Source organism: Brassica napus, chromosome C1 (genome assembly GCF_020379485.1).
Source record: "Brassica napus cultivar Da-Ae chromosome C1, Da-Ae, whole genome shotgun sequence".
Classification (NCBI taxonomy): domain Eukaryota; kingdom Viridiplantae; phylum Streptophyta; class Magnoliopsida; order Brassicales; family Brassicaceae; genus Brassica; species Brassica napus.
The window spans coordinates 19723094-19867272 of NC_063444.1; the positions used below are offsets into that span (position 1 = coordinate 19723094).

A 144179-nucleotide genomic window follows, 5' to 3' on the forward strand; every position below is an offset into this window, starting at 1 on the left:
ATATTATGATCTTTTTACCTATTAAATAAAATATTTTGGTCATTTTCTTTCTTGTGGTCTATTTTTGTGATCAAAACTTGAAAATAGTTATTTTAGGAGAATTTCCCCGGTGCAAATCATCTCACAACAACTGCTTTATCAAGAAAATTCAAGATCTCAAAAACCTCTTTCATTGAGCATATGGCACTTACCGTTTTGATTAATCGTTGACCATGTGAGATCTTATACTCTTCTGGGACTTATGTTACAACTATGTTGAGTAAAATGGCGATGAATCTAATATGTATCCCTCTCTATAAAAATTTGGACCTATTTTACAATTTTATGTTATACTTAAATTTCGTATGTTATTGTGTCATAAAATATGGAGCCAGCCACAATATTTACCGGGGGCAATACAATAATTAAATCTCAATATAAATTTCTATAATTATTAAACATATTAAAATAATTAAGCATATATATCCAGATATTACAAATTTATTGAAAACTATATAACATTTTTAAACGTAAGCTTATGTAAAGACAAAAAATCATATCTGAAGTATTAATTAAAATAAAAGTGTTTGATTACTTAAAAGAAATTAATAACTAAATGATTTTGAAAATTTAGACAATGGAATATGAAAAAAATGATCATTAGTTTGAAAAATCTTAGGTTCAAACTGTTTTCGAGCAAATATTAGAAGGGTCAATAGGGGTCAGTTGAACCCCTTCTCTTCAATGTACCTCCTCTACTGCTCTAAATTACTTGCGGTTGCTATCATCTGCGTCGGAAAATAGATCCAGATCGACCTATAAACCTTATAGTGTGTGAACCAACATTGTAATTTTGACTTTTGCAGTGAAAGACAAAAGCACTGTAGATGTCAAGTTCCTAAATCATACAAAAAAAAACATGAAGTAAAACTTGTTTGTTTTATTCAACTAATGTAAATAGAAAATTATTTCTTAAATCCATTACTAACTAGTCAAGCACTGACATTGACTAAACATGCCTAATTCTTAAGATGTGGTTGTTTATAAAATGCCATAATTTACAATGTAAAAAATGGTAAACTCTCTTCAGATAGTGCCATATTAGTTGTGGAGAGAAAGACGTGTAGCATTTATTTGTTTTAAAATGCTTAACAGAAAACATAAAATCTAATAGTATAGTAAGGCCAAAACCAAAATGAAACTCTAATTTTTTTTACATGTATTAGTTATTGCTTCAAGTTGCCAATAAATTGGTTCATGTGAGAAAGCTTACCATTCGTTACAATTTCAAAGTTCAACCGTCCATGAAGATCACTTCTCTCATCGACCGGCAAAGATCCCTTGCAACTTTTGACTTGTTCCGGAGATCAATTCATTTTCAAGCAACCCAACCTCTAAAATGCAATTAAAACTTACTTTTGCCAGTGTCGCATTTCAGCATTTGAGATCATCAAAGACAGGAAAGTAAAAAGAGTAAGTGACACGGCATTATCTCTGATCCACTACGGCTCTACAAAATTGAAAAAAGAAGCAATATGTATAAATATTGGTTCTAACGAATTGGTGATACCAAACATGAAGATGGAATGCAAAATCATCGATATCGACGAAGTTAGTTTCAGAAAAGTCGAAAACCACTCGAAGAATTCTTTTCTATTTTTCTAATTTTTTTACTTGTGACTTGTGAGCATGAGAACTTTTTATAAGAAAAAAATGAACAAGGCTCGCCAGGTTGATCGCACCAGAGACATAAGGTAGGGATTTACAACCCATTTTATACCCTCTATTATAGTATTTAGCAAAAAAAATTAGTCTAACTCACTAATTATATATAGTTCTAAACATAAAAATAACATCTTAAAAGCATATCTTGAAATAATTTTTTATTTGACTTAAACCAAAGAAATGTTAAAGTGGAAAACTTGCAAGATAAAGAAAGGAATATGCTAGAAAGATAGTTTAATTTTTAAGAGATCTAAAACATATAAATGCTAGAAAAAGTTACCATTAATCTTTTCTTTCATATAGTAGATTTTATATCACATCAAACAAGTATTTATCCAATAACAGTATCAAATACATAAATTATGTAACATAATGTTTGGAAAATTATAGATTTTCTCATAAAGTTAAATATATTTAATACAAGTTAACTAATTAAAATACAATGATCAATGAGAACGCATAATTTGCCTTATAGAAAAAGGCTGTATCGTTTACGGTAACGGCTTTCCTAGTGTCAATAAAAACACCAATGGATGAAAAATACAGACAATTCACAACAGAACAACAACATGGCTTGTCTGAATGCAAAACTACTCTTCTCTTTCCTCCTCGTCTTCTTCCCCACCTTCACGGTTTCCACCTTGTTGTTTCAGGCGAGCATATACATCACATCGTAAACATACACACTCTGTTATACACATCTCTAATTGCGATTTCGAGTTTGGTGTTTTTGAACAGGGTTTCAAGTGGGAATCATGGATGAAAGAAGGAGGATTCTACAACTCTCTTCACAACTCCATCGACGACCTTAGCAACTCTGGAATCACTCATATTTGGCTTCCTCCTCCTTCTCAATCCGTTTCTCCTGAAGGTCAGTCTATCCCGTTTCTTGACTTTCACCATCACCAAATCTTTCTTTCTGACAAACCTTAAATCATTTTGTCAGGGTATTTACCTGGAAAGCTATACGATTTAAACAGCTCCAAGTACGGTTCAGAGGCGGAACTGAAGTCTTTGATCGCAGCACTGAAACAGAAAGGGATCAAAGCTGTGGCTGATATTGTGATCAACCACAGAACGGCTGCGAGGAAAGACGATCACTGTGGGTACTGTTATTTCGAAGGCGGGACTTCCGATGATCGTTTAGATTGGGATCCTTCCTTCATCTGTCGCGGCGATACTAACTACGCGGGTACTGGAAACCCTGACACCGGGGAAGATTATAAGCCGGCCCCGGACATCGACCACCTTAACCCCAGGGTTCAGAAAGAGCTGTCGGAATGGATGAACTGGCTCAAGTCCGAGATCGGATTCAGTGGTTGGAGATTCGATTTTGTTAGAGGCTATGCAGCTTCCGTCACCAAATCATACGTTCAGGTCAGCCTTTACATTTCTCTGTCTCTTCTTCTAAATAGAGATGGTTTAGAGATTTCGATAGAAAACTATGGTTAAGAGTGTCGGTTAATTATTTTACTTAATTAGTTTTGGTAGGCTTGGCACCAAAAGAACTAAACCGAACCGAATTATGTAGGAGATATCAAACCGAATCAATAATCGTAACCATCCTAATTATTAATCCTTCTGTTTCAATGTTTCATGAAGAATGTCATTTAGCTTTTTTTTTCTTTCAGAAAAATATCATTTTTACATTTCCAATGTAATTATTCACATTAAATCATGTTTTTACCTTTTTTAAATGATCAATGGTAGATCAATATATTTTGTTAGTTTCTTAATGTGCATGGAATATATTTAAATGACACTTATTATAAAACAGAATAAATATTATTTTATATTTGTATATACTAAATATCTGAGGCGAGATTGAAGTCACTGAACCCATAACTAAAAAGATAACTTAATACGATTTTAAATCTAAATATATCAATTACGTTTAAATTTAAAATAATTAAATTTCTAACATTGCCATTTATAAAATATGTATATCTGAAAATATCTATAACATAGGAAACACTGAATTATTAAAATTATTCATATTACTATTCTTATATATTTTATTTAAAATATCTAAAATAACTCGAATTACTTAACATTTTTATACGAAGAATCCGAACTACATGATATATTACATAAATGATCTAAATTATCCGAAAAAGCAAGCTAAACTGAATCTGTATTTTTTTGGATATCAGCATGTTTTTAATCTATATTATTAAAAGAGAAGTACCTATTTGAAAATGTTCTTACTTCATTAATTAAATTCTTTTTTTTTGTTTGTTTTTTTCAGTTGCATTTATGAAATATACTAAAACGAATAAAACTATCTAATTTATTATTTGTCTTTTCAGTTACATTAAAGGAATATGATTAAATAAATTTAAACTTCTTATTTTATTGTTTGTCTTTTTCAGTTACCTTAATGAAATATCCTTAAATAAATTTGGACATAATGTCATTTAATCATCCAAAAAAACTCATGAGTTATCCTTACGTGCATAATTTTAATAATGGAGATTTTTAAAAACGTGCATCATTAAAATGTTACTTAAAACATACATCACTAATATATAACATGCATCAATAAAACTAGAATTTGACTCACACAATTGTACGGATATTATTTTCAGTTGATTAAATTTAAAAATAATTATTTATTGAAAAAATATTTAAGAATGACTATGTTTTTTAAAATTATATGGTATTATTTGCTGATAACTCATTTGTCATTTGATAAATTGTTAGAAAGAAAATTTTAGCATAATATAACTCAGTTGTCATTTGCTAAATTTATGGTTTTTATTTATATTTTTTATTATTTAATTATAATATTTTCATTTTATATTTGAAAGATAAATGAATTTTCTTTCAAACAATATTTTTGTAAATGTATTTTTAAAAAAATAATCAATTAAAATTGTTATTATCATTGAATATCATTATTTTTGACATAATTTGAGTTTTTGTTTACATCAAAACTTATCATATTTTAGAATAATTTTAATTTAAAATGTAATTTTTATATTTTTCAAACAAATTCTAAAAATATTTTTTAAATATTTTGTTATAATTGTTAAAAAAATATTGAGTTGCATTTAAAATAAAAAGGTAAAATATTAAAAATATTCTAATTAAAATATGTGAAATTTAATATAGTTTTAAGGAAACTGTCAAAATAAAAACAAATTACACATAAAATAATCATGATTTTTGTAAACTGAGCGGATCATTATTTATATAATATCGTACACGAAAGAAATTTTTTTGTTTTTAAAATTATCTAATTAACTCTATACTCATTTTTTTATATAATATCACACATTCGTAAAAAAATAGATAGTTTAAGATGCAAAAAAAGTATTTACTTAATGAATATAATATGAACGAATATTACAAATACATCATTTAATAAAATAAATAATTAAAAACTGAAAATTCATACCCGCGGAATCTAGTTTTATTATTAAAAGACAAACCAAATTGAGAACTATTCAAACCGAAATTTCCTTGGTCCTTTAGCGGATAATAAACACCCTGGTAGCCAAAATAGGCGATCTAAATCGAACCGAATAGCCAAAGCCAAACATAAGTTTTGGTGGTAACATTTGTTCAAAAAGAAAATCGAAGATTTAGACTAAGTTTCTCTTAGCCTAGTATTTTTAAAAGATTTAAGATTAAATTTTGAAGTTTGTTTTCTATTAATAAATAAAGATTACTTTAACGTCAAAAAGAGTATACAAATTTCATTAAAAACAAAAGACCTAACCAAATTACACCACCTTAACCATTGTCTGATCAAGTGATCAGATTTAAGCTGCATAAGTTTTGTTGGTAGATAGTTTTGAAAAATCGTATTGTGGTAGTACGTACTATCGGTGTTTCCACTGCATTATCACAAAATCTTGTTAATTGCAGAATACTTCACCCGATTTTGCGGTTGGTGAGAAATGGGACGATATGAAGTACGGAGGAGATGGTAAACTGGAGTATGATCAGGAGGAGCATCGCTCGGGTCTTAAACACTGGATCGAGGAAGGTGGTGGTGGTGTACTGACAGCTTTTGATTTCACGACGAAAGGGATCTTACAGTCTGCAGTAGGAGGTGAGCTTTGGAGACTAAAAGACTCTCAGGGAAAGCCACCCGGTCTTATCGGAATCATGCCCGGAAACGCAGTGACGTTCGTAGATAACCACGACACTATCAGACCAAACTCGTGGGCTTTTCCTCCGGATAAAGTCTTGCTTGGATACGTTTATATTCTTACTCACCCTGGCACCCCTTGCATCGTAAGTAGATTTCATTAAAACTCCTTAATTCTTGTCTACTTTTGTATGAAAGTCTTCTTGCTTGGTTTGTTAGTTTCTGGTTTGGTCATCGGTTTAGCTTTCGGTTTACTAGTTTTATAGAAAATTACATTACTTCGCTTTCAGTTTGATACTTTTGTTTGGTTTTGTCTGTTACGGGTTTAGTATTGGTTCGGTTTTAGATAAAGGAACAACTTGTTTTTGGTTTTGTTTGGTTACACAAAATCAAGTTTTGCAGGCTTGGTTTTGGTAAGATAATAAACACATTTGTTTAGTTTCTGCAAGCCATTTCATTTCAGATTCCAAAACGGTTTGGGTATATATTGCAGTTTTTAATGTAGTTATCCAGTATGCATGACGTGATGTTTATTGTCGCAGTTTTATAGTCATTACATCGAATGGGGTCTAAAAGATAGTATCTCGAAGTTGGTGGCGATCAGGAATAGAAATGGTATTGGTAGTACAAGCTCTGTTATGATCAAAGCGGCCGAGGCGGAGCTCTACTTGGCTATGATTGATGAAAAGGTTATCATGAAGATTGGGCCAAAACTGGATATAGGAACTCTCGTTCCTCCAAATTTTGTTTTAGCCTATTCAGGTCTTGATTTTGCTGTATGGGAGAAGAAGTGACACAATTGCTCGATTTCTCCATAAGTAAAAAAGAGAGTAATCACTGTATGTTTTTCCTTGAAAGAAAAAAGGATGGTGGTACTAAGATATATAGTTTAATGAAATAAATGACGAATAATAACTCCGTAATTAAAATAACCAGAGTTTCTAATCTAATGATCGGCAGTTTTGCAATATACTAATGTCATACCGCTCAAACCAAATTGAATTTTGCGTATCGCGACAAATCGATATATTCCCTAAAGCTGCTTCAATATCTACAAACTAGTGTGGTAATCCGCAAAGTGTGGTGATCTGCTGCGTCCTGTGTGGAGTGAAAAGATTAAAAGAGATTATAACTTTTAATCAACATATATTAAAAGCTCTTAACAAAACATTGATTCACCTTAGGCCCCAATATTTTTGAAAAAAATTATATATAAATAGGCTCCAAAATTTTTAAAAAATATTTTTAAATCTCCCAAATTATTGAAATATTTACTAAATCTTCTAAGACCTCCAAAATCTTAGAGCTGGTCCTGATTAAAAGGTAAAATCCATAATCACATATAATACATGTTATATAATAGAAGATCTAAAGTTTGATAAGAAGTAATGAAAAAACTACAATTTAGGTATGTTTAGTAGAATATCGGGTACCAACAATTTAATTACGAACAACAAACAGTAATAGTCTTATTAATGCATTTGATTTGTTATAGTTTTATTAAATTTTAACTGTTTCGTGAGTACATAAAAATTGTGAAAGAATAAATGTAATTTCAAGTAAATAATATAAATTTCCAAATTAAGTGGGTCGATTATTACAGCGGATCAAAATATGGGCCATTATTGCATACACAAATCTGCTAACAAACATCCTCGAAGTTGTGATACCGTAGATAATTAGTTCACGTCATGTATATATAGTGATAACTAATAAGGTTAATTCCATCTCGATTTGAAAGAAAACGAATATTATATCGCCAAAATTTTAGTCCTAATAATCTCTAACTTTTAGTTTAGAATTTAAAATTTTTGGAAAGTATATAATTAAGGAATCAACAAATAGGAAACAATATTAAGGAATCCAATAACTTTTATGGTCAAAATTATTTATCTGTCACCATTTATATTGATTGCCTAGTTAAGAAGTCTTAGTACTTAAGATAAGGGATTGCAAAAACTAAATTTAATATCGTACAATCAGTCAAGAGAACGTACCAATTATATAGGGCTTTGATGGTCCTTTTCACAAAATTCAAAGTCAAACCTAAAGCTAACTCATGCTTTTCTTGGATTTTTCTTTTGTCTTATTCACCCCACAAGTTCATGATATTCACGAAAATACCATCAATTTTTTTTTTATTTATTTTTTCCGAAAATGACATTTTTACTCTTTCACCCTCATTATCTTCAAGTAATTACAAGATTGTCATTGTCATCAATACCCCAACCACCATGAACAACCAATTTGAACCTCTTAATGCACCTAAAATCGATTTACACACTCTCTTTCTCACTTGTTATGAACTAAAAACAACATCTCTTTCACTTTGCCTCCATATTCATCCAAAAAACTCAAGCTTTTGATTCAAAAATTTTTATGGTTTATAGAGCCATTCAAGCATACTATTCTTGGTGGGTTACTTTCGTTTGAGATTCTGGGTGGTTGGAGAAGACTCTGTGTGCTAAGGAAGTCATCTCACTAGTTTAAGGTATGAAATTGAAAATTTTTCCAGATCTGTTTGTGTAGAAGACTTACCCGTAAGTAGTCTGGCTGTAGAAGACTTACGGGTAAATCTTCTGGTCAAAACGGATGACTTACATTTAAGTCATCATCCTTGTTTGTTAAAAAAAGATCTAGAGAATACCCTAGACGACTTACTGATAAGTCGTCTAGGATAAATGAGTTAGTTTTGCATCTGACTGAATTGTGTCAGATATTTGACTTTTCCTGGACGACTTACGAGTAAGTCGTCTCCGGGAAAACAAAAATTTTAATATTTTATTAAATCTAGACGACTTATCTGTAAGTCGTCTCAGGTTACTTTTGCAATTGGAAAATAAAACTTAAATATTTAACTTTTCCCAGACGACTTACGCGGAAGTCGTCAAGTAAGACGACTAACTTGAAAGTCGTCCAGGATAAGCAAAATCGTCCAGATTTATTTCCTAGATTATGGTCAAACCTTGCTTATCTGGGACGACTTTCTTGTACGTCGTCTGCCTGGACGACTTTCAAGTAAGTCGTCTGGGTAAAGTTAAATATATAAGTTTCTTTTTCGAATTGCAAACTAACCTGAGAAGACTTACAAATAAGTCGTCTAGCTTTAATAAAATATTGAAATTTTTGTCGTCCAGGAAAAGTCAAATATCTGATACAATTCGGTCAAACGCAAAACTAACCCATTTATCCTAGACGACTTACTGGTAAGTCGTCTAGGTTTTTTTTTTAACAAACAAAGCTGGACGACTTACTTGTAAGTCGTCCTATTTAAAATTCAATTGCAAAAATGACCTGTTTGGACGACTTACTGGTAAGTCTTCCAGACGACTTACTGGTATGTCGTCTGCGTCAATGTTTAGTAAACTTTCATTTTCTCTATGTTTACTAATGTGTTTTATTTTGAATTTTTGTAGATGAAGCGTCAGTTACATGCAGTGTATGGAGAATAGTTGTTGAATTATTGCCGTTGGGATTTTGTGGTTGATAATGTCAAAAGAGCGAGAATCATATTTTTGGGGGAAGGTTCGACACATGCTGAACTTCTTGCAATGGCTCAAGAAGATTATAACCTGGACATGAGCACAGAATCTGTGGAGATAACCTACTCATTACCAGCAGAAATGATGCAGGCTCCAGACACCCCTCCTATTCATGTTACAAGTGATAGACAAGTTCGAAACTTGCTCGAGATAACCAAAACGCATGGAGTACGGCTTTGTGTATGAAGCCGTAGCAAGGTGGAAACGGTTTCAGAGTTCAGGGAAGATGATGAAGCTGATGAATGTTTTGAAGATGATGATGATGATTTGGTTGAAGATGAAAATCATGATGGGGAGGAGGACGATGGGGAGGAGGATGCTGGTATCTCTATTGTTGCTGAAGCGGACGAGAATGGTGAGGATTACAGTGTTTATGGAAAGGTTGAAGATGAGGATGAGGAAGATGATGATATGTGTTTTGAAGATATCGAAAAGATTGAAGGAGGAAGATCGAATGGTAACAGTATCTATGTCAACCAGAGTTTTGTTAGCAAGGATGCACTGCTTTCAGAGCTGCGGTTGACAGCAGTGAGGTTTAAGTTCTCCTTCAGAATATACAAGTCAACGAAAACTCTCCTTGTGACAACATGTCCGGTTAGTGGTTGTCAATGGAAGGTCAGAGCGAGTGTGAAACATGGGACAAACACGTTTTGGGTAACAAAGTATGTGGAAAAACATACATGCTCAGCGGGAGACCGACTCGCTCAGCGGAGACACTGTACTCCGAAGTATGTTGGTAGGCTTTTCATTGATCGTGTTGGAATCATTGATGGGTTGAATCCGCAGCATATCACTGATGCAATGAAGAACATGTTTGGCATGACGCTTGATTACACCACTTCATACAGAGCACTTTTATATGCACAAACATTGGTGAGAGGATCAGCAGAAGATGGGTATTCGCGTCTGCCATCATATCTCGAGCAAATCTCCTTAGCAAATCCCGATTCTATCACGGCTATAGAACTTGATTCTATCAATAGATTTAAGTATCTATTTCTCTCTTTTGGAGCTTCTATCAAAGGTTTTAAGTATCAGAGAAGGGTCATTGTGGTGGATGGGACTCACCTAAGTGGGAAATATGGAGGTGTTATGTTAGTTGCAGCCGCACAAGATGGGAATTTTCAGATATTTCCATTGGCTTTTGGGATCGTAGATGCTGAAGATGAACCTTCTTGGGAATGGTTTTTCACAAAATTGGCTAGTTGTGTATCTGATGAGCAGCCTCTGGTGATAGTCTCTGACCGGCACGCGGCCATTAAAAGTGCATGTGATAAGGTGTTTCCTTGGGCAACCCGAGGAATATGTTATTATCACCTTCAAGATAACATTGTCAAAAAGTTTTAAGGGAAACATCTCTTGTACTTGGTGAAAGGTGCTGCTTATGCTCATACGGTTTCAGATTTTGACCGGTACATGGCTGAGATACGGAGTGCAAACCCGGACCTTGCAACGTATTTGGAGAATGCCGACGTCAGCCTATGGTCAAGGGTTTATTGTCAGGGGGACAGGTACAACATAAAGACAAGCAACATCGCTGAATCTATTAATTCCGCTCTGAAGCGAGCTAGAGGATTTCCGGTTCAGTTCCTGTTGGAGTTCATAAGGGAGAAGCTAGGAAAGTGGTTTTGGAAAAGGAGAGAAGATGCTTTGAGTCTCCCAACTCAACATAGTCGAGGTGTTGAATACTTGCTTGCTGTTCGATCGGAGATAGCGGATACGATGACGGTACAACCAATTGATGGATGGCGATTCTTTGTGAAAGGTGGGAAAATGGACTGTGTGGTTGATTTGGAACATGGAAAGTGTGATTGTGGTGTCTATGCAGTGGAGAAAATACCTTTCTCTCATGCTATAGCTGCTGGAACATCTGTTGGTTTGCATATCTCCACACTTGTATGTCCAGTGTACTCAAAGGATTTTCTGTTTGCAGGATACTCAGAGAATATATATCCTTGTGTTGGACAACAACTTGAGGAACGCACATGCTTTCCTCCGGAAGTAAAACGTGGTCCGGGAAGACAGAAGAAATCAAGATGGCAATCTTGGTTGGAGCTATCCAGGATGAGAGGACGCAAACCCCGGAAGCAACACAGGGTTTATAGATGCTCAAAATGCAAGGAAACTGGCCATACGAAACCACAATGTAAGTCGTCCAGTGATTAGTCTTCCAGAAGACTTTCCATTAAGTCGTCCGTAAGGTCGTCCAGTTAGTCGTCCAGGGTTTTTTCTTCAAGAAGATATTCAAGTTAGTCGTCCAGTGATTAGTCTTCCAGAAGACCTTCAATTAAGTCGTCCAGAAGGTCGTCCAGTTAGTCGTCCATGGTTTTTTCTTCCAGAAGACCTTCAAGTTAGTCGTCCAGTGTTCAGTCTATGTACTAAAAATTTGTGTTATGAACTTATCTGTGTCAACTTCTTTGTCAAATTGCACTACCAAACAAATTTGAGATGGTCTTGTCCTTTATATTATCCGAAATATAGTTACAAAAGGTCACTGCTCAGAAGACTTTCCAGACTACTTATAGTTAAGTCGTCCAACATTCCAGATGACTTAACTGTAAGTATTCTGCGCAAAATATAGTTACAAAATAGGGATCAAGTTCAAATACAAAATAGGGATCAAGTTCAAATACACACATCAGCCTAATCTATCATACAAAATAATCTAAAGTGGCATGTTTATCACCCGTCATACGTACCCAGGATGTCATTCATGTCCTTGTTTTCGAACTCATGCACGTCAGGAAGCTCTTGAAATATATCCACCGCCATCTTATCCCTCATACTCTTCCCGTTGGGCTTAGCAAAGTCTTTTTTACTAAACTCTATCCCAAGAGCATGACATTCAATGTACTTTAGAGTGTACACGCCACAATCACCAGCTCGGGCCGGAGGTATATTGGTCGGTCTATCATATGTGAATGGCTCCAGGCTGTATTGGGCACGTACTTCGTCTGAGGAAGCACACTCAACAAGCAGATAAGGGACCATGTAGAGAAAAGGCTCCATTACCACATCGAGTTCTTCTGGGGAGATACTGGAACAAATGCTGTCAAAGACGACTATGTGCCTCTTAGGGATCGATATCCACATAGCAATCCAATGACTGTCGGCGAAGTTTACTGGCGCATAGATATCATCAATATCCGTCCCCCAAACCTTGTTCGATTGGCAAAATGATGGAATAGTGCCTGCATAATAATTCCACGCCCCACCAGGGAGTCTTCTTCCTAAACCGTTGAGATCGGGCTTCGAGTCCTTAAAATCCTTGAAGTTGAATATCCATTGCTGAGCAAAGAGATGATCAAGGAAGCACATTCTCTCGCTCCTGAAATGTTGTGGGTTAGCGTCGTACCTCTTCCTCAGCACATTAATCCAAGCATCAATATGCTGCATATAAAATAGAGTACAAGTCAGAAGATATCAGATGACTTAAGTCGTAGACGAATTAAGTCGTCTGATAAGTCGTCTATGTAGAAGACTTACCAGACGACTTACAAGTAAGTCGTCTACGTCATAGCAGAAGACTTACACAGTCCTCCAGCCACTCTAGGGAGGTTCGGAGGATTTGATACCACCAAGTACTACTTTTACGTGCTTTTTTATCGAGAGCTGTTCTATAATGACTGCAAACACAAAATGTTGAAAAGAAATCAGGTTTTATAGGAAAAGCAAGATATTATGTGAAAAGCAAGCTATTATGGGAAAAGCAAACACTTACAGACAAGATTTCAACCAATCAGCGAGCTCCTTCAACTTCGTCTTGTCAATTGGTGCAAAAGGATTATAGCCTGGATAAAGCTTTTTGTTTGAAATGATCACTCTGGCCGTGCTGTTTGCCGTATAAGGAGATTTCTGTGAGGCAGCAAGTTTCCTTGTTCGATCACTCTTTGCACGGCAAAGTGCCAAAGCAGCATCCCTCTTTTCTAGATATCTAGCATCCTCCTTCTGCAAATCTGAAACAGTGGATTGATTTTTGTCCAATAGAACAAGGCTCGGTTCTGGAGCTTTATCTTCCGAGGAACTAGCATCTGCGGGCACAGCTACGGGCACATCTGCGGGCACATCTGGACCTTTATCCTCCGCCAAGCTCTTCCTTCCCGCGTTCGTCCCATTGACACTTTCACTCTGCAATATACAAGATGGGTTTATACAATAAGAACCAAAGATCCATTTCAAACAATAATAACCAATGAGTGTCTTCAAACATGAAACAAAATACATATATAAAATCCATACATTATAAACAAAGCACACATGTTCTGACATACAAGAAACAAAGCAAATGCAACTTTTCAATTCTTATTCTTAAGACTTTGTCTAGTCAATCTCTTGTTGTGAGAGGATTCGTTACTAACCCCGGGTTCGAGCGTCGGTTTAGGTGGAGAGGTAGTGTTTTGAGATGATGTCCCTTTCCGTTTTGTGGTGATACCAACCTTCTTCTCCACAGCTTCCACCCTTTCCGACAGATACTTGATCTCCTTAAGGCACGTCCCAAACCCTTCCCTCATGGCATCAGCTATGTCCTTGAACATGGGTTTAATATCCTTTTTGGTCAACCCACCAACAGTCGTAGTCATCTCTTCACTAGCCTCTGCAGCTGCCTCTTCACTAGTTTCAGCAGGTGCCTCTTTACGAGCTTTCTTCCGAGGTCTTGGACTGTCTTCCTTCACTACCTTTTTCTTCGCTGGACTCACAACCGCCGGCTTTGTATTGACCCAAGTACCGGTGACTTCCCAGCAATCCATGGTCCACTTCCATGGTTTCTTCACAAACATGAGTTTAATTATGTTCTCCGCGAGCGTGTCCTCAACATCAAACTCCCATTTTGGAAACATTTCAGCAGTGTCCTTTTCAACAAAGTTGACCACCCTAGTCTGCAGTAAATAAAAGATATGAACTTAGATATTTGACGGATTAAGAAAGATGGAAAGAAAAGACTTCACAGACGACTTATAATTAAGTCGTCTGGAAAGTCTTCCAGCTGGACGACTTAGTAGACGACTTATAATTAAGTCGTCTGGAAAGTCTTCCAGCTGGATGAGTTAGTAGAAGACTTATAATTAAGTAGTCTGGATAGTCATCCCAGACGACTTAATTATAAGGCTTCTACTAAGTCATCCAACTGGAAGACTTTCCAGACGACTTAATTATAAGTCTTCTATTAAGTCGTCTAATTGGAAGACTTATCAGACGACTTAATTATAAGTTTTCTGCGAAGTCGTCCAGATTGAAATAAATACCTGACTGAGGATAGCCTCTTTAACCTGTATGCGTCCTTTGCGACCCTTGTAAGCCAGTATCGGTGGAGATGGATTGTTTGGGAGAGGATTACCAAAAGTAGCACCCAATTCCGGAAGAGCTGTGTACACCCAGACCTGGAGAGCTTGCGCAAACCCATTAATAGTGTAACAACCCGAAATATCTCTGCCCTTCACAGAGTCCATCAGCACCTTAAACGCGACTCTCTCCCATGGATAATTCTCAAACCGTTCTAGCTCCATCACTAGCCTTGCCAGACTAACCCGTGTAGGGGTTGAATACTTTCTCCCTTCAATGTATCCAGTGAAGATGGCAAGGTACGCGAGCCACTTGAGATCATCCCGAGACCACCCTTCGCATCTCTCAAGTGCTGCTATTATCTCCTGAGTAGATGGCCTAGCTTCGACATGAACTCCCAGCATCTCCCAAAAAGAAGTCAACTCCTTTGTAACAACAGAGTGAGGTCTCTCAAGGTCCTCGATGTACTCGCAGTTTAGACCAGTGAGGTTTTCAAACTCTAACAGTGAAAACCTCACAGGCTCTGGACCACGAGACTCCACAGCTCATACTTCTTCTTTATGTCCAGCTGGAAACCGAGCATGTAGTGAACCAGCCTTGAAGCCCAATCAAATCCCAGCTCTTGGAACTTGATGAAAACTCCCAACTTCGACTCCTTCAGCTCTTCATATTCGTCATCATGAAGAGCTTTCTTTAAAGCAGCATGCAACGTCCAACAAGTATGATACGAAATGCTATGCACTGCGGGGGGCTCTTCCCCTAATGTATATATCCTACGGGGGAGTTCTGGCATCTCCATTTTTTTTTTCCTGCAAAACAATCAAAGACAACCATCTCAAACAATCAAAGACTTATAATTAAGTCGTCTGGCAAGTTTTCCAGCTGAAAGACTTATAATTAAGTCGTCTAGAAAGTCTTCCAGTGGAAGACTTTCTAGACGACTTAATTATAAGTCTTCCAAGACTTCCAGTTTTATGTTCACCTTTTCCTCAATCAATCACTCGACAGTAAGAGATATAACTTACCGGTGGCGGAGTTCAACGAGACGCCTATGAGAAAATGCACGCTAGGGTTTTCTCTCGGATCTTAAATAGAGGAAGCGGCTGTGAGAACGGTGGTGAGAACGACAGTGATAACGGTGGTGAGAACGACAGTGATAACAGCGGAGAGATAACCGGAGGTGAGAACGATGAGAACGATGGATTAGAGAGAATCGACGGAAATCTCCTTCGAAATCGCCTTTGAGAGAAACGGCTTTAGGGTTTTCTGATTTTCGATAAACAGTGAAAAAAATACCTTATATATGACCGATAAATAATCCGGTTAGGTTTAAAAGTACATTGTAAAATTAAAGGTTTGGTCCGGTTTGGAAGACTTACTAGTAAGTCGTCTGTTGAATACTGTACATCAGACGACTTACTAGTAAGTCGTCCCAGACCCTAAATTTAACCCCTAAACTAAATTGACTAAATTAACTAACTAACCACGTTATAAACCCGTAGTTATACTTAAATAGTGTTTACTATACACAGAAATAAAAACACTTAGGTAAATTTTAAAGTTTTCAAAAAAACATTTATGCATTCCAAAATCTAACCCTAAGAACACATAGAATACTACAACATATGTTGGCAAAACCTAAACTAAAGAATATCATGACTCACTACTTTCACTTATCTATGTTGAAAACATTTAACTTTTGTTATATCTTAATTTATATCTCTTAAAACATTTGTTAATTACATGATTTCAATTTTTCACTTATCAAAGTATTTTTTACAAAAATTTTAAATTATTTCTAAGTAAAACTAGTCCAGACGACTTATGGGGGCTAGAAACGTAAAAAAATTCGGTTTTTTTGTTTGTTCACACGGGATTGGTTGTAATTTCAATAGTCTTTTAGATTACTTTTGCATTTGATTCAAGTTTGGGTTAACGTTTGTGTTTGAAATCAAGTTGTGAGTCATATTTAGCAATTTTCCCAATTATATATGCTTATTCAAGTTCTAAATATATTTGCAAATCGTTGTCGGCTAAATGGTTAATGTATAGACCATAACTTGGAATATTGTTTTACCTTATAGCTAATTAGATTTAACTTTGAACAGTAAGAAACCTAAACTCATGTTTAACAATTCACATATGCAGAAGTTGACCACTTATTAAAAAAAACTTCTGATTTGATTTACTATATAATAAAACCATTGAAAAAATATTTTTTGATCATTAAAAAATAATAAGGCTAAAGCAGATTAATTTGTTTCAATAGTGATCCAAATAGAAAGGTTATAATACGAAGGAGATATATTTGTTTCAATAGTAATTCATCAAAACCATTGAAAATATATTTGAAACAAATCGAATTAATTTACATTAAACAGTCTGGTTCCCCTTAATCGAGTATCAATTATATTAACCAGACCGGTTTTACTGGTCAAATTAATAAGTCATATATTTAGACTTGGTATTATCTACATGTGAACCTGTAAATGACATAATCAGACTTCACTTTCATATATAATACATTTTTTATATTTTATGGTTAATTTAGATATATAGATATGGATATATATATATATATATAACACATATATTATGTCGATACTTAAGCCATATATATTAGAAATTATGAATCAGATAAAAGTCATATATAACTTAATGATACTTGTAATCATATTTATAGAGTATTTAAGCGATATATGACAGCCAAATAAATAACGTAACAGTCTGGTTTATATTTAAATTTCGTTTGTTCTGTGAAAATTAACAGATTTATATTTCTTTGTTTACATGTAACAATCCATGACGTAACAAATATGTAAAGTGTCATTTAATTGTAAATACTTTAGTAAGTTATATCTATTTTAATAAGTGTACTGAGAAGAGTTATGAAGCTGCCACATCATCAATAATATTTCTGTTAATCACACATAAATGTAAGATTACTTATTAAAAAAGTGCTTCTCAAATAATAAAAAAGAGATTGTTTGAAATCAGAATGCAATATTTATGTTGTGTCAGTTATATAATTTTGAAGAAAAACCAAGTTTAATTGTTAATTAGATTTTGACCCCCCCAAAACTGTGCGGGTGATTATTTTCATTTTCACACATAAATATTTGTTTTACATGATTAATTGTATATAGCTTTAATATATATCATATTACTAATTGTTTAATATAACATTTTAAAAGACAACAATTTTATAGTTCACATGCAATAATTTAATTTATTTGTTTTGAATTGTCAGTGGTAGCATATTTTCAATTATGTGATACAAAATTCTAAATTAAATGTCTTATTAGTTCAAGATAAAAAATTTAATTGAAAAGGAGTACTAATTAATATCGCAATATTAATACAAAACTGTATAGATATGTTTTTAAATCCTACATTTGATTATCAATTTGTATAGCTTAATTTTTTCATGGGCCATGTGTTTTGTATTACAACAAGACGGTTATAATTTCAATTTTTTTAAGAATGAAAAAATCAATAAAATTCTGGCTAAAAATAAGTAATTACATGTTAGAACATTTCTATTGAAATTATTTTCTAAATATTATTTGCGAAGTGATTGAATAAATTTCATCTCTACTATCATTTTCACAAAAAATGTAATACTAATTACAGAATACATATCTTTAATAAAATGACATGACATATCATTTTTAATAATTTTATATTTTAAAAATATCTGATAAAACCCTAAACCATATATAATTTTTTAGTTAACTGAAAATTATCAGTAAAAATCAATAAAATATATATACTCCTAAAATATTTTTCTACATTTACTTATCAACTGAAACATATATATATACACATATATTTATAATAACTAAAAAAGGAATTGCATTCTATAAAGAAGATTACATTTTGTATACAGCTAAAACTAATTAATAATTACTAAATAATTTACAATCAATATTTATTCAAATAAATAAAAACTAACTAAAAAGGAAACTAATATTGATTTAGAAAACTTAAATTTGAAAGTGGTTTCCAATTTGTCGTAAAATTAGAATTACACTTAAATATATATTATATCTAATCACACTAATATAAAATCACCTAAATTTTCATTACGCTAGTAAAGATGGTGAATGAAAAAATATAATAATGTTTTATATAAAATTGTTTAATTAATTATGTATGTATACATATATACCTACTAGGTGTTTTCCTGCACCATATGCAGTAAGAAATTTTTTTAATCTAACTTATATTTAAAAATAAAGTTTATATAATATTATAGATTTCACTATTTTTTCACTAATATTTAATATAGATTTGATATATATTAAATAAATTTGTATAAAACTAATAAAAATATTATAAAATTGTATAATTATCAAAAAATTAGCCTAAACAATATGTATAAAATTTGTAGATATATAAGAAACTAATGATATTACGATTAGATATTTAAAATTTTAAGAAATCGTAGAAATTTTTGAAAGCTTTAGTAATACAAATTGTATAATTATACAAAAATAATAATATTTCAAAATTTGAAATGTTATATATGAATATATTTATTTATAGATGATGTATGAGCTATTACCATATTTTAAAAAATTACCAAAAAAGAAATATCAATATTAAATGTAATATATGAATTATACCATATTCTAATAAGTTTGCCAAAAATATAAATCAATATTAAATGAAATTATTCATGTCATATTTTTCCGGAAACCATGTCATCAATTTTAGTAGTTATGTCATATTTTTTTTGTGAAATTGATTGTAGAAAGGACATGTGGCAAAATCACTTCGCAAATATAGTCTTGGGGATGATAAAAGAAATTCCCTAGGATAGTCCTTTTTAGTTTATTTTCATAAAAATAGCTATCAATGAAGAATGGTCAAAAAAATTTTATTAAAGGATAAAAATATTTATACCCTAGGGTTAACTAATTAAGGTTTAGGGTTTAGAGTTAAGGGGTGGGGTTTTTAGGATATGATTTCAAATTTTCTTAAAAATAAATTAATATTTAAAATTTCAAAATAAAAAGAGCTATTCTGGTCATTTTATTCCTTGAAACCTATTTTTGTGACAAAATCTTAAAAATTGCTATTTAAGAGAACTGCCCATAAAAACTTAGATTTGTATTGTATAATGAAAAAAAATTATTTTATAAAAATATAACACTAACTCATCTATGTATGGCGTTTGAATTTAATTTCAGGTCCGGTTAGGATTGGTTAATTCGGTTCTAAAAAAAATTCAAATAAAGCTAACCGAAATATTAGTTTGTTTGATTCGTATTCATTTTGGTTTTGAATTTGGTTTGATTTGTCTTCAATGCAGTTTTATAGTGTTGGTGGTATTTAATTTAGTTCTAGTGCAATTAAGAGGAATGGTTTTTTTTTGTAAACTATCATTTGATCACTAAAAGCCATTAACTTCTTCAAATATGACAATAAAATATGTAAAGACGTAAATCCTATAATTCTAAATCATTATCTTTAAAACAAAAATAACAAATTATATGCAGCTTTTTTGGTTTTGATGATGAGGTAAAGAATTATGTTTTTTGTGTGTTAGCATTTGTACTTTATTTTCATAAAAATAGCTTTCCAAGAAAAAAAGACCAATTTGTTTTTATTACAGAGTAAATATACATTTATACTCTATGGTTAACTAATTTAAATTTATGGTTTAGAGTTAAGGTGGGGTTTTAAGGGTGGGGTTTCAAATTAAAAAAAAAAACTAAAATTAAAATTTTCAAAATAAAAAAAAGTTATTTTGGTCATTTTTTAGAACTATTTTGGTAACAGAAACTTAAAATAACTTTTTTAGAATTGCCCTTCGTCTATTCATATTGAAAAAAATCTATTTTTAAGTTTTTGTCACAAAAATAGCCCTCAATGAGAAAAATGACCAAAAGAAGTTTTATTAAAGAGTAAAAATGCATTTATACCTTAGAGTTAACTAATATAGAGTTAGGGTTTAGAGTTAAGAGCTGGGATTTTGAGGATAGACTTTCAAATTTTAAAAAAATTAAAAATTAAAAATTTCAAAATAAAAATGACTATTTTGGTCATTTTCTTTATTGAAAACTATTTTTGTGACAAAAACTTAAAAATAACTATCTGAGAGAATTGCTATATATTTAATCCGTAAGTTGGATGATTGACCTATTATTATATATATATTTAGTGTTATTATATATTTAGATAATATAATTAAGTAAACACATTGATTTTTGGTTCGGTTTAGTTTACAATCAAACCGAACAAAACCGCTTGGTTTGATTAAAAATTTAACAGAATAGTTGGATCATGTGTTTGGTTAGAGTCGCTTTGCGTTCTTCACTTGGTGAACTTTTTGTAGTAGTAGATGAGAATGAGATGAAATAATGATATGCTTTCGCCGAAAAACATTGATGATAATGATAAGAGACATGATTATTTACAAAATGAAATTGAGGTTTTAAGTTTTAGTTTTGTCTTTTTGTTTTTCACTGTAGATTTTAGTCTTTTGGAACATGTAGAGTCGTAGATTATAATATGTTTTCATTTTATTTGTAATATTACAGATTACATTTCAAAATCTTTTGTGCTTTTCAAAATTTAGTTATTGTTTTGTGTGCTTAAAATTTCCAAAAAAAATTAATTTTATAATTTTATTTATAGAAAATAATCATTCAAAGATTCATAATTAATAAAATAAGTTATATATAAAAGTAATAAAATGTTCTATAGGAATGAAATACAACTGAAATATTTCAAGTTATGGTAGAAATGATATTTTCTATGTGAAATTTTTTTTGACAGTTTTTATACAGCTGAAATACTTCAAGAGGCTCAAATAAACTCAAAAAAAAATTCAGAGGACCCAATCTCTTATTAAAGACATGAATAAGGCATCTATACTTTCGAGAATCTGAAATTCGTATAAATCTGAGCCTAACCTAAATGCCCCTGCTTAAGTGACTAATAAAGTGTTTTTTTTTTCAAAATCTAAAACTAGAAAAAAAAATTTTTAATATGAATCATAATGGAAAATTACTTTTTTGTAGTTTTAGTTTCCTTTATTAATATTTGCAAAAATGATAACGAAAAAATAATTTTTTTATTAATTTTTCAGGTATTTGAAATTTTCATATTTAATATTCAAGTATTATGTGCAAATATTTAGTTTTGAACTAGCGTTAATTGAAAAAATTATAATTGCAATAGTCAGCCGTTATAGAAATTGTTAGTTCTTTTTTTTTTTTTTTTTTTTTTGAATGAATGTTAAATTTTATTCACCAAAAACCTTTTTACATCAAGTGGATCTTTGATAGGTAAAGCCTTCGAAATTTTTACAGCTACAACCCCTCTAGCATTCTACCTCCTAGCTACCAAAACTTATTTACAGTCTTGTGCCAAACCAATATTGCAGACTATCCCTCATACCTTTCATATCCTTCATTTGCACTAGGCTCAGCTTGTTCTTGATTGACTTATCTATGAATTTAGCCAAAACTTGCATCGGCCTTGGAGGGTCACCATGTCGTCGCTTGTTACGCTCCCACTACAGTGTATACACAGTGACCTGCAATGCATATCTGAAACAGAATCTTTTCCTTTTCTCCATTGTCGAAACAGATATTAGCTCCACCATTATATTCCACTTATTCGAGTAGGCTCTTCCCAACAGCCCTTTGACAAGATGTTCCCAAATCCAGGATGAGAAGGAGCACTCAAAAAAGAGGTGATTTCTTGTCTCAGGTGACCTGCAATGCATATAGAAATTGTTAGTTCATTCGTTCATTAACGGTTAATTATTTATTCCTAATTTTGTTCAGTTAGATATTAGTTAGAGAATAGATGTATGTATGTAAATAATACTTTGTTATTAAAAATGCCAGTTAAAAATACTTCAAAATTAAAAAGTCATTTTCCTAACAATCAACTCTAGATTATAACATTTAAGTCACTGATGATAGGAGTTTCAAGGCTCATAATCAAATGTTGTAAAATAAAGGATGTCAAACCAGTTCTAAATAATTCTAAAGTAAAAGGAATGCAAGACCATGCTTAATCTAAGTGATATCAATTGGTGAGATGATTTTTATTCTAGAATGCTACTAAATTGCAATAAAGGACAAAGTTTTCTTTCTTATGAGATAAGAGAACTCATGGTCTAAAGGAATTGACCTTGGGTGATCAAGTTTCAATCTAAAGGTGTTAACTTTCAACCAATCTATCTACCTTAAACCTAGACACCATCCTAAACAAACTATATCTCTAGATGAATGTTCATTTACTAAGATAACTCAAGCATCAAATCTCTTTTGTTGAATGTTATCTAAGTAATCATTAATCTCAAGTCTACTAGTCATCTTAATACCTTTAACAACAAATCTCTTTGGTAAATAATGTTAAAAGCTTAGAAGAGTTGGTTCAGGCATTTCATCAAACACCTTTCAGACATGAAATGCCTAGAGCTCAACTTTAGAGAGGCCAACTCTAGAGTTGCATTAAAAGCACTCTACTAGCAAGGAACAAGATGGATCTATACTAAAACACCTTAGATCTAGCTTAATCACCCTTAATCTTCCTAACCCATGAATTCAAAGATGACTACTCACTACTCTTCATGATGAGTCTAAGAATCAATGATGATTTGGTGCTAATCATGATTAGTGATCCCAATAATCAAGCAATTACAAGAGAAAATGATCAAGATGAGATCTTTCACCTAAAAATTCTTTGTGATTAGATAGAAAACAAGATGCGCCTAACTTTAGGATTACAAGAGTATTTATATGTCTTTGGAAAACCTAATGGTTTTCATTAAAAAGTCTTAAAAGTCCTTAAAAACATTAACATTTCGACTAAGATAACGCGTCGACGCGGATAGAAATGGACGGGCACATCCCGCGTCAGCCAACCCGCGTCGGATCGTCGTCGAGGCTACTCCGTCATGCGCGCGGGTAGGCGATCCCGCGTGGCTCCGTCCCGCGTGACTCTATCGATTCCTTCTCTTCGTGACGCGGGTTGAGACGATCGACACCAACCCGCGTCATCCTCCCCGCGTTGGACCTTCGACGTGCTCTTTCTTCGTGCGAGCGGGTGAGTGATCCCGCGCTGCTTCACCCGCGTGACTCCTCGACAAACACTTCGGCAACGCGGGTAGGGGAAGATGGGGATCACCCGCGTCGCCTTCCCCACGTCGGACCTCGATGATTCTTCTAGCCCGTGCGAGCGGGTACTCGACCCCGCGTGATCCTTCCCGCGTGGCTTCTCGAGTTGGTCTTTCGGTGACGCGGGTCAGTGGACTCAGGGTGCTGATACCCGCGTCGATCGCCTTATGATTGATCAATCTCCATTCTTCATCTCTTTTTGGATCACAATGCTTCTAAACACCTCTGATTGCTCCATAGGATACTCCATCACCTGATTAAGACATATGAATGCAAAATGGATCCTAAAGATGCTAAACTCCTAATCTATATGATCATTATGTACAAAATGGAAGCTTAAAACAATGCAAATATGCAAGATATCAGTCACATATGTTACTTGGTATATTTTTCTTAACCAAATCCCTTAATCTAGTCTAGACTATTATTTCGGAAACGATTTTTGACATTTGAGTTCTCACTTAAAAATAAGACTAGTTAAGATCGTTGTTATCCTTAACGAATAAATTAACTATATAATTATTAACAAAATTATATTAATTTATTTATTTATTAATTTGATCAATTGATTAAAACATAATCTAAAATAGCTAAAAATAAAAAAAAAAATTAAATAAATAATATAATTACTATATCTATATTGTTATCCAAAAATTCTATTTTTCAATCATAAAAAGCTAAAAATTAAGAAATAGAACAAAGTATTAATAAATATTAATCAAGTCGTTGATACCCTTAATCAAATTATTGATACTTTTAATGAACATAATTTTGTTATATGATTAACAAATTTGTATTATCAATTTATACTTATTTATTATATTAGCTAATTTTGCTATAAATTAATGTAACAAAAGATTAGATAAAAATAAAAAAAGATAATTCCTATATAATTTGTTGTTATCTGAAAGTCATATTTTAATCTTAAAAGTTACAAATTAAGAAAAAGAACAATGGATAATTAAATACTAATTAATCAAAAAGCGAATTTTAAAATATTTTATAATAAGTGAGTGTTTTTTTAAAAAAAAATTAAGAAAATAATAATAGATATATTTTGATAAAAAGTTATAATATATAATAGTTTAATACTGATTTTGAATTAATAATACATGTAAATAAGTAATTATAAAAAAAAAAATGTCATGTTTAAAAAAAAAAGAAGGAAAATTTGCCCCTATAATCATACAAAAAAACAGAAATACACTATCTAACCAAAAACATCCTCTCTCTCCTCATTTTTCTTTCTATCTCTCTCTAAATTCTCACTACATATCTAATTATTTCTTTTTTCGGTGATTTGGCAAATAGCCATTTTATAGGATAGTCATTTTTAAGTTTTTATCACAAAATAGCCATCAATAAAGAAAATGATCAAAATAAGTTTTATTAAAGAATAAAAATGTATTTTTACCCTAGAGTTAACTAATGTAGACTTAGGGTTTAGAATTAAGGGATGAAGTTTTGGGGATATGTTTTAAATTTAAAAAAAAAAAATATTTTGGTCATTTTCTTTTTCTGATAAAAGTTTTTTAAAAATATATATCCGAGAAAATCGCCAAAAAAAAATATATGTATGTCCGCACGATCCGAATTTAATTTCCAACTAAATGGAGTCACCTGAAAGCACCCCCATTAGTGAACCCCATGAAAAGGGTTCACAAGGTATTTTTTTATTATATCTTTTTTCTGTTTGTTTTTTATTTTTTAAAAAAAAAAAAAAAATTAATCCGACCAATCGCGGACCGCCACGTGCCATGGGGTCCACGCTACAGTGGTGAATCCGGTTCACTAGAAAGAGGTAGAAAGAGACAAATTCATCACTATTCATTATTTAAAATTTTTTTTTTTTTTGTAATCTGGGTGAACCCCCGCATTGAAATCATAAATTAATAATAAATAATAGTGTAATGTTGAGTTTGACGACAACATCTGAAGCCTCTCTCCCTCTCTCGGATTGCCGATTCTCGTTTCTTTTCCTGCATTCGAAATTAAGTCAAAGGTATGGATGGCTTCTTGACCCTGCTGATTTTCTCAACCAATTTCTCCGATATTTTTTAGCTTATAGGGTATTAGACGATGATGATGTTTTTGGTACTTGATCGTAAAACGAAAAAGTTCAGATCTTTATTGTTCTTTTGAAATTATCATCTCTTGATAGAAGCTTTGGTGACACTCTTTTCAGTGAAAATCTAACAGTTTTATCACTTAGAAAGGCGGAAACTTTGCTGCATATATATATATATATATATATATATGTATATATATATATATATATGAATCTTAAACCATAATTTGAGCAGAAAGTACTTTCAGGGAGGGAGCACACCGGTGAAGTGATCTTCCCGGTTGTTTTCAGCCGGGATAGCTTTCAAGCTCTTCAAAGGAGAGATACTCTAGGGTGTGGTGCTGAGGTGTGGTCCGGTTGAGAACGTTTACATCCACTGCCTAAAGATGCCTGATTACAAGTTCATCCCTGGAGAGAATCCGATCTTCATGAATGAGAATATGTCAAGGATTCAGGTTGAGACTAGGGTTAGATTTGTGGTGATCGAGGCGAGGTGGATGGAGGTGGAGAAGGAGTTTCAGGCGTTGGCTAGACTTGAAGGAGACAATCTTGGACCAATCTCTGAAGAGTGATCTGCTTTGTTTCTTCATGTGATGTTGTTTTTGGGCAATATCTTTTTGTTGATAACTCAGGTCTTTAGTTTATGTTTTGGTAAACTCTTTAGTTGTGTAAATAATTAATGAACCAGAGCATCATCGACACTTTAACCAGTGCTAGACATTTCCGCTATGAGCCTGAGACAAAGTAACAGAGAATTGTTGACACTTTAACCAGTCTGAGCTCAAGACAAAGGAAGATCATCTAGAAGCTTGGCTCCATGAAGTTGACGTGTTAGTCACCGCTGTTGAATGATTTAAGATGCAAAAAGTGCCTGCAACATAGTCTTTTGTTCCTTTTGCTCTTCAGTTTTTCTTTACACCATATTGTTGAGAATTTTGCTTATTCCCATTAGACTCTCCCTGTAGTAGACTGTAGACACTAAACGTACAAACGTTCATGACGACAACAAGAGGCGAAATCTGCCAAACACAAAGTTCTTCAACTTACTAGCATATTAAAGTCAGATAAATTTATCAATATACAATAATACTAAAAATGTTGTAGAGAACAAAAAAAAATCCATTATATTTAAAGTGAAAGCAATAATTAAGTAAGGATGTATTCAATTTTTAGAATACTTTAGCTCTTGTGGGCATATATAAAATGTATTTACTGTGAACACAAAAGAATTAAAGATTACTAGATTTTGAGTAAAATAAGATAAGTTTAGGAGAAATTGCTGAAATATATTAAGAAAAATATCACTTTTTTAAAACAATACATTAATTTTAGTTATTATTGAGTTTATAAACTTATATAAATAATTCTTAAACATTATAAATAGTTTAGGAGGATTAGTTTTATCTTTTTCATAATAAATTTTATTTATGAAATAGTTATTATTTAAAAGGAAATTTAAAAAATGGTATCAAATTCGAAGTGAAATTATAATTTCCCCAAGTTCGAAACAGTTTTAAATGAAAAGTTTACATTTCATATGGTCTCATAATGCGGTGTAGCCGTGTAGGGTCCCAAGTCCTCCTTACAAACTAACGCCAACTAATAAGCCATTTGATTAATTTAATAATATCCCAAACACTACAAACTGGTTCCCGGAACCTTCTCCTACCGCCAGAAGCCCTTATTGCTGTCAGGTTGGTTTCAATTTGGTTGATTTTCTCAGAGATTTGATATATTGAAAAGTGAACACAGGAGATTACATGGGAAACAACAACGCAACCAGCAATTTAACAGGTAAAACAGACAACGCATCTCCTTTTTTAGATTAATATGTTTCTGACTGAATATTTTTTGTCTGTGTATTTGCAGAAGAGTGCTCAAAGCTAGCAGCCAATGGGATGTCTACGTTGGAGTCTATTCCCCTAAAAACCACTCAAGATAACAGGTCTGAGGTTCTGCTTGTTTCTTGCCTGAAAATCAACGAAGTGCAAGAAGCTACTGAAGAAATAACTGAAAGCAGCAAAGAAGCTAGAATTGAGATGCGATCTCCCAGCTTTAGTAATGACCTAAAAGTCGAAGAAAGAAGAGATAAATCAAAGGAGAAAACTCAATTACTATCTAAAGACAAGACTGAGACAGACAAGGCAACACCCGATCTGGAAGAGGAAACTGTGATGCTAAAGAGAAGTGAGACTGAGAAAAGAAGAGGCTTTGAGCTGTCTCTAGGGCTGTCTATGAAACCCACTCGAAGATCTGACGCAGTTGATAACTTCAAAGAAACCAAGGGCTCAGGACATAACTTGGTGAACAAGAAAGCTAACACGCCTGAGACTCTGCTTATTTCTTCTGTGGGAAGCAGCAAAGCACAAGAAACTACTGAAGTGATAACTGAAAGCAACAAAGAAGCTCTGATTCAGATGCGATGTCCTAGCTTTGGAAATGATCTGAGAACCAAAGAAAGAAGCAACGAATCAACGGAGCAAATTCTGTTACTCTGCCAAGACAAGATAGAGACATATGAGGCAACGATCAATGTGGAAAAGAAAACTGTGATGCTGAAGAGAAGTGAGTCTGAAAAAACAAGAGGCTTTGAGTTGTCTCTAGGGTTGTCAATGAAAACCGGTGATAGATCCGAAGCAGCTAATAGCCTAAACCTCAAGGAAACCAAAGACAACTTGCTGAAAAAGAAAGCTTCTATGAAAGGCAGAGTCAGAAAACGAAGCAAATCTTCGCTCTTTGGAAGTTGCCTCTGCTGTGTCACTGCCATGAAATGAACAGATTTGCAAGGGAAATTGTGGATGAGTTTTCTGTTTGAGGGTTTTGTAAAGTTCGAAAAGGTTTTACATATATTATTTCCTTACTAAATAAAATCTGGCCATGTTTTTCGTTTCACTTATAAAGGAAACTTTTAAGATTGTTATCCAAAAACTGCAGAGTTATTAAGCTGAAAAATCATAAGAAACTTTAAGTTTATTTTAAAATAGCTAAATTTTTTTTGTTAAACTATGATCTCTATGTTTTATAAATAATGGCATTTAAAAGTTTTCATGCATAACAAAAATTATTCTAAAAGTTATTAGAGCCTGTACGTTTGTATGTGCGGATGTTTGTTTTAATTTTTTATAAGTAAAAATATTTGTTTTTCATGATTAGTGATATATATTTTAACGTTTACCATATAATTAGTTTTGTATTATTAGTAATAGCATAAATTTAAAAGAAATGCATTGTTTGTAACTCAAATATTAACTAGAAATAATAGTACCACTTGATTAATATTACAATTCTATATACCTAATCTTGTGATATGGGGTGTACCGGCGTAGTGTAGAAATAAATTTACAGGAATGAAATAGTAATGTCGTGAAGAAATAATAGTGTACCATTCGACTAATATTACAGTTCTATTTTCCTAATCTATAATGGAGATTGGAGACTTTTAACATGAATTTTTTGGGAGATTTAAGAGCATATAAACAATTTATATATTTGGTATAGTAAATAATTTGGTCGTTACCAAATGCTTGGTTTAGTTAATATATTCAGTAATTCTATCTCTATAATATTATTTGAGAAGTCAGTTTTCTATGTGTCACTCTCACGTTAACTCTCATGATGGTTGAGTAAAGTGATACCCTTAATAAATTAAAAAATATTCATTTAAAATACTATTATTTATTTTTTATTCAGTTTCCTTTTAAAATTTTTACAAAAAACATATACATATAATAAAAAAAAGGAAAATTTATGTAAAGTTAAAAAAAACGAATTGAAAAACAGAAAATATATATATATATAATATGATTTCATAAAATAGGGAAAGTTCACAAAATAGTAATATTACATTTAAAAAAATTAAATAACATAAAATATACCTTTAAAGTAATAAAATAATTTGAGAAGTCAGTTTTATATGTGTCGCTCTCACGTTAACTCTCATGATGGTTGATTACAGTGATACACATAATGAATTAAAAATATTCATTTAAAATACTATTATTTATTTTTTATTCAGTTTCCTTTTTAAATTTTTACAAAAAACATATACATATAATAAAAAAAAAGGAAAATTTATGTAAAGTAAAAAAAACGAATTGAAAAACGAAAAATATATGTATATATAATATGATTTCATAAAATAGGGAAAGTTCACAAAATAGTAATATTACATTTAAAAAAATTAAATAACATAAAATATACCTTTGAAGTAATAAAATAATTTCTTTATATCTATATTTACTTAGATGAAAAATATAAATTTATATATAATGTGATTTCATTAAAAAGAATTTACACAGATAATTTTGATATTAGAAAAAGAAATATTATTTCTTTTAAAAAGTAATTTTAAATAATACAAAAAAAATTTAAAGTAATAGAAATATTTTTATGTATCTATCTATTTTCTCAGATGATTACACAAAATAATTAAGTAACATAAACTGATATATATTTAATTGACTAAAACTAGTTTATAATTCGTATTATTGAAATGTTTTATTTATTTTTTATATATTAGTTGACTATAATATCTTTCAATTACAGCAAAAAAATATCAATAAATTATATTTTATTTATATGATATTATTATTAAATACAATCACAATTTTGTTTACTGCTTATTTTTAAGAGACATTAAAAAACTAAAAATAAAATTTAAAAATAAACATCGTTTGATCAGATAGTTACAATATAGTTTAATGACGTAGATATATTATATTTTATCATTATTAAAGTTATTTGTTTTCTTAATATTAAATTTTCTTTTAAATTTATGTTTTTATGTTGTGGAACTTAATAGAACCATCATCAAAATATCAAAGCAAATCTGAATTCTCATTTTTAAGATTATTTAAAATAAATTTATGTTTCCATTCAATAAATCAAAAGCATAAAGTTATTCAGAATTTAGAAAATATTTTAATTATTGTAAATATTGATGTGTGTTCATAAGCTTCAAAAAATGTATGAGCTACTTATGCATCTAACTTCCTATTGATCATCGCTTTATTTTCTAATATATTTTTTAAAGCATCAACATATAATTTGATAAATATTATGAAAATACATGTACATTTAAACGATAAATAAAATTGATTTGATTTGACTTACTCATAATAAAAATAATTATACTTCATTTTGAAAAAATATATGTAACTCAATATACTCACAACATGAGTGACTCGACTAATCCAACTTATATCTAAAATCATAGATTTACTTACGATAAGAATATATAACTTTATAAAAATAGTACGCTAACTCTCATGGTGGTTGATTACAGTGATGCCCTTAATAAATTAAAAAATATTCATTTAAAATACTATTATTTATTTTTTATTCAATTTTCTTTTTAAATTTTTACAAAAAACATATACATATAATAAAAAAAAAAATTATGTAAAGTTAAAAATAACGAATTGAAAAACGGAAAATATATGTATATATAATATGGTTTCATAAAATAGGGAAAGTTCACAAAATAGTAATATTACATTTAAAAAAATTAAATAACATAAAATATATCTTTGAAGTAATAAAATAATTTGAGAAGTCAGTTTTCTATGTGTCACTCTAACGTTAACTCTCATGATGGTTGATTACAGTGATACGCATAATGAATTAAAAAAAGTTCATTTAAAATACTATTATTTATTTTTTATTCAGTTTCCTTTTTAAATTTTTACAAAAAACATATACATATAATAAAAAAAGGAAAATTTATGTAAAGTAAAAAAAACGAATTGAAAAACGAAAAATATATGTATATATAATATGATTTCATAAAATAGGGAAAGTTCACAAAATAGTAATATTACATTTAAAAAAATTAAATAACATAAAATATACCTTTGAAGTAATAAAATAATTTCTTTATATCTATATTTACTTAGATGAAAAATATAAATTTATATATAATGTGATTTCATTAAAAAGAATTTACACAGATAATTTTGATATTAGAAAAAGAAATATTATTTCTTTTAAAAAGTAATTTTAAATAATACAAAAAAAAATTTAAAGTAATAGAAATATTTTTATGTATCTATCTATTTTCTCAGATGATTACACAAAATAATTAAGTAACATAAACTGATATATATTTAATTGACTAAAACTAGTTTATAATTCGTATTATTGAAATGTTTTATTTATTTTTTATATATTTAGTTGACTATAATATCTTTCAATTACAGCAAAAAAATATCAATAAATTATATTTTATTTATATGATATTATTATTAAATACAATCACAATTTTGTTTACTGCTTATTTTTAAGAGACATTAAAAAACTAAAAATAAAATTTAAAAATAAACATCGTTTGATCAGATAGTTACAATATAGTTTAATGACGTAGATATATTATATTTTATCATTATTAAAGTTATTTGTTTTCTTAATATTAAATTTTCTTTTAAATTTATGTTTTTATGTTGTGGAACTTAATAGAACCATCATCAAAATATCAAAGCAAATCTGAATTCTCATTTTTAAGATTATTTAAAATAAATTTATGTTTCCATTCAATAAATCAAAAGCATAAAGTTATTCAGAATTTAGAAAATATTTTAATTATTGTAAATATTGATATGTGTTCATAAGCTTCAAAAAATGTATGAGCTATTTATGCATGTAACTTCCTATTGATCATCGCTTTATTTTTTAATATATTTTTTAAAGCATCAACATATAATTTGATAAATATTATGAAAATACATGTACATTTAAACGATAAATAAAATTGATTTGATTTGACTTACTCATAATAAAAATAATTATACTTCATTTTGAAAAAATATATGTAACTCAATATACTCACAACATGAGTGACTCGACTAATCCAACTTATATCTAAAATCATAGATTTACTTACGATTTTTATAAAAATAGTACGCTAACTCTCATGATGGTTGATTACAGTGATGCCCTTAATAAATTAAAAAATATTCATTTAAAATACTATTATTTATTTTTTATTCAATTTTCTTTTTAAATTTTTACAAAAAACATATACATATAATAAAAAAAAAAATTTATGTAAAGTTAAAAATAACGAATTGAAAAACGGAAAATATATGTATATATAATATGGTTTCATAAAATAGGGAAAGTTCACAAAATAGTAATATTACATTTAAAAAATTAAATAACATAAAATATATCTTTGAAGTAATAAAATAATTTGAGAAGTCAGTTTCCTATGTGTCACTCTAACGTTAACTCTCATGATGGTTGATTACAGTGATACGCATAATGAATTAAAAAATATTCATTTAAAATACTATTATTTATTTTTTATTCAGTTTCCTTTTTAAATTTTTACAAAAAACATAAACATATAATAAAAAAAGGAAAATTTATGTAAAGTTAAAAAAAATGAATTGAAAAACGGAAAATATATGTATATATAATATGATTTCAAAAAATAAGGAAAGTTCACAAAATATTAATATTACATTTAAAAAAAAATAAAATAACATAAAATATACCTTTGAAGTAATAAAATATTTTTTTTATATCTATATTTACTTAGATGAAATATATAAATTTATATATAATGTGATTTCATTAAAAAGAATTTACACAGATAATTTTGATATTAGAAAAAGAAATATTATTTCTTTTAAAAAGTAATTTTAAAAAATACAAAAAAAAATTCAAAGTAATAGATATATTTTAATGTATCTATCTATTTTCTTAGATGATTACACAAAATAATTAAGTAACATAAACTGATATATATTTAATTGACTAAAAATAGTTTATAATTCGTATTATTGAAATGTTTTATTTATTTTTTATATATTTAGTTGACTATAAATCTTTCAATTACAGCAAAAAAATATCAATAAATTATATTTTATTTATATGATATTATTATTAAATACAATCACAATTTTGTTTACTGCTTATGTTTAAGAGACATTAAAAAACTAAAAATAAAATTTAAAAATAAACATCGTTTGTTCATATAGTTACAAAATAGTTTAATGACGTAGATATATTATATTTTATCATTATTAAAGTTATTTTCTTTCTTAATATTAAATTTTCTTTTAAATTTATGTTTTTATGTTGTGGAACTTAATAGAACATCATCAAAATATCAAAGCAAATCTGAATTCTCAATTTTAAGATTATTTAAAATAAATTTCAGTCTCCATTCAATAAATCAAAAGCATAAAGTTATTCAGAATTTATAAAATATTTTAATTATTGTAAATATTGATATGTGTTCATGAGCTTCAAAAAATGTATGAGCTACTTATGCATGTAACTTCCTATTGATCATCGCTTTATTTTTTAATATATTTTTTAAAACATCAACATATAATTTGATAAATATTATGAAAATACATGTACATTTAAAAGATAATTATTCAATAGGAAGTTACATGCATAAGTAGCTCATACATTTTTACTTATACATGTACATCGATTTTATTGGAGATATGAGCTGTGGAGTTTAATATACATAATTATTCAAATGGTAATCTGGTGTTGTACGGCAGTTTTAGATTTTCATAAAACAACTCATAACTCAATATACTCACAACATGAGTAACTCGATTAATCCAACTTATATCTAAAATCATAGATTTACTTACGATAAGAATATATAATTTTATGAAAATAGTAATATATTTTATAAATATAAATCATAGGAAAATTCAAAACATATTAAAAATGAAAATAAAATTAATCAACTGTTACAATTTATTTCTTTTTAAAAATTTATATATATGTATGAGACTTCAGAATATTATCGTTTATTAATTTATGTAATTTGGAATCAAACACTTAAGTTTATTTTATTTTTTTATTCTAAGCACAATATATCTTAAGTTATACAAAATATATTTACATATCTAAGACAACAAACACCTAATTGCAAATAAGAAATTAATCATAATTTTAATATATTTAGAATAAATAATATTACAGTTGAATTCAAAAATGCAATCCAATTTACCCAAATGATAACTAAATCGACTGTAAAAACAACAAAATCGATTAGATATAACATATATATAATCATAAGTATAATTAAAGTAATATAATATTATTAATATAAATGATGCATACAAATTATAAATTAAGTTAGAATTAAAAGTAAATAGCAATAATTATTATACTATATTTACTTTAGAAATAATTATATTCGTGCATGAGCACGGAAAAATCACCTAATTAAGTAATGGATAAGCAAACCAACTATCCCAAAATCAACTAATCTATGGATAAACCATCTTAATTCATGGGCATGGTAAGACGGAATTAAATCACTAATATATAAAATGAACTATTTTTGAGGTCTCTGAGATAGGACACGTCAGCTAAAATATTCCTAACCTATTAAGTTGACAGTTCAGCATCAGATATACCCGTTATTCTTCTTTTCTTTTACGACATGTAAAATAAATCGGACCTAGCCTTTATAAAATGTTTTAGGTTTCGTTTTGCAGTGGCCCATCACCAAACCTTAAAAAAAAAGCCCTAAATACATGTAAAGTCAATCATAGCTTTACGGGCTACTTATGGACTTCATCTTCTTCGCTCCTATCTAAGTGTCCCTGCCTTTACACCTTCTCCAATACCCTTCATAACGTTACTTCCCACTCCTCCGACTCATAAAGACCCCTCCATTACTACAACAATCCAAGCAATTGTTTCGGTTACCTCCGCTACACACATATATATTACTAACCAATAGTATTATTTTTTTTCATTTGTTACCGTCAGTCATGGTGTCGAATCCAGACTGATCAATTCGAAGCTCCAAAGCTCTCTTCTCCGAAAGGATGTCGTCAGTGGAGAAAACTACGGCAGATCGGTGCCGAATTGGGAATGGGCATATGAGGGATCGAAAAATGAGACCTTCAGAGTTTTGGAGCTGGAGCTCGATGGCGACAACGTAGATTAGGTTGGAATAACGGAAAAATGGGATAGTGGTAATGAAGACGGAGGAGACGGTAGCGATGAGCAGATGATGGAGATTCTTTATTTGTTTGTGTATCAGTCAAACTTAAGACATGAACAAGTCTCTTGAAACACTTTCGAAGAAGAAGACTACTCTTAAAGGTAGCAGCTTCCACTGAATAGTTGTTCTGAAAAACCATAATTTTTATGTTATATACACAAAACTTCTCTATATGTGTGAAGAGACTGTTTATCCAGTTTGCTTACTTTCTTCTCGAACAGGTTGATCGAGAATCAGTGGGCATGAATCATCCACATACACATACACATCAGTTTATGTGATTGTTTTGGCGCTGTTTGTAGGTTATGGTTCTTTTAAGTGGTTTCGCCGGACTATACACAAAGGTTAGATTATTAGGAACTTTCACTCTAAACACTCAAATCCAGCCCTGATTTTCTTCCCTTTTGTGAAGCACTAATTTAATTTGTTTTTTGAAACAGTAGAATATGATCAGTCTATTAAATGACTTGAATTCCTTTAGATTAAGGGGATTGCTTTCCATTTTGGCAGACTATTATGAAAAGAAGCTATGTAGGAATATAAATGCACAAAACTCCTGGTTGTACGTCTCTGGAATAGCTTTCAATGTTGTTGCTACAGTGATCCAAGATTTTGATGCCGTCGCAAGTAAGTAAATCCAAAACTCATTTTCTATTTGTGTCCATATTCAGTAACCATTTCCCTCACTCCTCATGTACGATGTAAGAAAATATCACTTATTAATAGTGGTGGTATCAAAAAGCTCATTAACATCGATGACGTGATGTCTCATCAATTCTGGTATTAAAGTTCGATTTTTCATTTTCAGGGGATCCTTCCATGGTACTCATTCATCACAATAATCATGAATCTTGACCATGCTCTCAGCTAAGCCATATCCTTCTCTTAACTCTTCATCTCAGTTTTGGTATATATATATATATCACATTAAAACATTATTTCCATGTTTGTTTGTTTCGTAGTGGTATTGTGTCGATGGTGCTGAAATTTGCAGACAATATTGTAAAAAGTTAATAAACTGGCAAGTATATTCAATTCACCAACAGATTCCTCTAATTAGTACACGGGGTTGTCTTTCTATTCTCAACGCGGTTGTCTTTGTATTTCTATTCAGTTTTCATTTTTCCCTCCCTATCCTTTGTCGGAGGCTCAGTGTAAGTTCAACAACATTTGCCTCTGCCAATACAATCCATCTCAGCTTTTTACATAATAGTTGATGTTTACTGCGTTTGTACTTTACGGAAGATTCAAATGGGTCAATTGGTATCTTTTAAGGTGAATATATATATATATCAGAAGCATTTGTGTCAGTCATCATGAAAAATTGAACTAACTTTACATACCTATTTATAATATTTGGTTGTTTCTTTTAGTAAACAAAATAAAAATATTTGGAGCATCTCTCTCTTGAATCTCCGTTAAGTTAAGAGAGCCTATAGAGTTATGGATTCCACTTAGTTAACAACTAATTAGCAGTCTTACAGTTTTGGGGATGTAGCCAAAGGTTATCATTTAGGCCAATCGGTCATAGTACATATATCAAAACTTTTTCTTCTAAATAACAACTAATACACCTATTATGCAGTTTTTGTTCAGACCCTCTCTAACAAACAATTTGTCGTTTATATACCAAAATTTCAAATATTTCTTCTCAAGTTAGCTTGGTATAAGTATCCGACACAGAAGCTTCAGCTTCACCAACCATGTATTCAGCCAACAAAAGAAGTTGATTTCAAAGCAATGTAGTTAAATAATGAAATAAGGAGCTAGGCTATAAGGTTCATGCCGATAGACGGACTTCCATTTTTGCATTTGCTCAAGAAAATATCCAATCATTTTTTATTTTTTGATACAAAATATGTCCAATCATAAACATAAGAAACCACCAGTTTGTATGACTCCACATGTTCGGCCATATCTTCTTATTAGTGTATAACATTCACTTGGGACTAAGAATAAAACACAGTAATTAGAGAATTATGATAAAGTTCGTACCCACTCACTTATGTTTTGTAAATTTTCTTTTACTGCAAGTATAAACTACAACTTAAGATTATATCAGTTCTTTTGGCAAACTTATGGTTCGTTCCCTTCCTACACAACCATTATCAATCATTTCATATGTTTATGCTAAATTTTAAAAGAAAGTTATAGAACCATATAATCTGCGCGTAGCGCGGACACGAACCTAGTGGACATAAATATTGTTATGGTAAGAAGTATTTATTATGTCGGATCTATGTTTAATTATTAATGTTATGTAATAGTAAAAAAAAAAGAATGTAAGAACTGTTATAAACACTTGAAAATAAATAAGTTATGTTTTGTACTTTAGTTTTAATAAGATAGATTTTATCTATTATTCATACACTAATTTTCTTTCTAATTAATACATTAAAACATTGTGGTTAAAACTTATTTTATATAATTTTTCATTAAAGTATTAAAAAATACGTTTTGTAAAACAAAATAAAATTATAAACGAATTTTTTAATAAAATTGAGAGAATATCTCTTTAGCATGTTGGCGACTATAATTACCATTTATTCCTTTATGAATTGTGCCCATACATTTTAGTAGGTCTTGGGAAAAATCTGAACTCGAACTGAAAAATCTAAATTTATATCTAATCTAAGATATTAAAATACCTCACAAAATGGATTTTATAGAGTGATATAAAATATATTAGAAAATAAAGTGTTATTAACCGAACCCCAAACGAATACCTTAAAACCTCATAATCCCAAAAATCTTGAAAATTTTACTCAAATATCTAAATTAGTATCTGAAATAAGTATTTAAAAAGTATTTCAAATATGTAATTTTATGTTTATTTTGATATGGATTTAAAAACTAATATTAGGAGTTTGAATAAATACTTTAAATACTATTTTTATATTTTGATAATAATATCTAAACGTAGCTTAACCGAGAATCTGATATAACTATGATTAAAAAATAAGTTTTTGTATGAATTACAAATTATATATAAATATGAATTCTTGCTAACCAAACCCGATTCATACTAAAATAATTCATGAATGGAGACTAGAAGACTGAATTCAAAAACCCAAAAATTTATATCCAAACACAAACTAAAACCAAACCAGATTCATACTAAAATAATACATGAATGGAGACTAGAAGACTGAATCCAAAAACCCAAAAATTTATATCCGAAACACAAACGGATATACGAACTCTCATAACTACATTTTACATGAGACATAATTTATTATATAATCAATGGTGTCTCGCACATGTCGCAAAATAATGTTTTTACAAACAAAAATATTGTTTTATTCAAAGATAGAAATTATGTTTACGATTTGTTTTTTTTTCCGTCTTAGCCAATTTTGAAAAATAAAACCAAAAGATTAATCATTTCATTTTTGTAATCTTGGTACATGAGAAAAGAGTGGATATGCAAGGTCTCAAATGAATTGGCTTATTCTAAAAAGCCTTGTTCTTTGGAGCCAAAAAATCTACTATTTTAATTCATGTTTCGAACGGAACCGGTGAAAGTATACATAAATATAACCCATCAAAGGGGTCGTTTCCCATCCAGAAGCAGAATAGTCAAAGTCATACCTAACCAAAAAAAGCAACGATGAAATGACAAGATGAGATGCTTCGGCCACCCCCATTTAGATTTAGATCTATGGACAGCATCATTGTAGTAAAGGTCGCAATGCCAGAGGAATCGTTACCGTAAAGCATATAAGGGGAGAAATCATGTATTTTACATATCCATACGATTGAAATTAATAGTTTTGCAAAGGACTTAAGATACTTTGGATATATATTTATGAAAGTTTTGAAATGCTCAGACATTCGATCAATATTAGATTAAATGAAGAATTGCCTTTTGTTTTCGAGGAAAGTAATCAAACTTAATTTTATCATTTCGTAAACCACACCACACAAATGATTTTAATTCACAAGTCTATTCTACTATTTTAATTCATGTTTCGAACAGAACCGGTGAAAGTATACATAAGTATACACCCATCAAAGGGGTCGTTCCCCATCCAGGAGCAGAATAGTCAAAGCCATACCCAACCAAAAAGAGCAACGACGAAATGACAACATGAGATGCTTCGGTCATCCCCATTTAGATTTAGATCTATGGACAGCATCATTGTGGTAAAGGTAGCAATGCCAGAGGAATCATTACCGTAAAGCATATAAGGGGAGAAATCATGTATTTTACATATCCATACGATTGAAATTAACAGTTTTGCAAAGGACTTAGGAAACTTTGGATATATATTTATGAAAGTTTCGGAATGCTCAGACATTCGATCAATATTAGATTAAATGAAGAATTGTCTTTTGTTTTCAAGGAAAAAAATCAAAAAAAAAATGATTTTTTTTTCTTACTTTTATCAGTTAGGAGCCGTGCGAGATGAAAGTGTATTTCGTATACTCTTTGATAAACGCAGATTTGCTGTAAATCGAGTTATTCTCTAGTCTAATATTTTTGGAGTGTGCTAGATGAGGCGATTACTGTGTGCACATTTTGGCTTGTTTCATTGAGCAACTCAAGAGTACTAATGACAAACTGAAACGCAAGCGGCAGATCTTGGAATCTCTAAACTGAGTTGTAAAACTAAAACATGATTTGAGTTGAGATTATGAGTATCAACATCATCGTTATCAACCTAAGACAATTTCATCGACGTAATAGAACCAGTAACCTTGGTGAATAGTGTGTTGATCAGAGGTTTATCCCTTGAATCAAAGAGCTGTAAAGTCTGCAAACTTGACGAAAGGTTGTTTTGAGCTTCAAACTTTGCATTTGATGGCAAAATGTCTTATTGTTTGGAGGTAACTTAGTGTATGTTTCACTTAACTATTCAATAAGAGTAAACCAAATATATGAAACTCATCACATGAAGAGTGGAATTAATATACTGTATAAAAAGAAAAATCAATTAACCATGAAGAGAAAATGTGAAGGTTCAACGTTATGTGATTCAGTTTATGACACTTGCTCTTAACTTGGAGGTTTCTCAGTAACTTTCTGGGCAATCCAACCAAGCCCATCATGCAATCCTTCTCCAGTGACTGCACAGCTTGCTTGAATGTGCCAATCATGGTTCTTGATGCTGTGAAGGTTAAGCGCGTCCGTGATCTCAGCTGGGCTCATAGCATCCTTGAGGTCCTGTTTGTTTGCAAAGACGAGTATGACCGAGTTCTGAAGATCCTCATGCCCGAGTAATCTGGATAGCTCATCTTTCATTAAAGAGATTCTGGCTCTGTCTGTGCTATCGATAACCACGATTACAGCGTTCGTTCCTCTGTAGTAAGTTGCCCATGATGTTCTGAGCCTATCTTGCCCACCAAGATCCCAAACCTAAAGACAAGAATATTGTAAAAAAGCACAATGGTGTAAGTTACTGACAAATAGCAATTGATGATTTATCAGAGACCATAAGAATTGTGGCAACATGATTAAACTTCAAAAATTTGAGATTGTGAAGCCTTCCACAAACCATGGATGTAATTAATATTAAAAAGGGACAGAAACAGAGAATCCAATTCAATAGAGGAACACATAGAAACAGTTGAGTTTATGTCCTTGCAATGAAATTAAACCTGAAGAGAAAAGTAGTGAGAAGCTATGCATCAACTTAAGTTAGGCAAAGCTTGAAACCGCAGGCTTATGGACAAGTAGACGTATACACAAGGATAAGCAAATTCTTATCAGAAAGCATTAGAGTGGTGCCAATATGAATAAAGTTGAAAGCTTTAAGCTTGTGAAGCCTTCCCACAAACTATGGAGGAGAAGAACATAAAACAGAGCATCCAGTTCAGCAGAAACACATAGAAACAGTTCAAAACTAAACTATGTTCTTGAAAAAAAAACAAGAATTAGATGTTGAAGAGAGGTTAAGGATACCTCGAAGCGGATGTTCTTGTAAACGAGCTCTTCGACATTGCTTCCAACGGTAGGATGAGTGGTGACAACTTCACCCAAGTGAAGCTTATAAAGCGTCGTCGTTTTACCGGCGTTATCCAAACCAACAACGACGATCTTGTACTCTTTCGCGGGGAACATCATGAACCAAAACCTCGATGCGAATGCTCCCATCTCTCTTCTGACTTTTCCACATAACAACAACAACACGACATAATCATAATTTTTATCATTCTCTAAGGATATAGTTTTGATTTGAGTTTTCACGAGAGCGATCTGTTAATCCCAGATCGGATTTGGGTATTAACGATCCAAAGATATCTCTAATTTGCAAGAAACGATCAAGAATCAAACCTTGATTTAGCAAGTGGCGGAGGCAACGGCGATGCTCGGTTTGATCTGAATCGGGAAAAGATGTAAATATTAGTTTTGGGAGATTGCTTGCTTATCGATCTGGGTGGGTGGTGGTATCGTGGGATAGTAGGAAAAGTATACGAGAATTAAAGCACAGAGTATAAAAATGAATAATAACAAAATAAAAAGGAAGGATATATCCGGAATAAAAACATTATAAATCATTAAAACATTATAATCCTCAAAACATTATAAAATCAAAATAAAAACATTATTTTGGTATTTCACCAATCATGACAAACTTATACAAAATTAATTCAGTTAAGACATCATTTTATTCAAAATTAAAGCTATTCATATTAGTAATATGCACATTTATGACCGAATGAGGTTTAAAACACGATTCTCCAAATATTAATTAGAATCTGAGTTTTAATTATTTTTTACAAAATTAACCTCTTATATTTTTTAGTTATTTTAAAATATAATTTAAATTCTTACATAGATAATATTTAAAAAATAATAATAATAATTTTAAATTAAAATATTATAGGGTGATTAAATTTTTTATATTACACAATTTAAATTTTTATCATAAATATATTAAGGACAGAATAAAAACTATAATAAGAATTATTATTTTATAATATATATTTTCTTCTTATGAAAATTATTTTTATTATTAGTATTTGTTATATTAGAGGCTATTGGTTAAGGTTTAAAGGCTTCTACACCCAGGTCTACACCCAGGTCTGGGGTTCGAATCTATTGGTTAAGGTTTAAATGCTTCTACACTCAGGTCTGGGGTTCGAATCTTAGACTATGCAATTTATTGCAGATTGCAGGAAATCCAGGTTTCAAGTCCCGGAGAGAGCGGTTTATTAAACAAATATGCAGACTACAGAGGAAAGACTTGCAAGAGATCTTCAACATGGTGCAAGTAAATCTGGCCAGGCGTGGATCTTCATAGGACGGCTCATGTGATGCAGTTAGGCGTAGGTCTTCATAAGGCAGGTAGTATTGTCGGTTGTCGAATCGTCTATGTAATCTTTCCTATATCAAAATTATAAGATCGTAATAAATCAGCGTTAAAAAAAAAAAAAAACTGTAATGTATAAAATATTTTAAATATTTGTTTTATATATCTATTATGCCATTCCGCAAATATCTCGGGTCATATAAAATATCATTCCGCAAATTTTCATTTTGTAGAGTTTAAATTGTTATGTATCTTAGGCTACAAATGGGAAAAGCGGATCAAACATTGTGGATCTAACGGATCAAGTGGATCGAGAGGAACAAGAGTGGATCTAGCGGATCTAGCGGTACAAGTGTGGATCAAGCGGATCAAACGGTCCAAAACATTTGTTTGAATGGTAAAAATGGATAAAAAAACGGTGTAGAACACTGTACAAATTTAAAATAATTATATACAATTTGTATTAGTAATTTTTTAATTAAAAGTATTTATTAAATAATATGTCGCCATATATATAATTTTTATACAAAACATAATAGAAAAATAGTTTAAACATATATAATCTAATTACTTTAGAAAACTAGTTATCTTTGATTCATTAAAGATACTCTATAAATAATAATGTATTTACAAATTTAAAATTATTTATTTTAAAAATAAATTATAAATGCAAATAGTTGTAAATTTTTGTTCATATTAATATAACATATATGTATAATTATTCTGACATGTAATATTTAACATATCTAATATGAATGATTTAAAAATAATTATAATATTGGTCAAATAATATAACAGTTTGAAATTTAATATTAATTAACACAATAATTAAAAATATTTAAAGGTTTCCTTAAAGAAAATAACACATTGTTAAGAAAATAAAGTCTGATATCAAATAATAAGATATATGTAACCAATATTGTTAGAGATGGGTGTTCGGATACTCGTTCAGATTCGGTTATATTCGTAGTTTGAGTTTTTGGAGTTAAAATTTAAGATACGTTCAAATATTTATAAATTTCAATTTAATTTTGATTTAAATCTTTGTGGATTCCGTTTAGGTTCATATATCTATTTAAATTATGTAAAACCAGAAATTCAAATATACCATAATATCTTCAAAATTCAAAATATCCTTTAACAAATTTTAAATTATAAAAATTTCAACTAAAATTATAAATGTTTTTCAATTTTGTAAAATATATTTCATAAATATAGTAGATAAAATATAAATGATGTTTCTAATGAACTATACTATATATAAGAATTGTTCACTGTCTTGTGACTAATAATATTTAAAAAGGTAAAATAAATTTAAAAAATAAAAAAAGGATGGACCGCTCGTTACACTCCATAATGGAGTGTTTCAGCTGTTTACGAGCAGATCAGTATTTTGCTCATGTTTTTCACTTTTCTAGACCGCTAGTGGAGCAGATATTTTAATATTATTTCAACAATGGAGCATACACACTTGTTATATTTTCTTGAATGGATACTTGGTTGTGGATGCTCAGCTGTGGTGTAAGAACCATCTTTTAGACCACTTTCCATTCAAACACTTAGTTATTTCCATGATTCCCTAAATACATAGTGTCACTATAAGAGCTATATAATCTAAATTTAAACGTGTATATCTGAGTTGTAATTGAAAAAAGTATTATTTAGATTTTAGATCATTTTTGTTGAAGAATACATATGTTTTAATCACAGTAAAACATAACTCTAGGGGTAATCCAAGTCTTGACCGCCACCAATTGACCTGCAATCTGAGGTTCTTTATTTTGTTGATGGCGTTGTGATGGTGTATCCGCCGTACGAGTGCGGAGATTAGTTTGGGTAAGTTTTCTGATGTATGAAGGGACATTCCTTCTTCTGCTCATCAGCCTAAGTGTGGGGACTAAAATCACCATTAAGTCAACACGCTCAAAAGAGAGGCTACTAAGCTAGATCTTTTTTTTTTCAGCCTGCTTACTTGCTTAGCCAATACATTGGCCGATTGTTTTGCCTAAGGAGTATTTTCAGCTCTATAAACTCTTGTTCTCAAGGATAAAATAAAACAATCACGTTTTTGAACAAGAAAATAAACGGTTAAAACCATTACCAGTTATCGATTCAACTTACTCCCTCCATTTCATTTAAATTGTCATTGTAGAGTAAAAAAATTCATTTAAAAATAAATGTCGTTTTAGAGTTTCAATTCAACATTTATTAATTTTTTATGCTATATGATTTTTCTACTAGTTGAAATGTGACTAGGTGTATAGGTAACGATGTTTTTATTTCGAATACAAAATTAAATGTTTTTTTAATCTATGTGCACAAACCTAAAACGATAATTAAAATGAAATAGATGAATATTATCTAGAAAATGTTGGAAACATAAGAATATGTGAATGGTCGACGTGCTTTGGTTGGGAGTGGCCTGAGCAGTCTCTACTAAAGTTTTCATAGCAGTTCTTCACGTTTTACGAAAATCACAAAAATGATGTATACTATTTTACACCACTTTAAACTTTTGCAAATCAAAAGCTAGTTCCAATCCCCGTTTAAAAACTTTTGCAAATCAAAATCAAAAGCTAGTTCTAACCCCTGTTCAAAAAAACCAAATCGGACCTTTAATTTCAGTTTCCCACTACATAAATCATTCAAAGAAAAACTTCCAACATGGTGTGGATTTATTCATCCATGTATAAATAGTTAAGAGTTTATAGCATCAAAAGATAGCAATGTAGTTTTTCCAAAAAGAAATGAGATTGGAACATAGTTAGAAATTAAAATAGAATAACATATGAAGGGTTAGTTAGAATTTCGAGTGGTATAAAATAGTGATAGCTGGGGATAAGGAAACAAATAAATGAATGGTACAAGACTCCAGAGGGGAGTAAAGGTTGTGTCCTTCAATTCACCAGCCGTTGGGATAATTACGGACATACGTACAAAGGAAGGCTCCTCTCTTCTTTTACCTTCTATTCCACTCGATCCCTACACGTGTCCACAATCTTAATTACCAAAATAATTTTATTCGTTTTACTTTTTTTTCCATCTCATTTACTTTTCCTTTTAAACTTTTTTATTTGCTTTTAACTTTTTCGTTTCTCTGAATAGAAGTATAGAACCAAAGTCACTAAACGGTCAAGATTTTCGTGTCTCGTTCTTGTAATCAGACCAGGCCTTATGTAGTTGAATGTCTAACAATAAAATATACCCGGAAACTATTACAGTATATATTTATATTACATCATTTTGACACCTTAGATTTTTATATAAAATTTAACACTTAAGGTTGATGTTTCATAAAATTTATTTTACGATCAGTACTACTTGTGACGAAGATAAACTAACTAGTTGTAGTGATTCAGTTACTAAAGGTAAATTTTAAAGGATATAAGTTAAAACCATCTAAAAAAAAATTATATTTTGAAGTTTGCAAAACTTTATTTTTGAAATTTATAGGTGTTCTTCCGTTGTCTAAATAAAAAAAAAGTTTTTTTACAATAGCAAAACTTTAAATTTAATTTTAAAAGCTTTTACATTTTATATTATAATCTTTTATATTTGTCATAATTAATTTAAATCCATACAATTTTATAAATAACTAGCACATATATAAAAATACTACATCAATTAATTAATAAAATATTACACTAAAAATATAAAATTTACATAGTAATACATAATCTTATATATTAAAACAGAAGTCATGACTTTTTTCATGTGTGATTTTTTAATTTGGACAACCACTTAGAAATCTTATTAAATATATTTTATTAAGACTAATAATACATATAATCTTTAAATTACTTTAATCATAATATCTTTCGATATCTTTTTATTTTAAATATAAATATATTTATTTTAAAATTCTAAAAAATATGTTTTAAAAGATTTTTACAAGATCTTCATTTTCGAAATTATATTTAAATATTTTCACTAATTTTGAAATTAGTTTGAAATATTATTATACAATAATATATCCAGTTATCGTTTATAAAATGAAAAATAAAAAATTCTATAATATTTTATCTATTATATAATCATAATCAATCATATTAAAAGAAAATTATTATATTGAGATAAATATAATACAATTGTATTAAATTTATAAATTTATATATTTTGTATGTTTTATTTTCTTAAGTATAAAATATTTATGTTCAAAAATAAAATCTAATACGTTGGTAAGATAAGTTAACATTAGCAAACTATATAATACATGTATAAAAATTAACATGTATTTTTTAAAAGTTAATAATATAAAATCTTTGTAACTAATTTAATCATAATATATTTTCATTATATATATATATATTATATTTTAAAAATTCTAATAAATCTATGTAAAAATATTTTAACAATAACTTAATGTATTTTAAGTTATTGTTTATAAAATGAAAAATAAATAAATTATTATACTAAAATAAATATGATAAAATTATATTCAATTGAAAAATTTATAAATTTTATTTTCATAAATGTAAAATATTTATTTTAAAAACATAATATGACTTTAGAACGACTTAAAATTAACAAACTATATTAACATGTCTAAAAATTAATATATCTTAGACTTTTGTATATACAATAATATATTATCTAAAATGAATAAGCATAAAAATATTGGTAAAAAGAAATCCAGCTTTGAAAGACGGGTCATAATTTAGCATAAATTAAATACAAAATAATTTTTAAATATATTCTCTCATGAATATATTAATTTGCTTAATAACTAAATGGAGATAAAGTAAGATAAATATATAATAAGAAGTGACAAATACATACAGTTTTAAACAATTGATTAATTATAACATGTAAATTATAAAATTATTGTATTTGAAATTGTTATATAAATATTTAAGTATATGATTAACGTTAAAAATATATACCATAATATTCTCATATTTAATCAATTAGTGCATATGTTAAGTTTTTTTGTAATATTTTTTTATCTAAATGTAGTTTTAAAATATTTAAATTTTCATTGTAAATTTTTGTAAAAATATCAAGTACTAAAATGATAAACAACAATATTTTTAAGAATCATAAATGTAATGTGTAATTATAATGACAAAAATACAAAAAAAAAGTATTTTGAAATTTTGAGTCGTGACATTTTATATTTAAAGTTTCAGTATGCTGAACTTCATATTTAAAGTTTTAAAATTATTTTTTGGAGAGTAAAATATTTATCTCAATATAATATTTATTTTTTGGAGAATAAAATATTTATCTCAATAAAATATGAGAATATTATGAAAATTATCACTTTATTCTATGGGCATGTTATTCTATAAAACTATTTCCATAATATTCTCATACTTAATCAATTAATGCATATGTTAAGTTTTTTTGTAATATTTTTTTATCTAAATGTAGTTTTAAAATATTTAAATTTTCATTGTAAATTTTTGTAAAAATATCAAGTACTAAAATGATAAACAACAATATTTTTAAGAATCATAAATGTAATGTGTAATTATAATGACAAAAATACAAAAAAAAAGTATTTTGAAATTTTGAGTCGTGACATTTTATATTTAAAGTTTCGGTATGCAGAACTTCATATTTAAATTTTTAAAATTATTTTTTGGAGAATAAAAAAATTAATTTTTGAAATTATATAATGTCTTTCGGATACTCTGATTTCAAACTATCATCTAAATGTAGCTAGTTTAGATGATGAACGTTCTGTCTGTTTTATCGAAATCTTTTGAACGCTTTGATGTGGCTAAACTAATTAAAGTCAGCCAATGAAAATTGAACAAACCAATTTGGTTCCAGTGCGGCGTTAGCAAGCTCCTTTACGGTTCAGATGGAGTTTATGAAATTAATGATCTCCATTTCAACGCATATTTCAATGTGTGCATATTTTTAGAGTTTCCTGTTGAACAAAACGTTTAAAAACAGTTAAACAAGCCAAACGAAATTTAAATGTGTTAAACTATAAGTCTTGGTCAATAAACAAAAGTCAAATGCATTTTAGTTTAATTAAAATAGGAATTTCCATTTTTGTGCTGGATTTTTTTTACTGTTCTTATTTATTTGAAATTACAATAATGTTATTAGTATTTTTTTTACATAAGTTGAAATTCATAAGGTTTTATAAAGTTCAATATAGTTATAATATTGGTTAAAACTGACAATCAAGATATTGTATATCTACTAAAATTATCGTAATTAATAGATAAATTCTATAAACAAAAAATATAAATTTTTTGAAGAAATACGATGACTATCACATATTTTTGTCTAAATTTAGTTAATTTTTTAACTAAATGAAATAGTGTTATAATGATATGTTCGGATTTTGTTCCCTTTAAATTATGGCAAAGCTACCTCAATAGCATAAGCCATAATGCATCCGACAATGTAATAAGAAACTTGAAAATTAATTTTCTCTTATGAATATGTATCTAAATTAAAAATGGTTTTAAAATACTAATTTTTATTCATATCTACATAATTAAATATGTGTAGTTCTGTAAGATTAATTAGTTGTACATCTTCTTGATAAGTTTTTTTCTCTTGTTGTTTAATAACATATACTTTTCAACAAAAATAATAATTTATCGTATATCCATTAAGCATAGTTACTATTAACGACAATGAGTTTTTTTTTTAAAACTGAAAAGGAAACTCATCATATCTTCCACTCAAAATACTTACAAAATTTGGACCTATCATTTTTATAGAAAATATAACTCTTTCTTGCTCGTTTGACATTTGAATAATTACGTTTAAATTATTTCTGAAATTAAGAAAGAAGTCTTTAAAGAAAATGAAAATAACCATCCAGTTCCCATGTTGACAAACGCATGAAACTAATAAGTGGACCGTGCAAGTCTTTATTCATTTTGGCACTAGTGGATCGTCCAAACAGCTTATTAAAAGCACTTTATGTTTGCAGTTCAAGAACGAGTAAAAGAGCGTCTTCCGCTACGTGGTACGCTTATACTGGCTAAGTGTCATCTAATTTTCCTGCAAAATAGCTGTGAATATATTAAATCTTTTAACTAATTACAATTTATTTGAAAATTAACATTTCCCGAAAATCCCGAAGATGACTGTGAGAGGGATATGCCCGATATTCCACGCCACAGTAGTGGAAGACTGGCGAGGATAAAATCGTAATCCCATCATTACGATTTTACTTACTGACAGTTTTTCCCTAAAAAGGATCTACCGCAATTACTAAAGATGGGTAAAAAAACAAACCACACCGTCCCACTAAGAGGGTTAAAGGGTAAAATTACATGTATCACGTAATAATAATTTTGACGAAAAGATATCACGTAATTAAATATGACGTGGCATCATCGCGTCTAGTCACACCTTTTCTTCTTTGGACTCTTCAGCTTCGTCTATCTCTGTGCACCTATATAATCAACCAATCTGGCTTTACCGTAAACAGAAGAAAAATTATTACTATAGTCGCCGGAGAAATGAATATTCCGGTTACTTTGACCTCTGTGACCGTTCATAGTATCGCTGTTTCGGACACTCGCCATGTGTTCCGTGAAACTCGTCGCTGTTAAGAAACTCCGTTTCCGTCTCTTAGATTTATTTTTTTCCTTCTCTTTGCTTCGTTTCGCCTTCTAGAAAATTTTGAATTAAACAGTTTCCCTAAGCTTTGATTCGTTTCCGATGAAGATCCAACCGACTGAAACAGATATTCCGGCGAGTAGAGACTCGGCTAAACCAGTGCTCAAGTCTCGCCTCAAGCGTCTCTTAGATCGACCGTTTACAAATGTTCTGAGAAGCTCAAACTCAGATAAACCACTCATCGAAGCTCAACACGGTCGAGAGCGAGATGGAGTCGTCTCCGAGTTCGAGCCGAGCTCCGTCGTTTTAGCGAAGATGGTTCAGAACTACATGGAGGAGAGCAACGAGAGGCAAGCTAAAAACGGACGCAATCGCTGCAATTGTTTCAACGGGAACAACGACGATAGCTCCGACGATGAATTCGATTTGTTCGGTTGCTCCGTCGAGTCTTTCAACGACGCTTATGACCATTTCAAGGTAACGTAAACCTCTCCTCGATCTTTGCAACCAAAAACTTAGTTCTAAGTTTAACGAATCATCCATAGAGCTTGATACCATGCGCGAGCGTCATGGAGAGGAATCTATCAGCTGATGCCGCGAAGATTCTGGAGAAGAACAAATCAGTCAAACGAAAAGATGATCTGAGGAAGCTTGTCGTTGATGGACTCTCAGCTCTTGGTTATGATTCCTCAATCTGTAAATCGAAATGGGATAAAACTCGCTCTATACCGGCCGGTACAATCTCTATGCTTCGTCTACTAACTTGTTGATGATTCTCATGAAATTTGATTTCTGAATTTTCTGAATTTCAGGCGAGTACGAGTTCATCGACGTGATTGTAAACGGTGAAAGGCTTCTGATTGATGTGGATTTTCGATCGGAGTTCGATATCGCACGGCAGACGAATGCATACAAGGCGTTGCTTCAGTCTCTACCGTTCGTTTTCGTCGGGAAGTCTGACCGGATCAGTCAGATCGTTTCGATGGTTTCAGAGGCGGCGAGGCAGAGCTTGAAGAAGAAAGGTATGCATTTTCCACCGTGGAGGAAAGCTGATTACATGCGAGCTAAGTGGCTGTCTTCGTACACACGAAACTCCGGCGATAACGCCCCGGAGCCGATGGTTTCGTCCGCCTTCGTCGCTGAAACGGGGATAGACTGTTCGGAGATTGAGCTGAGTTTCGAGGAGAAATTTTTGGCGTCGGTGAATTCTCCTTCCTCTCCTCTTAAGTCGGTTGCCGGAAGTGATGACGTGGCAGAGGCGGTGGAGAGAGAAGCCAAGGTCGTCACGGGATTAGCTTCACTGTTCAAGGAGAATCCCTAGAAAAGATTTTGAATTTTTCTAATTTTCCTAATTTCCTAGTTAAGAAACACGAGTAAAGTTGCCAAATAAAGAAAAAAAAAAGAAGAAGAAGAGAAAATCATATAAAAATATAACATAGAATATCTTTTTTTGTTTCTTTTTGACCTCTTAAAACTCTCTCTTTTCCATTTTCAAGGGGGGTTATTACGAGATATACATTTTTACTGAATTATGAATTATGAATTATTAATTATGAATTGTATTTGTGCTTTAACAGATAAAAAGCGATTATACATTTACCTAAACAAATAATATATATATTTGTGTGTGCTTTTTTATCCGCTATCGATTTTGTTCTAATATGATTTTCACGATTAAGTATTAAATGCCTTTTGTAAAATTGTAATGAACACCACATGAAGTCATGAACTACTATTTGCAACCAGAAGAAAAGAAAAACACTCTTCAAGAACATAGATTTATCAACACCATAAGTAATGGAAAGCAATACATACACCGAAAGCTGGAGTAGCACTTGTAAGTTGTAACAAAGAACGCTTGAATCGGCAACACCATACGTATATATCTATCTTACCGTTATGGAGAAATATCTTACCCTTTTTTATAGTAAGATTCAGTATTATATGTGTCCATCCAATCTGAAAACATTACATGTTCATCGAAGTATAAAACTTCGGTATTGTTAATTGATTCATCCTATGTAACCAACCAAACATTGGCGGAATAGATGCAATGGTCGAACTTCTGTTGCTTGTTTTAGTCATTTTGGAATATTTTGGCCAATGTATTTTATATTTTACCTCTGAAAATCAACTAGTCTTCAATGGTGCATATATCACAGTTTTAGATGGAGGCAGAAAGTAGGAGATTTACAAGATCATCAATCAACACGTAAGTTTCGCTCGGGATTGAAAAACAGAAAACTAGTAAAAGATATAAATCTCAAGAAAGAGTAAAAACATAAGGTTATATAACAAACTTGATAATTTATATCTTTGAAAGGCTGCCACAAATAATCATTTTAAAATACAATTATTATGTTGTTAAATTGTAACTGGGAAACTCCAAACGATTAAGACAAGTGCAGTTAAACATTTTGCTTTTTAGGTTCTTCAAATTGTTTTAACCTTTTAGGAAATAATATGTGGCCTTTGTTTAAGAACATGTTGGTGCAAAAGGAACAGAAGATTTATGACAACTCTAATCATATATTTTCATGAACACTATAATCAAATTTATTAGTGGAATAAGAAAACAAAGCATTTATCAGTGTCAGAAACAATAAAATAAAACACAGTACAGGTTATCAGAATTTATATACTATTATTTTACGATGACGGCAGCATTGGGGAAAAAAGAAGAAGAAGATAGTGTTTTTCTTTTCTTGATAGCCGTGGAGTGCAAGAGCTGTTCGTTTCAACAGTGTGATACTCCCTTACTGTATTTTCTTTTGTTTTTATTACTTTTTTAGATTATCTACTTGTTCTTGTAGTCATAATATAATTTCTTTTTTTTTTTTTTTTTTTTTTTTTTGCTAACCGAGTATCCTGGCCCCACCGAGGTGGTCCAGACTAGAGACCGAAGTGAGCAAGGACGCTGCCAGGGCGTCACCATGTGGCTCACCGTGTAACGGTCTTCGGTCTCGGATGCTGCAGCCCATATGTAAATTCCGCAGTGGCCAAGGCTCGAACCCAGGGGCGGGCACTCCAGCTGGAGCTCCTATACCACTGGACCAAAGCAACTTGGTTCATAATATAATTTCTTATGTCAGTGATATAAATTTCTTCTGCTGCATCATGTTTGATTTGCCTATATATAAATAAATAGATCAGATATGATGTCGATACAAACAAAATTAAGCAAAAATAAAAAGATCCAAACTTAAATTTCGACTTAAACCCCGTAAAAGAAATAAAAAAGAATGACCCAATATTCGTAAGAATATATGTCCATGCATTTTTTTTCTTCTGAAAAACTATGTCCATGCATTTTCCATTTCGATTTCCTAAATAGTGCTGCCAAATCTCTATTTTCATAATCTTTTAATTGATTTATGATTTCCTACTGAAGCATGTTATTTTTGTCTCTATTCATTCTTAAACTTTATATACATGTTTCTTCAATATATATTTCCAATTGAAAAATGTTTTTTCAGTATTTACACTGAAAGTTTGTTTCATTGTAAACTAAATCAAACTAGACTAAACAAAATCAAAAACCTGTTTTGTGGTCACGATGCAATGTTCTGTTGATCTTTGAAATGGAAAGATTAAGTTACGTTCTTTTTTCTTTCTTGTTTGGTTAGAAAATAAAATTTAGTTGAAGCTAGAGACCAACCTAACTTTGTTTCCATAAAGATGTGGTGTTGTGATCTAAAATAAGTTCTCTTGTAAACGATTAAACCATACCGATCGGTATGTAAATGTATTGCAATCATTCATGTGCTGGCACCAAGTAATCCATTATGTGACAATATAATACTTCTATAATTTTTTATGTCTCATTACAATACAAAGTCTATTTTTTTTTTTTGGAAACACAAGCATTTTACATACTCTAAATTATTTAATTGCAATAATTCTAGGTCGCATGAAGTGGGTAAGAACGGTTACAATAATTTCAGAAGCTGTGGACCCTCTTTTCTTTTCTTAATACTATACCAGTCTTTTTCAGGGATTTCAGGATTTGCCATTATATCTGAGAGTAGAAAATGAAAAAAATATTCCCATCGAATATTTAAACTCACATTATCATCATATTTTTCAACATCATTATTATCCTTTTAAACTTTATGATATAGTTTAGTAAATTACCCTCCTACAGTTATCGATACGTAAATGAATGTTTTGATATTGGTGTGATGATTATAATCATTAGCTCTGAACGAGTATCATCAACAAATGGTTGTAAAAGAGAGATATATACGCATATATATATCTATTGCATAATCTGTCCAGTTCTACACCAGTTCATATATACACCATAAGGACCATAACACTCAAGTCATCTAAACCAGAAGAACAACCGTGTAGTCCCTTGTTAGTTTGATTGCTTTTAGTAAGCTGAGTTTTTGTGTTGTGACGTGAGAATCGGAAGAATAAAGATTTACGCATTTACGCACAACCAACTCGTGATATTTTTAGTGTTACTATTTTATTGGATCTTCTTTGATTTCCTAATAAGACTTATCTTGTACATCATAGTCTATAGACAATGGATGTGTATTAATTAAGTACTTAGATGTCTTTTTATATTCATACATTAGTTGTTGGGCATATGGAGATTGCTTTCCTGAATGTCTACTCTGTTTGTCTTACTTTCTCCCAATCAGTTAACCTAACCATAGAAGTATATAAATATTTGCTTGATAAACATATACTAGCTACTCTTAACATCATAAAATTAGTTCTCAGTCTTCTTGACGACATTTTGTTTGAAGATCAAAAAACATTTTATAAAAAATTCCTAGAATATTTGTAACCAAGACATGTAGGGATTAAATAACGTGTTAATGTTTGGGGACCAACCTGCAAGATGACGAGCCTAATGGTAAAGAGACCTATCTACATCTACATTGACATGCCTAAAGTCTTACTAACATTATTGACCTAAAATTCAATATATACAAAGAGCCAATATGGTGTGATTACTTTGTGTGGCGCATGGACCTCATGGCCATGATCATGGGCTTGTTCTGTTATTCACAATTCACATGCCTCTCAGTTTAAATTTAAATCGACGAAAAATAAGATTTAACACTTTACAAGATACATATACACCAGTAATTACGAAAAGTGAGCACTGTGTTTTTCAATTATAAGTTATTAAACTATATAAATTTTACTTGATTAAAATAAATGTTGATTAAATAACTTTCTGATATAATTGGCATATTTACTTATAATGAAAAGATTCTACAAAAGAAGTATGGAAGTATAAAGAAGGGTAACAAAAAGTAAAAATAAAGGAAGAGGACCACATTTCACCACTTAAGACGTGAGAGGGAAATATGACATGAAAAATATGATGATGGTAAAAATTCATATTACAGATGAGTAATTCTATATGATGTTACTGTAAGACGTTTTAAAATTCATATTACAGATGATAGTAAAATTTACGATGATAACATATAAAATTGTCTGTCTCGCTATTTTTAGGATACATAAATACATAGACTTATCCGCATTGACATCAGACCCCGAATATTTGGTGAAATGTGGTCCTCTTCCTTTTATTTTCTTTTTCCTACTTTTTGTTCCATAACTTCTTTTTATTATTTATTTTAATTATTATGATTTTTCCTTCTGAAGGTAATTACAATAGTACCTTTTTCTTTTCCTTATTGAAATAGTATATGAACTGTGACAGAGTTTCTGATTTAAATTCATAATGATAGAAAGAAACAGCACGTAAAGACGAGATTACTCATTAGTCATTACTAGACTAAAGATCTTTTACAAAACTTATGTTTGGTGTACAGTGTAGACTGACTTTGGCTTCTTTTTGTTTTAACTTTTTCTTTTCACTTGCGTGGCTAAATTCTTCTACTTAGTAAATGTGAAAGTTGCTAAATAGATAAGAATTTCTGAAAAAAGAATTTCTGGACTAAAATAATATTTTCTCCGTTTCATATATGATGTTTTGGCTTATTACACGAAGGTTAAGAAATTTATATTCCTTTAGAAAATCACCTTTAAAGATATAGTTTTAAAACAATCAACTAATTACAAAAAAGACTGTAAAATCTAATTGGTTGAACAGTTTCCAATAAAATTAAAGTTAACTTTAAAACTTTAAAACATCTTATATTTTGAAACAACATAAATTTTCTAAAATTTCATATAATTTGAAACGAAGGAAGTACATTGTTGTTTAGGTGAATCAAATATTAATAAGAAAAATATAAAGAATGTTGCTTAGGTAGGCAGCAACACCCACATTTCTACTTTGATTTTTTTCAAGAGTGCAGATCTTTATAGTCAAGTATTCCTTATTCAAATCAGAGAGCTTACGGAAATTGATAAAACAGAAAAAAATGGAAGTCCAAAGATGCAACCACAATAGAATAATATATAAGATAAATCAAGAGACAAAATAGATACAACATCTATTGTTTTATTAGAAATCGCCTAAACAATCTATTACAAGACTTGCTTATCAGTTTTACATAGTCTGTTAACACCCTAACAACTACTATTACTATTGAAAGATTCTTATTCTACCCAAACTTGTCTCTCCATCATCGATATTTCGACGTCTGCTTCAGCACAACTCAAGAACACTCTTAAGAGATTTTCACCCTTCCTCTATAATAATTAGCCCTATTGTCTTATGAAATACACACGACTATATAGCCATTTTATAATGATCGCTACGTTCCCAAAACCCTTGTCCAACGAATCATGGAATGGACAATTTTCATTTTAATAAGAACACTTTTTTTTTTGAAATGCACTTATTCCTTTTTTTTCAAGGCATAAACTTGTCTCAAGTTTGTTTTCTTGTATTTTCTCCATGGTATAAACTTGCTCTTCAAGTTTATCCCACGTCCGCTGAACATCTTGCATCCACATGGTCTCCACCATTCTGGATGTCTTCTGATGCATTCTCTAACACATACTGCATCAACAACTATTTCAACGACTAAGTCAAAACATAAACCTTCAAGATTTTCATTCTCCACTTAAAACATCTTCCATTCACATGGTCTCTACCACTCCGCATGCATTCTGTATTAATGACTAATACATCGAACATCAGTGACTTCGTCGCCTAATTAGTCACAGAAACTATTGAATTCGCATCTTCACAAAAATCACATAATAAGAGATTAAATAAGTATATAAATTGGTTAGTATTGTTATGTTGGTTTTTGGGCAGATTGTTTCGTTTTGTTAAGGTTTAGTCTCGGAGAAAATCTGTTTCCGTAAGCTATGGTTTCGGGGTTAAATCATCTTCCCGCTGATGTTTGTATATTGAATGTTTCAATATAAGTATTCTAAAGTGAAAAAGTAGTATAGAAATAGAATCTGAGCAAAAAGAAGGTAATTTTGAAATCTGAGAAGCTTCATTAACTTCTCTAATCTACGACCCGTTACAGAAATAAAAGAAAAAGTACTGACATGGGACAGCTGCGAAAAGATCATGACAACCATTAATAGGATTAATAGTTTGGAAAATATAAATAGAACCTACCCAAAAAAAGAAAGTCAGAACTTCAAGTAATGCGGAATCAAAGAAAAATCTTGCAAGTACAATGGATTTAGATAAATACTTTTAGATCAATTAATACTATTTTAAAATTTCTTAGTTAGCTGAAATGTAGACACGCATAATACAGCATACTAGGCCTGAGACGGATCGGATATCCGGACACTTTTAAGGTATCCGGATCCGAATCCTTATCCGGCGGATCCATAATTTTACTATCCTTATCCGGATCCGGGGTTCTCGGATATCCGGGTGTGGGATATCATTTGAAAAATTGTAATATCCGGCAGATATCCGGATCCGGATTTGGATCCTTAAAATAAATAAAAAATAATATTAATATATAAAAAAATATTTAAAATAATTTAAAAACAAAAAATATATAATGTTTTTAATTATTTCTATGTATAATATTACAAAATTTACATTAAATTTATATATACTATTATAAAAATAAAAATATATTAAATAGATTTATTTTTATATATAGATATTACTATTTTTGAAATAGTTATTAGTAAAACTTACGGATCCGGATATCCGAACTAAAAAATTAAGGTATCCGGATCCGGATCCGGCTTTGACGGATCCAACATTTTACTATCCGGATCCGGATTCGGCCCCTCCGGATATCCGGATTTTCGAATCGGATCCGGATCGAATCTCGGATCGAATCCGGATTTCGGATAAAAGTCCGAGACCTACAGCATACTAACATTTAATAAAAGCAAACACTTGATGTGTGGAGTGTAAGTAAGGTCTTTGTTCGTTACATGTTTCAACATCCTTATCAAATCTTTTTCTAAATTCAAATCAGTTTATTTAATAAATGGAAATTGGCAAAAATAATAGGTTAACAAGGAAAACGAAATCGGTGCAAAAAAAAAAACTATTTTTGGGGATTTGTTAAGGATTTCGGTTTCAGTACTTTAGTAAATACTTTGGAAAAAAGTTAATTAAAGTTTGTTTTCGATAGAAATTATAAAATTTAGATGTTTAGTATTTCAAATTTTTTTTTTTTAAGTGTTGTCAATCTTTGTTTTGCTAGGGAAGTGCAAGAGTTCCTTTTTCAATTCCCTAGTAAAACCTGAAAAACAAATATTTTTGGGAATTTTGTTAAAGATTTCGGTTTAATAACTTATTCAACATAAAATATAATTTGGTAAATACTTTAAAAACGAATTGATGTTCGTGTACGAAAGAGAGTATATTGTTTAGATATTAATTAAGTATTTCGAGAAAGTTATTTTTAGGTCCGTAAATTTTGATTATGCTAGAAAATTGCGAGAGTTCTTTAGAACATCGATTATGCTAGAAAATTGCGAAAGTTCTTTAGAACATCTCCAATAGTACTATATTTTTAGAGTAAAAAATATTCTAATGGTACTCTGTCTTCTACTCTATAATAGATTAGAAATGAATTTATTTTATAAATAGAATAAAAAAATAAAGTATTATTGGAATAGATTTCAACCCCTATAATAAATTATTCTATTCTGAAAAAAAAATAGAATAAACCATTGAAAAAAATCTTATCAGTTCTTTTGCAACTGAGAGGGAATTGCTAGGGAACACTTGCAATTACCTAACAACACCAAAAAAAAATGTACCTTGGCATTGAAAAAAATAATTGAATTGCATTTTCGAAAAGGATTATAGTGTTTAGATGTTAAGTATTTTGGGGAAAACATTTTAAATGCTGTGAAACTTCGTTTTGCTAGAAATTTGCTAGGGAACTATTGCAATTGTGAGTGAATTGATAGGAACCCTTGAAATTTCCTAGAATGACCAGATAAATATTTTTGGGGTTTCGTTAAAGATTTTGGTATCAATAACTTATTTAACATAAAAATATAATGTTTAAAATGTACTTCAATAAATATTTGAAAAAATAATTGAAAATTCATTTACTAAAAAGAGTATAGTATTTAGCTGTTAAGTATTTCGGGAAATTATTTTGAAGTGCTGTGGAATTTAATTTTGCTAGAAAATTACAGGGTCCAATACTTTTATCTAAATCCACCATATATGATTTTTGCAGGAAAATAAAAAAAGAGAAAAAAAAACTCTATTTTGAAGTTTCCAAAACTCTATATTTGAAGCTTAAAGGTGTTTTTCTCCAAAAGCAAAACTTCAAACTCAACTTTAAAACTATTTGTATTTTATAATATGAACCTTATATTTGTCATAACTAATTTGAATTCATAAAACTTTTGTAAATAACTAATACATATATAAACATATTACAACAATATTAATTAATAAAATATTCTATAAAAATTTAAATAAAAATAACTTAATTAATATTAAACTTCAAACGAATACCATATTATTCCATAAAATGACTTTCGTATTACATATATGATATATTAGTGCATTTCGAAGTAAAAATGGCTCTCCTCATTTTTACTTTGTAGATTACGAGCTAAAAATTGTTGAAAACAGATGATATTGATACTTGTAATACATAAGATCGGAACAAGAAAGTAAAAGAGAAACATAAAATATTGCTAAAAGACCAATTTTTTTCGATGATATTAATACTCGTGAATATATTCGATATGAAAAATAAAGAATTGTAGGAAAAAGACATCAAAAACAACAACAACAACTATCTTCAGTTACACAAAAAAATTTGGACAATATTTGAAAATTTTGAAGGTTCCGGATCAAACTTACCTGACTGTTAGTGTTGTTGTAATATTTAAATTTGTGTATAGTTATGTCTTCATGTAATTTTAAAAAAACTTTTCTATTAAGTTTCTTTTATATATTATTGTTGTCTAAATCTAGTTTAAAATATTTTAAATCTTATTTTAAAGTTTTATTTAATTTTATGTGTTAAATTTTAAATCTCTAAACAAAAAATAAACAAGAAAATATTTATGAATCATAAATGTGATGTGCGATTGTAGGGTTCAAAATGCAAATAAAAATATGAAACTTCAAATGTGAAGTTTTGAGTAGTGAAACTTCAAATATAGAGTTTCACTCTCAAAACTTCAAATTTGAAATTCTTTTTTGGAGAACAAAAAATTTCAATGCTCTCATGCTAAATATTGTTTATGTAGAAGATAACATGAATCTTTGGGCTGCAATCAAATATAAGATAGAGTTTCAGGTTGAAATCGGAATGATATCATCATAGCTTGAGTTTCAGCTGAATAATGAGGCTCTTAATCGGAATGATATCATCATAGCTTGAGTTTAAACTCTCTTTATTGCTCTAAACTAAAAAAAAGGCTTCACAAGAGTTCGCTACTACTTTGATGATCAGACAAAAGTTTCTTCATCATCTTCTTCTTAACAACTTTCTCGAACTCAACTCCGGACAAGGACAAAACCTGATTCAACAACAGCGTCACTCGACTTCTCTTCACCAGCTCATATCTCGGCTTGATCCTCTCCTGAAGACTATACCCGAAAAACTGGGGAAACTTCACCAGCTCCGACTTGGGATAATCCATCGTCTGAAAGTAATCCCACTTCGGCATCAGATTCTCCCTCAAGCTGAAAGTATACAAAGCTCCGTATCTAGATATCATGATCCCAATCTCATCTATACCATAACCTTTCTGGAGGAAGAACTCAGTCACTGGCTTCAGGTTCGTCTCTATGCTTAAACCAAACGTTTGTGGACATCGATGAAGGAGAACCGCAACGTCGACGTTAAGCGACTTAAAATACTCCATCGTTGGACGTAGCTTGTCTTCCACGCTGTAAGACATGATGTTCGGACACCGAGTCAAGATCTTCCCAATCTGTTCTTCGGACAGACCGGTTTGAGTTAAGAAGTCAACGGTGGAGATAAGTTTCTGTCGGCTGTAAGTTAAGATAGCAGGGAAACGGTAAATGATCTTCGCCCACTGGTTCTTATCGATGCCTAACGTCTCCAAGAAGGCCATGGTCGGTTTGAGGTTATCGGTTAAGCTGATCCCGCAGATCTGCGGCCTTTTGCAGAGGATCGTTGGGATGTCTGACTTTGGGATGCCGAGGTCTAGAAGAAACTCCACGACTGGTTTGATCTTTCCCTCGAGGCTGTAGTAAGGAAACGCTGCGAATTTGCGGGTGATTGTTTTGATCTGCTCGAGGTTTAAACCGAGGTCGAGGAGGTAGAGTGTTTGAGGACGTAGTGCACCTTCTGTGTCGAGCTCGCTGACGCGAGACACTGCTCTTAGCTTCTTAGTGTCTGCAGCTGAATCCGTGAGACCACGAGGCGGTGCAAGTGCAGCTGGAGGTGAAGAAGAAAGGGGTCTATCTTCAGCAGGTGGTGGTGGATCGGGGAAGCTGACAACGAGGTCGGAGAGAAGATCGCCGTGTTGTTCATGAAGCTGTTCGAGGTAAGGAATGAGAGAGTCTCGTATCTCGAGTGTGGTAAGCTCTCTTCCTACGAGGTAACGGGCTTTGTGAACAGAGTGGAGCCTAGAGACTAAATGGTCGATGAAGAGATCGGATTTGTTGATGATCCTAACGGAGACGCTGTTGCTAAGACCTTGCTTCTTGAAGAAGAGGGTTAGAACGGCTTTGGCTTCTTCTTTCTCTGCTGCAATCAGGTTTGGAGGCACGGGTCTTGCGCTGTACTCTACTCTGTTCTTTATGCGAAACCCTATAAACCCCACATCCAAAATGTGAACCAGATTGTTTTTAAAAAGATAAGATTGTATCATTTTGACCACTCACTCACCAAATGATTCTTGTCGGAAAGGGAGTCTTCCCGTGAACCAAAGCTGTGCCCTGCAATTACTAAAACCAAATGCAATTGAAAACATTTCGGATAGATAAGAATCAAACAAGATGAGCAGTTCATATTTTATTAATCCAGATTGAATTATTTTATAAACAAGTGAAGCTGTAATAATAACTAACCTCGTACAGGGGTTGTCTCTTCTAGCGATGAAGAAAACCTCCGACGGTCCTAGCTGACTAAATGTTTGCATATCTCTACAAGTGGAGTCCAGTATGTCTGAAAATTAAAAAAAAAAAGAAAAGAAAAGAACAGACAGAGAGCAATTAATTCGATGAACTAGGAAAGATAAATGATTTAAGCCATAAGCACCAAAGGAAGCAAGGAATCGCAGAAAGATAGAACAAAAGAAAGGGGAAAATCCAAAGCAAACGACTCACCTTTCGTTGTGAAACGTGGATGGTGTGAAATTTTCCCGAGAAAGTTACAGCGAGCAGAGGAAAAATATCAATGCAATTCAGATAGAACCCCTCACTGAGAAACGACATATGATTGGAGAACGAGTTGAATCTGCGATTTTGTTTAAAGACAAAAGTTTCTCCTTTATCATGTCAAACTTTCTAAATTCCATAAAGGCCCATATCTTATTAACTTGGGCTTCCTTCTAATTTCTCAAATGTCGACACCGTTTTCCACCGACCAAACTAGTCGATGTTCCAGGTTCTGATCAGGTTTATCAACAGCTTTGGTGCTCATTAGATGAGATTTCAATTTGAAATGAATCGGTGATAACTAGATTAGCATATCTTCAATATATTACTTAAGATTGAATATGTTCGTAATACATCCTCTCAGACAAGGATGAATGTGCTAACTTTGGACTGATTAAATCAGTTACAGCTTGGGTTGAATGCATGGATCTCTAACTCTTATACCATATTAAGTTATATTAAGTTAGAAGAACTTTAAATCTAAAACTAATTGGTGATAAGTAGATTGACTTATCTTCTTCGTCTATTATTTAAGATTTTCAATCACAGTAATCATTTTGATGGCATGCCAATAAATTTTCAAGCTTCTTTTTAAGGTCTGTTGCAATAGCATAATACGATTAGAATATATCATGCGACTAAATGACTCTTTCTCTTTCGCTCAATATCTCTAAATGTTGATGACACACTTCTTGCTATATTATCTCGACAGGCTATTCATAAGTGTCCACAAGATGAAGTAAAAAATCAAGTAAAGAATGAGTGATGTTTGGATATTGCGGGGTATTAACCATACCATAAAGAGAGTATATTCGATATTCATGATATTATCATCGAAGAAGAGCCATCGTAAAACAAAGCCAGCTTAACACTTCCTCTAATATGATGCGTTTCCCTAGACATGTCGGCGAGAGGCTCAGAACAGGGTCATGGCAAGCAATGTCTACGAACTGGGGCAGAATTGGCAGAGCAGGCCAGAGCTTCTCCTTCCAGTCGTTAGCAATGACGTGGCTTTGTCTAATTAGCAGTTCGGACAAATCTTTCAAGACTGTTAGTTCCGAGTACACACATCATTCTTCGTTTGTCTGCTTTCGGGTGTTGATGTGGCTGTTTATTGCTGTGGTAATTCTTAAATTGTAAGCATCCGTTAGACTTAGTGTAACATCCCGATTTCTGATATGTAAAAAACTTAAGAATTGATTTGGCTGTCTATGTTACTAAAGTGACTTATTTTTTCAGGCACACATCCGTTCAGAACTCCTGAATTAAGCGCACGAAAAAATTAAGATCATGGGATGATTGTAGATCAATAAACAATACTGTTTGAACCGAAAACGGTGTGTTTTGTCGGATTCATACAATGAAGAATTTAAGAAATAGATTTCTTAAATTCTTGAGGATTAAGAGAAATCAACATAGAAATCAAATGGAAAATGAACATTAAAAATAGTTTATTGATCAAAGATTGTATTACATGTATGATTACAAGTGTAAATTAAATCTAAGAATTCATAAACTCTTTGTAAAAAGTGTTCTAGGTATAAAATGGAGAAGAGGAGATCCTTTGATAAATAGATGTGTGTCTCTATTTATACAAGTAAGAAGCTAGGGCTTCATAGTAAAATGAGCCTAATTCAATGTCTAATGGGCCTTGAGGGAGGATGTAAATCCACCCCCAACAGTAAGCCTCCCCCAAGTTCGTTGAGAGAGACGAAATCGATCTCTGCGAACTTTACGAATAGGGTTTAGGAGACAGTGAACTAGACTAGGCACGTATCCATGTCGCAGATGATTGTCATGAACGGGCCGTCATGGTTAGTGTTGGACCCGAATATGACCCTCAGGTGAGGTACCGATAAGCGTGAGCTAGCATGTGGGTTGCGATAAGCCCATCATAACAAAGGGAGCTGAAAGCCGAGCTGACGACTGGACCTGGGAGACATCATAGCAGAGGTCACGACAGAAAGTGAGCTAACACCATAAGAGACTCGGTCAAGAGGAGCCTAAAGCGAGCTCCGTAATTGAAGCCAAATATCTAGGAGAATAGTTGAAGGGTTGCCAACGAAACCTAGACTATATAAAGATGGAGAAGATAAAAGACAAAAGGGGATCTCTTTTCCATATATCAACTTTTGTACTAGATTAAAAGCATTACGTATTCTTTAGCAGTCATCTCAAGATACATTCCTTTGTATTCATCATCTTTCAACTCATCAATAAAATCATATTTATTCTTCAAGTTTATTTACGGGATTCAGCCCACGATTCTCATTCATCTCTCTTGACCTAACCTAAATCTAAGAAGTGAAACCTTGTCTCTCACAATTGGCGCCGTCTGTGGGGGCAAATAATCGAATCCCTTTCTCTAAAGCTTAAAGGATGAATCCATTAGACGGAACGAATCCATCTAACCCCGATCAATCGAACCAGAGCAATAGCTCACCGAATCGCACTGCTCCGGGGGCAAATAACCCGAGAGCCTCCGGAGGGACCAACTCTGGGTCCTCAGCCCTCAATAACCCATCGCATCAATCCGCTCCGAACCAAACGGAAGATCAGCTTTCTGAGATCCGTCGGATGATGCTCCAGTTAGTGGACAAAGCTCAAGAGACCGAGCGAACGGTGCAACAGTTAGCCGAACGGCAGCAACAGTTCGAAGAGATAACCAGATCTCAATCCGCAACGACCCAACCGTCCGTCCACCAGGGAAGAGGAGTCACTTTCCATGAACGGTTAGCTGACCCTTCCTTCCCTAGAGAGCGCCTGAACTTCTCCCCTGATAGCCCAGGTGCAGAAGGGCAGGAACCTGCTTTCCAAACGCCTCGCGCTAGGACAGCTCCTGCGTTTACCCCTCCTATCACCAGCACCATGGGGAGCAATGTAGCTACAACTAGCTCCATGCCTGATCGAAACACCGGTGGGAGCACCCGTTTGCCTCCACCGCCACCTCCTTCCGGGTCTGGAGCAGGAACCAACATACCGTCGGGGGCAGAACATCAGCTTCGGTGTTTCAAGCTAGGGTTTCAACCCCAAGCACAGACGAATACCAAAGGACGGATGCTGATCCTGCAGCTCTCCGCACTAACCTCGCTCGGAGCCTAAGGACCAATGAGCGACCTATTTCGCCAGCTAGCTGGGAAGACGACCGAGCTCGGTCTCACCAGGAACCTGCTCGCCGAGTATCTGATAATGACCCAAATGTCCTCCCCTTCGAGGGACCTGACGCAATTCGCAGGTACATGGAGCGAACCCACGCAGCTCTCCAGAAATTGGGAGCTCAAGTTCACAAGGTAACGAGCTCAGCTCCCGAAATCGAGAGCTTAATTGAGGAGACTCGTGGAACTCCGTTCACCGATAGAATTGCCAACTCTTACATAAGAGATACTCGAAAAATTAAGATTCCTGAATACGATGGGAACGCAGACCCAAAGGCCTATTTAAGAGCCTTCCGATTAGCTATCGTTAAAGCTCACTTCACAAAGGAAGAGTGTGATGCAGGATATTGCAGAACATTTGCCGAAAACCTGATCGGAACAGCTCTCGAATGGTTCTCCAGCCTCGAGCCGAACTCTATAGACAGTTTCGATCAATTGGCTAACGCCTTTATGAAGCAATATTCAACTCACATCCTGAAACAAGCGTCTGAGGCTGACCTCTGGAAGATCAGACAAGGACTGGGAGACTCACTGCGAGTCTACATCGAAAAGTTCAGAGCAGTAAGAACTAAACTCTCGAATCCCAACGATCAGGTAGCCATTGAGGCTCTTAGGAGAGGTCTCTGGTATAAATCAGGTTTCTTCTCGGAGCTAACGCTAAATCCCCCTCCAACTATCGATGACGCCCTCCATAAGGCCTCTAGATACATTACCTTGGAGGAGGAAATGGCAGCATTAGATAAGCTCCACAGAAAACCCCAGAGTCACCCGAAAGGCGAAGCCTCCGATGGAAAGGGACCTCACAAAAGAGGTAGCTCCCGAAATAATCAGACCCAGGGAGAACATTCTTACGTAGTCGAGGAAGACAAGGAAGAAAAACCTGTCGCCGCGACAGCTAAAGCCCCCTGGTCCAAAGGTTATGACGAGAGCAAACATTGCTCTTACCACGATCGAAAGGGACATTCAACCGAAGAATGTTGGGACCTCCAACGACAACTGGCTGCTAAATTCGCAGCCGGAGAAATAAAAGATGTGGACCTCAAAAAGCCACAACCTTATCAGAAGAGAGGTCCCAGAGATAGCTCTCCAAAACGCGAGAGGTCACCTGAAAAAGAAACAGACTCACCACCCCCAGCTCCCAAAAAGAGAGTCGATATGATCCTTGGAAAGTTTCCACAAGGAAAAAGCCTACAAATCGAGGCCCTCTTGAGTAAACCACCTCCCCAATCGAGCCCTGGCTCAAGGATCGATTACATCCTTGGAGGGTCCGATGTGTGTCAAGACTCCGTTAACTCTATTAAAAGTCACGTACGGAAAGCTGTGTCAAACACTCAGTCCAAACCGACCAAGCCTGAGTCTAACACTAAGATCTCTTTCTGGGAGAGTGAGACATTAGACCTCGATAGACCTCACGACGATGCCCTTGTCATAACATTAAATATAGCAGGGTACGAGGTACCTAAGCTCATGATCGACACCGGAAGCTCCGTCGATCTTATTTTCTACAACGCACTAAAGGGAATGGAAATAGACGACTACGAAATTGTCGACCAGAAATCCAACCTCGTAGGTTTCTCAGGTGAAACAGCCACCTCATTGGGAACAATTAAGCTCCCAATTATAGCTGGCGGAGTCATGAAAATGACCAACTTCATAGTTGTCGACAAACCATCCCCTTTCCACGCAATCCTCGGAAGGCCTTGGATTCATAAGATGAAAGCAGTAGCTTCAACTTATCACCAATGCGTGAAATTTCCAACAACCAACGGAATAGCTACCATACACGGTAGCCAAAAGATTTCAAGGATCTGTTACCTGGGAGGATTCGAGATCATAAAAGAATCCCCCCAATAGCAATTACAGATCCAGGAGAGTCGCGAAATGCAACGAAATATCCGAGGTCCCCCTAAGAACCTCACCGAAAAAGTTAGCATCGACGACTCAAATCCTGAGAAACAGGTGAGCATCGGATCCGAGCTACCTCTCGAAACCAAAAAGGAGCTCGTCGAATTCCTAAAACAGAATATCAAAACCTTTGCATGGACCACCAGCGACATGAAAGGCATAGATGCAAATGTCACCACTCATAAGCTCAATGTAGACCCTACTTTTAAACCGATCAAACAGAAACGTCGTAAGCTAGGTCTAGAAAAAGCCCAAGCTGTCAACGACGAGGTCGATCGACTAACAAAGGCCGGGTCCATCCGAGAGGTACAATACCCCGATTGGCTAGCTAACCCAGTGGTAGTAAAAAAGAAGAATGGGAAATGGAGAATCTGTGTAGACTTCACCGATTTAAACAAAGCCTGTCCTAAGGACAGCTTCCCGTTACCTCATATCGATCGTTTGGTCGAAGCAACGGCTGGACACCAGCTCTTGTCCTTTATGGATGCCTTTTCAGGATATAACCAGATTATGATGGATCCTGAGGATCAAGAGAAAACCGCATTCATAACTGAACGAGGAACCTATTGTTACAAGGTCATGCCGTTTGGTTTGAAAAACGCGGGAGCTACCTATCAAAGGTTAGTAAATAAAATGTTCGCTGGACAACTCGGAAAAACCATGGAAGTCTACATCGACGACATGTTAGTCAAATCCTCAAAGGGGGAGGACCACATCTCCCATCTAAGAGAATGTTTCGAAATCCTCAACAAATACGACATGAAGCTAAACCCAGCTAAGTGTACCTTCGGAGTACCTTCCGGCGAATTCCTAGGTTACCTCGTAACCGAAAGAGGCATCGAAGCCAACCCGAAACAAATAGCGACATTCCTGGAAATGCCATCACCTAAAACGACCAGAGAGGTACAAAGATTGACCGGACGGATCGCAGCACTAAATCGATTCATCTCCAGGTCCACCGATAAATGCCTTCCATTCTATAAACTTCTGAAAAATAATAAGAAGTTCTTATGGGATGAAAAGTGCGAAGAAGCCTTCAAACAGCTGAAGGCTTACCTCTCGGAACCTCCGATACTATCCAAACCTGTAGTAGGAGAACCACTGTACCTGTACCTCGCCGTGTCGGCAGCTGCAGTCAGCGGAGTGCTAGTACGAGAGGAACAAAACGAACAGAGACCTGTCTATTATACTAGCAAAAGCTTAATAGACGCCGAGACGAGATATCCCACCATGGAAAAACTAGCCCTAGCAGTCGTGACAGCTGCCAGGAAGCTGCGACCTTATTTCCAATCGCACTCGATCATCGTAATGACCTCACAACCATTACGGACGATTCTGCATAGCCCTAGCCAATCCGGACGATTAGCAAAATGGGCTATAGAGCTCAGCGAGTACGACATCGAGTACAGACCCCGAGCAGCAGCAAAAGCTCAGGTCCTCGCCGATTTCGTTATTGAGCTAGCATCCGAACATCTAGACCAGGAAACAGAGGTTCCGAAATGGAGCCTATACGTGGACGGAGCCTCGTCAAGGCAAGGCTCCGGTGTCGGTTTAAGACTAACCTCCTCAGCCGGAGAAACCATCGAACAATCCTATAGACTTGGATTTAACGCTTCCAACAACGAGGCCGAGTACGAAGCACTAATCGCTGGATTAAAGCTCGCCCTGAGCCTCGGAATTCGGGAGCTAAACGCCTACAGCGACTCGCAGCTGGTAGCTAGCCAGTTTCACGGGGAATACGAAACAAGGGACGAAAGAATGGGGGCATACCTCGAGGTCGTCCTAAACCTCACAAAGCAGTTTGACAAGTTCGAGCTAACGAGGATCCCACGAGGGGAGAACTCCTCAGCAGACGCGCTCGCCGCATTAGCTTCCACATCCGACCCTCTCGTAAAACGAATTATACCCGTGGAAGGAATCGAGAAGCCAAGTATCGACATAGCTACCAAGGCTGAGATGGATAGCAAACCAAAGGAAAAAATAGAGGATAACAGCCTCCCGACGGTAGCTACCCAAGTTTTCACGACATTCTGGTTCCCGAAAACTAGAACACGCAGCTTTAGAAAGCACACCTCCAGGAAAGCAACCCAGAACCCGGAAAACAACGACAAAAGTGAAGGTACTCACCGAAGTTCAGACTCCCTAGAGCCTAACTCTACGAGTACCTCCGGGGGCACCATCCAGACCTCGGAGCCACTTGTCTATAAAGTCCAAACAAGAAGCCGCACCGCTCTTAAAAACGCATCTAGGAACGCTACACAAACCACAGGGGATAACGAGGAAATTGGAGATATTCCTCAGAACCCAGAACCTACTCCAACGAATATCTCCGGGGGCACCACGGCACCAGGTCCCGAACAGGAATCTCCCTCCTCTCTTCACAACAAAGTTGTAGGGAGAGAAGACTGGAGAATACCGATCATGGATTACATCCTAGAGGGAAAAATTCCACCCAACAAGTGGGAGGCTCGAAAACTCAAAGCTTTAGCAGCAAGATACTGTATAATCGAGTCAGCCCTCCACAAACGAAGTGTCTCCGGACCTTACCTAAAATGCGTTCACGGCCTAGTAGCTATGAAACTCATGAAGGAAATGCACGACGGTTCCTGTGGAAACCATTCCGGAGGCAGAGCCTTAGCCATCCGAATAAAAAACAAGGCTACTTCTGGCCTACCATTATCGCAGATTGTGAGGTCTACTCCTCATCGTGCGACAAATGCCAAAGGCATGCACCGATCATACACCAACCAGCGGAAAAGCTGTCTAACATATCAGCTCCCTACCCATTCATGAGGTGGTCTATGGACATTATAGGTCCATTAGTACCTTCAGGGAAAGGAAAGAAGTTACTAAACCTCCTGGTCCTAACCGACTACTTCACGAAATGGATTGAAGCTGAAGCTTTCCAACAAATAAACAGATTCGAGGTCGAAGGATTTGTTTGGAAAAACATCGTATGCAGGCATGGCGTCCCATACGAAATCGTAACCGACAATGGAGGACAGTTCATATCCCACGACTTCAAAAGTTTCTGCGATAAATGGAACATCCGCCTCACCTTCTCATCACCTCGGCGACCTCAAGGGAACGGACAGGCGGAGGCTGCCAACAAATCAGTTTTAGCAAACCTCAAGAAACGCCTAGGAGCCCAAAAGGAGCTTTGGTCGGAAAAACTACCCGAAGTACTATGGGCCTGCCGAACCACCCCACGAAAAGCTACAGAGGAAACTCCCTTCTCCTTAGCTTACGGGATGGAAGCTGTCGTCCCAGCAGAAACCACCGCAGGTAGCCTCAGACGGGAGCTCTGCACCTCAAATCCCGCAGCTAATAACCAGCTCCTGATGGATAGCCTCGACCTGATCGAGGAAAGACGAGACCAAGCCTTGCTTCGCATTCAAAATTATCAGCAAGCAATGGCACGACACTACAATTCCAAAGTAAGGCCCCGACAGTTCGCCGTAGGGGACCTAGTGCTTAGGAAAGTGTTCGAAGGAACAAAGGAACCGGGAGCTGGAAAGTTAGGAACCAACTGGGAAGGACCCTACCGAATTATCCACATAGTACGACCCGGAGTTTACAAACTCCAGAAGGTACGAACCGGGGTACCTGAAATCCGATCGTGGAATGCCACGAACCTCAAAAGATACTATCATTAGGTACCTAAAACCCCTGAACTACGTTTGGCTTGATCCCTTGACTGGGTACGTAGGCAACTCCGTCATGAGTGCAGCCCCAACCTCTTCTCACCAACCTCCTCACCTAAGCCAAAGGGGCAGGTGTTACCAAGAACACTTAGCCTAAAAATAGTTACTGTGTAAATAATCTGAATCATGTATTCTCTGATATCTGATATTAATAAAACGATTGATTCAGTTTCATAAACATCAAAGGTCTTAAAACCCTCCAAGAAAATTTAGGTCCCCCTAAATCGGGACCTAAGCTCAACAATCTCGAATACATTCAGGTCCCTAAAAACCTGAACCTAAGGTCTTAAAATCCTTAATACACCCAAAGGTCTTAAAATCCTTAATACACCCAAAGGTCTTAAAATCCTTAACATAAACCAAGGTCTTAAAATCCTTAACAATCAGGTCCTAAAATCCTTAACATAAACTAAGGTCTTAAAATCCTTAACAATCAGCAAGGTCCTAAAATCCTAATCAAAACCAAAAGGTCTTGAAACCCTTATCAAAATCGAAAGGTCTTAAAATCCTAAAGAATCAGGAAAATCCCGAAATTCCTCAATTCCATCCGTTAAACTTCAAAGGCCTCGAAGTCCTTCGAATTAACTCAGGTCCCTATAAATCTAAATCCAGGTTCCTACGAACCTGAACAACCAGGTCCCAGAACCTTTCGAATCGGACTCAGGTCCCCGAGCTAAAATCAAGAACTTCTCTTTAAGGTTATCACGACCGAATATCCATTAAGCTAAATGCTTATCATAAATAAAGACTAAAGGTCCTAATCCGACTCAACGATGACGGCACACAACTCATCTGAGATTCGCAATCACTATGATTAAATGAAACGAGGTTAAGTTCAAAAACTTAAAACAGAAATAATAGCCACGATTTAAACATAAGAAAGGGTTTAAAAACCTCCCCAGGCTATTGAAATCCAGCAAGCGTTAAGGTTTAAAGGCCTCCTCAGGCACTAAGTCACAAAACATAACGAAACAAAGCCCTTAGGCCGAAGTCTTAAAAACACAAAACATAAAGTTAAAAGAGCCGTAGCTCTCAATCTTCCTTCTCTTCCTGAATCGGATCACCAGCACCGGCAGGAACTCCCTCATCGACCACATTGCCGTCACCTCCTATTGCTGCCTCGACTGGAGCTAAGTCAGGAGCCATCAAACCCAAATTAGAGCCATACTCCCCAGAAAAGGATGGATTAAACATGTTAATCTCGAAAGTACCTGAACTCTCCGAGATCTGGGGAAGAGGAAGCTTGCTGACCGAGAAGTCAGAGACTTGAGCCTTCTCATACGCAGTTGTCGCTTCTGGTAATAAGGCCACCAATTGGTTGTACTCCTCTTCAACGCTTTGGATCTTGTTGTTCAGCATATCCTTCAAGAGGTCGGCATTAGCTTGGAGCTCCTGAGCGTACACCAAAGCGTCGACCTCATCTTTCTTCCTAGCAAACTTCTCCTTAACACAGACCAGGATCTTGCCGTAAGCTTCGGCGACTTCTTTCTTCCCTTCCCTGACAGCCAGCTTGACTTCAGCTTCCTTGTTCTTCTGGCTATCCCGGGATGAGGCAATGAGCTCACGTACTTGATGCTCAGCTATCTTTCGAGCAGCCTCTAAATCATTGATCCTCCTGCTCTTCACCTGGATATCGAGCTTTTGACTCTCGATCTCTCCTTGCTGAGCATCGGCCTTCGAGCCTAGCCTCGTCACTTCGGCTTCGAGTTCAGAAATTCGAACCCGGGCTTGGTCAAGATCGGTTTTGGCTGCCTTAACCATCTCGGTAACCTCAGCAAGTTCACCAGCATTGGGGGCAGCACACAGAGCATTCTCAAACCTGAGCTGGGCCCTGTTAACAGCCCCAGCCAACTGCAATAAATCCAAAGAAAATATATATATATATCATCGTCTCCAAAGAATGTAAACAAATAACAGATAGAGATCACGTACCTGACCCATACAGTGGGCAATATCGAGATACTCATCTCGGTTAGTCAGGTCCTTGAGCGCTGGAAGGGGACATCCCACGCTCTTCAGGTGCCTCATTATCGCAGCTAGGCCCCAAGAGTCATCCAGGATCGACCCAGGCTTCGAATGGGTAAAGCTCCACCCAACAGTCCCTCCTCTAGAGGACGAGGAAGAAGAACGGATGGAAGCTCCGCCCTGATCGATCCTGGGCCTCTTGTGTCTCGACGGCTCGATCTCAGAGGTACCCTTCGGAGCCTGGTAGTCAGCCTCCGGCACCTGGACCTCAGGGAGAGGAGCAGCATCCTGAGCTACAACCTCAGTTGGAGTAGTCTCGACAACAGGTTTGGATCCTCCGTCGTCCAAAACTTCCTTCATTGAGATAAGGAACGATCCTCCTTGGTTCCTGTCGCTTCCACGAGAAGCACTGGCAGCTTTAGAGGGGTTACCCCTAGAACGGAATGACGGTCGCAGAGTCATGTCACCTGGCTGAGACTTTTCAGTTCCCGAAGCACTAGCACCAGTTGAGATCGATACAACCGAATCGCCTGCCGAAACTGGAACAATGGAAATCCTTAAGTTTAAAAACTTCAAAGCGATAAAATCATTGAAAAGGTTCTGACAAGAACTCACTCTCAAGGTTCTCAGCAGGAATGGGATCTTGGAAAGAGGCGTTGTAGGTATCTGGGAATCTGGCTGCACTTATTCGAGAAGTGGTGTAGGCCACCCAGGTACAGGGACTCTGTTGCAACTTGCGGTATAGAGCCCTGGTGAGCTTGGTAGAGAGCTTCGGGGGATCTTCGATTTCTGCAAGTAAATCAGAGCAAAAGGTTACTCGGCCATAAATGAATAAAACAAAAAAAATATCCCTAGAATTCCTAACCAGATGGATTAGTCCAAGTGACCCTAAGGTTCCGACCCACAGGAACCGTCGAAGGATCAACTTTAACGTAAAAATACTTCTTCCTCCAGTCATCATCACTACTAGAGAATCTGAAGATAACATGATTGGGACGACTAGGGAGGTAGTAGGTCCCGGTACCACCCTCCTTAGAGGCGCTTTCCTTCAGGGAAAAGAGGCTCATAAGTTCGGTAAGACCGACGCTAACCCCCTCCTCTTTGGACCTAGTGATAAAGCCGTTTATCACCCGGATAACCGAGGGACAGAGTTGGGAAAGGGCTAACTGATAATGATCTAGTAGATCAAGCAGTAGGGTCGGAAGAGGAAATCTCAAGTGAGACTTGGAGATGTACTTCTCATGGCAACAGAACCAACCCTCCGGAGCGGTCTCGGGGGTTTCGTCAGAATTACAGGCACGGCCAAGCTCCTTTTGGGCGAGAGCTTGAACCATGAGGTTAACCACGTCTTGATTTTTCAGCAACGAAGGCGAGTGAGGACTGCTCCCGCTAGAATCGTCTTTCTTCTTCCGTTTAGAAACTCTGGTCGCGATTGCCTCCCTGGCTGTCTTTTTCCCCTTCCTCATCTTGGCTCCGATTTCTTGCTTAACTTTCAGTAGTTTAGCTCCAGAAGCAGAGGGAGGCATCCCGGATTCCCCGGAACCTTCTTTCGGATGATCCATAGTATGGGAAGGTTAAGGAGAAAATCGATTGCAAGGTTTGGGAGAGAATTTGCAGAGAAAAGTAACGAGGAAGATAAAAAAATCGCAGTAAAATAAAGAGAGAGAAGTTACCTTGAAAACCGAACGGAGGCGTGGAGAAAGTGGAAGGCTAGCAGTTAATGTTCACCGCTTTATATCCCATCACCTCTCGAGATTCGGAAAAGTCATTTCAAACCCTCTCCATCTGAACCATAGATTCTGCCAAACGTAATAAAGACCGTTAGATCGAGTAAGCTGAATCTAAATAGGATAAGAACTAATCATTATCTTAACGAAAAGATAAGATCGATAGCTAGATTCTAGCTTCCGAGACAAAGGATTTTATTCGGAAGCTGGGGGCAACTGTTGGACCCGAATATGACCCTCAGGTGAGGTACCGATAAGCGTGAGCTAGCATGTGGGTTGCGATAAGCCCATCATAACAAAGGGAGCTGAAAGCCGAGCTGACGACTGGACCTGGGAGACATCATAGCAGAGGTCACGACAGAAAGTGAGCTAACACCATAAGAGACTCGGTCAAGAGGAGCCTAAAGCGAGCTCCGTAATTGAAGCCAAATATCTAGGAGAACAGTTGAAGGGTTGCCAACGAAACCTAGACTATATAAAGATGGAGAAGATAAAAGACAAAGGGGATCTCTTTTCCATATATCAACTTTTGTACTAGATTAAAAGCATTACGTATTCTTTAGCAGTCATCTCAAGATACATTCCTTTGTATTCATCATCTTTCAACTCATCAATAAAATCATATTTATTCTTCAAGTTTATTTACAGGATTCAGCCCACGATTCTCATTCATCTCTCTTGACCTAACCTAAATCTAAGAAGTGAAACCTTGTCTCTCACAGTTAGGTTGCCATAAATGAAGTGTCATAGACGGACCGTCTCGGGCGAGCTGTCATCGACATACTTCTGATTCCGATCAGACTTCTTACTCCGGGATGGTTGCGTTGAACGATCTGTGATGACAGTGTTCTGAACCACCAGAGCAAGTTGCCATGGATGAAGCGTCGATCGACTAACTACCAAGGACAAGTCGCCATAGATATCATTATGAACGTACCACCATGGACGGACCGTCACAATCAAGTCACCACGGTGGACATGTCTTCGCAGCATTGATGCAATCCATGTGTAGATGGAGTAATGAAATCAACAGGTCGAGTCGTCTTATTGATCCGCATGTTGCCGTGACTGGTGCAGTCGGCATGTAAGATGTTTGTGAGATCAAACCGAGACTACCGAGATCGAACCGAAACTGACGGAGTACGCTCGTCATGCCTTGTCAATCCGCAGCTTGTCATGAGTACGTGATGTCCAGAAAGTGGCTGACGGACTATCCTTTGTCGCCAAGATCAGGTTTTGAGCTTCTTGCGGTGAAACGAGAAGGCATTCTGCCTATGATCTCGAGATGGTTTGCGGCAAGATCATGCAAAGACCAGTGCGAGGAGATGGACAAAGTTTCAAGAAAATTAAGTCTTATTAGCAACCACATGTCATCAACATTGATATAATCAAATACAATGACTTTGAACATAAGTCAATACGCTGTAACAATCATTATCGCTTCTTTAAATATTTTATTATCGTGGTTAGATAATAAATTATTAAAGAAGCAAACTATAACTTGACTACACCTTAAAGCTTGTAAATCCGTAAGGATAATAATGATTTTATAAGGTTGTTAGGAAAACTTATCTTGTCAATTGGTAGAGCTTGCTTGGTGAAGAAGCAAGAGCTCTATGCTATGAAGTTTGCGTCCTTAGCAGAGTTCGGAGATGAGAGCATCGAAGTCTTCTTGATTTTTCCTTGTCACATCACTTTTGCCAAGATTGCACGAATTCTTGGATCGAGAAGGGAGCTCTTGATCAGCACTTGACGAAGAAGTGGACGAGAGGCCTCCAACTTGGTGAAGAGACGCAGACGGTCATGACGCGTGAGGTAGAAGCAAGAGCTTTATGGAAGTGTGGTGACATATAGAGATGTGGGTAAAGCCGTGTCTCATGCTTCCAAGGCAAGACCACAACCGTATAGAGATGTCAAGTTCAAGCTTCTTAATCTTGATGGAGCTTTAAGTCGTTGTCACTGATGGAGCACGAACCGCCCAGCCTTCTTGTCGGCAAAATCAGATTTGATGAGTTCTTCATTCATGAGAACCAGATTCCGAGATCAAGTCCATAATTCTGCCGAGAACAAGTTTTGATCTCTGACGAGAACATGTCTTCACCGAGAACGAGTCTTCAGCTTTGACGAGTCGATGGAGAGCTCGTGACGAGATGGTAGGATTGTGACAAGATAGCCTTTGTCGCCGAGATAAGGTCTTGAGCTTTGTTGAGAACAAATCTGAAGACTATCGACAAAAGTTTCGAACTTTGGCGGTATCAACAGCAAAGCTTCATGAGAAAGCTTCATTCCCGTTCCTTGTGTTGATCAGCTCCTGAGGAATCTCAGAGCTGTTGACATATCTATCAATGGCATCCAAGTGGTTCTGATCGTTCTTCTCAACGTTCTGTATCAGGGATGTTGCAGTCAATCTCTGTCATCGTCCTCTTCTTGTAGCCACGAGGTCAATGAAAGTCCAAGACTTTGGCTCAGTCTACCTTAACGCATCTGGAAAGTCGTGTTTCATGGACTTGGAAAGAAGTTCGAGCAGTCCCAAAAAGCTTCACCGGCGGATTGAGACTGAAGCAGCACCACCGACCTTCTTCCCGAGGACTCCTATGGCTCGATCTCCAATCCGCAAATCATCACAATTCACCTCAGCCCTCGTCATCTTCCTCGGCGACTACTGCGATTGTGGACCGGAGACGCGTAAAGTCATCGACTTTTTGATCTCCCTCCCAGAGAAACACCGGAGCAAACCCACGTCTTTCTCGCCGTGAACCACGACTTCGCCTTCGCCGTGATTCTGGATTTGCTGTCGCGTCCTTTGGATGGATCCGGACGTCTAAGAATCTTAGGATCACGAGAGCGAGAATCAAACCAGTTTCATCTCTCGAGACCGCTCCGACATCGTCTTCTTCTTCAGACGTCGTCGATTTAGCTTTACTCGAGCAATCCATGGAGAGTCTCGGCCTAGGTATCGACGTCCTCGTCTCCTGTCTCGCTAGCCCCTTTTCGTCTCTTTTTCCGATCTTCTATCCGTTGGAATGGAAGAAGAAAGAGTCGATTTTGATTTTTTTTAATCTAAATCTAGGGTTTTTACAAGTTTGATATGCTTTGAAGATAGTTCTCTTTGGCCCCCTCCTTCTAGCGCCAACTGTTTGAACCGAAAACGGTGTGTTTGTCGGATTCATACAATGAAGAATTTAAGAAATAGATTTCTTAAATTCTTGAGGCTTAGGAGAAATCAACATAGAAATCAAATGGAAAATGAACATCAAAAAGAGTTTATTGATCAAAGATTGTATTACATGTATGATTACAAGTGTAAATTAAATCTAAGAATTCATAAACTCTTTGTAAGAAGTGTTCTAGGTATAAAATGGAGAAGATGAGATCCTTTGATAAATAGATGTGTGTCTCTATTTATACAAGTAAGAAGCTAGAGCTTCATAGTAAAATGAGTCTAATTCAATATCTAATGGGCGTTGAGGGAAGATGTAAATCCACCCCCAACAAATACTTTCCAACCTTAAAAAATTAACGCACCGGCTGTTGCACACGGAACGGAATGAGACCCACGAGCCGAGTAAACGGACGTGGATGGTCCATTAGTTATGGGTGGTTACACTTAGCCTTCTTCCCTTTTTGTGTATTTCTTATTTACGAGTTGTAACTATCAATGCTCGTGTCGTGTTTACAAAGTAACAAGTTTTTATAGCTTGATTTACTAGTACTTAGTTTATAAGATGGATCCTCAGTTACATATGTAGGTGTTGGAAAGTGATTACTGACTAGTGAGAATGGCCCAGTGATTGACATTCTTGAACATACAGTTAGGTCGCAACAGAAATGGAGATGCATGGTATTCCTACGGGCGGTGTCCCTGCGACAAGAATTCAGAGACACAACAAATAGAAACGAAAAAAGAGGAAACTAGGTAAAACAAAACAACGAAAGAGAATCCTTTACGACCTTACGGTAGTAATTTGAAAACGACACGGAGCCGAGTATAACATAGTAGATATCATCATCACACAAGTCACAACTGATGCTTATATTTAAGCAATACATTTAAAGATCTTCTTGAACCAGTCTTGTCTATAGGAAATCAGAATGTGGCCAATGACCAATCCACAGAATACACCAGGTACATAAGCTGTTGCAGCCACAATTCCGCTCAATACTTGATAATTTTCTTCTTCCTCTTGATCCTCCTTTCTTGTTTCTTCTTCTTCTCCACTGCAGGTCTTTTGGAGAGGAGCACCGCATAGCCCGAGATTATGTACGAATGAAGAGCTATTCTGGCTTTGAATCTGAGTGCCTTGTGGTATTGGACCTTCGAGCATGTTGTAAGAGAAGTTCATCCACGCCAGAAACGCGAGTTTCTCGAGCTCCAGTGGGATTTTTCCTGATAATCTGTTTCTGGATAGATCTAGTGACTGGAGATTGGTCATGTTGGACAAATATGGTGGAATATGGCCTACGAAAGCGTTGCTTGACATGTTGAGCACAATTAGTTCCTTGAGTAAACTGATGGATTTGGGGATTTCTCCTTCGAATCTGTTTTCTGAGACATCGATGGTTTTGTAGATATTAAAACTAATACCGAGCAATTCCATCTTTGAACCTGTGTTAGTCAGAACCACTGACTTACTATAGTTTGAAAAGCTAACTCCTATAAACCTTTGCTGTTTATTATCTGGAGTGTATACACCAGTGAAGAGATTTTTAGAAATGTCAAAGATTCGCAGCTTAGGGAAACTCAAAGAACCCTCTGGGGAAAATATTGGCCCATGGAACTCGTGAGAACGAAGGACAAGAAACTGCAAACCAGGCAACACTCTCAACCAGAAAGGAAACGTGTCATTGAACATGTTGTCTTCAACGTTTAGAAACTGGAGGTAAGTGCAATTAATCAGAGACTTGGGAAGTTCTCCTGATAACTGGTTATGACTAACATCAAGTGAAACCAAGCCAACACTGACAGATTCCTCCGGAAAATTACCAGAGAGGCTGTTATTCTGAAGATGCAAGACTGTAAGCTTAGTATTGAAATTCTCAAAACACCGAGGTATAGAACCGCTGAAGTTGTTGTTGGATAAAATAAGTTTGCCAAGAGAATCCAGCTCGCATATTACCTTCGGAATCTCTCCTGAAAACTGATTATCAGAAGCTGAAAAATATATAACAGATTTTGGTAACAAAGGAAATGGATTCTTGAAAGTGTTTGAACTTATATCCAGCATATATATCTCATTTCTTTGAATAACATCCGTTGCTCCATCAAAACCACTGAATGAATTCCGAGAAACGTCTACATACTCCAGTCCTGGGAGACTCCATAACCACTCTGGCACTTGCCCTTTTATTTAATTGTTAGAAATATCTAAATAAAACAAACTGGTTTGCCTTTGTAGAAACTTTGAAAATTCAGAAATATTGCAGGACGCTAGAGCCAAGGATCCAATTGGTGAGTGTAGGAGATGAATTACACCCCTCCACAAGGCCCATCGAATAACAAGCCCTAATCCAGTAAGTCGGATCGATTTGCTCGGCTCGGCGGCTAAATCCATCGGTTTGGCCTTAGAGTACTTTTAGCCGGTCGAGTAAGTCGACCAAAAGTGCCTGGCTTGGAGAGAGCCTTGTCCAGGCCCGTGTACCCGGCCTCTCGCACCAAGGCCCAAAGAGGTACGAAATTAGGGCATCAGGGGCATGAGTCCTATAAAAAGGGAAGGAGAAGCAACAAGATAGGGACTTTTGGACCATTGAACAGACTGAGCGGCTAGATCTAGGGTTTTAGGCTATCTCTTTGATCTCGTTACTCTTCGATCTTGTTGCTCTTTCATCTTCTTGTCACTCTTGTAACCCTTCAGACCAAATCTAAATAAAACGTCTTTAGCCATCCCATTTCTGAATTCTTCCATCTTAGTCGACTGAATCCCGTTCAAACAATTGGCGCCCACCGTGGGGCTGACTAAAGTAACGTTCTAGATCTACATGGTTCAAGACGACGCCACCTTTGGCGCTCCGGGCGGAGAACCGACCCCAACGCCCGAAGCCGCGCCACCCATCGCCGCAGATTTTATGAGCTCTATCATGGCTCGACTTGCTCGTCAAGATGAAGTCCAAAAGGCGACCAACGACCAATTCGCTGCTTTGGTCGCGGCCCTCACAGCTCCGACAGCCAAACAAGCCGTCCTCAGCAGATACGCCGTCGCCTCTTTAACACCAACCCAACGGCGACCGGAGTCGACCATATCTCAGACGACTCGGAGCCTAATGAAACCCTTCTCGCCGACCACCCCCCAGTAGGTTCTGATCTGGCGACCATACGCGAGCTCGCTGAGCTCAAACTCAGCTTCCAACAAATGAGCGAGAAGATCCATCAAGTAACCAGCGCGGCCCCGCAAATCGAGAGGTTCCTCGCCGCAACATCACGCACTCCTTTTACTAGCGCTCTGACCAGTGTGCAACTCGGAAAGATAGAGAAGCTGCGCTTACCCGAGTACAAACCCGGCGGAGACCTAGTGGAACACATGACGGCTTTCAACATCGCAATGGCATGGGCTCGACTCCCCGACGAAGAAAGGGACGCAGGCTACTGCCAACTGTTCGTCGAAACTCTCCACGAGCAAGCCCTAACCTGGTTTTCTCAATTAGAAGAAAACTCTATCAGAAGCTTCCGCGACTTGTCAGCAGCTTTTCTCAAGACTTACATTATGTTTACCAAGCGTAGCGCTACCGCCTCTAGCTTGTGGAATCTCAACCAAACCAAAGACCAGAGCCTCCGCGACTATATGGAGAAGTTCAAAGCTGTTGTCTCGAGGATTGAAATTCCAGACGGTATTCCAGCGACGCCCTGCGGAACACGTTGTGGGTTCGTTCTAAATTCTGAGAGGATTTATACCAAAACCCAACTACGTCGCTCCAAGACGCTATCGCGCGATCTGACAATTTCATCCAAATGAAAGAAGATACTAACGCCATTCTCAGCAAAATGAACGCATCCAAAGTTCTAGCGGCTAAAAACGCCAGCACGCGATAAGAACCGCGCCAACATGCTCCAATCGACAAAAATGGCCGCAAAGACGGATACATGTATGTCGTCAATGAGAACAACGTGCCGGTTTCAACTCTCGTAGTCCGCGGAGAAGGATGGAACAAATGGGTAAGGGAGCTCGATTCGTCCGACAAACCAGTCGACGCCGTTTGCTCGACCCAGACTACAACAGCAGCAGGTTCAGCGGCAGGACCTTCCATAACCGTCGATCTCACCAAACACTGCAAGTATCACTATGTCAAAGGGCACGATACGACAGAGTGCAAGTCACTCTATGCGCACTACCTCTCATCCTTAGAAAGTGGCGACTTCAAGTTCGAACCACTAAAGGCTAAGCCAAAGAACGGCAAGAGCTGGAGCAAGAATAAAGAAAGGAGAGCCCAGCGCAAAGCTACAGGCAAAAGTCGACATAGCGAAACTCAACAACGAGATGACGAGGAGGATGCCCCGAAGAGTAATGGCGAGGCAGACTCCTCGGCTGACGAAGAGCAACCAGCTAACCGCAGATGCATTGAGGTCATACTTTCCCAGCAAAACTTGTCGTCGGACGATGAGAACGATGACACACCTGTACTCGAAGATTTGAGAGATGTTCTGAAACGAAAGTTTGAATCCGAAAACAGCAACAGCTCCACGCGCAATGATCTCCGAACAACGTTGAATGCACAGAAGTCGCGGCGTATCTCGGCAGTTGACCCCGATCCCAAAGAACGCCCGAACGGCGACCTTAGGGATTAACTCAACGCAGGAGCATGCGATTTCCGAATCCGCCTCAACTGTTCTAAGCCCACTGACCTCCGGAGACGTTTGGAGCAAACTAAGATGTCAAGCAACGATACTCCGTTATCAAAAAACGATAGCAGCGTACCAATCGATTTACGCGCATTCTTAGATTCCAAGCAGGTCCAAACGCGACGTCAACTAAATGTCATCATGGGCGGTTCTCCTCCTTGCGGCAACTCTGTTCGCTCCGTCAAGGATTACCGTCGGCAGGTCGCGACTTCGCAGAGATGGACGACTAGGCCGCTAAATCACCCTCCGATAACCTTTTCACCGGATGACGCTGAGGGGATTCATGTACCCCACAATGATCCTCTTCTTGTAGTTCTTGGAATTGGGGAGTACGACGTCACCAAGGTCCTCATCGATACATGAAGTTCCGTCGACCTCATTTTTCGAGGAACCCTGCAGAAGATGGGAGTCGATCTCGATGACATCAAACCATCCTCCAGAACATTAACCGGCTTCAACGGATCCTCCGAAACAATACTGGGAACAATCCGCCTTCCGGTACGCGCATGTGGAGTCACTCGGACTGTCAAGTTTGCCGTCGTAAGCACGAAGGCCCCTTACCACGCCATACTCGGAACCCCCTGGATACACTCAATGCAGGCCATTCCATCTACTTATCACCAGTGCGTCAAGTTCCCCGGTACGGACGGAAAAATCAAAACACTGCGAGGAGATCAAAAGGCCGCTAGGGAACTCCTAGTCGCCACAGTTAAACTCCAACGATCGTCTTTATCGGCTAACTCCGTCACTCCTCCAACCTATAAAGTCTGCTCCCAGGAAGGCGAAATTCTCGAGTTACCTATTGACGATACCAATCCAAGCCGGACCGCAAGGGTTGGTGGGTACCTGTCTGAAGAAATGCAGCGGTCAGTTCTCGACTTTCTCAAGGCAAATGTGTCCACATTTGCGTGGTCCATGTCAGACATAAAAGGAATTGATCCGACCATAAAAACTCACGAACTAAACGTCGATCCGACAGTCAAGCCTATCCGACAGAAGCGACGTAAGCTCGGTCCAGATAGGTCAAAGGCTGTAAACGAAGAGGTCGACCGGTTGCGCGGCGCTGGTTCAATTGCTGAGGTGCGCTACCCTGAGTGGTTAGCAAATCCAGTAGTCGTCAAAAAGAAGAACGGGAAGTGGCACGTCTGCGTCGACTTCACAGACTTGAATAAAGCCTGCCTAAAGGACAGCTATCCTCTTCCCAACATCGACCGTTTAGTCGAGTCCACGGCTGGAAACGAGATGCTCACCTTCATGGACGCTTTCTCTGGGTACAACCAAATCATGATGCACCCCGACGATCGCGAAAAAACGGCATTTATCACGGATAGAGGAACCTAGTGCTATAAGGTCATGCCATTCGGTTTGAAGAACGCGGGAGCAACCTACCAACGGCTTGTGAACAAAATGTTCGCAGACAAGCTGGGCGTCACCATGGAAGTATACATCAACGATATGCTTGTCAAGTCGCTACACGCTGCTGAACACCTCTGTCACTTGAGAGATTGCTTCGAAACTCTCAACAAATACGGCATGAAACTGAACCCAGCAAAGTGCACGTTTGGGGTTTCCTCAGGCGAGTTCCTCGGATACATAGTCACGAAGCGGGGAATCGAAGCCAACCCGAAGCAGATCTCCGCGGTCCTGAACCTTCCGAGCCCAAAAAACAGTAGAGAAGTGCAACGGCTTACGGGTAGGATAGCTGCACTCAACCGGTTCATCTCCAGATCCACCGAACAATGCTTGCCATTCTACGACCTCCTTTGAGGTAACAAAAGGTTTATCTGGGATGAGAAATGCGAGGAGGCATTTATCCAACTCAAGCATTATCTGAAAACTCCACCCGTTCTCGCCAAGCCAGACGTCGGCGACGTTCTATCTCTTTACGTCGCAGTATCACAAGCAGCAGTTAGTAGCGTTCTAATAAAAGAGGATTGTGGTGAGCAAAAGCCAATCTTCTACACGAGTAGGCGCATGACCGGACCAGAAACGCGATACCCAACTCTGGAGAAGATGGCACTGGCAGTCGTCGAAGCGGCGAGAAAGCTTCGCCCCTACTTTCAGTCACATTCGGTTGAAGTATTAACCGACCAGCCCCTCCGAACGATACTTCAAAATACAAACAAGTCCGGAAGACTAACGAAGTGGGCTATCAAACTTGGCGAACTTGATATCACTTACAAGAATAGAACTGCAGCGAAATCTCAGGTCCTCGTAGACTTCTTAATCGAATTGGCCCCGGAGTTAGAGCAAGATCTCACGCTCCCAAACCCAAACTGGACACTGCATGTCGACGAATCTTCGACTAACAGGGGCGCAGGTGCTGGAGTTCAACTGCAATCCCCGACCGGCGAACTGATCAGGCAGTCTTTTAGCTTCGGCTTTCCAGCCTCGAACAATGAAGTAAAATACAAATCTTTGATCGCTGGACTCCGCTTAGCAAAAGCTGTCAAGGCCAAACGCCTAAGCGCCTACTGCGACTCGCAGTTAGTCGCCAGTCAGTTTAGCGGCTATTACGACGCCCGCAACGATCGGATGGACGCCTACCTCAAGATAGTACAGGGATTAGCCGCAGAGTTAGAACTCATCAAAGTTCTTAGAGGAGGAAACGTCTGCGCCGACGCCCTTGCAGCCCTTGGAAGCAAGCTTCATGACCAAGTTAAATGAACTATTCCAATACACCGCATTGAGAAGCCGAGCATCGATATCTCGACGGACCAAACCGCCATCATAGCCCCAGTCACCGAAACCGACACTATCGTTACTGATGAGTTCGGCCCCGACTGGGGAACTGAGTTCATCGACTATCTCTCAAAGGGGGAACTTCCAACCGAGAAATGGGCAGCCCGCCGACTAAAAACGCGCAGTGCCCATTATGTTGTCCTAGACAACGAACTCCATCGATGGACTGCGAGTAAAGTACTACTCAAATGTATCCACGACGAAGAAATAGTCAGGGTTATGGCCGAAACACATGAAGGCGCTGGAGGAAATCATTCGGGCAGACGAGCATTAGCAATCAAAGTGAGAAGCCTAGGCTTCTTCTGGCCGACGATGAACGCAGATTGCGAGTCCTACGCCAGAAGCTGCGTCAAGTACCAACGGCATGCACCAAGCATTCATTGTCCAACTGAAATGTTACGAACGACAGTCGCGCCGTACCCGTTCATGCGATGGGCAATGGATATCATAGGACCTCTTCCATGCTCCCGCCAGCGGCGTTTCATTCTCGTCCTCACTGATTACTTCACCAAATGGATCGAAGCTGAAGCCTACGCTCAAGTCACCGACAAAGAAGTCCTTGGGTTCGTCTGGAAAAACATCATCTGCCGCCACGGTCTACCGTACGAAATCGTTACTGATAATGGTTCACAGTTCATGTCGGGAAACTTCATGGAGTTTTGCAGCAAATGGAACATTCGTTTGAGCCCCTCTACCCCTCGTTACCCACAAGGAAACGGCCAAGCGGAATCCTCCAACAAGCTCATCATCGACGGCATTAAGAAACGTTTAGACCTGAAAAAGGGTCATTGGGCCGACAAACTCGACGGAGTTCTATGGAGCCACCGCACAACACCACGAGGGTCGACCAAATCAACACCTTTCTCTCTTGCATATGGTGTCGAGGCTATGGCTCCCGCAGAAGTTAACGTTTCAAGCCTCCGATGCTCAAAAATGCCCCAATACGTCGAACTCAACAAGGAGATGCTGCTTGACGCCCTCGATGAAATTGAAGAACGACGGGACCAAGCTCTGCTGCGAAATCAACATCAGATAGAGAGTTACTACAACAAAAAGGTCCGAGCCAGACCCCTTGAACTCGGCGACTTTGTCATGCGCAAAGTTTTCGAGAACACTAAGGAGCTGAACGCCGGCAAGCTCGGTGCTAGGTGGGAAGGACCTTACAAAATCATCAAAGTTGTGAAACCAGGAGTCTACCGACTTCAAACGTCAAGCGGAGAAGTGTCTAGAGCATGGAACTCAATGCATCTAAGACGCTTTTACTCTTAAAAAAAAAAAAATACCGAGTAGATGCACCTCCGTGGTCACTTCTACTCGACCGAGTAAATGCGCTTCCAACGACCACTTTCACTCGGGAAACACGAACTACGAATGGCTTGATCCTCAACCGAGGTACGTAGGCAGCCTTAACCGCTCTAGCTGTAACAAAACCAAAGTCAAAATCTTTTTCTTTGTTTTGACTCCGATCGAGTAAATACCGATTGTCGAACCCAACGGCTCCCGTACCTCCAGCAGGGGATATGCGGACACTCACGTTCCATCTCCTAGCTATGTCCTGATCAGACACTTAGCCTAAGGACTAAACGGTCGCGAGTCACCTGTGCCTAAAGAGCACTGACCGACCAAACGGAGTGAATCTTTAACCTTTTATCGACTAAACGCGTAACGGATTAACTACCCATTTACTCGATAGTCTTTGAGAAAACGCGTAAAAAGAACCTTCTACTCTTAGACTCAGTCTCTTGTTTTCAAAGTAGAAAAACGCGTCTAGACGTTATCTCAATCGAAACACGACAAGAACTGAACAAAGTCTCTTAGCGGGTTGGGTTGTTATCTATTTGCAAAAGCCAAAGGTCAAGGATCTATTTTCTCTAGCCGAACATATCGCGAGACTCTAAAGATAACTGAAATTCACTTAGACAAATTGCAAATACAGATTGGGAACACAACAACCTGCAAATCTAAAAGTCTGCTTGAAAACAGCGACTTGCCGATAAAATAAAAGTACGTCTAGTAATACAACAACAGGGTCTATCAAGACCACAAACACAAAAAGAAAAAAGAAGACATAGATAAAGCGTCAAGGTGCAGAATCTTGACCGACCTCCTCTGGCGTCCCAAGAGCAGAGGGACCGACTGGGTCTTCGGTAGCAGCAACAGTCGGGTCTTCCACCCGAGCAGGAATAGAGACAAGAGAGTCCCCAGCAAGAGGCGGAGGAACATCTCTATTCCCGACTTCATCAGGCTTCTCTTCCTCGACGGGCTGCAGCGACGACGTCTCCTCGACTCTATCGTCTTCCTCCTCTTCGCCTTCTCGTCCTTCAGAAGAAGAATCCGAGACAAGGACAGGATCCTCGATGTCCACGTTCCGGGTCTCTTCCTCTCGAACCGGAGTGTTGCCTATCTCAGGGTTGTCCTTCCCGGGGACCTCCTCCAGGTTCTCGTTCTCTGGACGTTCACCAGGGCCACCTCCCTCCGGAACCCCGACGTGCTCGGCCGGGACCGACGTGACATCGACAAGTGGCTCCTCCGATGGCTCCTCGGTAATTTCGAGCGAGGTGATGAGCTGAGAAACCGTCCTTGGTCCGATCATATCTACGTTCGATCCATAAGGATCAAACGACGCTCTAAACCTGTCCTCGACGAAACGAGAAGGGAGAACCAGCGGAGAAAGAGTGAGGTCGCTATCAGACAGCGGCCCTACTCGGAGTTTCGTAACCTCCGCCTCGTACAGTTTCTCCTGCTCAGCGAAGACATCGATCATTTCCTGGGGAATCTCCGTCCCACCTGCCTTTATAACCTCGAGGCACTTCTTCGTTCCCGAAGCTTGACCATACAGGTTCTTTGCCTTCTCAAAAGCTTCCAGACTAGTAAAATGGTCGTGCACACGATCAAAACGGCGACTCGCCTTCTCAACCATAGCAGCTTCGACTCTTTCCCTCTCACGAGTAACCTCCAAACCCCGGGAGTCCCTCAAGTGTTGCCTCTCTCTGATCAGTTTGTCTACCGCGGCGTCTCTCTCTTCGACTAGCTCGGTCTTCTCCTTCTCCAAGTTCGCGGCCGCTTGCTCCAAATGATTGTTCTCTTGGGTGAGCTCTTTCCTCGCCGCTCTGGCAGATTTGAGCTTGCCCTCCAGCTCTTCGAACTTCACTCGAAGAATCTCTTTCTCCTCCGCAGCCTTCTCGTTAGCCTTCTTATGCTCCGCCCTTACTCTCTCGATGGCCTTCAACCTCGCCTGGGCAAGCTTCTCCGAAGATCCCAACTGGATCATACTCCCGTCACTCTGCAGAACGACAAACACATACCACGTGAGATGAATGAACCCGACAAATCAAAGAAAGAGATAAAGAGTGAAAGGTAGCGCAGTTACCCGAGCTCTTGAGGAAGCAGCGTCTATGTACTCGTTCTTGAAGTAGAGGTCGTCCAATTGTGACATCTCCTTCGTCCCACCACGAATTTGACGCGTCAACTCCGCTCACCTAAGAGGATTAAGGATTAAGGGAGTCGTCTCGTTGTAGAAGAACTCGACGCGATCGGGAAACTCGATCTTCCCCCTCCTTATAGTAGAGCCTTCTGAACGAGACCCTTTCCTCGCGGACGAATCAGGAACAGACCTCTCACTCGCAACAGGATCACTGCCCCGCGCTGAGACCTTTCTTTCCTCGGGAGGGGTTTCGAGAGAAACGCTACCTCCCGCGACAACTTCGACCAGGCCCGCCTCCGCATCAGAAGGACGCGGCTCTGCCTCGATAGATCTCTTCTTCTTCTTCTTTCTGGGACGATCTTCAGGCGCTGCTTCGGAACGGTTTGACTCGAAGGGACCCTCTGCAGCGCCTTCTCGCCCTACTGCCGGCGCCTCTCCGTGATCAGCAGAGGAAGTAGCCCCTTCGTAAGGTCTCTTCTTTCCCCCCTTTTCCTTCCTTGCTTCCAAACCCTCAGAGGTTTCGTCGAGAGAAGCGATCTCTTCAAGAGGAAGCTCTTCGGTTGCTTTCCCCCTGGATTTCTTGCTCTTCTTCTTCTTTTTGGGACCCGAGGCAGGAGGCTCCGCCCCAACGTCCTCGTTAACCAATCCAGGAGCTCCTTCCTTGGAAGCTCGGTCTGCGTCAGAACTGGTCGACCCTTGCACATCGGCAGGAATTGACTTCTTCGAAAGCAATTGCAGCTTCCCCTTCAATAACGAGCTCAGATCCGGTACTCCGTCCATCTTTCTAGCTTCGTCTAGAAGCTTCTGCTGTTTCCGAGTAAAAAGGGATAGACGCGACTTACGGGGCCCGAGTACAACAGGAAGCCTTGACTCCCAATCAACTTTAAGAAATAAAAAGAGACTAAATTGTCAACAGAAACTTAGCCCCAGTGCAGATAAGTTATTGATAAAACTTCTTGGAGAAAGACCGATGAACTCACCTCTAACAATCCGAGCTTCTTGACGTCTTATCCACTCTCGACTAAGATCAGGCCAACGGAGATGGCTGTGAGCCGCGATCGCTTGGGCACTCTCAAAGAATTTCTCCGGGTATGCGATTGTATTCGGGTGGCGAACTGCAACAATAAGAAACACGCTGTTAGAATACTCGAATAATGCATGATGACAACAAACACTATCTACCAAGCGTTTTGTTCCATAGAACGCGGTAGTCATCCCCAGGTGGCTCCGAGAAGGCATGCTCGTCAGACTTGATATAAACATATGACCGCTGCCAGTCCTTCGTCTTGTTCGGATGCCCAGCCAAGACGTTGTAGCTCGAGCGCATCTTCACTGAAAATATTCCATGTGGCTCCGCCTTCGTGAAAGTTAACTCTTCAAATACTCTCACACTCATCGAAACGTCTATCTCCGCTGCTATCATCATCAGCATAATCGCAATGCGCAACGACCCGTTAAGCAACTGACAGATTGCGATGTCCCGACGAAATGCGTAAGACGTGATCAGTCGGGGAATCGGAAACCAGAGCTTCGTATGGTCTCCAAAATAGGATTCGTAGACACACTGATAGCCAATCGGAGGCGACCAAGGACGTTGTCCCTTGGAAGGAATGATGTATGTAACGCCGGCGCCTCCACTTCGCCTCAACAAATCCCTCACCGTCTTGTGAGAGGAGCAAGAATCGAAGACATTCCCCCATGACTGAGCCCGCAGATCACGAAGCAATTCAGGCGGGAGTGGACAGAGCTCCTCGAAGATCCCGCCAGGATGATAGATCGTGGGACGGCAGTCTATCTGGTCGAAAGGAACCTCCCGACTAACTCGTCTCAAAGGTCTTGAGGCTTGGCTAGACGCTTCAGAGCTGCTACCGCTCACGTCACTGCTCCCGACTTCAGCGCGACCCGCGCATTCATCACGGATCATCCTATGAGCATCAGCAACCAGAAGGCGTTGAGATAGGGTCATGTTATCTGAATCCCGAAGAGCGTCTCGATGAATCAAGTCGAAGTCATCCAGTGGACTGTCGGTCGCCCGTGCATCGCTGATCGGACTCAGAGAATCTGCGACGCCTTTCCCTTTTTCTTCTCGCGACAATCGATTTTTGGAGGCATGATCCTAGATTTAGGGGGACGACTACAACCGCCAAACGATACCGACGAGCCTATGCAAGGAGAAACCTATCTAGAGAGAGAAAGTAAAAAGTAGAGAGAAGGGAGAGAAAATGGATACCTGAATCTGCAGAAAGGAATGACGAAAGCGAGGAAGAGAGACCTATTTATAGGAATGACGAAGGCACGCTTTCCGAGCGCAATTATTAGGTCTATGAAGGCCTAAATGGGACTCAAAGGCCGCCTGAATGCCCAAGAACTTACTCGCGACGGTTTGGCTTCTCGCTGAAACCTGTTTTCAACCGGGTCGTCAGACCGGCATCGATTCTTGATCTCTGATTAAACCGGTCTCCGGTTAACCAACAAAACCGGTCCCTGCCTTTTCACCCAAAACAATGTATCGCCCGAGTAAACTGCATCTCATCGTAAAGATTGAGAAGCGAAAGCGCACATCAACGACTCAACATTACTCGAAGCGACTAGAGACGCTCACAGGACGTCATGCGACTAGAAACGCTCACAGGACGTCATGCGACTAGAAACGCTCACACTGACAACTAAGCGGGAAGGGTTGTCCTTTGTATTAGAGCCTGTTCACTACAAGAAAACACACCGAATTCCGACGGAGGTTCCGACGGACACCAAGGTCGTCGGAAATTTGTGACGGAATACTGACAAATTTCCGACCAAATCCAAAAAAATTAAGTCGTCGGAATTTCGTCGGCCATTTCCGACGGAATTCTGACGAAATATGGTTCGTCGGAATTTTCCGACGACTTTTCGACGACATTACGATAAAAATTGTAACCGTTGTAGTCGTCGGAAGTTCGTCGGTATATTCCGACGAATTTCCGACGACATTCCGATTAACAGCAAAGTCGTCGGAATTCCGTCGGTATTTTCCGACGGAATTCCGACGAACCATGTGACCATTGCCGACAAATATATATGACCGTTGTATAGCCGTTTGAGATTGGACAATTCCGACGGAATACCGACGGACTGCTTTACATCCGTCGGAATTTCGTCGGAAAGTCGTCGGAGGTCCGTAAGCAATTTTCTATAAATACAACCCCTCGTCATTTAACTCATTCACACTTCATTCTCTCTTCATTCTCTTTAGTCATAACAATTCCGTGAAAATCATGTCTTCAGAAGTTTATTATCGTTCGTGGATGGATAAACCTCATTTGGATCCGAACACCAATTTGCTTACGGAAGAATACGTTCAAGGGATTGGAGAATTCATGAGGCTTGTTCAACAGCAACCGGATGCAAAAAGTGGTATGTTAAGATGTCCCTGCTCTTCTTGCAATAATAATAAGGTTATAAAAGAATTTGATGTTTGGACTCATTTGTATATGAAAGGGTTTTCACGTAATTATAAAGTTTGGTACCTTCATGGGGAAACTGGTTATGAATATGGTAGTACTAGCGAACCTCAGCCTGTTAGTGAACCTCAGCCTGATATTAGGTTAGAAGAATCTAGAACGGATATAGATTATGGTGTAGGTACTGAGCAGATGGTACATGATCATTATAGAGGGGAAGAACCAAACCCCGAGTCTAGGAGATTTTTTGACATGTTGGATGCAGGAAAACAACCTTTGTATCAAAATTGTAGAGATGGTCATTCAGTCTTATCATCTGCAACTAGATTAATGGGTATTAAGACAGACTATAATTTGGCTGAAGAATGTATGGATGCGATTACTGATTTTGTCAAAGGTATTCTACCTGAGGATAACCTTGCACCGGGTTCATACTACGAGGTTCAGAAACTTGTTGCAGGTCTTCAACTACCGTATGAAGTGATAGATGTATGTATTGACAACTGCATGATCTACTGGAGAGCGGATGAGACACGGAATGTATGCAAATTTTGTGGGAAACCTCGTTATCAGGAGACGAGGGGAAGAGTTCCGATCCCATTCAAAAGAATGTGGTATTTGCCTTTGACGGAAAGATTGAAGAGGTTGTATCAGTGTGAGCGCACAGCAAAAGCAATGAGATGGCATGCAGAGCATTCCACAAATGGTGAGATTAGACATCCTTCAGATGCAAAGGCTTGGAAACATTTCCAGTCAACATATCCAGAATTTGCGGAAGAGAGAATAAATGTTTATCTTGGATTATCTACTGATGGTTTCAGCCCATTTGGAAAGCATGGAAAGCAGTATTCTCTATGACCAGTTATTGTGACACCGTACAACTTACGGCCGAGCTTGTGCATGCGACGAGAGTTTTTGTTTCTCTCAATTCTCGTCCCCGGGCCAGATCATCCTAAAAGATCACTAGATGTGTTTCTTCAACCACTAATATATGAGTTGCAACAACTATGGGCGCATGGTTTTGAGACATACGATGTTTCGCGCAAAGAAAACTTTCAGATGCGGGCAGTACTTATGTGGACAATAAGTGACTTTCCAGCATATGGTATGTTATCTGGATGGACAACACATGGGAAGCTATCATGTCCATATTGTCAAGATGACACAGATGCTTTCCAACTAAAGAACGGAAGGAAAACGTGTTGGTTTGACTGTCACAGACGATTTCTACCACCTGATCATCCATACCGCAGGAGTAAGACTTCGTTTACGAAGAACAAGCAGGTGTTTGATGGTCCACCTGAGGAAGTTAGTGGGAAAGATTTGTTGAAGCAGTTTAGGTATTTTGATGCAGAAAGGACGCCAGATGTAGGTGGACATGAAAACATTCGAGTCAATGCGGTTGGAGAGCTACATAACTGGCACAAAAAGAGTATTTTCTGGGATCTGCCATATTGGGAGAGTCATCTATTGCGGCATAATTTAGATGTCATGCATATTGAGAAGAACTTCTTCGATAATCTGATGAACACAGTCCTTAACATCCAAGGTAAAACGAAGGATAATTTGAAGTCAAGGTTGGATTTAGTCGATATTTGTGATCGTTCTGAACTTCACGTTGATGAGAACGGTACGGCCCCTTTTCCCATTTATCGGCTAGATGGTGCTAGAAAAGAAGAGTTCTTTGATTGGATTACAGATAAAGTGAAATTTCCTGACGGATATGCATCAAATTTGGGGAACTGCGTTGATAGAAGCGAAGGAAAGTTTACTGGCTTGAAGAGTCATGATTGTCATGTAATTATGCAGCGCCTCATTCCGTTTGCTTTTTCAGCATTATTGCCACGTAATGTTCATGAAGCAATTGCAGGTATATTATATTTTTACAATTTAATTTATTTTTATATTTAACAATTATGCTTAGAAAAACTTAATACTTACGAAAATTATGTCTTTTATCTATGTAGGGATTAGTGTTTTCTTCCGCGACTTATGCAGCAGAGTAGTGACTGAAGAGGGTATTAATAATTTGAAGACAAACGCACCAGTCAGCATGTGCAACCTTGAGAAGATATTTCCTCCATCATTCTTTGATGTAATGGAACATCTTGCTATTCATCTCGCAAGAGAATTGGAACTTGGTGGTCCTGTGCAGTACAGATGGATGTATATTTTTGAGCGTTATATGCATCATCTGAAGAAGATGGTCAAAAATCAAAGCAGGGTGGAAGGATCTATAGTGGCACAGGTGATCAATGAAGAAACTGCAATCTTTGCTGAAAATTATTTTCCACCAGAAGTGCATACAAAACACCGAAGACCTGCTCGGCATGATGATAGAGGGGAGAGAGCAACATATCATGTTACTGTCCCAAGCATGTTCAAGGAAATAGGACGACTTAGTGGAAAATTCACGAAGCGGAGACTTACGGACACTGAGCACGCTCATTTGCAAACATATTTGCTCACCAACTGTGAAGATGTTCTACAATATGAGAGGTAAAAATATTTATTCATTTATTGTTAGATTAATATTCAATAATTTTATTTCATATTGATAATATTTTTGTATATAGTGTATATATGGCGGAGTTGCGTATGACTCACAGGCATGCAACAGAAGATGAGCTTCGACAACTTAGAGATAAAGGATTTGCTGCGTGGCTTCGTAGTTATGTGAGTCATATATCATATTACCCTATGCAAATGATTAGTTTAAATTTAATATATATAAACTAATTAATTTTGCAATCATATATGTTTTTAATTTATAGGTGAATGATGGTTTGGCCAGAGGTCTTGTGTTCGATGATTGGATACGCGAATTTGTGCAGGGACCAAACTATGTGGTCAAATCATATCCTAAATTTTGTACGCGAGGATATGCATTCACAAGGAAAGGTCATTCTAAGACAACATATGATGCTGGTGTTTCATCTTCTTCTGGTGACGATGTCTACTACGGCAACATAAAAGAAATATTGGAAATCCAATTTCCTGGAATGGTTGGATTGCGTTGTGTAGTATTCTATTGTGATTGGTATGACACCACCCCAGATAGAGGAGTGAAGATTGATGCGTTTGGTGTTACATCAGTTCATTCGCGGCGGAAACTTCAATATTATGATCCCTTCATTCTTGGTTCGCAAGCTGATCAGGTATGTCAATCTATTCATAATTTTTTACCAATATAATTAATTAATGTTATATATTTTACTAATACTTGTATAATTGATATGTATAGGTGTGCTACATCAGTTACCCTCGGGTGACGTACAGAGACGATCCATGGGTTACTGTAACGCAAATCAACCCAAGAGGACGAGTGGATGGAACTTCTGATGATGATGAACCATTGCAACCAGAGTCTACCAGCAACGCCCAGGCAGTTGAAGATTTGGAAAATGTTCAACTCGTTGAGAATTTGACTGTGTTTGGACATGATGCTGTCGTACATTCAGAGCCGGAAGCCGAGGTTGGGGAGTTTGATGAAGATTCAGAAGATTCTGATTAGTTTTTTTTTTTTTTTTTTTTTTTTTTTTTTTAATGGTCCGTCGGAAATCCCTCGCAATATACCGACGACATAGCGACGACAACAGGTTTCATTGAAAATTGGAAAGGTCGTCGGTATTTCATCGGAAAATACCGACGACATGTTTTTCTATAAAGTTTCAATCATAAAAATCTATAAATTTAGATGCCAAAACTATGAAAATAACACATAATAAGTGTTTAGTATAGTATTAGATCGTAACCGTTCAAATATAACAACTCATTAAAATATTTATGTATGCATATCATTGTTTTCATAACATCTCATCTTAACATTATATACTTATACAATCATATTTATATAAGCTTACACTACAAAAAATGTTGTTGTGTAAAATCGTGTTATAAAACATTTTTATTGTTAAATCTTTATGCAAATACTATATATATTATCAAAGATTTGGATTTTGCATTTAGAAACTTGAAATCAACACCCTAAACACTAAGTCGTCGGAATTCCGTCGGAATATACCGACGGAATGTGTCTGTCGGAAAATACTGACGGACACATTCCGTCGGAATTTCAATTAGCCCGGGAGAACCAAACCGCTTGAAAATTTTCGCGAATCGGCATTTGGTATATTTTAATTATACCGACGGAATACCGACGAACCCGTGTCCGTCGGAATCCTCGGATATAAAAAAACCCTTCTTCTTCCTTCTTCGTTATCTCCGCGGCCTCTCTCTCACAAAACGAAAACACTCCGGCGATTTCTCCCCCTCTCCGGCGATTCCGGCCTTTCTCCACCTCTCTTCACCGGCGAATCCTCTCCTCACCCTCATATCTCTTCCCCAAACCCCAAATCATGTAAGAATCATCCCAAATCTTCTTTTTTATCAATTGTTTAGGGTTTTGGAAGTTGATCTCGGATTTTAGGTTGTTTGATTGAAAATTTTAGGATTGAATGGATAGTTTAGGATATATAAGTTAGGATTGTTGTTTTAGTTTTTTTTGGAACATTTTTTGATTTTTAAAAACGTTTTTTGATTTTTAAAAACGTTTTGTGATTTTTTAAAACGTTTTTTTTTATTTTTAAAAACGTTTTTCAAGTTTCCAGTAATGAAATATATATAATAAAACGTTTTTAAAATTTTTTAAAAATATTTAACAACATTTTTCTATATTTATAAATTTTTTATAATTTTGTATACATATATATATATATATATGTAAATCATGTATAATAAAAATTTTAAAATTTTTTATAATTTTTTATAAGTTTCCACTAATAAACTATGTATAATAAAACGTTTTTTAAAAAAAAAATATAAATATTTAACAACATTTTTCTTCATTTATAAATTTTTAACAACATTTTTCTATATTTATAAATTTTTTATAATTTTGTATAATATATATATATAAAAGGTTTAATAGTTTTTTTTTAAAACGTTTATAAAACCTTTTGTAAATATATAAATGAAAACATTAAAAATAGAAATGATTTGAAAATATGTTTGATGGGTTAATTTTTTTTTTTTAGGGCCGAGGATGAAGCCCGCCCCGCAGCCCGTCTTCGACGTAGTTCGGTGAGCAGTTCCCGTGCATCGGGATCGTCTCATGACTCGGTTCCCGCATATATTCCCGCTCCAGCTCCCTCAGCCCCTCACGCTGCCCCTCACGCTGCTGCTCAACAGGATCCAGGGGTCATGCCGGTTCATCTATTGGTTCAACAACCAGGTCGAGAGCATCTCCCGTTTCTCCAAACCAACCCACGACGAGGCCATAGCACTTGGTTAGTATTTTTTTTATTTGTACCGTTATATTTTTTCCTTTAATTAACTTGCTAACTTGTATTTTTTTTAAAGGTTCACCAAGTCGAAAAATGGCATTAGCCGGAGCATCAACCAGATGATGTACTCCATGCTCCGTTTTGGATATCCAAAGTGGAGTGTGATCCCTTCCGACGAACGAGAGTTGTGGTTTCGTCAGTTCGCGGTATAGTAACTCTTCATTTTTTTAAAGTTTGAACATTTTTTTAAATATATTTACTTATTAAATTGTGTTTGTTTTGTAGCAAGAGTTCAACTGGCACTCCGATCTTACGGAAACAGTCCATAAGAAATTCAACGAAAAGGCCATGGACTCTTACACAAAGCAGATAAACTCGTGGAAGACAGTTTGGCAGAAGAACAAGAAGCCACGGTTCATCAACGGGTCGGTGTGGGAGCAGTTGATAGCTCATTGGGAGAAGGAAGAACTTGTAAGTTTTTTATTATTATTTATCTTTATATTTTTTAAATAAATATTTTATATATTTCTTGGCTAATAATGGCGGTTTTTTTAGATCGAAGCAAATGACGGTAATCCCGTTGATCGTCTACAACTCATTAAGGTGGCTCACACTAACAAGACGACGGGTCAAATTCAGGACCCCGTGATCAAAAGTGTAGTTGATTTGGTGGAAGCTGAAATAGTTTCCCAATCTCAGCCTCTCTCTGATGACGGCGACTCCACGGGAGCTTCAACCAACCTGTCTCTATTGCAAATAAATGAGATGGTTGAAAAGGTAATTTTTTTTATTATTATATTTTTTTAATAATGTCGATTACTTACTTGTCCATATTTACTTACTTTAAATATTTTTGTAGGCGGTTCCTAAAAGGAAAGGAGGCCGTTTAGTTGGGTTGGCCCGTCGTGCTTCTTCGTATCCGGCATCTTCTTCACAAGCTCCGTATGCCGATCCCATGATTCTCGAGGAGCTACATGACAAAGATGAACGGATTGGGGCATTGGAGGAGCAGAACACCACTATCCTTTCCGAGAATGCCACTATCCGTTCGGAGAATGCCACTATCCTTGCTGAGTTGGCATCCCAAAAGAAGTTCAACACCGAGATTATGCAGAAGCTAGATCGTTTGATGTCTTCGAGTTCATCTTAGTTTATTTCGGCTTTTTAAAACTTTCGGAATGTTTTTTTTTTATTTCGGTTTGTATGAATTTTAAACTTTATGAATGTTTTTTTCCTATTTCGGTTTTAATGAATTTAAATTTTATAATATTATTAGTTTTAAATTTCTGATTTTTTAAATTTATTAATATCAAAAAATATATAAAAATGCAAAATTAATTTGAAAAAAAAATGGGTATACACCGACGGACAGTGGTCGTCGGAATATACCGACGGACATATATCCGTCGGAATTTACCGACGAACCTCGTTCGTCGGAATTTACCGACGGACAACGGTCGTCGGTATATTCCGACGACCACTGTCCGTCGGTAAATTCCGACGAACGAGGTTCATCGGAATGCACCGAGGAACACTCTACGTCGGAAGTGTCCGAGGAACGTTCTCCGTCGGTACGTAGTTTTTCCGATGAACTCTGGTCTCGTGTATCCGCATCGTAATATCGTCGGAAGTTCGTCAGAATGACGTTTCTCGGTATTCGTCAGAAAGTCGTCGGAAGTTCTGACGAAATTCCGACGAATTTTTTTTTTCCGACGAAACGATACCGACGGACGGGTTCGTCAGAAATTCGTCGGAATCGGTCTATTTCGACGAATTTCCGACGATTTCGGCCATCAGAATCCCTCTGTTTTCTTGTAGTGGTTATCCGAATAAACCTGACCCACAAATTCACTGAGACCGCCATGCCGCTCACAAGTGAACTGGGGGGGACTTATTGTAGGAGATGGATTACACTCCTCCACAAGGCCCATCGAATAACAGGCCCTAATCCAGCAAGTCGGATCGATTTGCTCGGCTCGGCGGCTAAACCTATCGGCTTGGCCTTAGAGTACTTTTAGCCGGTTGAGTAAGTCGACCAAAAGTGCCCGGCTTGGAGAGAGCCTTGTCCAGGCCCGTATACTCGGCCTCTCGCACCAAGGCCCAAAGAGGTACAAAATTAGGGCATTAGGGGCAGGAGTCCTATAAAAAGGGAAGGAGAAGCAACAAGAGAGAGACTTTTGGACCATTGAACAGACTGAGCGGCTAGATCTACGGTTTAAAACGTCTTTAGCCATCCCATTTCTGACTTCTTCCATCTTAGTCGACTGAATCCCGTTCAAACAGTGAGGGAAGATTGAGAGTTGAACTGATATTCAAATTATTACGTGAGAGATGAAGTACTTCTTGTATTCAGATGGGACAGGTCAAGGAACGTAAGTGACTTGAGATGCAAGAAGATCCTGAAATCCACCACGCCTCTCCTTATATTCCAAAAAGATAGGTCCAGATACGAGAGCCCGGCTAGTTTTGATATAAATCTCGGGAATGGACCATTGAGATTGTTTCCTCCAAGGTTTAATGTTTGAAGTTTTGATGGTGAAGAGCTATTCCCAATTTCAAGAGGACCGTTGAAGCCGTCCCTTTCCAGGCTAAGATGGATCAACGAAGGGATCATGAAAAGAGACGACGGAATAGATCCAGAAAATGAATTTGAACCAATATTAAAGTACTCCAGTTTGGAGAAGCTACTCATGTTAGATGGGAGCCTACCTTCAAGCTGGTTAAAATGAAGGTTGATCGTAGTGTGCTCGCTCAAATTGAGTAGCACATGAGGAAAGTTGCCACTAAGCTTGCTCGATGAAGGAAGCTTTCCAAATAAATTGCATTCAAGAAGTTTCAAAACCCTCAAATTTTTTAAGTTGCCAATTGAATCTGGTAGAGTACCGGCGAGATTATTGGAGCTAAGATCGAGGATCTGAAGATGTTGTAATCTAAACAGACTACTATTTGATCTTAAAGAGCCATTGAGAGAACTGCCCAAGAGATTTAACTCAACAACACTGCCCGTCTTAGGATCACAATTGATACCATCCCAAGAACAGCAATCAGTGTTGTTCCTCCACCTCTGCGTCTTAACAAGTCTCGTGAAGACTTAGAACAAGTCTTCTATGGAGAATTAATTGATGAATGGTCCAAAAAGTCTAATAAGATTAAAATTCAGTAGTGATTTAAAAAGTATCCAAAGCGACAAACACAGTTTTGTCCAAGCCGTGTGGTGTGTGGGTAAAGCGCTGAAACGCTTTGCAGCCACAAATGTATTTTTCTGCCGTGTGTTGTTGTTCAATCAATTGCCCAAACGAGCTGACCACTACAAGGAAACAAGTCTTTGACAGTGTTAGTCAACATTTTTTTAGGTCTTAGTTTCCTTCCTCTCCTAAACCTGTCTTTTACATGTAGTGTGCAGTAGGATTTAGGAAAACTGTTTCTTAAAGAAGGTAATTTGCATGTTGATTATATTTACACCATCAAAGTGCTTTTCATCAAATAATGTTTGTATTTGAAGTTGCACCTACAAATGAGACAAAAACACAACGAATTTAATATCAGAAATGTATATAAAGTTTGTTAACGCCTTTGATGATTTTGCTAGAAGAGTCGACACAAATCAACACAATAATGGAGCAAGGTTCTCCTGCAGTTGACACATAAGCTTTTAAAGGCCCTGTTCGTTTGTACATCTGGAAGATACATCCAGATGGTCTATCTAGATGTCTTATCCGGATGCTCCATCTAGGTGTTGTTCGTTTCTTAATTTTGTCCATGCATCCAGATGAATCATCTGAATGCAACTATGTTCGTTTGCTTTTCATTTTTTAACTTCCATCTACATCCACGTGGACTTGTTAATAAAATGATTAAAATATAATCAGGCGGGAAAATGCGTTTTTCCGATTTTGGCGAGAAAATGTGTTTTTCCAGTTTTGGCGGAAAAATGCGTTTTCTTTTTTCAGTTTTGGCGGAAAAATTCTGTTTTCCGGTTTTGGCGGAAAAAATGTGTTTTCCAATTTTGGCAGAAAAATGCGTTTTTTCCGGTTTTGGCGGAAAAATTCTGTTTTCCGGTCTTGGCGGGAAAATTCCATTTTCTGGTTTTGGCGGGAAAATGCGTTTTTTCGGTTTTGGCGGAAAAAATCAGTTTCCCAGTTTTGGCGGGAAAATTATGTTTTCCAGTTTTGGCGGGAAATGCGTTTTTTCCGGTTTTGGCGGGAAAATTCTGCTTTCCGGTTTTGGCAGGAAAATTGTGTTTCCGGTTTTGGCGAGAAAATGCATTTTTCTGGTTTTGGCCGGAAAATGCTTTTTGGAGTTTGGCGGAAAAATGCGTTTTTTGGGTTTTGGCGGAAAAATGCGTTTTTTTTTTAGTTGACGGAAAAATGCGATTTTTCGGTTTTGGTCGAAAAGTGCGGTTTTACTGGTTTGGCCGAAAAATGTGTTTTTATGGAAATGTGTGTTTTACGTTTTTTTGCGGAAAAACGCATCTTGCGATTTTGGCGGGAAATTGTGTTTTTCAATTTTTTGGAGAAAATGCATTTTTTGGTTATAGCAGAAAAATGTATATGCAAAAAAATAGAATTTAGGGTTTAAAAATAATATTTTGATTTTAAAAGGTCATTTTTGTCATTTATCATTTTGGACTGAACTAGATGCATCTGGATGTCTAGATGCACCATCAAGGCTCATCTTCATTTGAGTGAGAATTTGAGATGAGTTTTTAAAAATTCAGCTGGGTGATCCATCTGGATGTAGCATTATAATGCATAAAACGAACATCGATTTGCATCTTCACCCACATGGATCATCTAGGTGAGCAAACGAACAGGGCCAAAATCATTGTGGGATTGACATGTCAATTAATGAAAAAAGTTGTACTACCAATCAAAACATTTCTTATTTACACATCATCTAAATTTACACATCAACTTGTTAGCTATTCTCAAAAATTTATTTCTTAATTTGATTGCAAATCTTACGTCTCGGTCAGATTCCTTCATCTTCAAAAAAAATTGTTCCATATTCATGTAACACGGTGGCTCAAGACAAGTGGTAGTGATAAGAGATCCATTAAAAATGGGAAGGAAAATGCTTGGGGCGCAAGTCTCTTGCTAGGATCTCGACGTTGGTGGCTTCGTACGGCTTGGATGGTAACTGTGTAAATCTCTGGTGGGTTGTGAAGATTCCAGCATCGAGGGATGTTGAAGAGAGGCAGCTCCGACATCGCTCGTCTATCCTCCATGTCTCGGTTCTGTTACACAACACCAACAAGAGCAAAGATGATTCTATGGACAGCAGATACGATGGATCCTGTGGTGATTGGTTCGCAAGAGGCAGTGGTGGTGACGATCTAAGACGAACGCAAAGTCTTTTCCAATAACGGAGAGGAAGATATAAAGGAAGAACCAAGAACAATACGAGAACTGGAGGAGGAGAAGAGAAGATAAGACAAGGAAGGTGGTGAGAAGCAAGGAAGATGACGGCTTGGCTTAGTTTATGTAGAAGGAGATAGATATACTTATACATGTTATATACGGGTTAGGTTAAAGTGAACAAGAAAAATTGAGTTTTGGTTAATAAAAAAAATAATTAGACAAACCAAAGCGATTAGATTATCTCAAATCTGATATGAATGATAATTGTAATAATACCAGCCGAGAACCTCTTTTTCTAATTGGAAGGAACCTGTTTATATATATGATTTGTTTTTGGATACAAAAAGAAAAATTAATTTGGGAAACAGATAGTGTTAGATTTCATCATTGTGCATCCTAAATATGCTTGATAGTGTTGTTAGATGAACTTTTCTCTTCTCTTGTACATCTGAATATCAAGTTTGGTGGAAAATAACAATGACACCAGTGAGTTGTTAGATTTTATCATTTCAACAAGTGTAGGAATAATGATCAAAATATTGAGAAAAAGCTGGAAAGTTTTTGATACCAAAATTTGTTAACTGAGATCCATCCAATTAGATTTCACTCAGAGATTTTTGAAGAAAATATTTTGCACTTTCACTGAGAAACTGTGTTTTTTTTTCTTTGGGGTATCATAGGCTAAGTTTGAGAAAATGCCTATGTCTTTGAGAACCTGTGTCTTCTTTTTTTGTCACGATGAGAAGCTGTGTCTAGGAGAAGGAAAATCTGTGTTATTCTCTAGAATCTACAAAGAAAAGACGCAGTGACGCATCAAGGAGTTTTCTATTCTCCAATGGGTATTTTGAGCTCACTTTCTCTTTACCCTGTAACATGTGAAATGAATCTTGGCCTTTCAAGCACTGTGACATCTCTGAATAAAGTAATTAATCTTTCAAGCACCTGTAGAATCATACAGTTAGACGTAAGTTCCATTTCTGTATAACAAAGAAATATATATATATATATATATATATATATATTCTCATACATGTTCTATGCTTGATGCACGAATTTGTCTTCTCTGTTGCAGAACATTCTGAGCCAGCTAAGGCAACTACAATATGAACGATTTATTTGGTCACATGAACAATTGCATAGAACCAAGAGGTGTGCGATTATCCAAGTAGAAAGACAACTCTGTATATTTATTTATGGTTTCTGGAGTCATATATCCTTGGTGTCCCGTAACCAACAAAAACATCACTTATTTGAAATTTGTTGCCAGACCTGTCCTCAAGGACGAATGACAGAGCGGAGAAAAGTAACTATAGAAAATCGTAAGAAGAAAACATTAATTAGTAATTAAGTTTAATAAGCCAAACCATGTGGAGAGGAATCAACTTTCTGAATCGCTAGATGATATAACTCGGGGGAAAAAAGGATATAGCTAACCTCTCATTGTTTGGGCGATTTTCAAATAAAGGCCATTACGTGGTTATTGAGACCGATCACCGATGAGCGAAGTTGACGTACTCATTTGAAAATATATTAGTAGATTAATAGAAGGTTCATCAAAGTTACAACGCTCAAGAACCTAAGACAAAGCCGAAATATTCAAATGACTAAAAATATCACCAAATAAATTACTAAAATACAGTATGGACTCATCATAATCTTCTTAAATTTATATAGAAGCAGTCAAGTTTTAAGAACCTAAAATATAAAAACAAAATATAAACATTAACTTGGAAAGAGTGGACATGTTTTCTAAAACCCGTTCTTATGTGCTTACATAAGGTTTGATAAATTTTATCGACCTTTTATTTATCAAAGATAATTATAGTTTCATTAGTATTATATTATATATTGAAAAATGTGAAATTCAGTAGTATATTGTATTAATATGACAAATATATTACTAACAAAAATTACATTTACTTCTAACCACATTTGTAAAGTTGAGGACAAACCAATTTTTTTATAATTTTCCAATCAACTGTCTCACGGTAAATAGCAAAAAGTGTACAGTACATAAAATTTATTTCATGTTATGATAGCCCACGGCGTAGCGCGGGTTTTGACCTAGTAAACTTCAATAGAATCAGAGATATTGCAAGACAACCAAAGCTCGTTTTTTTCCCTATTCAAACGATATGTTAACTAGTTTTTTAAAAGTACTTTAAAAAAACTACTTTTTTGAAAGTTCACAGGAGATCAAAACTATGTGAATACTTGTAACTTTAATAACACATATTTTATGTATTAGAAATAGCTTAAACAATTTTATACAGACCTGTTTAATCCGAATAACTCAATATCACACATGATTTGAGATAGACCAATTCTTAATCTACCCAAGATACAAGAGCTGAGTTGAATTCTCAAGTCACTCACCAATCTTTCAAGCAACGCAGTGAAGACAAACCCTACACTCGTTTCTTTTTCAGTAAAACCATACTCTAAACCTAACCCGAAGCTGAATATATACATATATATATATATATATATATTAGTTGATTTTCCCGTGTTCATGCACAGATATAAATATTTAAAAATTAAATTTATTGTAAATTGTTAGTACTCTAATTCTAATTTTAATTATTAGTAATTTATATGTATGATTTATTTTAAATAATATTAAATTATTTAATTAGACATATAATTTGGACACATAATATCCAGTCGATTTGGTTATTACTTGGGTATATTGAATTGTATTTGTTTCTCTAAGTTTAGCCATAATATCTTTTATGCTGAAATAATTGAAATTTTGATTAATTTTTTTATTTCCATTAAAACTTTTGATTTTGAGAAAAAAATTTAGATTGTTTAAGTTACTCTTTTTTTTTTGGGTTATATTGAGTAACACACATTTCTTCAAATTGAAGCACAATTGCTTTTGATTATTTTTAAACTAAATTTGATCAGTTTTATATATGGGTTAATTTGCCCAATGACTATATTGGGGAAAGTTTTAGTTTTGTAGTAAGTGGGTAGAGAGAGATAGGAAGAAAAAGAAAGAGAAAGAGAGGAAATGGTTAGCTAGTGAAATTTCTTTTTTTGGTCATTAGTTCAAATTTCTCTTTATATATTACATTAGTTTAGTTCTTCATCTAAAAATTTAAATATATTTTTGTAAATTCTTATTTATAATTTGATATTTGTAGATTTGTAAAAATAGTAGAAAAAAATGAAATGATGATAAGTAAAATTTTTATAAACGAACATTACTGGTAAAATTTTGAAAACTCATGAACAAATATCAATATTTTACTTTTTTTTTTGCAAATTCTGATATATGGTGTTAGAGTCATTTCAGGTCTGGAGTAGACTGAAGAGCTGAAGGAACAAGCGTGAAGAAAGGAGCAAGAATTGGAGTCTTTCCCGGCGGAACAATCAAGCGGAGCAATCTGACGGTTGATCCCACTAGGAACAAGCCAGACGATTGTTCCCGACATTTATGGAAGTTTCCATATCTTTCAAAGATTTGCCCTAATCACTTATTCTCTCCTCTGAAGTCGATGGTGTCTCCATATAAACAGCCAACCTTATCTCTATTTTGTTTCTACGCTAGTTTTGCAAGAGACATAGACCTATTCTTGGATAATTGCTATTGTAAGGGAGACGGCTCCTCTTCTTGACAGAGAAGATCATCCTGAACCCTATTGATTTATTTTTGGATTTATATGCAGTATTATTCAGTTATCATTTATGTTTCATCTTGTTTAATGGCTGAGTAGTCGGCTAGCTTATCTAGGGTTCTAGGGTGTTAATCGCAAGGCTAAACATAAATAAGCAACACTATCGTGTCTTCGTTCATCCCGACTCTTAATGCTAGCTCTAACCTGATCACTTACTGCTAGATCTTAGGTTTAATCTGCTCATTAACCGTGCAGTAGGTTGCTTGATATTGAATGAATGAGCTGCGCATCCCTAGTCAGCGAAAGTAGATATTTGGGTGCTCGGAACTAATCGGACTTGATCTCTATTGCTTATAATCGATCATTGATCCAAACGACAGTTTAGGCATCAAGGTCAAACCGCAAAGGGAACAACACCACGACAGTGGACTGTTCTACTTGAGTAATCCGTGTTCTAGATTATGCTTCAAAGCGCTTTAATAAATGTTTGGTTAAGCATTGACACCCGATGAGAAACCCTAGATCGGCTTATCTTTAATATTAAATTTTAATCATCTGAAATTATTTACTTTACTTGCACGTCACCACTTAATTCAAACCCCCACCTTTAGTTTTAGCTAAGTAAAAAACTTATAAGAATAAAGTGTAAACTGATCCTCTGGATTGAATCTCAAATACTACAATTACCACGGTTAACTTGACAGTAGAAAATGTTCAGTTTTAGTGTATCAAATTCGATGAAACTTTATAATTTAGATGTATAAAATATAATTAAAAATATTCTAAATAATCTTAACCATAAAAATTCATATTGGTTATAGATTTTTATTATAGGTATATTATTTTGTATAAAATTTTAAAATAAAAATAAAAATATTAAGCCTTAAACAAATTAATGGTTTATTAAGTTTGATTAAAGTTTATATATTTTTTGTTATGTAGTTTGATAAACATTTATAGAAATTTAAATCAAATTTAAAATTTAACGTAATAAATTATGGAAAAATGAATAAATATCTCAATAGTAGAAGTTATCAAATATTTTTAGTTCATCAAGGATATGTTAGTACATGTTATTTAAATTAATTTTTAGTAATATGAGAAAATAGACTGATACAATTTTTTTTTTAATATTATGTTTTAAAGAGATGATTATTTTTAACATCAAAACTGTTTTTTTCCTTTTTATGAAATAACATTATATATAAAATATGTATTCTTTCCTTTTTGTAAATATAATTTTTGTTTTTTATTATATGAATATTTCCTTCTTATCAGAAATGTTATTTGGAAAAATATGAAAGAGGAAACTAAAATTAAAAATTTAATTGGCATAAATTATTAAATAGTATTTAAAAATGTCAATTAGATATACTATTTTAATGCATTAAAAGTGTCTCTTTAATTAACCATCGTAAGAAATGTTATTTGGAAATATAATTTTCATTAATTACTGAGGCATAAAAACTATTTTTTCCTTGGAGATATAAAAAGTATTATAGTAGGAAAGATGATTTGCCTCTGCTTATCATCAACTTTATGAGCCATTTTCATGATTTGGTCATACACCAACTTCCCAAAATTGAACCTTTTCTGCTGATGAAGCATCTAGAGGAATTTGAGACGCTCTTGATTCATCGCAGTGTAGCTGATCGTAGGGATCCAATTTGAGCAGACAAGCTTGTAGAGCACTTGATTCGTCAAGGTTAAGAACTTAGACTTCACCCAACTTTTAACATGATCATCAGTGAGATATGCACACACTGGATCAATTTTTTTCAGAGCTCCAATCAACATTGTCCTCGAAGTCAGAGACTCAGACTCGGAGAGAACTCCACTAAGGAGCTTATGAAATACACATCGACCTCCATCAGCTCTTTCCTTAGCATCCAAAAGATTCGCAATGAACTCTCATATCACGGTTGGAGAGAAATGATCAGCACGGATCAAAGTATAGATCAATCTAGCTGCACCGGTTACATCCTTAACATCTACAAGCTTCTCATCCGTAAGAGGGAGGCAATGCAGAATGAGGAACTTGCGGATTTTCATGGACTGAGCGCTGAGAGGTTTGACTCTTGGTCGCAACATATCCGGATTCTCATGGAAGAGAGATTGGAAGGTTTGTCGACTACGTGCGACAGGTGGTGCATTGATTTTTTGGAGGTTCGAAAGCCTTGTTTACTGACCGTGCAATCACCACATGATATTTTTCCGTGCTTTGACCTCACTCACACTTAACTTTACTCATTTTGTCATTTTCGTATTGATGTGATGACCCAGAAAACTTCGGTTCCCTAAAAAATTAAGTAATTAAAATTTTGATTGTGCGAGACTCCGACAACTAGATAAACTGAGAGAGATATAATGGACGGAGAATAAAGCCATGTCATGAGGTTTATATGGATATTTTGATAGATTGATTTACGATAATCAGGGCCGGCCATGAGATTTAAGGAGCTTGTGGCGATTTATTAAAAATTTCTATTAAATAAATGTTTTTACAAAAAAATTTCTTTTACAAATTTGGAAACTTATGTTTATGTAGTTTCTTTCAAAAACTTTGGAGCCTGTGGCGAATGTTTCGCTTTAGCATAGCCAGGGCGTCGATGACTCAGTTTGTAAGATGGATCATCAGTTACATATGTAGGTGTGGAAAGTGAGGGTAGCTCAGTGATTGACGTTCTTGAACACAGATTTGGGTCGCAACAAGAATGGAGATGCATAGCATTACAATTGGCGTGTTCTAATAGGTGTTCCTGCGACAAGATTTCAGACACAAAAAAATATAAAGGGAAAGAGGAAATTAACTACACCGAAACACACAGATTATCACAATAAGAGTGGCAAAACAATACAAGGGAAGAGAACTTTTCACGCCATTACAATGGTAATTTAAAACGACATAGAGATGATTATTATAATATAGTAGATATCTTTAGGAACCGGATGCTTATGTTAAGAAAAATAGCGAAAGATCCCCTTGAACCAGTCATGTCTGTATGAAGCCAGAATATGGCCGACAATGAATCCACAGAATACACCAGGTACATAGGCTATTGCAACAGCAATCCAGCTCAATACTTGATCTTCTTCTTCATCTTCTTTATCTTGGTTTAATGTGCCTTCTTCTTCTCCACTGCAGATCTTATGAAGAGGAGCACCACATAGCCCAGGATTCTGTAGGAATGAAGAACTATCCTGGGTTTGAATTTGAGTGCCTTGTGGTATTGGACCTTCGAGGTTGTTGTAAGAGAAGTTCATCCACGCCAGAAACGTTAGTTTCCCGAGCTCCGGTGGAATTTTGCCGGATAATCTGTTTTTAGATAGATCTAGTGATTGGAGATTGGTCAGGTTCGAAAAAGATGGTGGTATACTGCCTATGAAAGCGTTGTTTGACATGTTGAGCACATTCAACTCCTTGAGTAAACAAATAGATTTTGGGATATCTCCTTCAAATCTATTTCCTGAGACATCGATGATTTTGTAGATGCTGAAACTACTACCAAGAAACTCCCTCTCCGAACCTTTGTTAGCCAGAACCACCGACTTACGATAGTTTAAAAAAGTTATTCCTATAAACCTTTTCTGCTTGTTATCTGGCGTGTATACACCAGATGACATTTCACTCCAACCAGCAAAGTAATCCAACGGCAAGGCTCCAGTGAAGAGATTTTTAGAAATATCAATGATTCGCAGTTTGGAGAAACTCGGAGAACTCCTTGGAGAATATAGTGACCCATGGAACTTGTTTGAACGAAGGACAAGAATTTGCAAACCAGGCAATAATCTCAACCGAAATGGAAACGTGTCGTTGAACATGTTGTCTTCAACGTTGAGAAACTCAAGATGAGTGCAATTAATCAGAGACTTGGGAAGCTCTCCTGATAACTGGTTGCGACCAACATCAAGTGAAATCAAGGCAACGCTGACAGATTCCTCCGGAAATTTTCCAGAGAGGCTGTTATTCCGAAGATGCAAGATCGAAAGCTTAGTATTGAAATTCTCAAAACACCGAGGTATAGAACCGCTGAAGTTGTTGTTGGATAAAACCAGTACATCAAGAGAAACCAGTTCGCAGATTGTTGTCGGAATCTCTCCTGAAAACTGATTATCGGAGGCTGCAAGAAACGTCATAGATTGTGGTAACAAAGGAAATGGAACCTGGAAAGAGTTTGAACTTATATCCAGCATAGATATTTCATTTCTTTGAAAAACATCCGCTGGTCCATCAAAACCAGTAAATGAATTCAGAGAAAAGTCTACATACGTCAATCCTGGGAGACTCCATAACCACGCTGGTACTTTCCCTTTTATTTGATTCTGAGAAATATCCAAGTTAAACAAACTGGTTTGCGTTCGTAGAAACTTTGGAAACTCAGAAATATTGCAGGAGGCTAGAGCCAATGATCCAATGGGTGAGACCAGATGGAGAGTTGAACTGAACTTCACAGTATTTCGTGAAAGACTTAGTAAGCTAAGTGACTCGAAATGTGAGAAGAGACTCATATCGACTATACTTCTTGTATTAAGAGTGGAGATGTCAAGGAACGTAAGTGACTTGAGATGCAAGAAGGTGCTGAAATCGACCTCGTCCCTCAAAGTGTCCCAAAAAGAGAGGTCGAGAGAAGAGAGACCGACTAGTTTTGATATAAATCCCGGGATAGGCCCACTGAGCCTGTTTCCTCCAAGGCTTAAAGTTTGAAGTTTAGATGGTGAAGAGAAATTCCCAATCTCAAGGAGACTGTTAAAATGATTCCTTTCCAGTTTAAGATGGATCAACGAAGGGATCATGAAAAGAGACGACGGAACAAATCCAGAAAATAAATTCGAACCAATATCAAAGTACTCCAGTTTGGAGAGGCTACTCATGTTAGATGGGAGCGTACCTTCCAGCTGGTTGGAAACAAGGTTGATCGCAGTGAGCTCGGTCAAATTGAGTAGCGCATGATGAAAGTTCCCACTGAGCTTGCTCGATGCAACTAGCAACTTTGTTAGTTGTTTTAAGTTGCCGAGTGAAACTGGTAGTTCACCGGTGAAACCATTACCATCAAGTTCAAGAACAGTGAGATCAGAAAGATTTCCAAGCGAAGAAGGAAGCTTTCCAAATAAATTGCATCCAGAAAGTCTCAAAACCCTCAGATATTTGAGGTCGCCGATGAAATCTGGTAGAATGCCGGCAAGATTATTGGAGCCAAGATTAAGGCTATGAAGATACTGTAGTTTAAACAGACCACTACTAGATCTTAAAGAGCCATTGAGAGAACTGCCCCAGAGATTTAACTCAGCAACATTGCCCGTCTTAGGATCACAAGTGATACCATCCCAAGAACAGCAATCACTGTTGTTTCTCCAGGTCTGTGTCTTCTCGTCAGCAGCCATCCCACTGAGTGGGAACTCACTCTTGAACTCCCAAAGAGCATCCCTCTGGTCTTGACGGCACAAGTGCTTAGGAGGTGAAGAACCGCAAACAAGTATTGAGTGAGAAAGATAAAATATTAAACACAAGCTCCATACTATTATCTTCCTCGCACAACAAGAATGCATCGTGTTTTTTTTTTCTTCTTTGGTTTTCTTTTATCTTTTTTTCTTTGTTTTTTGTTTTGTTTTTGTTTTTGTTTTGGCGGTGAAAGTGGAGAAAAAGCTAGACTTATATAACAAGTCTCCTGTGAAGACTTTTTGTACAATCAAGTCTCCTCTGAAGAATTAATTGATGAATGGTCCACCAAGCCTAAGTAAATGAAAGTTCAAGAGTGATTTGTCCTTGCATGGTATACAAAGCGACAAACACTGTATTGTCCACGCCGTATGGGTGGGGGTAAATCGCTGAAACGCATTGCAGCCACAAACATAATTTTCTTTATTCCCACTCTTAACGGGTCAATGGTAGAGAGTGACAGTGAAATTGACGATGGCCTCTACAAGGAACAAGTCTTTGCCGTTGCTTAAAGAGAGGGAGCTTTATCGTTGGACCTCTATTTATGAATTTTCTGAAAATTGACATGTGTTCTCATTTCTCATGGAACCTGTTTTGGTCAACAAGCATTAAACTAAATTAGTAATTCTCTCTCTGTCTCTCGTACACAAACTCATATGTTTTGGTCGATAAGAATTAAACTAAGTTAATAATAATGATCTCTTTCAACGGTAATGCGTGTTGACAATTAAGTACCTCAAGGGTCTGAGTTCTTACACTAACTTCAACATCAATTAATTCCACATGCCCATTTGTCAACTTTATTAATACTAGGGGGTTTTCCAGGCTACGCCCGGATTTTTTCCTATAATATTATTTTAATTTTTATATTTATATTTAAAAAACAAACAAATATGATATACACTAAAACTTGTTATAGAATTATAAACATAAATGCAAATTTGAAATAATTTGTTGTGTTTTATTGGAGTTTTATGTAGGATATTTGTAAGATTAATAAAAAGTTAACTGAATTATAAGTTAAAATCTATATATATTCTTTATCTTGAATATTTATTTTTATGTAAAACAATTGTAAAACTTATAATTAGTACTGTATAAATTTTGATTGGTTTTAAAATTATTAAGTTTCATTTTTGTATTTGTCTTTAAAAGAAAGTACCACCGACTTGTATACCGGTTCTTTATTTGTTGTCTTCAATTTATCGTTTTAACCAAAATAATTTTGTCAACCTTTTTAACCAAAATTTAAATTTAACATTTATTGTTGCTATTTAATTTCTGTGTTTTTTTTAAGTTGGTTTGTGATAGAAAGAAAATTTTGCTTCATGATTTGAAATATTTTTAGTTGTAAATTTATAGAAGGTTTACTTTCTTACCGTTGTTGATGTAATATTAATTTTACAGTTACTTATTTAAATTATTTAATTAATCAGAATTTTTGGAAATAATTTTGAATATTAATACGACTATTTGATGTTCTAGATTTTTTTTCTGTTTGCTGGGTAGTGTTTGTGTGCTCGGTCATCCCTTTATGCAAGGCTGAGATACTTGCTCAAACATGGTCTTGAATGACCTCCCGAAAACAGGTATGAGTGAGGACTTCAAACCCAACTTAAAAACTTTCTGAAATTTATAAATGGTAGATATATACAAAAATTATCACTGCCTGAGGTCTGGAATTAGGTCTTTAATCAAAAATTCTGAAAAACTCTTAACTTAAATCTGATTACACACATTGCATAGACGTTTTGTGTGTTTCTAAAAATAATTTATATACAAAAACGGTTTAAGAATTCTAACTCCTACAGTTTGATCCTACCCTACAATCTGAGTTGCAAACCTACAAACTGCATTATTATTATTCTCGTATTTGCCTCACTTCTTCTTTTGTGTTTCATGACCTTTTTTTTAGGTTCCATGACCTTTGTCTATGATGCTTTGATAGTATTGTGTACTAACTCATTATTAAATTTTACTTTAGTCATACACATTCTAAGTTAGTATCCAGGCTACACATATTTATATTAATAATTTGTTTTATATTTATAATAATTTTAAAATTATCAAAATAGAAGATCGTTATTAAAATTGTAACCTTTTAATTAACTACCATTTTCTATTTTTGGATATATATATATATATATATATATATATACATAAATTGTTTTTTAAATGTACTTTTCATATGTAATACACATTATGTAAATATATTTTTTGTATATGTAATCTTACGATATAATATTTTATAATCACATTTAATATGAGTAACATATACTAATTATTGAATAAAATTAAATTGCATCTTTTTCCCCAAAAAAATTACTATTTAAATAAAACATGTTCTATAAATATTGAATAATTTGAACACTAATTGTTTTTGTTACAGGATATTATTATTAGCATATTGTTTACAGTTCCATAATCTTAAAATATGACTGCTGCTGTTTAGAAGGACTATGCTTTTGATTTCGAATTGCCTAATTCTTGATCCATTGGTTATAACAAATTTGGTTTAGTGTCCTAAACTTTTGAGAGTTCCAAAGATGCTTCTTAAATCTTTACTACAACATTTACTTTTACATGAAAGCTTCCACATTTGGTTAGCATATTACACAGTATAATATATACCAGCGTGTAATATCCTTTTCTCTCTTTTTCACCCAACGCACAAACCAGAAGGGGAGAACGGCCAGGGCGTTGCCAGTATTTTCTTTGGCCTATGGAGGCAAAGTGTTGATACTAACCTCTAATATGAGGGGAGGGAGGGGGGGGGGGATAAATCTAAAGGTCTCTTAAATGTAAGAAGAGAAAGGTTTGTTGTTTGAGGGTTTTGTCATGAAACCAATTGGGAGGACCGGAGCAAGGCATTCTTATGGGAGAGAAAAAAAACTGTAAGCCTCTCTTGATCTGAGAGAGAGTAAGTTTCTAGCTACACTCCTTCCTCCACTTCAGAAAGAAATAATGATGTGTTCTTGACACTGAAACCAATTGTTTGTTCTTGGTTACCATTTGCTTCTATGTCCTCATTCAGAAACGTTACTTGAAACTGTTTTAGACTGTTTCCATCAAAGTCAGCTTGAATCCACAGATCATTAATGTCTTTTGTCGTGAGTCCACTGTGATATAAACCTATGTCCATCATTTTCCGTCAAATCGAGTTGTATTGGGGAGGAGAAGCAAATTAGGATAGAGAAACTTACGTGAACACTCTCAGATGAATAAGAAGGTCCATAAATTGGGTCACCATCATTGTTGTTATTTTCAGAAAGGAAAAAGCATCCTCAGAGGTTAGTGAAGCTCTTCTCAATAGATACTGCAAAGCAAAATTGTCACATGTTAATTGAGGTAGATAATAGAACTGTCCCATAAAAGCTTTACACAAATAATTCTGATGCAAGAAACATTCTTCTACATAAGAGAAACTTGAAGAGATCTGCAATAAACATGCCTTACTCCAACTTGTTTGTAGAAACTTTCTATACCAATTTGGATTTAGAAGAAATATGAAATCAACAGCGCATGTTACCCCATGGATTCCTGTGGCATACCCACTGTGAAGCCAAAATGACAAAAAAAAATACAGCATACCCAAAGTTTTATCATAATAAAGAAAAACAGTGACCTTGTACACTTCTGAATCTCTGTACCGATGAGCAGTGTCGTAAGGAGAAAGCCTTGTGGTTTGAGAAACTGGTAGACAGGCCCTCGCTTACTGTTCAATCTCTGCCACAAAAGTAGAAAAAAAAACTGAGCAGTAAAATAAATCAGTATCTTCGTTCTTTAGATGTAACACATAAAAATTCCTAAAACCTAGACTTGGTGGTGGTTACCAGCAAAGTATATTATGCACTTGGACTGAGATTGACTTCCTTCTGATATGTTCAGCATACTAGAGAATCTAACAAACCTGTTAAAAAAAATTCTTGTTCAGAAAGATGCAAATCATCAACAGTGATAGTGAAGAGATTGATATAACAAAGATTTAGAGATTGAAACATTGTACATGCTGCAATCTCTTACCAGTTACCATAGATAGTGTTGAATCATGATGAAAGAGAAAATGAGTGTTGATGATTAAAACTTGTTGGTGAGCATCGTACTTTAAGGAAGAACTGATTTTACATGTAGCAACAGCACGGCTCAGTCTAAAGTACTCCTTATGTACAGCCGTGGAAAAACCTAATTGCCAATCAGAAGAAGAGAAGGAAACACACATTGATCCATCTGTTGATTGAAAAATTGAAGAATGAAGCTAGAAAGAACATGAAGCAGCTTCACAAAAATTGAAAGACACTAATATCACAAAATGAGCAAAATTATCGGGTTAGAACAGGATTTCATACATGATCATATATAAGAAGAAGCTCCAGACAAATAACGAAACTACCTTTAGTTGTGGTCCTCGGTTGCCAGAAGTTGATTAACCGAAACCGTAGCTCCGAGTGTCTTTGGACATGAGCAACATCATTTTAGAGCAGAGATGTAGGGGCTTTGCCGGTTGATTTCCTCATTCTGTCATCGTTTTCTCTGAAAATTTGGTTAGCTTAAATAGGGTGAAGGGGAGAAGCAAAGAAGAAGGAAGATATATAATTGTGGAGCTGGTGGAAGGGAACAGATTCATGTCGTTTGGGTTATGATAAGCACATGAACTTTATGAGACTTAGATGCGGAGGCGAAGGAGAATCGGAAGTGGTGTAACGGCGTGCTTTGGAGGAAGACGAAACGGAGAGGTCCGAGTCAATTTTGTGTTGTGTGAATGAACGAATGACGTGGTAAATTAGAGACATTTGATTGGTTGATTTAATATGTGGACGTGGACACTCTAGATGCTATAGCTCAATCCCTTTTCTATATTGGGATTATTATCGAGCAGAGTAGCTAACATTAAACTCTCGAACTTTCAATTGTAATTAATTTCCAGGTAAAATCATGATTGCACTGCTTAAACTCTTAATTTGCACATGATAGTATATATAAGAATAAGATCATCAAGAGCAGAATCGAAGGAGTATAAGCAGCATAAGATTGTGTAAACCTTATAAACGCAGCACCCATGTGACCTGAGATAAAGGAACATAGACGACAACGGGTTCACCAAGTTCCTTAAATGGCACATGCCTTAATTTTTTTTATCAGCACCATTAGCATCAGTCGGTAAATCTACGTTGAAGTTTGCATCCTCTTGTCTTCTACTATCAGGAAGAATTGTTCACGTACATGATGGAAGAATGGCTGTTTAGAGTAGATTTCTGACAATATATTTTAGAAACTCTCAGGAGTCTAACCTTCTGGTAAGCTTTGACCATAACTTCTCTCATTTCTTTCAAGGGTTTTACTTGATTCTGCAGAGACAAGACCACAGTCACATAATTTATATAAAGTGATTATTACATAATTATTAAAAATGATATTTACTCATGCAACTGCACATGTATATCAGTAATAGCACGATTAGCTTGAAGCTGAAAGAAAGAATTGCTGAGAAGATTCTTAGTATTACCATTTTCACTCCACAACTGATTTACAAGCATGTTATTATAGCTCAAATGGAAGACCCTTAAGAAAATAAGAAACAAAACACTTGGATAAATCACAAACTCTAAATCAAAAACAATAAACACTAAAACATTCAAGGGTTTAGGGATTATAATTTAGGATATAGGGTTTAGTGTTTTAGTGTTTAGAATTTATCCAACGGTTTAGGATTTACTCAAAGATTTAAGATTTAAGGTTTAGTATTTTGCTGACGAGGTTAAAAATATATTTTTTTAAATTTTTTTTTTTTGTAACTACTATTATTTTCTATCATTTTATTTTAGAAACATAATATAACTTGAAAATATTTTTTTCTTTTTTTAAAAAATATCGAATATGAAATAACGATTAGGAGGTGAACCCAAAAATAACTCATATTATTATACTTCACGTCTTACACTTAATCCACTTAATCGTTCATCTTACAGAGTATTCAACGTATCAAATCAAATCATAAAACAAAATAGAATATCGAAACATTTTATAAAATTAAAATAAAAGAAAAACGAAATTAAATTCTGTAACTAAAAAAGTCGAACAAAACCGAACAAAACCGAAGAACCTGTGATGATCCAAAAACACCAAACCATTCCATATAACCAACTACTCGTAATCTCACCTGAAAAGAGGAAAAAATGAGGAGTGAATTAATATGAGTCAATGAGTAAAGATATAAGATGCTAAATACGCAAACCACCTCAAGTTTGAGTAATAGAATGACCGTTCGACGTAAAAAAAGAACCCCCCCCGTCTCTCTATCCCCACATTCTCACTCCATACGTATATAAAAAAAAGTTTCTAAACTCACTCAGTTCAATCAACAAATGAATCTTCTAAAACCCTATATATGGTTTAAACAAAGAATATAATAACAAAACAGACAAGACTCTAATCAGCTTCGATAAACAAATACAGAAAATGTTACGCAACTAAAATACTCGTCAAGAAATACTAAACTAAGCGCGTGACGGAATAATCTTCAGCCTTTAAAAATGGTTGAAAATAATTAAAAAAAAAACAGAAGATGTCGTTAATAGCAAAATGATGATTAATGTTTAGATTGAAAGGCTCTCAAAATAAAGTTTCTGAAAGCAAAATCATTTTTATCTAATGAACAAGTAACTATTGATGAGAAACCCTAAGACTCTGAGGCGATAGTTCTTTCGGCCGTTAAAACACTTTTTTTTTGTTTTCTCAGATCTGAGGCCCTCTCCGGTTCGGCTTTCTACACCGGTGCTGTGAGAGGGTCTCCTCCTCCTCCTTGTCTTTTCAAATTTAAGTTGATTTTTTTGTGTTTGGTTTTTGTTTCTCAGCTGTTGTTTTGGTGCGATTTCTGGTGAAGGATTCTGCCTTGTATCAAGTGATGTTGGGATTCAGGGTTGCTAAGTGTGCCCTCTGTTTTATAGGTGTTGATTTTTGGTAACTATGGTGGTGTGGGGCTTTGTTGTCTTGCGTGGTGTATGGTATCTCGTCTCCTCCGCCGAAGAAAATGAGTTCCTGGAATAGAGACTCAAATCTCAGGATTAAGTAGAGAATCTTGAATCGGTCTCCACCTACGTCCATCTCTTCAGATCTAGGTTTCTGAAGCGATATTTATATGGTTTGTACTTTACAACTCAAATTTTTTCAACGTAACTTAACAAAAGCTAACTCGGAACAAAATTGATAAAGGCAATTGAAGAAGAAGACTTATCTACACTATGAGAAATTTTGTCTTGATTTTGTTAAAGATATTAGAAGTCCGTCTGCTACTGCTGGAACGGGAACATCTAATTTATCTTATTTCGAAACAAGACCGGTTTGGTATTGCTAATGTGTCATCATTGATGTTTGTCCCTGCTAGTTTTCGATGCGGAAAGACCATTAGTTTCTCATTTTTTATCTTGTCTTATTATTCTTTTATGATGTAATGGATTACAAATCATTATCAATAAAACAAAGTGTTAAAAAAAATCAAAAGTTTTCTAAAAGTGAAATTTTCCAAAATTAGAATTATGAAGGCGATAGACTTAGTGAAAGACTCATCGGAAACTCACTGGAATCCGTATAACCGGTGCAAGAAACTCACCGGAAACTTTCTCGGAAACTTGCTGGAAAAATTTATTGGTGGCTTGTCGTCATTTAACAACAACAACTGACCTCATGCAAAGAGTTGTCTTATCCGATAAAGAAAAGAGAAGGTGTGAAGCTCTATTTAAAATATGAAAGGAGGGGGGGGAAGAGTTAGTTTTATAAGTTTCCGATGTGAGACAAAATAAAAAGGAGGTTTGAGATTAAATTTTAAATAAAAATAATAGATATTTGGGTCACAGTCATTACAATCTACCTCATTTAGTTAGAATTCTCCTCAAATCCAAGCAGAATCCGAAAAAAACTTAAACAATATCTAAGGAAAGAATAACATGAAACTAGAGACAACTATGGGTTAAGAAGAATAGAACGCAAATAGGAACTTAGACACATAAAGCAACAAAAAAACTATTTTCTGAACGTCTTCTTGAACTCTCCTTTGGAACGATAAAGAGCAAAATATTAGACGACAACCTAATAACTAAGAATATGTATTGATCGTCTCATGCAAAAAGTATAATTGATTCAGAAACGATAAAGATAATCGAATAATACTGGATAGAAGGGTGACACTTTTTTAAAAGAATCTCCAATCCCCCAAAATTGTTAAATATTGAATCTCCTAACCGTCTCCCAGGTCAGAACTGGGACGACAATTCGTTCTGATATCAAATTGTAACACTTATCGCATCCTCTCTTGAGAATGGTGTGTTAATTAACTACACATGTCCAACTCTCAACTTTTTAAATATCCCTTCATGTCTTACACTTAACCGTTCATCTTCCAATATTCAATTATCAAATTAAATCAAATCATAAAACCAAATAAATATCAAAACGATTAATAAAAAAATTATGAAAGAAAAATAAATTAAAATTGAGTAATGGAAAAGTCCAACAAAACCGAAAAAACCTTTGATGATCTCAAAACACCAAATCTGTCCATATATTCAACTACTCATCTGCTCACCTAAAAGGGGAAAAACGAGGGGTGAGTATCATGGAAGTCAATCAGTGAAATATAAGATTTTAAACATTCAAAATATTGACTCAGTTATAACACTCCAAAACATGAGTCTAGCCTTAACATGAACAAACAAGGCGCTCAGTGCACCACAAAAAAAACAAGCTAGGCTTTGGTAGTACATAGGTAGTCTCTGCATCCCACATTCTCCTCATAGGAATGTAATTCTAAATATTCATATATTCCTTTGCGTCGATAGTACTAAATTTAGTCTTTGTACCCCCGCAGTCTCCTACTATGCATCATTACTACAAACGTCTTTGTACACCCACAGTCTCCACACAAGCACTGTTGATAGCACATACGTCTATGCACCCCGCAATCTCCACACAGCCTGTGTCTGTGTAATACAAAAGTACATTTCTTTTTCCCCTCAATCTCTTACCATAAATAAATATATATACTTATCTCCGGTTTACATAATAAAAACAATAAAATACAGAAGACTCCGACTCGAATACTTGATAAATAGAGAAAGAGCATATTTTGATACTAAACTACTCGTAATAGAAATACTAAACTAAGTGCGAGATTTTACAGAATAGTTCCCACCTTTACCACTAGTTGAAAATGATCAACGTAACAAAACATGTCGTCAACTGCGATCTGTAATCTATTTTATTAAAACTGAAGTACAAAATATTGTTTACGTAATTTTAAGGGAGTTTTTTACTTCTTCTTCCTTCTTTTTTTAAACTAATTATAACCACTTCTTTTATTTTATTTTCCATATGTAAAATAAATTTTACCTATTTTAAGTGTTTTATTACACTTTTTACATTCATTTCTTCATTCTTCGTAGCTACTTCATTAATTGTCTTTACCATAATAATTTGACATCATCTATCTATTCTATTAAAACTGAAGTACAAAATATTACTTACCTAATTTTAAGTGATTTTTTACATTTTCTTCACTCCTTTTTAAACTAATTATAACCAAATCATTTATTGTCTTTTCCAAATAATTTGACAACATTTATCACAAAATTTAAAATAAAATTTACCTTTTAAGTGTTTTATTACACTTTTTACATTTTTTTTTCATTCTTCATAACTAATTCATTAATTTTCTTTACCATAATAATTTGACATCATCTATTCTATTCGAACTAAAGTACAAAACATTACTTACCTATTTTTAAGTGATTTCTTACATCTTTTTTAGTCCCTTTTAAACTAATTATAACCACTTCATTTATTGTATTTTTCAAATAATTTGACAACATTTATTTCAGAAGTTTTTTATTACACTTATTACATTCCTCTTTTCCACTCTTCATAAATACTTCAATAATTGTATTTACCATAATAATTTGACATCATTTTTTTACGTGTTAAATATAATAATTTCACAGGATTGAATGCAATTGTTCCATTCGTAACAAAAATTCAAGCGGGTTAACAATTTTTTTATTTGTTTACATAATCAGTTTGACATGAGTATGTAGGTAACCGTTCGGGTACGAATCGGTTCTTTCAGGTATCAATATTTTGGATTTTAAAATTAGACTATGTTTGGATATTATAAATTTATAGATGGAGTTTGAGTCGGATCCTCCTGGAACTGGGAAAGTTCGGTTATGACGTATAGGAACGTAAAATATCCAATAACCTATGTATTTAGAAATGACATTAAACAATTTATAAAAAAAAAAGAAAGTAAAACACAATATCCGCGCAGACGCACATATCAACCTCTAGTTAAAATTGTATATTAAAAGTCTCTGAAGATTTTTTTTTTAAAATTTAAAACTTTCCTAAAATAGTATTATGGAGTCGTGTAATGTTAAACTCATCGGAAATTCGGTGAAACCCGCCCGGACACCCACTTGAAATTTGTTGAAAACCTCGCTAGAAACTTTTCTAACAACTCGTTGGAAAGATTCACCAAATTTTTGAATAATTCAAGGACAACTGGTCTCGGGCAAAACATTGATTTGTCTTGATGGTGAAAAGAAAAAACGGAGGTATGTCTATGAGTTTCCAATGTGGAATAAAATAAAAGGAGGCTTGAGCTTAAATATTACTCCAAATTAAAATCACATGTCTCTGGATAAAGGTCGTCACATAAATGTGAACAGTTGGTTTAGGAGAAATAACATTTCCTGCTGTCCACATTCACCGACTTCTAATTCGTAACATTCTGAGAAATGTGTGCATTGAATCACATTGACTAACATGCTTTTGATCTGATGCTTCAAAAGTTGAATCTACACGGCGATCTGATTTCCTTCACTTCTTTTGAGACCAACAAATAAAACTACGAGAGAGAACAAAATAGAAATTGACCTCGAGAGTATAAGAAGATAAAAACGTAAGTTTCTGAACATTTCTTACGCCACTTTGGAGACGGCTTGGGACCTTTGTTAAAATCGTTCTTAAATTCAAATCGGTTCATTTATTAAATGGAAGTCGGTTAGAAATAGAAAGTTAATAAGAAAAAAGAAAATTGACACATAACAAAAATATTCAGTGATACAAGGCAAAAGGAAAATTGTATTGTATAACACACAAAAATATTATAATTAGTTGACCAATTACTCTAATCATCACCGATACGCATTGTATTTTATATAATATTGCTTTTATACTCTTGTACGCAACTGGGACAACCTGCTGAGAATAAAAATTAAAAATAGATAATAAATCATTTTAAAAGTAAATTGTGGTCAATTTTTATTCATTCATTACTTTCGATTTTTTTTTAAATGGTTCATTTCAGGGAAGGTAAATTGATTTTTTCTCAGATCTACGCTACTCTCGTTGACACCGTCTGTGTGATTATGATAAAGAAGAGGCAACGACGTTAACAGACACAACGACTCTTTCATTTCTTTTTCTCTTCTTCTTAAATCATTGACTCTTGCAATCATGCATCTGCTTTCATACTCTGTTTTCGTTTTTGAATCTTGTAAATGAGAATGGAACTATCGCATCAACATTGGTCTGCGCTGTTATACCAATCCGATGGTGAAGAATAACAACGGTATGCCGGTAGATGTGTCGCCGTGTCGGCAAAAAGAGACGAGATGAAGACGATGGCTCGCCATCTCTATATGGTGGGTGAAGAATAATGACAGTGGTTCAAGTGAATGTGTATCTGCATGTCTGTAAAAGAGGAATAATTGAGAAAGATGGACTCGTCGTCTATACTATACTCGGTGAAAAGAAATTATAATATAGTTTATATTCTTTATGGTAGTAAATATAAGGATGACATACTATTTCAGATATAATCTTTTATTCTCTTCATATTTCTATATTATTTCTTAAAATAAAATAATTTGACATAATTTCAAATTTGATATTTTTTTTCTCTTTTTTACCATTTTCTTCTTGTAGAAAACGTTTTTTATGTGAATTTGCTTAATGTTCATAAAAAGTAAAAAAAAAAAATGAAGAATATAACCTTGCTATAGTTAAAAGAAACAGATGGGACAATTGCAACACAATTTTGCCCGTTCTACGCGTGCGCATGAGAATGACGAGGGAAGCTAAAATACATGTACTTCCTTTCTGTCACATCTCTATCATAACACGAACCTTTTTATTTAAAAAGATAAGTTCTCGCCCATTATTTTATCTGGCTTATATTCATTATATCCTCTATTAAACTAAGTGTATATACACTTAAGTCATTATCTTACACAAAGTTCATCTTTTTTTACCCAAAGTTCATCACTATACTATACTACATATAAAATAATATGGTCATCGTAGATACAGATGAGCACACCTTAAAGGTGTATATGGTTCTAGTTGCTTATGTGTTGTAGAAGAAGGTATAACATATGGAGGCTAGGTGTTGGGCCCGATGCAAGAAGCCACTATGATATAACCGGTGATAGGGGTAGCGAAACTTGTGGAGGCAACTATATATGAATGGCTATTTAATAAACTGTGTATTAAAGTAACTGAGTAACTAAACAACATGATAAGTCGCAGTGTATAATAACCCAACAGATTACCTCCCCTATTGCATAAGTTTGCACGACCAGTAAGCACAAATAGGGTGGCTCTTGTTTGACGGACGTCAACTCCAATTCAATAAAATACGCAGTAGAAAATTTTTGAATGTACAAGATGCGAAATTGAAGGATGTGCTATATTATAGGCATATTGACACAACGTGCAACGGAAAACTGCCAAATACTACTATACTATATAACATATAGTATAATCCCATGCAGCAACAAACACCATACAGTACTATAATATACAATCTATTTATATATAATAGTGTTTTGCTCTCTCCTGGTTCTGCCACGTAGGCGTTCACGTCAAAAAGTCAGTTCCTGACGGCACGACACGTGTCTCTCTTACTTAACAAAACGTGATTTTGTTTTAGGTTTCGGATGGGCTTTCTATTGTTAGTTTGGGCTCCCTTAAAACAAATAGTTTTATTCAGTAGTAATGGTTTGGGCTTCTTTAGTTAAAACAACAAAGGTTTTATTTTAAAAGTTGAGCCTGTATTAAAAGCATTGTTTGGCTAAGGTTATGATACGCTTCTTTTTCCTCTCCGTGAGAAGAAACTGCGGCGTTACGGTTGTCGATCAGATTCACTTAATACATTGATGTTGTCATTAACATCACCGACCCACTCATCACACGTCTTATTCAATACATCTCTTCATATCTTAATGGTTGCGGATTTTCACCTATAAATAAGTAAGTTTATTCCCGTGAAGTTGATCACTTTTTTTTCTAATTCATTCTAGAGTTTCTACCTCTCTTTTCCCGATTGTAGGCAACTGAAGATTATGGAAAGTTCTAGGCTTCATAGACCTTACAAGAAATGCGTTGATAGCTGCTTGATGATGAAACGAATGTTGCTGCTGAGCTGCTGGGAAATCAGGTAGAGTCCATTTTCAAGCGATTGCATTCCCACCTGAGAATCTGTTTCCGATCTGATCGAAGAATATTTTGGGGATCTGATCGAAGAATATTTCGGGAATCTGATTCTTGTACGTCGGCTGAGGATTATTGATATCGGAGTTTATGACAGTTTCGAGATCACCAATGATAGATTTACCAGAAACCTCGAGCCCACTACCGTAGCTGGTGAATCAAGAAGCCATTTTTATCCACTCCCAAAAGCACCGAAGAAAAAGAGAGATTAGCCAACCTCAAGACGAAGTTGATTTCTCTTATTTTCTTTGTTTTAAGATGGCGACGAAAATATAAAAAGAAAAAAGTAAATGACGTTACCACTGTTTGATCAGATATTTTCGTTACTTTATTTAGTTACGTTTAAATCAAACCCCGATTCAAAAAAATACTCAAAAGTCGAAACCAACATTAATTGTTCTGTATTACTTCGAGTAATAAATCTTACAGTTTTTTTATAGAAAAATACTTATTTTTTGATTAAACAAATACTAATTTTAAAAGTTATGATGACAAGTACTCTGCCCAATTTTACTGTTACTACGTGGTTTCCATTAAATATGATTGTGGGATTCAGTACACTATTTACAAAGTAGCAAATCTGAGTTTTATAGCTTCATTTTTTGATTGATAATCATTTATTTCTTTTGCAAACAATAAGCCTTAATCCAAATTTTAGCAAAAGAAAAAAAACAATAAACCTTAAAGCCCTAAAAATAAGAGAAAATAACATAACAATGCCACTTGGGTTTCAATTCCAACTAGCACCAGATTTTCACATGCAAGTGCGATGTTTCTGTCTCTTACTCTTCTTTTATATCTTCCGATAAAACACGAACACTATCAATCTATCATCATATAACTTGAGTAAGTAAACTATTTTTTGTATTTAATTCCTTTCTGACTTTAATTCTATTAACGCCGAACTTATGAGCTTATATGGTCCTAAACAAGTTGAACTTTAAGAACAAACGATCGCGGGCAGTATTTGTATGCATTAAACTATTAATGCATACTCATGCAATACGATTGTTTCTCTTTAAATACAATAATCGGTTTTTTAAAAGCTCTCCCTCTCATAATTTTTCGAATACACCCACTACAAAAGTAGGTGAAAAAACAAAATATTTTCAATTTTTTATTAAAAATAAAATAGTTTTCTATTACTTATCATGCTTACCTGTCCGTAGGTCGGGTTTTACCCTAAATATTTATGATAAATAAATTTAATATTATAATTACATAGCAGTGAATTTTATTTGTAATTTTGTAAAAGTAAATATAACCAGTTAAAGTATTTAAAAGATAAAATAAATTAAAAAAAAAAAGTTATCCCATCGCTACAGTGCCACATTATATTTAGTGTAACACTGTTACAAAAAACATCAAAACACTATAATGTCGTTGAGTATACTATCCCATTGGAGAATAAAAGTTACAAAAACATCAAAACACTATAATGTCGTTGAGTATACTATCCCATTGGAGAATAAAAGTTACAAAAACATCAAAACACTATAATGTCGTTGAGTATACTATCCCATTGGAGAATAAAAGTCAAATTTTTACACTACAGTAGTGTTTTCGGGTCTTCTTTGGAGATGCCCTTATCAAAAACATAAAGTACATAATTAATAAAATGGTATTAAGCGGTAAATTGTGTCTTTACAAAGTACTTTAGTTCGATTCTTTCTTTCTGATCAAAATATGCTTCATTTTGTTATTCTTTTGTGAGTTTGTATAATCTATAACGAGAGAACAAATAATAATTTTTTTTTAAAGACAAATCATCTATTATGCAATTTACTTAATTGCAACGATTTTAAAGTACAAACTTCTAAAATTCTATATAAAGTGATTTAAAATAGTGTTCTATACCAAATATATTATTCATGTTTTGAAAATTAAAAAAATATATTAATTCAAATATATAATGAATCTACTCGCCGTATAGTATAGTATAGTCGAATGGAAACAAAGGACCTATTTATTTGTCTATGTGATGTTCAAGAATTAACTATAATGTGGCTCAGTTGCGACAATGTGTTAGCTGCCGCTAAAAGAAACAAAGGCTACAACTAGTGAATTTACGGGGGTTCCAAGTGGCAAAATCTAATATATAAGAACCGTATACACTAACTGTTGGGTATGCCAGTTGACATTTATACTATATTAAAAATGTTAGAGTTATGGAAGTTCTTTACTATTATGTCACAATACAAGCATACTTTTTTTGTTGCATAAAATACATAGAAAACTTGAACATTTGTTACATTGTGCGACTAGACAAAGGAAAAGGTGGACAAACATGACTGAAAATATATGCATTCCCATTAGCTTTTCTGAACTCCGATTCCGCCAACTACTACATCTGAGCATCGGAAATGGGCTGCTTTTATCACCTTTTCTGACTAGTAGGTTCAAACCCTATCTGCTACAAATGCTTGGGAAAGTTTAACTCCTCCATGCTATAATTGGAAAGGAAAAACGTGAGGGCATAACAAATCTATTTCTAAAAAATACTATACTGTTTACGCCAATCCTTGGAACATAAAACACATATATATACATTTGTAAATACTATACTATACAATAACTAACGGCAAGACATGGTAAAAAATAACATTTATTTTAGAAGGAATACTGTACAATGACATTACTACTCACCAGTATAGTACATCCAATAATTCTTAAAAATATGCAAAGTAAACTATGTTAAACTAAAAGTGTGCATATCAAATGAGGTTAACTAAACTATTTCTTAACATTGTCTAGTATATATCATCAAGTCTCAGAAAGCCACAAGCATAAGTTACAAACTATACTAATAACAGTTTCAACATAGTATAGACAAAACATGTACATCAACCTTCACAATCACACACCGAAACGGCAAATATAGTGTATGTGAAAATACATATAATACAGTCCTTTTAGTTACAGTATACATATGTTCCCCCCCTCACACGAACCCAAAAACTAAGATGGGAACAAACTCATAAATGACTATACTATCATGTTGTTGCAATATGGTGTGATATAGATACATGGTACCAAACTATTCAGCACTCACATATAGTATTGGTCTATCACTAAATTAATTCATCTGTTTCACCCCTCCCACGAATCCAGAAAATCAGTTTGGGAAAAAGCTGAAAACACAGATACAACTTTGAACATATCTCGTATTCAGTATATACATAGAACACGCCTAAGTGAATTTTAAGCACAACCAATCGTGTGAGATTACCTTTTTGCGAGCCGAAAAGAAGTGCTCCATCTTGATATGCAAAAGAAACTGCGTTTCTGAGTTAATGGCCGGAAATACATGCCGTGTTGGTGTCGACACAGACGCTATTGGCCCATATGCCATGCAATCAAACCAGAATTACCTTAAATCTTTGTCGTTTGCTCTTCAATCGCCTCCCCCGAGAAATTTTGAAGGAAAACTGGAACCCTAACGCTGCTACTGAAACTTGTTAGAACAGGACAAGAAACTGCAAACCAGGCAACACTCTCAACCAGAAAGGAAACGTGTCATTGAACATGTTGTCTTCAACGTTTAGAAACTGGAGGTAAGTGAAATTAATCAGAGACTTGGGAAGTTCTCCTGATAACTGGTTGTGACTAACATCGAGTGAAACCAAGCCAACACTGACAGATTCGTCTGGAAAATTACCAGAGAGGCTGTTATTCTGAAGATGCAAGACTGTAAGCTTAGTATTGAAATTCTCAAAACACCGAGGTATATATAGAACCGCTGAAGTTGTTGTTGGATAAAATAAGTTTACCAAGAGAATCCAGTTCGCATATTATCTTCGGAATCTCTCCTGAAAACTGATTATCAGAAGCTGAAAAATATATAATAGATTTTGGTAACAAAGGAAATGGATTCTTGAAAGTGTTTGAACTTATATCAAGCATATATATTTCCTTTCTTTGAATAAAGTCCGCTGGTCCATCAAAACCACTGAATGAATTTCGAGAAAAGTCTACATACCCCAGCCTTGAGAGACTCCATAACCACTCTGGTACTTGCCCTTTAATTTGATTGGTAGAAATATCTAAATAAAACAAACTGGTTTGCCTTTGTAGAAACTTTGGAAATTCAGAAATATTGCAGGACGCTAGAGCCAAGGATCCAATTGGTGAGGGAAGGTTGAGAGTTGAACTGATATTCAAATTATTACCTGAAAGGTGAACTAGGCTAAGTGACATGAGATGTGACAAAAGACTCATGTCAACCATACTTCTTGTATTCAGATGGGACAGGTCAGGGAACGTAAGTGACTTGAGATGCAAGAAGATCCTGAAATCGACCATCCCGCTAATTGTGTTCCAAAAAGAGAGGTCGAGACACGAGAGCCCGGCTAGTTTTGATATAAATCTCGGGATTGGGCCCTTGAGATTGTTTCCTCCAAGGCTTAATGTTTGAAGTTCTGATGGTGAAGAGATATTCCCAATCTCAAGAGGACCGTTGAAGCCGTTCCTTTCCAGGCTAAGATGGATCAGCGAAGGGATCATGAAAAGAGACGAAGAAACAAATCCAGAAAATGAATTTGATCCAATATTAAAGTACTCCAGTTTGGAGAGGCTACTCATGTTAGCTGGGAGAGTTCCTTCAAGCTGGTTAAAATGAAGGTTGGTCGTAGTGAGATCACTCAAATTTAGTAGCACATGAGGAAAGTTCCCACTGAGCTTGCTCGATGCAAGTATCAACTTTGTGAGTTGGTTTAGGTTGCCCATCGAATCTGGTAGTTCACCGGTGAAATCATTACCATCAAGATCAAGATGAGTGAGGTAAGAAAGATTCCCAAGGGATGAAGGAAGCTTTCCAAATAAATTGCATTCAAGAAGTTTCAAAACCTCAAATTTTTGAGGTTGCCAATAGAATCTGGTAGAATACCAGCGAAATTATTGGAGCTAAGATCGAGGATCTGAAGATGTAGTCTAAACAGAATACTATTTAATCTCAAAGAGCCATTGAGAGAACTGCCCAAGAGATTTAACTCAGCAACATTGCCCGTCTTAGGATCACAAGTGATACAATCCCAAGAACAATAATCAGTGTTGTTCCTCCACCTCATTGCACTACAAGAACAGGGGGATTTTGATGGCCGAAATCGTCAGAAATTCGTCGGAATAGACCGATTCCGACGAATTTCTGACGAACCTATCCGTCGGTATCGTTTTGTCGGAAAAAAAAATTCGTCGGAATTTCGTCAGAACTTCCGACGACTTTCTGACGAATACCGAGAAACGTCATTCTGACGAACTTCCGACGATATTACGATGCGGACACACGAGACCAGAGTTCATCGGAAAAACTATATACCGACGGAGAACGTTCCTCGGACAATTCCGACGGAGTGGATTCCTCGGTATTGTCCGAGGAACCGTTGTCCATCGGTATATTCTGACGCCCAAAATTCATCGGAATATACCAATTTTAAAAACGAATTAATTTTGCATTTTTATATATTTTTTTATATTAAAAATTAATTAATAAATAAAAAAAATCTGAAATTTAAAACTAATAATATTATAGAATTTAAATTCATACAAACCGAAATAGAAAAAAAACATTCAGAAAGTTTAAAATTCATACAAACCGAAATAAAAAACATTCAGAAAGTTTTAAAAGCCGAAAAAAACTAAGAAGAACTCGAAGACATCAAACGATCTAGCTTCTGCATTATCTCGGTGTTGAACTTCTTCTGGGATGCCAACTCAGCAAGGATAGTGGCATTCTCCGAACGGATAGTGGCATTCTCCGAACGGATAGTGGCATTCTCAGAAAGGATAGTGGTGTTCTGCTCCTCCAATGCCCCAATCCGTTCATCTTTGTCATGTAGCTCCTCGAGAATCATGGGATTGGCATACGGAGCTTGCGAAGAAAATGCCGGATACGAAGAAGCACGGCGAGCCAACCCAACTAAACGGCCTCTTTTCCTTTTAGGAACCGCCTACAAAAATATTTAAAGTTAGTAAATAGGGACAAGTTAGTAATCGACATTATAAAAAAAATATTTAATAAAAAAAATTACCTTTTCAACCATCTCATTTATTTGCAATAGAGACAAGTTGGCTGAAGCTCCCGTAGAAGACACGTGTCTTCTCACTAGCAGTAATCCCATTGAGATGGAACTCGCTCTTGAACTCCCAGAGAGCATCACTTTGGTCTGCATGACACATGTGCTTAGCAGGAGAAGATGCGATAAGTATTGGATAAGAAAGAAAAAATATTAAACACATGAGCCATAGTATCATCTTCCTCTCACTACAAGAATGCATCGTTTTGTTCTTTTCTTTTTTTTGCTGTGAAACTAGAGAAAATAAAAGCTCGACTTAAGAAGTCTCTTGTAAAGACTTGGAACACGTCTTCTGTGGAGAATTAATTGATGAATGGTCCAAAAAGTTTAAAGATGAAAATTCAACAGTGATTTAAAAAGTACCCCAAGCGACAAACACAGTTTTGTCCAAGCCGTGTGGTGTGGGTATAAACCGCTAAAACGCTTTGCAGCCACAAACGTATTTTTCTGCCGTGTGTTGTGGGTCAACCAATTGCCCAAAGGCCCCAAACGTTCTGTAGCCTGTGATTCTGTGAAGAGTTCTTTGTTCTCTGTATATTTATCTATTCCCGCTCTTAACGACGCTGACCTCTACAAGGAAATAACCTCTAATTTTTAACTTCCCTCCCTTTTACATTTTCTGTTTTAATCAATACTAGATCTCGACCAGTGCAACCGCGTAGGTTTTTGTTTTCATTTAGTTTTATATAAATATTTTGTTTTCAATTCTAAATTGGTATATATTATAATATATATGTGTCTATTAATTTTTAAAACATAATAAGTTTACTGTATATTTTTTCATTGAATAAATTGTTTCAAACTTTCACATGTATTTGTATCTTCTTCTATATATATATTTTCGAATTATTATTTCATTATTAAAATCGTAACTATATATATAAAGATTAGTAAAATATTGTTTTATTGTCATATTCAAAGATATTGTAATATTTCACAAATTTAGAAAGTTCTTAAAAAATTAAACTTTTCGCTTAATAGATTTATATTATCGAGTAAATAATTAAACATTTAGTTTTTGTTTAATTTTTAAAATAAACTATATAGTTTAAAATTTGTTTTCATTGGTTTAGTAAAGATTAATCATTGTTAGATAATATGTTTTTTGTTATTTAAAAAACTATCTTTATAATTTTTAAAGTTAACATAGACAAATATTTAGCATATAGAGGTATAGTATTACAACATTAAATTATATCTATTTAATTTATACTATCTATAAATCCAATGGATCATCTATTGTTTAAATCTAATTATTGATAGCCTAATAAAAATTTCTACTAGGCCCAAAATTTAAATGACAAGATTAGATATTAAATGTAACATGACTCTCTAAAAATAAGTCTATTTTTTAAAAAAATCACACATGAATAAATGTTGTGACTTCTGTTTTAATATATAAGATTTTATTAGGTTTTAGTTTCCTTCCTTCCCTAAACATGTCTTTTACATGTAGTGTTGAGTAGGAAAACTGTTTTTTTTCTTCTTAAAGCTAATTTGCATGTTGATTATTGAGTTATTCTTGGGTTCACCCCTAGAGTGAACCTCTAGGTTAACTAACCAATAAGATTTCATTATTTCAAATTCAGTATCTTTTAGAGAAGGAAACAAAGTATTGTCAAGTTATATTATGTTTTTTTAAAAAATAATATAAAAAAAATAGTAGTTACAGAAAAAAAATTTAATCTTTTTTAGAGTCGTCAGCAAAACACTAAACCCTAAATCCTAATCCCTAAACCCTAAACCCTTGGGTAAACCCTAAACCCTTGGATAAATCATAAACTCTAAATCAGAAACATTAAACACTAAAACCCTAAATCCTAAATCCTAAACCCTAAACCCTTGAGTGTTTTAGTGTTTAGTGTTTTTGATTTAGAGTTTAGGATTTACCCAGGGGTTTAGGTTTATCCAAGGGTTTAGGGTTTACTCAAGGGTTTAGGTTTTAAAATTTAGGGTTTAGGTATTAGGATTTAGGTTTAGTTTTTTCTTGACGACGTTAAAAATATTTTTTTTGTAATTACTACTATTTTTTTATTTGTTTTTTTTATCTTTTTATTTTAAAAACATAATATAACTTGACAATATTTTGTTTCTTTTTATTAAAGGTATCAAATATAAAATAACACAATCTTATTCTAGGGGGTGAACCCAAGAAGAAGTTTTGATTATATATTAGACAATTCTTTCAAATAGTTCATTTTATATTTTTATCTCAAAAAGAGTTCTTAACGAAGAAGATGACCAAAAGAAGTTTTTTTAAAGAGGCAAAAGACATTTCTATCTCTCATTTATAGATATATAAATAATAATAATAATAATTGTTTATAATTTCAAACTATTTGTTTTCAAATTCAAACTTTTAATAATAAGTTGTTAGATTTTTTTTAAATTTGAAAATGCTTTTTAAAACTATTTTTATAATTTTACTTTTAAGATTTTAATATTTATTATCTATTTTAAATTTGTTTTAAACTCTACCTCCAAAACTCCAGCCCTTTAATTTTAAACCCAAAGTTTAGGATTAGTTAACCTAGGAATGCAAAGTTATATTTACTTTTCAATAAAACATTTTTGATCATTTTTTTAATGGCTTTTTTGTGAAAATAAACTAAAAAGTATCCTAAAAAATTCCTCTTATATATTTACACCATCAAAATGCTTTTCAGCTAATAATGCTTGTAGTTGAAGTCGCACCTACAGATGAGTTGAAACACACACCCAATTTAATATCAGAGATGTACATAAAGTTTGTTAACGACTTTGATGATGTTCCTTTAAGCGCTAGAAGAGTGGACACGAATAAATGTCAACAGAATCAGAGATATTGCAAGACAACAAAAGCTCGGTTTTATTCAAACGATATAGTTAACTACTTTTTGAAAGTTCACAGAAAATCAAAACTCTGTGAATATTTGTAACATCAAGAATATTTTTAACTAATTTTAAAAAGATAAAAATAAACAGAGAAAATTGTGGCTGATGATATTCGAACCCTGCACCAAAATGAATGCTTTTTCACCACTATACCAACTACACTGCAGAAGAACTTGACAGAAAAAGGCTGAAATAATTTAACTTATTCAAAGAGCCGGAAGCATATGCTTCCTTCGCTTGTACCCAGGGCCACTACTGGGTCACACACAACTTGAGATAGACTAATTCTTAATCTATCCAAAATACAAGAGCTGGGCTGAACTCTCAAGTCACTCACCAATCTTTCAAGCAAATGCAGTGAAGACACAGCTTTGCACTCGTTTCTTTTTCACTAAAAGCATACCTTAAACCTAACCCAAGGCTCAACATATATATATGTCTAACAAAATCATGATGTCTAACCCAAACCTAATATTATGTTTTTTAATATTGTGATAATACCTAATCTTCTTGTTTGCCAGCCAAGCAAACTTCTACAGCTAATGACAAGACGACACCTCATTCTTTAATAATGATCATTCCTCATATGTAACACGAACATGAAGCTCCATGATATGTCATGCACAAAAAGCTCTTTTTCCTAAGCTTATATTCTCCTCCTTTTTATCTGAATATGATATAATCTAAGAAACCTACAAAGAAACGCAAGAAGCCAAGCAGACACCACATACCAAGTCGTCCAGAGCTAATATATGCAAAAATTTAAAACAAGTCTGGTTTCAAATAACCATCTGAAACAAAGCATTGTTCCTGGGCAATAGGATACATACGTACGTTAAGAATAAGCTGAGATAGAGATATTGTACTCCTCGTACACAGACTGATTATTTTGAGATTAGAGATGACCCGAGCAATGTCATCTGCAAGGCACACTGAATGATTTAGATAAATATTTAGGATATTTCCAAATATTTATTATTTAGTTTATTAATTATTTAGATAATTATCTTTATTATTTTAGGGTTTTATGGTGTTTTTATATATAGCTGTCTAGGTTTAAGTTTGTATTTAGTTTATGATTTGATTAATAAAAGTTAAGAATTTTCTCTTTATTCTTTGTTTTCGGTAGATCATTGGTGATCTCAACGAATTTAATAAGACATTTCTTAGGTATTCTTAGACTAAATAAGATCTTTGTATTATTTTAGTTTTCCCGGTATTCTCAGAATCAACGGATCTCTATTACTATCATATTGTAGCTTTTGCTACATCAGGTGGTATCAGAACTAACACTTTGGTTTCTTAATCAAAGTTCGATTCTGTTTCCAGACGTGTTCATTGAAGGTACGTGTTATTTCATGGATTCATATCCATTTAATTTATTTGAAGATCTTTGCGAGGAGTTCAGAAAAATTTATGGTGATCCAATTTATGACACGTATGATGATGAGGATTTTTGTAAGATGATTTATGGTCCTCCAATCTATGACGATTATGTTGCTATCGTCGCGGAGGAAGCCGTAGAAATTGTCAACGTAAAAGATGGTATTGTTCTCCCAAAATTTGAGTTAGGCGCAGGATGCAACAATTGGGAAACTCAGACGTTGACTTGGACTTTTACAAAACAAAGTCCAATTGAAGGGTTGCTTAGAGATCAAGCTTTTAGATACAAGGGTGAGTATGCGGAATTGATTTGTACTCTGTCGGTGGCTTTTCCATATACGGCGCAGGGACATGTTCATACGTCTTTCTATATTATTATGGAGAGTGCCTGTATTCCACAATTCTTCATGGCACGTCTGATACATCGTTATGCAAAAGTCAACATTGATGAAGTATGTCAAAAATGCTTACTTGCGAGTCAAGAATTTTGTTATTGGATGGCTGGAAAAGACATATTATTTGAAGAACACGGTTAAGATTCGAGGACGAATCTTTCTAACCCATAGAGAATGACGTTTTATAACCCATAGAGAATGACGTAGATAAATATTTGGGATATTTCCAAATATTTATTATTTAGTTTATTAATTATTTAGATAATTCCCTAGACTATATTTGCGAAGTGATTTTACCACATGTCCTTTCTACAATCAATTTCACGAAACAAATATGATATGTCTACTAAAATTGATGACATGGCTTCCAAAAAAATATGACATGGATAATTTCATTTAATGTTGATTTATATTTTTGGCAAACTTATTAGAATATGGTAATAATTGATATATTACATTTAATATTGATTTTTTTTTTTTGGTCATTTTTTTTTAAATATGGTAATAGCCCATACATCATCTATAAATAAAAATATTCATATATAACATTTCAAACTTGGAAATATTATTATTTTTGTATAATTATACAATTTGTATTACTAAAGCTTTCAAAAATTTCTACAATTTTTTAAAAATTTAAATATCTAATCGTAATATCATTAGTTTCTTATATATCTACAAATTTTATAAATATTGTTTAGGCTAATTTTCTGGTCCTCTAGACTATATTTGTGAAGTGATTTTGCCACATGTCATTTTTACAATCAATTTCACAAAACAAATATGACATGGCTACTAAAATTGATGACATGGCTTCCAGAAAAATATGACATGGATAATTTCATTTAATGTTGATTTATATTTTTGGCAAACTTATTAGAATATGGTAATAATTCATATATTACATTTAATATTGATATTTCTTTTTTGGTATTTTTTTTTTAAATATGGTAACAACCCATACATCATCTATAAATAAACATATTCATATATAACATTTCAAATTTTGAAATATTATTATTTTTGTATAATTATACAATTTGTATTACTAAAGCTTTCAAAAATTTCTACAATTTGTTAAAAATTTAAATATCTAATCGTAATATCCTTAGTTTCTTATATATCTACAAATTTTATAAATATTGTTTAGGCTAATTTTCTGATAATTATACAATTTTATAACATTTTTATTAGTTTTATACAAATTGATTTAATATATATCAAATCTATATTAAATATTAGTAAAAAAATAGTGAAATCTATAATATTTAATAAAATTTATTTTTAAATATAAGTTAGATTTAAAAAATTTCTTACTGCACAATTTCTTACTGCACATGGTGCAGTAAAACACCTAGTTATCTTTATTATTTTAGGGTTTTATGGTGTTTTTATATATAGCCGTCTAGGCTTAAGTTTGTATTCAGTTTATGATTTGATTAATAAAAGTTAAGAGTTTTCTCTTTATTCCTTGTTTTTGATAGATCATTGATCTCAACGAATTTAAGAATTGATCTTAGGTATTCTTAGACTAAATAAGATCCTTGTAATATTCTAGTTTTCCGAGTATTCTCAGAATCAACGGATCTCTAGTCCTATCATATTGTAGCTTCCGCTACATCAGTGAGCTAGGGTCAGCCCATGATCTTCGACCAGCCTTGGTATCTCTTACCACTGGATTTGGAAGTCCAGTCGTATCGCTTGAGTTTGGTGGAACAATTCACTAGATCATAAGGACTTGCTAAATCATAATCGAAAAGATGATTTGCCTCTTCTTATCGTCAGTCTTATGAGCCATTTTCATGATTTAGTCATACACCAACTTCCCAAAGTTGAACCTTTTTTGCTGATGAAGCATGTAAAGGAATTTGAGATGCTCTTGATTCATTGCAGTGTAGCTTGTCGTAGGGATCTACTTTGAGCAGACGAGCTTGTAGAGCACTTGATTCGTCAAGGTTAAGAACTTGGATCTCATGTTTTCCAACGTTTTGACACGATTATCAGTGAGATATCCACACACTCGATCAATATTCTCGAGGCTCCATTCAATCGTCGTCCAAGTCAGAGATGCAATACATGGAGTTGATCAAACTCGGAGAGAACTATACTAAGGAGCCTCTGACATACACATCGACCCCATCAGCTCTTTCCTCAGCATCCATAATATTTGAAATGAACTTTCTTATCACGGTTGGGTAGAAAGGATCAGCATCGATCACAGTATAGTTCAATCCAGCCGTAACAATTACATCCTTAACATCTACAAGCTTCTCATCGATAAGAGGGAGACTGGGCTGAATGCGGTACTTACGGGTGACCTGTACCTTTCAACAGAAGTTTTGGTAGAGAACCGAGAGCGCTGAGAGGTTTGACTCTTGGTCGCAACAGATCCGAATTCTCGCGAGGAGAGACTGGAAGGTTTGTCAAATTTTCTCGTGCCTAGGGCCTTGCTGAGGAATGGATTGGAATCCTTAGCTGAGTCGTCTTCAGAAGAAGCAAGAGACTCGACTTTTGGTTCTGGAGATTTTGTTAGGAGAAGCCTTTTCCTTGCGGTGTCGTTTGAGAGAGCCTGAGGTGGCAGACTTACGGCTTGGGCTGATTCTCCGTCGTTCATGGTGCCACTCGAGCAAGTGATTCGGCGGACAGGTTGCATGTTGCAATCGGAGACCCGAAAGGCTATTGAAATCCAATGGTTTGGTGAAGATATCAGCTAGTTGTTAGTCTGAAGAAATCTGTTAAATGACAACAAGTTTTTCCTCTACTGTCTGATACAAAAATACCTAGGAGATCGTTGTTATCTTTAAGTAACTTAGAACTTAGGTGGTTAGTCTTGCCAACTAAGACTAGATGATTTTCCACTTTGTTCTATTGTTCCTTACTGTTTTGAAAGATTTGAACTGATCTCTTGTACAACTCTTCATAGCTTAATCAATAAAACGCTTTGTGCAACCCTACTCATTTTTGTCATTTTCTTGTTCATGTGATAATCGAGAAACTTCAGTTTTCAGGAATAAACTGTGTAATTAAAATTTTGATTGTGCGAGTTTTGACATCAACAAATAGATAAACTGAGAGAGAGGTATATAATGGATGGAAAATGAAACCATAATATGAGGTTTATATGGATATTTTGATAGATTGATTTGCGATGACTCAGTTTGTAAGATGGATCATCAGCTACATATGTAGGTGTGGAAAGTGAGGGTAGCTCAGTGATTGACGTTCTTGAACCCAGAGTTGGGTCGCAACAAGAATGGAGATGCATAGCATTACAATAGGAGTGTGTTTTCTCCCTACTTCAAGATTTCAAACACAAAAAAGAAATATAAAGTGAAAGAGGAAATTAACTGCGCCAAAACACACAGATCATCACAACAAGAGTGGCAAAACAATACAACAAAAGAGAATTTTTCACGCCATTACAATGGTAATTAATTTAAAACGACATAGAGATGATTATTAATATAGTAGATATCATTAGGAAAGGGATGCTTATGTTAAGAAAAATAGTGAAAGATCCTTTTGAACCAGTCATGTCTGTATGAAGTCAGAATATGCCCGATAGTGAATCCACAGAATACACCAGGTACATAGGCTATTCCAGCTGCAATCCAGCTCAATACTTGATCTTCTTCTTTATCTTTGTTTATTGTAGCTTCTTCTCCTCCACTGCAGGTTTTCAGAAGAGGAGCACCGCATAGCCCAGGGTTCTGTAGGAATGAAGAACTATCCTGGCTTTGAATTTGAGTGCCTTGTGGTATTGGACCTTCGAGGTTGTTGTAAGAGAAGTTCATCCAAGCTAGAAACGTAAGTTTACCGAGCTCCGGTGGGATTTTTCCGGATAATCTATTTCTGGATAGATCCAGTGATTGGAGATTGGTCAAGTTCGACAGAGATGGTGGAATATGGCCTATGAAAGCGTTGTTTGACATGTTGAGCACAATCATCTCCTTGAGTAAACCGATGGATTTGGGGATTTCTCCTTTGAATCTGTTTCCTGAAACATCGATGCTTTTGTAGATATTGAAACTAGTACCAAGCAACTTCATCTCCAAACCTTTGTTAGCCAGGACCACCGACTTAACATAGTTTGAGAAGCCAATTCCTATAAACCTTTTCTGCTTGTTATCTGGAGTGTATACACCAGATGACATTTCACTCCAACCAGAGAAGTAATCTGATGGCAAGGCTCCAGAGAAGAGATTTTTAGAAATGTCAAAGATTCTCAGCTTGGGGAAATTAATAGAACCTTCTGGAGAATATATTGGCCCATGGAACTCGTTTGAACGAAGGACAAGAAACTGCAAACCAGGCAACACTCTCAACCAGAAAGGAAACGTGTCATTGAACTTGTTTTCTTCAACATTCAGAAACTCGAGGCCAGTGCAGTTCATCAGAGACTTAGGAAATTCTCCTGATAACTGATTGTGACCAACGTCTAGTGAAATCAAGCCGATGCTAACAGATTCCTCTGGAAATTCACCAGAGAGTCTGTTATTCTGAAGATGCAAGACGGTAAGCTTTGTATTGAACTTCTCAAAACACCGAGGTATAGAACCGCTGAAGTTGTTGTTGGATAAAACAAGTGTTTCAAGAGAATCCAGTTCGCAAATTGTCTTCAGAATCTCACCCGAAAACTGATTATCGGAGGCTGAAAGAAACGTTATTGATTTTGGCAACAAAGGAAATGGATCCTGAAAAGCGTTCGAACTTATATCAAGCAAATATATTTCATTTCTTTGAAAAACATCCGCTGGTCCATCAAAACCAGTAAATGAATTCAGAGAAAAGTCTACATACGCTAATCCTGGGAGACTCCATAACCACGCTGGTACTTGCCCTTTTATTTGATTCTGAGAAATATCTAAGTAGAACAAACTGGTTTGCGTTCGTAGAAACTTGGGGAACTCAGAAATATTGCAGGATGCTACAGCCAATGATCCAATGGGTGAGACCAGATGGAGAGTTGAACTGAACTTCACAGTATTTCGTGAAAGACTTAGTATGCTTAGTGACTCGAAATGCGAGAAGAGACTCATGTCGACAATACTTCTTGTATTAAGAGTGGAGATGTCAAGGGACGTAAGTGACTTGAGATGCAAGAAGATGCTGAGATCGACATCGCCCCTGAGTGTGTCCCAAAAAGAGAGGTCGAGAGAAGAGAGCTCGACTAGTTTTGATATAAATCCCGGGATTGGCCCACTGAGCTTGTTTCCTCCAAGGCTTAAAGTTTGAAGTTTTGATGGTGAAGAGATATTCCCAATCTCAAGGAGACTGTTGAAGTGATTCCTTTCCAGTTTAAGATGGATCAACGAAGGGATCATGAAAAGAGACGACGGAACAAATCCAGAAAATAAATTCGAACCAATATCAAAGTACTCCAGTTTGGAGAGGCTACTCATGTTAGATGGGAGCGTACCTTCAAGCTGGTTGGAAACAAGGTTGATCGCAGTGAGCTCGGTCAAATTGAGTAACGCATGATGAAAGTTCCCGCTGAGCTTGCTCGATGCAACTAGCAACTTTGTTAGTTGTTTTAAGTTGCCGAGTGAAACTGGTAGTTCACCGGTGAAACCATTACCATCAAGTTCAAGAACAGTGAGATCAGAAAGATTTCCAAGCGATGAAGGAAGCTTTCCAAATAAATTGCATCCAGAAAGTCCCAAAACCCTCAGATATTTGAGGTCGCCGATGGAATCTGGTAGAATGCCGGCAAGATTATTGGAGCTAAGATCGAGGATCTGAAGATGCTGTAGTTTAAACAGACCACTACTAGATCTTAAAGGGCCATTGAGAGAACTGCCCCAGAGATTTAACTCAGCAACATTGCCCGTCTTAGGATCACAAGTGATACCATCCCAAGAACAGCAATCACTGTTGTTTCTCCAGGTCTGTGTCTTCTCGTCGGCAGCCATCCCACTGAGAGGGAACTCACTCTTGAACTCCCAAAGCGCATTCCTCTGGTCTTGACGGCACAAGTGCTTAGGAGGTGAAGAACCGCAAACAAGTATTGAGTGAGAAAGAGAAAATATTAAACACAAGCTCCATACTATTATCTTCCTCGCACAACAAGAATGCATCGTGTTTTTTTTTGTTCTTTGTTCTTTGGTTTTTTCTTTTTGTTTTTTGTTTTTTGTTTTTGGCTGTAAAGTGGAGAAAAATAAAAGCTAGACTTATATAACAAGTCTCCTGCGAAGACTTTTTGTAGAACCAAGTCTCCCCTGAAGAATTAATTGATGAATGGTCAACAAAAGTCTAAGAAAATGAATATTCAAGAGTGATTTGTCCTGTCATGGTATACAAAGGGACAAAGTCTGTTTTGTCCACGCCGTATGGTGTAGGTAAATCGCTGAAACGCTTTTTAACCAGCGACATATTTTTCTTTATTCCCGCTTTTAACGTGTTACCGGTAGAGAGTCACAGTGAAATTGACGACGCCTCTACAAGGAACAAGTCTTTGCCATTGCTAAAGTAACCTTTAATTAAAGAGAGGGAGCTTTATCATTGGATTTGGACCTAAGAGCATCAGCAGCTTTAGAATTTCTGGAGCAGTACTTTCACACATATAAGAATAATATAGTTTAACATCTATATATATAATCTATATTATTAAAATAGAAGTAACCATTTAAAAATGTTCTTACTTCATTAATTAAACTCTCTTTTTTTTCTTGTCTTTTTCAGTTGCATTTATGAAATATCTTAAAACGAATAAAACTGTCTAATTTATTACTTGTCTTTTTAGTTACATTAATGAAATATGCTTAAATGAATTTAAACTTCTTATTTTATTGTTTGTCTTTTTCAGTTACCTTAATGAAATATCCTTAAATAAATTTGGACATAATATCATTTAATCAACCAAAAAAACACATGAGTTATCCTTACGTGTATAATTTTAATAATGGAGATTTTTAAAAACGTGCATCATTAAAATGTTACCTAAAACATGCAGCACTAATATATAACATGCATCAATAAAACTAAAATTTGA

General features: G+C 35.3%; 12 protein-coding genes and 2 pseudogenes across 17 annotated transcripts; 5 read left to right on the forward strand and 9 right to left on the reverse strand.

Moving 5' to 3' along the window:
* Nucleotides 1-2206: 2206 nt before the first annotated feature.
* On the forward strand, nt 2207-6735 carry LOC111202328 (alpha-amylase 1-like). The gene is made up of 5 exons (XM_022695042.2): nt 2207-2357; nt 2443-2575; nt 2651-3081; nt 5578-5949; nt 6346-6735. Exons 1-5 carry the CDS (start codon nt 2238-2240, stop codon nt 6595-6597), a joined length of 1308 nt encoding a protein of 435 aa, XP_022550763.2. The 5' UTR covers nt 2207-2237; the 3' UTR covers nt 6598-6735.
* Nucleotides 6736-11715: 4980 nt separating this feature from the next.
* LOC125580779 lies at nt 11716-15424 on the reverse strand (annotated as a pseudogene).
* Nucleotides 15425-24312: 8888 nt separating this feature from the next.
* On the forward strand, nt 24313-28839 carry LOC125580780. The gene is made up of 2 exons (XM_048745908.1): nt 24313-25770; nt 26085-28839. The coding sequence occupies exon 2, from the start codon at nt 27735-27737 to the stop codon at nt 28608-28610; it is 876 nt and encodes a 291-aa protein (XP_048601865.1). The 5' UTR covers nt 24313-25770; nt 26085-27734; the 3' UTR covers nt 28611-28839.
* Nucleotides 28840-40686: 11847 nt separating this feature from the next.
* LOC106369185 (ADP-ribosylation factor-like protein 5) lies at nt 40687-42271 on the reverse strand. 2 transcript variants are annotated; one of them, XM_013809290.3, is made up of 3 exons: nt 42099-42271; nt 41727-41929; nt 40687-41180 (listed from the first exon to the last, which is right to left on the reverse strand). In XM_013809290.3, exons 2-3 carry the CDS (start codon nt 41916-41918, stop codon nt 40821-40823), a joined length of 552 nt encoding a protein of 183 aa, XP_013664744.1. In that variant the 5' UTR covers nt 41919-41929; nt 42099-42271; the 3' UTR covers nt 40687-40820. The 2 variants fall into 2 exon arrangements, with proteins under 2 accessions (XP_013664744.1, XP_013664745.1); XM_013809291.3 differs by having other exon boundaries at nt 41727-41925; nt 42099-42258.
* Nucleotides 42272-50058: 7787 nt separating this feature from the next.
* On the forward strand, nt 50059-52249 carry LOC106369183. Its single transcript, XM_013809289.3, has 3 exons — nt 50059-51093; nt 51162-51351; nt 51429-52249. Exons 1-3 carry the CDS (start codon nt 50719-50721, stop codon nt 51935-51937), a joined length of 1074 nt encoding a protein of 357 aa, XP_013664743.2. The 5' UTR covers nt 50059-50718; the 3' UTR covers nt 51938-52249.
* A 9102-nt stretch (nt 52250-61351) lies between these two features.
* Nucleotides 61352-63426, reverse strand: LOC106369182 (transcription termination factor MTERF5, chloroplastic). 2 transcript variants are annotated; one of them, XM_013809288.3, is made up of 4 exons: nt 63275-63426; nt 63017-63113; nt 62835-62884; nt 61352-62756 (listed from the first exon to the last, which is right to left on the reverse strand). In XM_013809288.3, exons 2-4 carry the CDS (start codon nt 63085-63087, stop codon nt 61396-61398), a joined length of 1482 nt encoding a protein of 493 aa, XP_013664742.1. In that variant the 5' UTR covers nt 63088-63113; nt 63275-63426; the 3' UTR covers nt 61352-61395. The 2 variants fall into 2 exon arrangements, with proteins under 2 accessions (XP_013664742.1, XP_013664741.1); XM_013809287.3 differs by having other exon boundaries at nt 62835-62893.
* Nucleotides 63427-66564: 3138 nt separating this feature from the next.
* On the forward strand, nt 66565-68334 carry LOC125579866. Its single transcript, XM_048743756.1, has one exon. It carries the CDS (start codon nt 66565-66567, stop codon nt 68332-68334), a length of 1770 nt encoding a protein of 589 aa, XP_048599713.1.
* A 27-nt stretch (nt 68335-68361) lies between these two features.
* On the forward strand, nt 68362-71321 carry LOC125580781. The gene has a single exon (XM_048745910.1). It carries the CDS (start codon nt 68362-68364, stop codon nt 71176-71178), a length of 2817 nt encoding a protein of 938 aa, XP_048601867.1. The 3' UTR covers nt 71179-71321.
* Nucleotides 71322-72579: 1258 nt separating this feature from the next.
* Nucleotides 72580-76182, reverse strand: LOC125580782. 4 transcript variants are annotated; one of them, XM_048745914.1, is made up of 4 exons: nt 75728-76182; nt 74670-74843; nt 74022-74593; nt 72580-73940 (listed from the first exon to the last, which is right to left on the reverse strand). In XM_048745914.1, exons 3-4 carry the CDS (start codon nt 74514-74516, stop codon nt 73122-73124), a joined length of 1314 nt encoding a protein of 437 aa, XP_048601871.1. In that variant the 5' UTR covers nt 74517-74593; nt 74670-74843; nt 75728-76182; the 3' UTR covers nt 72580-73121. The 4 variants fall into 4 exon arrangements, with proteins under 4 accessions (XP_048601871.1, XP_048601870.1, XP_048601869.1 ...); XM_048745913.1 differs by lacking the exon at nt 75728-76182 and having other exon boundaries at nt 72580-73213; nt 73301-73940; nt 74670-75331; XM_048745912.1 differs by lacking the exon at nt 75728-76182 and having other exon boundaries at nt 72580-73219; nt 73301-73940; nt 74670-75331.
* Nucleotides 76183-79628: 3446 nt separating this feature from the next.
* LOC106350820 (receptor-like protein 48) lies at nt 79629-81006 on the reverse strand. Its single transcript, XM_048743757.1, has 2 exons — nt 80047-81006; nt 79629-79643 (listed from the first exon to the last, which is right to left on the reverse strand). The coding sequence occupies exons 1-2, from the start codon at nt 81004-81006 to the stop codon at nt 79629-79631; spliced, it is 975 nt and encodes a 324-aa protein (XP_048599714.1).
* A 29291-nt stretch (nt 81007-110297) lies between these two features.
* Nucleotides 110298-114267, reverse strand: LOC106349072 (receptor-like protein 48). The gene has a single exon (XM_013788968.3). The coding sequence runs from the start codon at nt 113031-113033 to the stop codon at nt 110445-110447; it is 2589 nt and encodes an 862-aa protein (XP_013644422.1). The 5' UTR covers nt 113034-114267; the 3' UTR covers nt 110298-110444.
* A 7976-nt stretch (nt 114268-122243) lies between these two features.
* Nucleotides 122244-131626, reverse strand: LOC125580783 (annotated as a pseudogene).
* A 194-nt stretch (nt 131627-131820) lies between these two features.
* Nucleotides 131821-133336, reverse strand: LOC125580784. The gene is made up of 2 exons (XM_048745915.1): nt 132492-133336; nt 131821-132410 (listed from the first exon to the last, which is right to left on the reverse strand). The coding sequence occupies exons 1-2, from the start codon at nt 132630-132632 to the stop codon at nt 132099-132101; spliced, it is 453 nt and encodes a 150-aa protein (XP_048601872.1). The 5' UTR covers nt 132633-133336; the 3' UTR covers nt 131821-132098.
* Nucleotides 133337-140514: 7178 nt separating this feature from the next.
* LOC106349071 (receptor-like protein 48) lies at nt 140515-143432 on the reverse strand. The gene has a single exon (XM_013788966.3). It carries the CDS (start codon nt 143263-143265, stop codon nt 140686-140688), a length of 2580 nt encoding a protein of 859 aa, XP_013644420.1. The 5' UTR covers nt 143266-143432; the 3' UTR covers nt 140515-140685.
* Nucleotides 143433-144179: the final 747 nt, after the last annotated feature.

Coding starts and splice junctions, on each gene's coding strand:
- LOC111202328 (XM_022695042.2), top strand. CDS start 2,238: ATGAAAAATACAGACAATTCACAACAGAACAACAACATGGCTTGTCTG. Junction 3,082..5,577: donor TCACCAAATCATACGTTCAG/GTCAGCCTTTAC, acceptor TGTTAATTGCAG/AATACTTCACCCGATTTTGC. Junction 5,950..6,345: donor ACCCTGGCACCCCTTGCATC/GTAAGTAGATTT, acceptor TTATTGTCGCAG/TTTTATAGTCATTACATCGA.
- LOC125580780 (XM_048745908.1), top strand. CDS start 27,735: ATGTCTACGTTGGAGTCTATTCCCCTAAAAACCACTCAAGATAACAGG.
- LOC106369185 (XM_013809290.3), bottom strand. CDS start 41,918: ATGGGAGCATTCGCATCGAGGTTTTGGTTCATGATGTTCCCCGCGAAA. Junction 41,181..41,726: donor ACAAGAACATCCGCTTCGAG/GTATCCTTAACC, acceptor TCTTGTCTTTAG/GTTTGGGATCTTGGTGGGCA.
- LOC106369183 (XM_013809289.3), top strand. CDS start 50,719: ATGAAGATCCAACCGACTGAAACAGATATTCCGGCGAGTAGAGACTCG. Junction 51,094..51,161: donor ACGCTTATGACCATTTCAAG/GTAACGTAAACC, acceptor AATCATCCATAG/AGCTTGATACCATGCGCGAG. Junction 51,352..51,428: donor AACTCGCTCTATACCGGCCG/GTACAATCTCTA, acceptor TCTGAATTTCAG/GCGAGTACGAGTTCATCGAC.
- LOC106369182 (XM_013809287.3), bottom strand. CDS start 63,087: ATGCAAACATTTAGTCAGCTAGGACCGTCGGAGGTTTTCTTCATCGCT. Junction 62,894..63,016: donor AGAGACAACCCCTGTACGAG/GTTAGTTATTAT, acceptor ATTTGGTTTTAG/TAATTGCAGGGCACAGCTTT. Junction 62,757..62,834: donor TTTCCGACAAGAATCATTTG/GTGAGTGAGTGG, acceptor TGGGGTTTATAG/GGTTTCGCATAAAGAACAGA.
- LOC125579866 (XM_048743756.1), top strand. CDS start 66,565: ATGGAGCGAACCCACGCAGCTCTCCAGAAATTGGGAGCTCAAGTTCAC.
- LOC125580781 (XM_048745910.1), top strand. CDS start 68,362: ATGCAACGAAATATCCGAGGTCCCCCTAAGAACCTCACCGAAAAAGTT.
- LOC125580782 (XM_048745911.1), bottom strand. CDS start 75,042: ATGTTATCTTCAGATTCTCTAGTAGTGATGATGACTGGAGGAAGAAGT. Junction 74,594..74,669: donor TCCTGCTGAGAACCTTGAGA/GTGAGTTCTTGT, acceptor CCATTGTTCCAG/TTTCGGCAGGCGATTCGGTT. Junction 73,941..74,021: donor TTGCCCACTGTATGGGTCAG/GTACGTGATCTC, acceptor GATTTATTGCAG/TTGGCTGGGGCTGTTAACAG.
- LOC106350820 (XM_048743757.1), bottom strand. CDS start 81,006: ATGCTGGATATAAGTTCAAACACTTTCAAGAATCCATTTCCTTTGTTA.
- LOC106349072 (XM_013788968.3), bottom strand. CDS start 113,033: ATGCATTCTTGTTGTGCGAGGAAGATAATAGTATGGAGCTTGTGTTTA.
- LOC125580784 (XM_048745915.1), bottom strand. CDS start 132,632: ATGCAGACCAAAGTGATGCTCTCTGGGAGTTCAAGAGCGAGTTCCATC. Junction 132,411..132,491: donor TAAATGAGATGGTTGAAAAG/GTAATTTTTTTT, acceptor ATATTTTTGTAG/GCGGTTCCTAAAAGGAAAAG.
- LOC106349071 (XM_013788966.3), bottom strand. CDS start 143,265: ATGCATTCTTGTTGTGCGAGGAAGATAATAGTATGGAGCTTGTGTTTA.